At 42.0% G+C, this 144179-nt stretch overlaps 1 protein-coding gene across 2 annotated transcripts; it reads left to right on the top strand.

The window, feature by feature from the left end:
- The first annotated feature begins 73458 nt into the window (after positions 1 to 73458).
- Positions 73459 to 120889, top strand: CHST15 (carbohydrate sulfotransferase 15). Of its 2 annotated transcripts, none has more exons than XM_076339196.1 (8): positions 73459 to 73635; positions 103079 to 104151; positions 104903 to 105242; positions 109134 to 109280; positions 111376 to 111532; positions 115713 to 115869; positions 118474 to 118621; positions 120144 to 120889. In XM_076339196.1, the coding sequence occupies exons 2-8, from the start codon at positions 103564 to 103566 to the stop codon at positions 120332 to 120334; spliced, it is 1728 nt and encodes a 575-aa protein (XP_076195311.1). In that variant the 5' UTR covers positions 73459 to 73635; positions 103079 to 103563; the 3' UTR covers positions 120335 to 120889. The 2 variants fall into 2 exon arrangements, with proteins under 2 accessions (XP_076195311.1, XP_076195312.1); XM_076339197.1 differs by lacking the exon at positions 73459 to 73635 and adding an exon at positions 91730 to 91806.
- The last annotated feature ends 23290 nt before the right edge of the window (positions 120890 to 144179 follow it).

The raw sequence follows: 144179 nt of genomic DNA, 5'->3' as shown, positions 1-144179 counted from the left end.
GAGACCCATAGATAAGCAGGGGAAGGTTACTCGCATCTCCACCATCTTGTGCCAGCTTTGCTTTCCATCAGTTCTGCTAAGTGCTCATCCCAGAATTAGATAAATTGTATCTTGGCTAACCAAAGAAAAAGAAAGAGGGACATGTAGGCTGAGCGATCTCCCAGGGTTGTGCAGGAGGCCAATGTCAGAGATAGCAGCCAAGTCCAGAATTCCTGAGGACCATTCTGGAATATTTTTAACATTTATTTTTCTGTTTTATGGTGTTGCAATTGTGTTTTGGTTTTGGGGTGTTTTTTCTTTTTAATCATCACCAGAGGAGAAAGGAGTGGTCTAACAAATCTTTTGAATGCTCCCTGAGAGCCCTGTAAGAGCAGCTACAGCACAGCACATGCAGTCTCAGCTACACGTGTTGGTGCAGAGGAACCTTCCACCCCAGATGGCAGCTGGTTGTCCCATCTCTCTTTACTCCTAATCTAACCTGATCTGGCTGGAGAACCTGATGACACTTGGCAATGATGGTGAACATAGTCCTGTGTCTCTCTGTTGCTCAGGGATGGCTGAGCATTAGTGTTGTACAGCAGCAGAGAGCTGTGGGCAGTTTCAGAAATGAGTTTTTGCTGCAGCAATTTTTGTGTCCTTTTTTTCTACTTTTAAATATAATTCCCTTGGGAACAAATCCATACCCATGGAAAGGAGGCTGGCTCCTTACCATAGTTTAAAGCTGAGATTGCCTCTAATATTTCTTCCTCCAGTGGGATTTCAAGTTTTTTGAGTATACTAAAAATATAAGATTTTTCTTTTTAGAGAAGGAAGCTCTTTTCCTGTTGTCTTTTTGCACCAAAATCCTTCTAAAATGATTGAAATGCCTCCCTCAGAGTGCTATTTCATTTTTGCTTCTCTTTTGTGCCTCCTGCTTATTTATGGAAGCAGCTTTATTTCCTCAATAAACAATAGCTACATTTTTTCTTGATTTCATCAGGCTAACAGCATGAGCTCTTCAGGACCAGGTCTGATTTGCTGCAGACTCTACCAGAAACAGTAATCATGTCAAAGGGATGAGGTGTAGATATAATTGTAATGTGGTCACAGGCAGCTGTGAAGAAAGTTGCTATCAAATATAAATAATTGTTGAAATATGATAAACTATCTGGGATTAAAAAGAAATGACAGGAAAGATTTTTGACAAATACAGGTATTTTTTTCTTCCTTCTCCCTGAATCCAGCTCTGACTCTCAGACAGCAATGTACTTCAAGCTCAGAAGCATGGCAAATGTGAAAGCCATTGGGATAACTCCTTCTGGCTTTATAACAATCAGGATTTAATCCAAAAGTGCATAACCAAGTACTTTGCTTAAGAAACTTGCCCTTTCCCTATCAATGCCTATGCTGGAGAAGGTGCTGCGGCCTGAAACTAAGAATTACCTGTGGAATAATTTTGGTCCCATTTGCAAGGACAGTATCAAACTCCTCAATCTCAAATCAGGCTTATTCTCCACTGCATTTACCAAAAGTTCTGATAACATCGTTCTGCCAAAATTTCTTTGCTGTGTATTTTCCCAGTGCTGATGATGTGCAAGCCTTTGACTCCTGATCTGTAGAGAATTAACCAACTACAGTTGTCAGGAGTGAGCCCTGACGGTCAGGTGCAAATGACCTCTAGTCCCTTTACCTGGAATTTACCTGTGGCTTATTCCCATTTGAAACCTAACCTCAGCAGAAAACACTGGAGAGATGTGGGAAAATTTTAGGCTACCAGAATTTGAGCCTTTTTTGCTGCATTTCATCTCCCAGTGTCCGTAGTGATAGATTTTCAGAAAGGTCTAAGAAGGGGGTAAAATACAGCAGCCTGCGCTGCTCTGGAGTCTATGTTGTTGCCCGAGTGGGAATTTTTGGTGACACACAGCAGAAAGCCCCATCTTTGCCCTTTAGAAACCAGGGAGCAACTCAGAGTTCTTTCCACATGCACACACACTGCAAATTGACGTGAACATGCTGACTTTAAAATGCGAGAGATTATATGCTAATGCTGTCAGTTCTTTGCAAGCTTGCTCATGCCGTTTATTTCACTCTGCTAAAGTAGTTCTATAAATAAGCAAAGATGCTCGTTTTCTCATGCATGTGTGCAAGCTCTGTCTTTCACTCATGCTTTTGGAGGGTGAGAGTGGTTGCAAGGCAGGGTGGGCTGGGACACCTGGCCAGAGAGTGCCTGCAGCCCATCCAGGTGAGATGCGCTGGTGTTCAGTGCCTCTGGTTCTGGCTGAGGACTTTGGCCAGGAGAGGACCTGGGAGGTCACTTACCTTCCCTGTGTCACAGAAATGTGGGCAGTGATTCCCTTTGAATTACTCCATGAATTGTACAAGGCTGAGAAACCCCAAACCCGCAATTTTTTATACAGTCTAACAGAACTTTTTCCCCATCCTTTCTAACAATGATATTTCACATCAGCTTGGCTGTTGGGAACCCCCCCCAGATATGGAGCCAAATCAGAACTCCATTTACTTCAGTGGAAGGATGCCAGGTGATGCAGCCGAGGACCTGGCTCTCATCTGAGCTGTAGCTATCATACTTATCTAAGCTTATCTGCAAGTTTTGCCTGAATTTCTTGCATTCTTGCAGATATTTCTTGTTCCAGGATGGGCTGGAAATGCCCCATAGGAGATGTTCTGGTGGCACAAGTTACGCTTACATTCCAGGTCTGGCCTGACCTTGAAATAGCCAAGCATATGGAGAAGAGGAGAAGCAGAGAAGCTTAATGGAAAATTCACTGACGACTCAATGGCTTGGTTCATAGAATCATAGAATGGTTTGGGTTGGAAGGGACCTTTAAAGGTCATGTGGTCCAACACCCCCCGCAATGAGCAGGGACATCTTCAACTAGATCAGGTTTCTCAGAGTCCCGTCCAGCCTGACCTTGAATGTTTCCAGGGATGGGGCATCTACCAGCTCTCTGGGCAACACCAGCTGGGTTGAGCATCAGCATTAGCAGCAGCAAAAACTAAATTTTCAAAGGAAGGAATAGAGCTTGTTTCTCTGGCTAAGTTCCCTTACTCTTTCATGTGATATTAACTCTTGAACTCTGCTGCTCTGGTTTATATCCCACTGCCACCATGGTTATTTACACTGTCCTGAGTTTGCAGAGCTCCACTGTCCTTGTTTTCCACCCCATGTAATGCTTTCCTGTGCTTAGTGGTATCCCACGTGGAAACCCTTGTTAGCCTTGCTAATTGCTATTGTGCTATTTAAAATCAGTTTATCTTTTTTTGACCAGTCAGGACAGGCATTTATCCTTAGGGCTGTCTAATTTACATCAAGTGGGTCATAGGATTGCAGTGCCATAGGTTCTGCTTGGCTGTGCTTGCTAATGCTCTGAGGAGTTTTGTAATCACAAGTGAAAAAACAGCAACATTTGATCCCAGACTTTAATGCGCGTCCCATAACACACACGAGGAGCGCTCCAAGCAATTGCTCTTTAGAATAGTCATTACTGGGAATTTGGAAAGTGGTGCTTGCTGTGGGAAGAGTTTCCTTGTACAAGTGTAATGCACATGCACATGGACATTTGGGTCTGCATATGTTTAACAACATATTAGCCAATAATGAAAAACACATACATTCAACATACAGTTACGGTTAACTGCTAAAACTTGCAGCCATACAATGTGGAAGGCCTGATTTGCTCTCTATGCACAGTTACTCTTTTATAAGATTTAAGGCTAAAACTTTTTTTAACCTGTACTAACATAAAGCTCAGCTATTCCAGGGAAGTTTGTTCTTTAAATGCTCAGGTGTTTCATAGTACTTTACTTATGGACCAACTTTTCATGGTTTTATATGGGTTGTAATTACTCCTCTGTACAACATTTGTAGCATGTAAATGAGACAGACTATCTGATATGATAATATGATATTAAACTATTTACTTTTTATGTAGTGTGTTTACTATTAGATATCAAAAGATTTTATTAAAAAAAAGTTAGTTTTAATTTCAGTATAGAGAAACAAGCCAGAAAGTTTAAATTATTTATGCAAAATCCATTACCAGGTCCATGGCAGAATCAGAAACTAATGCTAGTTTTTCTATGTACCAGTCCCTGGTATGTTTGCCAACCCCATGCAATGTTCAGGCTATTTCAGTTAATGAAACATAAACCAATAAATAATAAACTATTAGTGAGTCCTAGGCTTGCCCTGGGATTTCAGGGAGAGGAGAATCAGGTTGTTATTGTGAATTCACTGTAGCAGCTGCTTCAGAAACAGATGCTGTCATTGAATACCTAGCTGAAGTTTGATGTCCTATCCTTATCACCGAAGAACAATTTATATAACAGAAGCCATCAAATGCCATTTGCAACTGTCCCTCAAACCGTTTTTCTCCTAAATTATTGCATTTTTCTACATTTTTTATTGGTGTTTTAATAACTGTTCTCCAGTTCTTCAGGTAGACTTGTGGGTGATCAAGTAAATGTCTGAAATCCCTTTTTCATTAACACCCTGTTATGTTGTTCTGCTGGATCAAATCTAGCTCACTCTTTTCTGCTTTCGCATTTGGGGTTTCTTGGATGTCTCCTTTCTCTTCCATCCCAGAGTTGGTGTGGGTGGTGGACCGGTGACCACCTGGGTGAGCCTTCCCTGGGGCGATGGGCATGCCCTGCAGAGCCACGCTGGCACTGTGCAGGCAGGGAAGGTCAGGCAAAGCCAGGCCCACTCTCACTTGGCATCTTACGTTTGCCAGCATCATCCCTCTACTTCAGCTTTTATGGACCATGAGCCAAGAAATACTGTGATCAGGCTTCCCTTGCAGTCTGGCAGGGAACATATACCGGATTCAATCTTCATATCTGATCAGAAAAGCACATTGTCCTGTGCTCAAGCAGCAATGCAAATGCATACATGGCATGCAAGGGTTGTGCCTGAGAGAGCATATGCTTGAAGAAATGTATGAACATCTCTGCCTTAGTTTAAAGGCATGTTTTCCATTCCTGTCATCAGGAGGTTTTCTTTACATTGTATGCAGCAACTCCTAGCTCATAATTACAGGCAAGGAGTTATTTAAGGCAGTCAGCCCATTTCTTGTTACCTAAAATAACTTCAAAGTGTGCATTTATCCCCTCAAAATGGGTGTGACTGTGTTGCAAGCGTAGCTCTGAATAACTCCATTGAAACACATGCTATAGCTGCACAAAGCCACTGTAATCGAAGAATAAACTCTCCGTAACCTTCTCCAGTGCCATCTTCCATGGAAGCTTCTGAGAAAGGTCAAGCCTGCTCTTTGCTCATAACCTCCCTATAAAAGAAGATGACTTTTTCTGGCAACTTCATGAAACTGCAGTTGTGAAAGGGCAGCAAATTCTGAATCTTGGTAACGGTTATTGCAACAAAGTATTTGTTTCCACCACACCCATGACTGATTTTATTTTTTAAGTAGAAATCCATTCCCTGGGTAATTCCAACCACATGCAAGATTTTCCCATAACAATTTCTGCAAACATCCCTTGAAATACCCACAATAAGTTTCATACCCGCTTCTGAATTGAAGCCTTAAATCTTACAAAATGCCACTTCCATTTGCTTTAATGCCTGTAGTTTGATTTATGACTAGAGCATGAATCTCACATATGCATGCTTGGCCTGAAAATCATGCCATATTTTTTCCTTGTGCTGCCTTTCAGAGACCAACATGGGAGTGAAGAAAGGAGAAGCAGCTTCTCCATGCTGCTCTCCTGCTCTTCCTAATTCCCCAGGACTCCCCATCACAACAATGTGGTGGTTGGCCACTCTGCAAGTCCTTATTTTCCACAAATCCACAAAAAAATTCCCTTCGTGGGCTGTGATGTCTTCCCACAGAGAATGAATCACAAAGGCTAAAAAAATTAGCTTAGATGGAGGGAAGAAATCCATGGGGGGCAGGATCAGTGTCAGCTTTCTGGGGTTGGGGGAAAATCTCACGAAGCGGAGGCACTGCTATGCCTTGCATGGATCATGCTGAGCTTCGTGGCTGATCGTCATCGTTTTTCCTGAGTTGCACCTTGTTTCATCTCAGGCTTCCCAAGTAAAGATTTTACAGCACTCTGCTGCTCTTCTGGCTCACCACCAACTCCCAAAGGCAAATGAGAAAGCTGCCTTTCCTCTTTAGGATTTCACACCTTGCTGCAATGTAGGCAAGGAGGACAAATTGGCCATTTCACGCTGTGGTGCACTACAAAGGCTGCTCAGCTGGGCATTCAGGTGTGCCAAAATGACTTGGCATGCACCTCTAGCGTATTACCAGCCATATGTCCTGTATGTGGTCAGTGCTGCTGCAGTGGTGAAAATCATGAGATGGAGTAGTTAGAGGAATGGCAAGTTCCCTGACGTGTGCTGTGAGTGCTGGAGGAAACAATATTAAAAAAACCCACCAACAAATGATTTCTGCCTTTTTACTGTGCAGTCACTTGAGACTACTTTTTAGTCTCAATTAAGTCTTTCTAATAGAGGGTCATTTTTTCTCCTTAATTAAAATCTTACACTTCTCTTTGGTATGGTCATAGATGGAAAGGAAACTTCGGGTATTATTTTAGTTTCTTCAATTGCAAAGGAGGGCATTAAGAGAAAGAATTACTTTCTCTTCTTAACTCATTTATGGCACGTAACATGAAATTTGGAAGGGAATAAGGAAACAGCCAATTGTAAAACCTTTTGCAATTACACTTATAATTCTGGAGGGTTAAATAGGCTGGGACATGGCAGATGTTTCTTTTCTTAGCCAGCAGAAAAGCACCAGAAAGGAAAACCAAACTCTTAGAAACTTTACTTTCATAACAGGATAGTCTGACTACCATATGAACCATCCTGCTAAAACCAGGCTGGCATGATGACATAAACTAATGTAACACTGGATCTGGTTTTAAGAATGCACAGTTTTAAAAATAATTTTTCTCCTCAACAAAAAGAGATTTATGACTCAAGACGACATGTTCCCACAAAAAACAAAGGCCAGATCTTGCTAAATCACAACTCTTTTGGTTTTAAATCACCTGCTTGGCCACAGAAGATAACATCATTTAGTTGAGCAATATTTCGCAAGAGCTGACCTTATAGGTGATATGGTCAGAAGATAAAGATGTAGTGAGGAAAGGGAGCTGGTAGGGTATTTTTACCCCTGTGAGTAAGTTTTCATGTGAATAGTCCCAGTGATCAATTAAAAAAGTATGGTTTGCAAGAGTGAGAATAGTATTCAGGACCAGGCCCTCCTCTGTCCACCTTTTGATCCTATGAACTGTGAAGTGGTGGTCTTGCCGGAGTGGCCTGTTTGCCCACTATTATATAGTGTGACAGCAATATAGCTGTCATAGGGTTTATCTTGACAAAGAACATCTCAGATTGGGATCATTTTATACTTTTAAGCAGTTGAAGGAGTCTGTGAAGCCAGATAATCAATGAACTGTGTAAATGCCAATACTAAAATTAAATGGTTAATTAAGTTTACTTTCCCTCGGCTGCTCCTTCTACATTCTCCCACTGTGCTGCTATAGGACAGACAACTCATCTTTCAGGAACAAAGGGGGTCTTCTAGGTACAAAATGCCTGCAGTGGACTCGCATGAAACCCATTAAAATCACTGGGAGTCTTTCCATGTTATTTAACATGTTTAGCTCATCGCTTTTATGAGCACTATGAAAGTGTTGTTGTTAACCATTTTTGCAGAGGTCCCTCTCCGGGGTCAGCATTGGCCAAGCCCTGCAGCTGATGGGGAGCAGCATCTCATCCCATGTGTCTTACATGTGGGTGGTGATGTACCCTTGGAAAGAATTATAGCGTAGGTGTATGGCCAGAACATTTTTTCTCAGGTGATTTTATACCTCTCGAGAGGCATGTGCTGGGGAACTCTGATTTATTGCAAAAGGAGTTGGCACCACATAAAAAACACCCAACATTGTGTTAAAACAATTCTCACAACTAGTCTCTCTTAGGTGGTGTTTCTGTTTGCTGGCATCTTGGGGTAATTTAGATGAAAAATTATCATGAATTTTTACATGCTGAAATCTCCCCATAATCTGGCACAACCTAGGAATAGCTCCACAATATTAAAGTGGCCTGAGAGCAGAACCAGCGCTGTCAGGTGAAGTGATTTATCTCAAATTGTTGTAGATCTAGAGGAAAAGTAAACCTGCAGCTGTAAGACCTCAGTTTTGGGATCCTGGGCCTGTGATGCTTGTGCCAACACTTGACAAGGGATGCTCGGCATCAGACCTTATCCAAAGGCTAGCCCTGGAATTAGTGCCCTTGGGGACAGAGGTGGCCCTGACCCTGATGGGGTGACAGTGGCAGTGTCACAGATGTAGAGGCTGTGGCGTTAGTGCTGCTAGTTCATTTGAGGCTTGTTGGGCACAGCCTTTAAAAGTTTTTGTCCTTTTTAGGCTTCAGATTTTGGGTAGTGGGGCTCCCCATCCGGCCAGAAGTAATGTGTTATCTTTCCCTCCCCTCGCATCCTCCGTGGCACCTTTGATGTGTTTGGGCAGGAAAACATCTCACTGCAAGAGCAGCAAGCCCTGTCCTGGTTCTCCTTGTGCTTTCATGTCCTCAGCTGCTTTTTGTGGGCTCTCTGGCACATCGTGGTCCCCCCACTGTTCCCGGTCACTTTGATAATCCACATACCCCCACCTTCTCTCTGGCTCATTCACATGCTTGCACTCTCTCACTTTTCCTTCCTCACCCCGCCCCAGCCTCACTGGATATCCATTGCCACATGTGCCCAAACGCCTTCTCTCCCCAGCAGTCAGGTTGCTCAGGGAGTTGCTGCTTAGGTTATCATTTCTTCCCTCTCCAAGACCGGCTTTTTGAAACAGCCTATTGCATCAGGCTTATGGCCAAAAAATCCACTGTTGCTTCAGGATGACCTAGAGCTTTAAGGTCCATATGGACACATTCAGATCTAGATTGTGATGATTCCCTAGCCTAGGAGTGCTGAAGCTTAAGGCTTTGCTGTAGTTCACTACAAAGATAGGAGCACCGTGCCAATTTCACCCTGAGGGATGGAGCACACTGAGGGAGAATTATGGGGTGGATTTGGGGGATGGGGTTCAGAACTAACTAGCCTGAATGTTTGGGCTTTGGGTTGCTCACGCTGCAAGGTGAGTAGAGCTGAGCCCATCTGCAGACTTCTCACAGCCGTGGGTGTCTTTGCTGTGCACAATGTCTCCCAGCAGTGCAGCCCAATTCATAGCACATCCTCAGATGCCTTCCAGGAGCTGTGCATATTCTTATAGTTCTCTGAAAAGGCACGTCACCTCTGTCCCCACGGCTGCTACTGACGGCTCCTTCCAATTTATTTTCATGCGCTATCACTGCAGGTTGCACCCTCTGGCTTCTCTTCCAGTAAGAAGGACCTGTAATTGGTCCAGTTTCTTATAGGAGTCTGTATCTCAAAAGGCTGAGCCACAACTTCTCCAGTCGCTGCAGCCTTGAGCCCCCCACGGCTATCATGTATGCAAAATGCATTTCCTCCTGCCAGAGGCTTGAAAACTTCTGTGCACCTGTTATAATATGACTCTGGTGCATCTTTCGTGGTGTTTCATGTAAGATCAGAGCTTTTCTACCCTGTGATATAATTCTGCCTGAATTAGGATGCTTAGTTCTCAGCTTTTTGTTATACAAAAATTAAGTTGATGATGTTTCATGCTTTGAAAAGCCTCTCTGAAGAATCTAAGATGAACTCTATTATTAGGTGTTATTTGAAAAGTATTTAAAATATCTCAGCTCCATTTTCTCCCAGGCTACCTGGATGAGAATATCTGGCATCAGTGTTTTGTGCTGAAATCTGAAATACCCAAGGTCCTGTCTGGAGAAGCTATGACCAGAGGTGGACAGAGCCGTTTCCAGGCTTTTGTGTCTGGGAGAAGCAGACCATGCTTGGCCTGTTTTGAGGTGGGATTGTCAAAAAAGTACAATTACAGGGAGCATCATTGTTAAGGAAGCATTAAAATGTAGCCTTTGCCTGTAGTGTGGAGGCATCTGCACTGCAGCTGCATTATGTCTGGATCCATCAACATTGCTCTTTCCTAGCCTGAATCCTTTGGCAGATTTCATGCATTTCACCAGTTATTTTCTATTTCCACATTCATCTGATGATGAGTACAGTGTAGCCCGGTGCTTCATTTATGCTTTTCTATTCCTGTGCAACAATCCCATAGATCTTGAGAACTTACCATATTTTTAAACCCACCACTACGTCCTTTTTTTCCAAAACCTAACAAACTTCACAGGTGCAATTTTAGCTTTACCTTAAAGTCTTAGACTACAGAACCCTTTGGTAGCTTTGTTTCCCAGTATAATATTTCTGCTTTACTGGCCTTTCTTTCCTAGTCAATTTTTAACAATATTTTCCGGTATGACACTTGCCTGAGTACCAACCCACAGTTTATGGCACACCCAAGCTGCATTGATCTCTAATGAAAGAGTTCATTCCTCTCTATCAGCTTTTATGGACATGCTGTCAGTGTACAATTCCCTTCTCTATCAGCTTGTGTTGCTTTTGTCGGCATTCTCTTTCACTTCTGCTAATTTGGCTGCAAATACTTGGAAAAATGGTTGCATTTCTTGCAGTAGTTGCAGTTCTTTTCCTCTGTCACTTGCAACAATCTCTGTGTAATTTGTCTTGAATTTTTAATTTATGTTGCCACGTTGGTTCCCAGATTTCTTTCTGGCCTGGATTGATTTCAGGTCCAGTGCTGGTATTAGCACCGACTTCTCTGCAAGTGATGTTTCCATCATCAGAGCTCCAGCAACTGAACACTGCCAGAGTGCCTACACCGGTCTGATCTAATCTGCTCCTACCACCATGCGCACTGAGAGATGCTTGTTTCATCTTTTGCCACAATGACCTCAAAATAGACCATTATGAAGCCTCTGAAGTTAGAGGTAAATCCAGCCTGTAGTGAGAGGGGAGGGAAGATCTCCCCATGTTAAGCAACCTTACCATCAGCACCAAGCATCCTTCACACATCGAAAGCACAGAGGAGCGTGAAGGAAGCTAAAGAATGGGAAACCCCACTTGCAACTATTTTAAGTGTTTAATAGAAAGGTTTTGTGCCTGGAAAAATGAATGACTTGCTCACTTCCTGGCTTTCCAGGTTTCTTGCATCTCAAGAAGAGCATAAATGACATCTAAGCACAGCTTTTGTTTGCTGGGGAAGTCTATTTCGTCTACAACATTTTATGCAAAGCACTGTAGCCTGAGCCAGCCCGTTGCTCAATGCTGACTCTGGTTTTCAAGAACATACAGGATAAATCCTACTCCCTGTAGCCTCTGGAGTGAATTAAAAGCCTCGCTGTCTCCTAAGGGGTTTGGTTGGGTCTTGCTGAATTCTGCCGTCGTGGTCTTTTCCTGAACTAGGAAATGGCACTACATTTTAAGACAATAATAAACTGTCAGGGTCAATAAACTGTCATTAGGCTAACAAATGCTGGTTTAGGATTAGCCTGTTGTGTTCAAACAGCCTAAACTCACACGTCCTGCCGGGTCTCAAACCAGGCAGTCAAAGCTTTCTGCTTAAATTGCTGCTTGTGGCTGAAAAGTCAGGCCAAGTTGCCTGGGCATATTGCAAGACCTAATCTGTTATCTTCTTGAGTGGCTGAGTCTTGTAACCAATTTTCTGTGTTTTAACTTATATTTCATTTCACATCTTACAAAGAAAGTTCTCCATACATTTCATTTACGAAAGAGCACTTTTCTCACTAAATTTTCTATTTGGAGTCAGCTGGAAGTTACCATTCATTTCCTTGCTGAAATTAATTGAACTGTTTTCATGGAAAAGCTGTAGTGTGCAGGACCTCTCTTCTCTAACACATCACAGATTTCATGTGCCTGGTTTGAAAAATCGGTACTTAAAGCCACGCGAATAATCAATGGTGTGTTACGTTGCTGGGTCTTCAATGCCAGAGTGCAATGTGCTCAGTACTGAAATGCTTATATTCACTTGTTGCTCCTGTTTGTAATTTGTATTTTTTCTTATTTATAATATAAAAGCTATATTCTTCCACTGGGAGATGGATGCAACTGGAGTCGGTGGTGTTACTGGAGTGAAGGCAATATTCTCGCCTTCTTTGTTGATTCAAACTGCAAGTCTTTTCCACTTCGAAGGATTACTATTAGTTTGGTTTTCCAGTCTTGCTAGGAAACGTCTTGTATCCTTTGCAAATAGGAACATTCAAGTTGCAGTTGGCATGGACTGAGAAAGCCTTTATTAATGCACCATTCTGTTTTTTTGCAGTAACCTTCATGCCCTTGGAGTAGGAGCAGGAGGTAGCACCCATGGGCATTGGCCAGTCACGCATGCAGGGCTGAGGTGGAGCTCAGCTCAGCTCCTCTAATAGATCAGCTCTAATTCAAACCATCTGGCCACAAATGAGATGACCATCATGCCTGGTTGTGACAAAACTGGGAATCAGGAGCTCCAACTAGTTTGTTTATTGATAGGAAGAATTGCTGTAAATCTGCCTTGGGGCTTTTTTTATTTAAATAAAGACGCATTTGTTCCAGTAAGAAACACTTCATTTCATGCAGCTGAAGCCATAAGTAAAAGTAAAAAGGAATGGTGGAATTTGGTGCATGATGTTATTTATACAAATGTCTTTCACATTTCTGTGGTTTCTTCAACCTGGAAAAGCAAATTTGCCCATGTTTTCATTTCCTAAGAGGAGATAAGAACCCACTCCCTAGAAAAAGCCCACTGAAATGCTCAGCCTTGATGTGTGCTAGCTTATAAAGCATGTCTATATGTAAACCGCATAAATGGAATGTAATTGCAAGCTTCTACTCCATCCTATATATACAGTGACCAGACAGTCTGGTCAGCTCTATCCAAAAAAGGGATTTGTCTTGAGTGAACCGTAGCTGTCTGGGTGTCTGGTCACCTCTCTCTGCCTTGGCTGTGCCCCTTCCCTGCCTCCTTCCTACGCCCCAGCCTCCTTTCTCATCCTTTCCCCATGGTTAGGGGAGACCTGGTACCTTGAAAGTAGATGAGAGCTGAGTGTGGGGATGGAAGGGAAGACGATTTACTCATTTTGCAAAACTGAAATAGTATTTTTACTGTAGCCCTCCTCAGTCTAGCAGAAATGCTGCCGTAGGCTGCAGGGGTATCTGCAGATCATGGGATGTCAGCACAGCTGGGTGGCAGCCCTGGATCCGTAGGGGGGTGTAGAAGAACCCACCCTGCATCTTCCTTCCCCCTCACCACCAACACATGCTCCAGCTTTTTTGTGTTTCTCCACTCTGAATCTGAGTCCTCCTCACCCCATTAAATACTTGATGGTTAAATAGGTGGTACAGTCCTCCTTTTCTGTCTTGGACTTGCCCTGGATGGGTTAAATTGCCTCTTGCTGCTCCAGCCCCCAGAGCTGGTGTTTGGAAAGGGGCTGTCTGCTCAGCCATCTAGTCACGTTCTCTGGCTAAGAGGTCTTACCTTAGCTCCTAATTCTTCCATCTCTCTTCCTGAGTATTTTGAAGATAAATTATACTGCACTCCCACAAACGCTGGCCCCAGTGTCTAGACCCATCTCATGTAACACTTAATATTCCTCCCATACAGTGGCATGTGCTTGTGTCTTTCTGCATTGCTTAGCCTTGTCATGAGATTATTTGGCTCATGGTTATCAAGAGCTAAACTCTTTCTTTTTTTCTTTTTTTCCTTTTTTTTTTTTTTTGCCAAGTACAGATTTAGCTTGCTCTTTTGTCTTTGCTTGCAGCTTGCTGAAACACTGACTTTAAAGAGCCGTGACCTCTGGAGGATTGTGGTCTTCGTGGTGCTTTGGCTCGGCAGCGTGGAGGCTGCCTTGCACCAGTGCGGCCACCGGCTTTGCACACCAGGCAGTGGCAACACCAGACAGGCCAGAGGATGGAGCCGCCACTGACCCGTTCCTGTGTAAACCACATCCTCAGGACTGTGTTTATTTAAACTGTGCAAATAGCACCTTGAGCTAAAACCTTGAAGATGTTAGGTATGCTCAGTCTGCGGCTGAATTTGGGCACCCTGAAGGCATCGCACCCGGGGAGGACAGGCAGGGTTAAAAACCATCCCCTCTCCCAGTGATGTGGTTTCTGGGGGAGGTTGTGCCACTCCCTGGAGGTATTTAAAAGACGTGTAGATGAGGCGCTTAGGGACATGGTTTAGTGGGCATGGTGGTGTTGGGTTGACGGTTGGACTCGATGATCTTAGAGGTCTTTTCCAACCTCAATGATTCTATGATTCTATGATTCTATGATTCCCCCATCCTGCCGGCTGGGTTTGCCTCTTCCAGACTTTCAGCCTGCAAAATCCCATGCTCCCTCCCTGCAAGCTCCTGGTACCTGCATGGTGGTACTTCATGGGCCAGGAGCTCCTGCCTGCTCGCAGCTTGGCAGCCTTGGACTGAGTTCATGCAGGCTGAACTGAGTCCTTTTAGCTACTGATGGCTTGAACTGGATTTGAACTGGAGCAGATCTATAAATAAAGACCCTCCAGTCCATTACCAGTCCTCTGCAATCCAAGCCTGCCAGCCTAACTGTATTTACAAGGTAGCTATTTAAATAAACTCTATATTTTATGAACATATACACTTATGCTTTCATGTCAACCATTTAGGATCATGTGAACCTTTAAAAGCTTTCACAGGCTTGAATTGCCCGAGCTGATTATGCACAAATCTGATTTGGGTGCTGGCTCCCATTCCTGTTATCTTCCTATCGTATTTCAGCCACCCATTCGATCTCTTTCAGGTTATGGAAACCAGATTAAAGGGACTTTGCCAGGATGTCCAAGAGAACCTGTCTTGTTGAAGCTATTAGCCATCTCAATCTGAAACTGATTCACAATAATAATTAATCTTTCTAGCAGAGCTTCTTTTGCAAAAGTTGTGCATTTACTTCACCCAGCTATCAACATTATTCCTTTCCTGCTCTGTTTTATGTATGTTTTTCAACATTGAAAATAGCATCTACTTCTATATGCAAAGGAATAACTATATTTTATAACACAAGAACATGCAGGTCTAGCTGTATTTCAGCAAAAAAGACAAATAGAAGTTAATTTACACTTGGCAAGCACAGAGATAAAGCAGGACTATGAAAATCAGGTACTGAATTTTAGACTGTCAAGTAATGAACGTTTAATGGCAGAGGTTTTTTTAATGGAAGAAAAATTGCATATATTTCTCATATACACTGTATACCTGCTAGAGCTGTCAAAGTTTGGGGAAAAGTGCTGTATAAGCATTTTTCCCCATGATGAACAAAAGACTGTATACTCTTTCATTTAGTTTTAACTTTTGTTTAAAGCTACCATAATCCCCACCCACTCCCTTTAGGATTATTTCTGAGTGGGATTTCCCTCTTCCTTTATTTTGCAGGACTGACTGGAGCCTCACTTATGCTCCTGTTTTGGGGGGCCACAGGCAGGACGTGCCAGCTGGGAGTGGTGCTGAGGTCTCAGACCTGAGGATGGGAGAGCTGCAGCTGAAGTTCCTCCATACAACAGCACTCTACAAGGTTGTCTTCTAAAAGACCATACATAAATGAGCTGTAAAGGATATAAACTTTTTTTTTCTCTACAAACCTAGTGAGATTTAAAAGTAATTGGGAAAATGTCCAAAAAAGAAATTAAGTGTTTAATAGTGCTATTTTTGTCCTGGACTCTCTGAATTCCTCACATCTTCCCCTCCTTCCCTTTCTTCTCCTGATTTGCCCTTTGGGATTAATAAACCGATTCAAGTGCAGATTTTTGAACCTGAAAGGTTTCTTCTCTCCTTTGCTGAAGTATATTCCCCTTTTGGTCAAACTGTGGCCTGACCTTGATTTCCAGCTTTGCAGCGCCCAGGGAATTTGAGGGAGCGATGCTGGAGCTACCGCCCACCACAAACCAGGACGGTCTTTCTGAAGGTGGGTACATCACCCAGCTGCAGAAATGGCCAGCGGAGGTTGTGTTGTCCAAATGCAGCAAGAAGAGATGATCACAGCAATTACTCCTTGTGCTGCTAGTCTGTAAGCTTCATCCCAGAGATAAGTGACCGTGTCCACAGACTTCACTAGATTCAAAGGGGGACCCCATCAGCATCTTTAGTTTCTCCTCAGCAAATTCCAAGGTTCAAATATTGGTTTTAAAATGCATCATGAAGTTCCTTCAGCCTCCTGACTAGACAATGGCCTGGTGCAGCTGGTGTGAGCAGCCGTGTAGCCCGGGGAGCACGGCATCTCCAGTATGCTTGAATGTCTGTGCTCCTCTGTCTTGGTGCTGACCACTCCGTCTTTGTCTCCTGACATTGGACTGTGGTGGCCCAGCAGTCCTGCAGTATTCTTCCTACAGGCATATTTAACTCGTATTGAACTGCTGGTAGGAAACACTGCAGGAGCCGGGACAGTCCCTGTTTACATGGGTGCGAGACTGAGACTGGGCTTCTCTGGTTCCCTTTGTCTCTCTCTTGCAGAGCTAACATGTCTTTCCCTATGGGCCTCCTAACAGCCTTTCTATGGCTCATGGAGAAAGATCTTTCCTTCCCTCATTTCTTCTCATCTGGGACAATTTTTTATCATTTTCCTGCCTCACTGGTTCTTACATTTCAGATTTCAGCAGTATGCATGTTTTCTCCCTTGTGCTGATACAGTGCCTGTTAAAATCCCTCCCTTCCTCAGAGTATTAATTAAAAATATTAAAATTTAAAATATGATTTATGATAATCTTACAAAATCAGTGAAGGTTTTTGTGATTATCTGCATGATCACAGTTTAGATAAAGAACAAATCTGCAGTTTGATGCTGAAAGTTGCCCCGTCTGCTTTGCACTCCAATGAATCCAGCCTGAGGCTCTGCCGTGGAAAAGACCAGTATGGGAAGGGTCCATTCCCATTTGCAAGTGGTGTGTGCTCATCCCCCAGTTTAGTGGGATGACAAGGAGGTTTCTGCTGTCTTTTAGCTCTCCGAAGACAGCCCAGCCCAGGCTGTAATCACGTTCCTGCTTGTTTTATGCATTGTTCAAATTGTTCAGCATGTTTCCACCAACGAAAGCAGCTCAGTCACAACAAGATGACGTGGAGGTCATGGTGGTGGCTGGAAAGACTGCTCTCACCTGGTTTCTAGAATCTGATTATGGTGAGAAAATATAACAAGTTTATATGCAGATCCGGGCAAAGATAACTGGAGCATCATGATGTGCAAATTGCTGTGGTATAATAAACATGGGAGAAGCCTGAGCGAGTCTGTTTTCACAGCAGAACTCCTATATAACATATTCCTTGGAGGAATTACTAACCTGGTGCCAGAGAGACAAAGAAAGAGTGTCACAGTCTAGGAAAAGAACATTTCTCTTGTTTAAATGAATCTAAATGGTTTCTAAGGATTTTCCTTTCCTGAGGTCCCTCTTGCCTAAGTGCGTAGTTTACGGCTGTGCTCCTTCGCAGGCTCTGCCAGCAAACATGTCAGCAGCCCAAGCCCTCAGGACAAATTATGGGCTTACAGCTGTTTACGTTAGCTCATGTGTGAGAGGTCTGTATATCTGGAGGTGGAGGCCCCAGCTTCTGCTTCCCTCCGTACCACTGTGGGAGCAGCATAAGGACACATTATGCTACACGCTGCTCGGAGCAATCCTGCCGGAGCATCTGCAGATTTCACCTGCCAAGAGTCCCAAAGCCCGTTGTTCATCAGCACAATGAAGCAATTATGGTAATATCAGTTGTTGCAGCTGGGAAGGCAACAGGGCTCCACTGCATTTGGGGAAGAGGTTATAATGAACTGTTACAAACAAGGTGATGATGATCCATCAAAGCTGTGCTCATGGACATGCCTTATGGGATCTGTCTGTCTTGGGGTCATCTGTAAGCTTAAAAGATGAAAATAACCCTCTTAAGGGCTGCAGGGAGACTCCTGTTATGTTTTGTGTAGGGCTCATTTTGTGGTACGGCTAGTCCTCAAAGAGAGCACAAGATGATTGCCATGCAGGCTTTCAAGCTCTGAAGCTGTATTTTATTAGGGCACAAAATCAGAACATCCCAGATCTGCTGGATGGGGTAGACCGAAAAAAGGTCATCTGCAAACAAATCTCCCCCCTACTTGGTAGGCCATTTTTTCCCCTCCAATCTTGTTCTCTGTCCAGCAGATTTTTATGATTCCTGGTTTCCACCAGCCCCACGCAGTCACCTCCCTCTGCGCTCCTTGGAGAAATCTGATTTTCTGATGCCTCTGTGGCTTGGGTGGGTGTTTGGTGCTGCGAGCCTGCCAGTCTGCCCAGCAGCTTCTCCTTGGCCCTTATGCCCCGTTTCTCCTGGCCAAGAGTTCTCAGCTGCTGCCTTCTCCCCTTCCATCCAGGGCAGCAGTCAGGGGAACCAGCATTGGTTCCCTTCCTGCTGCCAGCCACAGGTTCTTAAACAAAACACACCATGTCCACGCGATCAGCTGCAAACAAATAAACCAGATACCCTCTGCAGCGGGTGCTGATTACGGGGCTTTCAATCTGTGTGTGTGCCTGCATGTTGGCTGTTAATATTCTGGCAATGTTACTATTTGAGAGTCAGTCTTTTTATTTCTGAGAGAGAAAAAAGGAATTAAATTCAGCAACAACTCTGCTCACCACATGAAGTAAGGAACTGGTTTTCTTTCTCTCTAAGCTTTATATCTTTTAAGGACTTTTCAAAATAAATGCTTACAATTCATATCACCTTTTGTCAGAAAGTTGATGTGGGAAAAAACAGCTAATTTGGAGTTTGCAGCTTGCTTTTGTTATAAGTTACACTATACTTGACATAAATTTCAAAGCCTTGCTGTAGCATTACAGCTTTTAGAGGACCTAGGTAGATGTCAAATATATTTATAGCTGAGTATACTTTGTAAATTTGAAGTTTTGGCCTTTGCTCTTTTTGGTCTAGGCAAGAAGGCAATTCAATGATTCCTTCAGTCCATTCTTCAGCAGATATAGGTTATATAAGCTATTACAAATTAGCAGTACTTGTACTTCATATTCTGCTTAAAGCTAATTTGGGATAGATTAAGACATAAGTCTTCTGATTAAAGCTTAATGAAATGTGAGAAATTACAGCATTAAGAGAAATGGGACTGAGTCTCTTGACTTTGCAAATGCACATGATTTAGAGTATACTTTATAAAATATTTCCATTACACTACTTTAACTCATGGATTTTCCAGAATTTATATTTAGGACCATTTTCTAGTCTGGCACTGTGATCACCTGGATAGTTAGGTGTTTGGGAGAGAAATAAAGGTATTTTAATTCCAGGGTAAAAACATCATCCTTAAGTAATGCTGATACTTTTTGCCAAACCTGTTCCAAATTGTCTCAGGAGCTGAAACCTCCTCTTTGAATATTGTTAGGAAACTAATTAAATCTCAAAGATGCAAGTAGAGGTATAAAACATACATAAAAATCATGTTGCAAGCCAAAGTTTTAACAGGAGTTGCACAGTGTACAACCATTCCAGTCCATCATTGTCCTAGAGAGCATTTTCTCTTGAATTATCTTCATTTGGCTTCAGTTTTGAACTAAAAAACCCAAACAAAATTATTTCATTTTTTTGTAATATTTTAAAACTTACCTATCTAAATGCCACAAAACCCAAATAATTCTTTCCCCTTGTTTTTATAATGTGGTGAAGTAAAAAATTACCAGAAGAAATACAAATGACATTCCCTACAGAGATGTCAACTAACATCTTTGCTACATTATTTATCCTCCTCTAAAATGTGCTTCAGAGATTGAATTGATTGAAACCATGTGACAGGTCACGACCTGCGACAGCAGCTGCACCTGGTGAGCCCAGAGGGATGGGTGACTTTTCTTTTCATCCTAGTGATGGTTGTAGGGAGGTTGCAGCATCACGCCTTGACTGTCACAGCCTCAGAGGTCCTCCAAAATCTACCACCTGCCATCCTGTGAGTCCTGTTAGCTGGGGCATCTCTGGGCTGATGCAATGTCTTCCTATATTGCCTGTGCTTTGATCTCATGCTTGTTGTGATATGGAGCTCAGTGATGTAGCAAGAAATCCTGCAAAACCTTTGCAGCTAAGAGGACAGCAGTTTGCCATGGGGGCTGCTAGTTTTATTTCCTGCATAAATGCAACTGTTGAGCTTTGATTCCTCTGAAGTGCAGTCTGTGTTGGATGAGGCAGGGCAAAGACTCCTTGCGAGGTGCTTTCTACTGTGTTTAAAGCAACATCTGATTGCCCGGGATCACATCAGCTCAATAATCAAGATTTCTTCTATAGTTTGGGATCAAAGTCACTGGTGCTTTCCAGCTGCTTTGCACTGTGCTGACAATGCAAAGCAGCCATAAACTTGGCTTAACGCAGAGACGTTAGGTTTGTGCACTGCTTTGCATCACCAGCCAGAGCATACCAATGAATCTGGCGCTGTGGAGCACTGGGAGAGCTCTCGTTATCGTTACTTTTCTGTTTCCAGATGAAGGGTTGCCAAAACCACGTAAAGGTTTTCATTACCTTGAGCAAAATTCAGTGCTGTTCAGGGAGCCTGCTTCCAGACTCAGCAAAGGTGCCCGGGCGTCCCTGCGAAGGCAGGTTGGGATGATTTTGTACCTTCTGAAACACCACACAGGATATGAGGCAGCAGTCCGAGGAGGTGGAAGCTCCTATGGTAGGAGTCAAGCCGTGAAAGCTCACTTAAATTTAGTCACGAGCACTGTACTCAAAGTGTGACTCCAGCGTGCATCATTAAAACAACTCACATTGGCTCAGGGGTGAGTGTGAATTGCATATTGGATATTAATTCAGGAGGCAATAAGAGCATTTAGGTGGTCAGCATCCACCTAAAAAAAATCAATCTTAATGATACTTGATGCATTTTTTCCAGATTAAATCATAAATTTGAATCAATTTATTTCCTTCCCCAAATAAATAAAATATAGCATATAGCATTTCTCAAGAAGTTGCAAGTGGAAATTTGTTACATCTCATTTCAGAAGATTTATGGCATGAAAAAAGCTCGCTTCCAGTGAAAAATGTATCAATTCTTTTCAGGTCTCTACTGAGGGCTTGGAAGAGTTTTTAATTACATAAATGAGATACAGAAAGAGAAAACTACATATGTGTTTTCAGTGCTTGAGCAATATTTTCTCTGAGTTCAACACACATGTATACGTGGGACTGGGACTAATGCACTGGCCTGCTGAGCATTTGCAACAGCACATGTTTGCACAAGTCTCAAGAAAACAGTTGCATAATTGTATTTATTGAGTTTTCTTGTAAAGAGCAGTTTTCCTGTCTGAGAAAAAGTTTTTCATTACAAAAAGTCTAAGTAAATACAGTCATGTTTTCAGAATTTATTACTTCTCAGGGAAAACATTTTATTAGGACTTTTATTGTGTTTCAAATGTTGAATAGGAATTCTGGAAGAGTTGTGTTTGTTTTCTGAAGCGTGCTTAATTTAAGCTTAACCATTGGCCACGACTTCTTCATTACCATTCTCGGTAATGGGCTTGCATACATTAACATTCATTTCTACATCCCAAAGAAGATTTTCAGGAAAAATGAGTGTTGCGTTAAATACCCCATTTTCTACAAGAAGAAAAAGTTACGGCCAATTAAGGATGCAAGCTCCCGGTTCCCAGTGATGTCAGAGAGCTGAGAAAATGGGAAAATGCTTTGTATTTTACATATTCCCTCAAGTAACTTGCCATTTCTCAGTTTCGTTTCTTTCTATGAATAACCTGAAAGCGACTTAATTTTTTTAATTCAATTTGTAGTCAGCTAATTACTTCTGCAGAAGAACAGCTAATGAATGGAAAGGGGGAGGTTTTGAAGTCCCTTGTGGGAAAGTTCAAGTATTATTGATGAACTCAGAATTGTGGAGCCCTGCTCGGTGCTGCAGCTGGGGCTGAGCACAGCTCTCAGCCCTCCTGCCTCTAGAAAGCTTGGAGACCAAATTATAGTCAGTGCCAAGCCAGTATACGTGTATGCAGATCACGCAGGACCTTGGCAAGAGATTTTAGGGACTTTCCCTTTTAAGCAAGTATGTGCTGGTGTAAGGTGTGCGCTGATGCCCATAGCCTGTGTGGAGGGTTAAGGTTAAAGGGTAGGAGAATGTGGTTTTGTGTTAGCTGCGTGCAAGGTCCTCGGCCCTGGAGAATTGTTGACCAAGCCCCATCCTGTGTGTCAAGGACTTCTTTCCTTGGAAACGTGAACAAGGCTTTTCCTATGTCAAACTGGAGGTCCATATCTGGTGTGAATCAGCATTACTTTCATGAATTTTAATGACACTCCTGATCTACCCCTGCTAGATGAGCCTCAGAATTTGGACACAGAAGTAGACCTTGGCTTGTCTGCAGAGGGAGCTAGGAAAGGAAGTCATAAGGCATGTAAAAACAGGGGACTTCTGATTCGCTGGATCCCCATGGGACTAGAGAAACAGAATTTCATGGCCTCCTCCAATGCTGAACCCAGATAAAAAACCTCAGCTCTTTGCAGCATTGGCTTAGCTGGGGTGAGATCACCCTGATGTACCTAACAGGAGATGTGCTCTTCCTTGTCATTATCAACTTGGAAATCATTAATTTTTGCCACAAATGAGATTTTCTGCCTCCCAGTTCAGGTAGCCTTTGCAAACAACAGTTAGTTAGAGAGTATTTAAGTACAGAAAAAAGGTAACTTCTCACTGTGCTTATGGTCAATATGACTGGATAGGGAGCTAGGAACCGGAGAGCAGTGTTTTATTTCCACTTCTGCCATTGATTCAGTCTCTCAGCAAGCTTTCAGCATCTCATTTTCTTGACTTGTAAGATATGGGTCTGCTGCTTTGCAGGGTGCTTTGAGTTATATGAGGGAAAAGTGTGACTTCTATTTGAAGCTGCATGGAGAAGCAGTCACGCACATCAGTAGAGAGATGTACCTCCTGTGTTAAGTCATCCGTATGCACATAAAGTTATATGAAAGCCAATGGGGAGGGCTGAGGAGGTGGATTTGCTTCACAATTATGTTATTAACACACAGACTTTGCAAAGTGTTTAATTCTTTTTGTTTGCTTGCCTTTTTTTTGCCTGGGATTACTGTATCCCAAGTAGACTGAATTAAATAATCTCATTTTCAAGGGATGAAATTCTATTAGGCGTCAAAAAAATAAACCAGAAAATTAATCAGCCTTTAGAATAGAGCTTCAGCCTGTGGAGTCACCTTGTAGAAGAGAGCTGGAGGGGTTCAGCTGAGGGAGTCTGGTTTTGGGAGGCAAATTCCAAAGCCTAATACTAAACACCAGAAAGTAGCGTTTCTAAGAGCATGTACAAGTGCGTAATGGCTGTATCTAAAAATAACACCTGCTGAACAAGCTGGGGGATTCAGAAAGACTGAAAAAGAGAGAGACTTAGCAAAACTTGGGTAAGATCCAACACCTGGGCTTTGTGATGAGTGAGAAGAATTAAGGTGAGGGATAGTGTGAGCTGAGATTGCCCAAGATAGGCTACGGCTAGACGCAACGTGCTGCACAAAAAAATCATTAAGGAGTGGCAGAAAGCATTATTTAGCACAAAACCCACTGAAAAGAGCATGAGCAAGAGAGCTGCTTTCCAGAGACATTCAGAACATCATTCATGTGGTGAGAGAATTATGAAAAGTTTGTGTATAAGGAGAATGGAAGGAGAAAAAACATTTAATCTGATACAAACAGAGCAGAAGAGCATGCTTAAGCCCCTGTAAACTGCTCTCAATCTCTTTCTATACATAATGGCATAGCTGTGTAGCAGGGTAAACTCACCTGAGGAAGGTGGGGCACATGGAAAGGTAAAAATAGTTGAATATAAGAAATGCTCTTGACATGAAAGAGAAAGCCTTGTTTTGTAGCTGAAAGGAGGAAAAAGGCATAGATTATACGGATTCCTGCCTGGCTCAGTCAAGCTACGGAGCAGTCTCTGGTCTGCAAAGCTGCTGTAATTTCCAAGATCATCTCCTACACCCAGCCTCCTCTTGTGCAATGCAGCAGAAAGTTGTCAATCTATCTTAGTTTTTTCCCAGCGAAGAGACCAGTAATGATATTCTTGAATTAAAGATTCTGTTTGAATCCAGCAGTTTTCCAAAGAATTGAAAGACACCTGCAGGACCAGCAGGGAAAGGCCCAGCTGCTCTTGGGTGCGTTTGGAAGCTGATGGCATTAAAATCCCAAAATGTGTCCTCTTAAGCTTCTGGCTCAGCTTTGCAGATGCAAGCTGTTTCTGGGTTGAGGCTCACGCACCAGTACCAAAGGCACTTACCTTTTTTAAGTTTTCTTATTGCTGCTCTGAAAATATGAAGAATTTTTTTGTTTTGTTTTGTTTTTTTTTATTTCAGATAAAACACTTCTGTAACACGTCCAGCCAGAGACAAGTATCTGGCTCTCTTCAACACCTCAGACTTCTCTGAAGGGGAATTGTACTCTGCAAAGCAGGTCTGCAAGGTGCTAAAGCAGGCAGATTTTGCTCTGAGCACATGTAGGAATAAGATGGGTTGAGTATAAAAAAAAATAATCTCTTTTTCTAATTGCTTTTCTGGACATAACTATAATTGCTGTACTAAGTAGTATTCACAGATGCAGAAGTACTATGACTTCTTTTATTCCCTCTTTCTTATGTTTAGCTTTCAATTTAGCAGCTGCACAAGGAGATGGGTTTGTCAGCTGTCTTGGTCCAGGTCCTCTTTATCACGCTGGCACACGTGGCCTGAGTCTGAGCCATGCCAGGCTCCCTGCAAAAACCCCAGGAAAAGTCCTGATCCCAGTTTGTCTCCTCTTGGTGATGTCAGTTTTAAGTGTTAAAGAGGGGGTGCCCTGTGCCACAGGGACATTTATCTGCTAGGAAAGGGTGGGCACGACAAAACCACTTTACTTGGGCCATCAGTCACTAACACAGTGGTCATTTTCTCTCTGACCGCAAAAGTGGAAAGGAATGGACAAGCTGGTAAATGAGAAAGGCAATGCTTTGTTGCATGTGTTTCTTATTGCCCTTCACAGCCTGCAAATGTCCCCTTGCTGGCAAGTGTGGGATGCCCCAGTGCTGTGTGAGAACACTGATGTGCCACTCTGGATTTATCTGCAGGCTGTCTGGAGGGTGAGAAAATGCTGATGCTCCCCTTTCTCAGGTGAAGGCAGGACTGCTTCCACCCGGGTGCTCCCACCCCTGTTCCGTGCCAGTCCCAGCACCTGTGGGACCCTGCGGTAGCACTGGGAGTCACCTGCACCACCACAAAGTCAACCAAAGGCATGGCATTGGCACAGCTGAGCTCAAGATGATGAACAATTGCAGCAACAACCAGCTTGAAAAGTCAGCCCATGCTCGAGTTTCCAGTGCAACAAGGCACAAGTTAAAGCTGAAGTCCTAATGCAAGTTAATCTCTAAGTTTTGCTGTAATATCTGCTGTACACATCTGTTTATGACAAACAGTTCTAGACCACTAGACAAGCAAAATAATTTGTCACTCTGTTTTCCTCTGGGACAGTCTGTACTTGAGAGACATCATTTTTCTGAGTTGCATGCTCAAAATTTGCAAGAATAGCAGAGGGCACAATCCTGCGCAGGGAGACAAATTACACAGGGCTTCCACTGATGTGCTGGCAGTAGGAAAACTGCAGCCAGCCATGGTGGGGAGCATGGAGGGAGCGTGCAAAGCTGTGGAGGCTGAGATATAACATTTACGCACCTGGAGATCCTGAGAACCCGTCAAGGAAAAAAGACAAACACCAGTGGTGCTCGTGCAATGTTTAGTTCACCAGAACAGGAACATCAAAGCAGCTTTATCCATCTGTTATACTATATGAAAGTGCATTGCAGTGCTCGAGGCTAGTCACCTATGAGGAGGGGCAGCTTGAGTAGCTGTCCATAATATAATAGCTGGCTTGGCTGGTGCTGGGGATGGTTCTCCAGCAACCCCAGAGAGCCCGCAGTGATTACACAGCATTGTTGGTTTTGAAAACAGCTCCTCTTCCACAGTGAATGGAATGGATTAATCCTCCCCTGCCACAGGGACAGCATCTTAAAACAAACATCCATAACTAAGGCTGCTATAAATGGCAGCATAACCAAGAAAAGGGTTTCAGCTTGCAATTACATTTTTTTTGCTAACCACTTCTGGATGGGGAATCCCAGCCTTTGCTCTGAGGTCTTTAGATCTTTTCCCTCTTCCCTGTGCTCTGTTTCAGCAGGTCCCATCCCCTAACCTGCCGTACATATGCCTGTGGGCATGCTGGGCTTGCCTACCTGCTCCTGCAGCCATCAGCACTGGCTGGTGTTTAGTTGGTACCCAGCCTTCCCCCATTTTTCTGGGATACAGGAAGGGAAAGGCAAGAAGGCTGAAATGACCCACAAAGAAGACAAAAGGATTGTGCATGTTTTTCACACTCATTTTGCATGGCATTGCTCACATCCTCTGGCTGCCCCAAAGCAAGCAACCCAGAAAGGGGAGTCTCTGCAAGCCAGACGAGCCAAGGATGTGTTGTCTTGCAAAATAACAAAGAATCATGATTTATGTCATTTTTTATACATCTGAAAAAGAAATATTCTAAACAGGACCTAAAATCTGTTCTTTTTAAAGACAGCATGCAGCAACCTTTCAACATTTATATTTTGTCTAAAGTGTAGAGAAGCTACAGTGTGACTTATATCTAAGTCCACAACTGATGAATTAGAGGTATTAAAATCAGGCAGAATAGAAAGGCTTCCAGCTTTACTTAACTGAAGTGGATTTACATGAAGAGGAAAGCTTTCCGTCTCAGTTGAAAAATGAGATTATATAAAAATCCACCACCAGAATGTGGAAGGTATCACAAAATTAGCCTTCCATCTTTAAATCAGTGTAGGCTCCCTTTTAGGGAGAGGAAGAAGCTCCTCAATCACCAACTCCTCACCCACGCAGGCGCTGGGAGCCATCCAAATCTTATTGCTTAAGGCAGTCCCAACGACATAAATCACTGGCAGCTCCTAGCCTGATCCTTGAAGTTACGGTATCAAGCACTGAATTACTGATGGTGAAGCTGCATCAGAAACGGGGACTCTGCCCCTTTCACAAATGAATTACAGAATTGTTAATTCTGCAATCACACAGTCTTCCCCAAATAATAACCCACAAACAGTTTTGTAGTGCCTTAAACCAAAATGCCAAAAACTTTTGGGATTTGGTCTGCGAAGATACCCAGCAGCTTTCATCTCTGAGTATCAGTTCCCCACCCCGTGTATCAGGCACCAATTCCAGCAAAAAGACACTGACAGAAATAAATGTCAGCAGAAAATCTGTAGCTCTGCAATATAAAACTTGACAAAAATCAATGCATCTGGTACAGTGGGGGAAAGAGAGGAATCTATCTGAATCAGAGCAAAACTCCAGACCTCAACCAAAGGTTTTCATCCTCTTTATGCTGCTGCTTGTGGGTACAAAGTGTCCTGGTCAGGGAATATTTAGTGTATATCCACAAGCAAATCGAGCTGTGTAGGTTCCCCCCGGCGATACCCTGCGTTGCGGCGTGTCAGAGCCCGCCATGCTCTGCTTTGTGCCTCCAGACAGAGCTCCCTACCCCCAACTGCAATAAAACTTCCCGGGTTGTCTTGAACCACCAAAAGGTGAGAAAAGGTTGCATTTTAAGTACCAGTGTATAGAAGGCTTCAGCTGATTTGGCTCACGCCTGTGAGTAGGCTGGGTTTTTACTGCCTATACAAGAGCAGACTTGAGGACAAATTCACTGTTTGTCAGTATGGCTTGTTCGCCCACACAAAAATATTTCTGATCAAAAAGATAGGTTCATTGCTTGCTAATTTTTAGTCAAATTACCTACAAATTTGCTTGTTTGGAAACAAAGCGCAGCTGATTTCAAAACCAACAGAAATGTGTTAACATTTTAGAAAAAATGCTTGTTGGGTTTTGTTCTGGAAGAATTTCCCTTTAAAAAAAAGGCTGCACTGTTATTGGAAGTAAGCAAGACAAATGTTCACAAATGGTTGAAGTCCATATGCAGTTTTGGTTTGGACAGGACATTTTCATTCCATCCTTCAAACAACTGCAGAATCCATTACTCTTCCACCCCTCTCTTTTAATGGCGGTAGAATCAAGTCAGCAGAATCTAGCCCGGTAACTATAAAATAATACACAGAGTAAAATTATATCCTCATATACATACACATAACAGTACTTGACTCCATCAGCATCTTGGAGTGTACACATAAATGAGAATATGGTGATTTAATATTCACTGATGTACAAGGGCAAGCTTTTACACACTGCAGAAGTAGAGAAATATTTCAAATGCAGTTCACATATTTCATTTAACTCGCAAGAACAACATATTTAAGGAAGCAAGGTCAATAGCTCCATTGCTGCCAGCCCTCTCCAGTGCAAGCCGGGTAGCTATGGCTCTTTTCTCAATGAGAAAAGCTGACTTCTGGAAAAATTACAGCATGGCAATTGAGCATTGAGTAGTGATCACCCACGGCATTGCAGTATTCCTCTGTGCATCAGTGTGCATGTGGAGTTAGTCCAAGCTGAGCAACAGAGCAGGGCTTTTCAAAAGGAGCCAGCAGATCCAAGGTGGAAATTAATGCCAGGTTTCCCAATGAGTCCATGAGTTCACAGCTCCAGCCACAGCCTGAATTTTGACCCTATGATCTCCACCTCCACCATCTGGGTGCATGCCGCGTTTAGAGGAAGCACAGTTTATCCCCAGCGGGGTTGACGTGCTCTTATGGGATGATGCACATTCAGCTGCTGTTGGACTTGTTAGATGATACACATTCATCTGTGGTTGGACCTGAGTGACGCCTTAAAACTCAGCCTTTGCAGTGGGTTAGTGGTCCCTGGAGCTGAGGAAGAAACAGGAGACCGGTGATGAGAATGGAAACTCTTCCATCTCTATCCTTCTTTGGCTGAACGGTGCAATGGGAGGCTCTGTTACGTTTTGCATGTTTCCAATATTCCACTGCAGGCTGAGGCATTTATTTTTATGTCTGAGGTGAATATAGTGGAAGGAAAAAGAGAAATTTTGCCAATGTTTGTTTAACCTTACTGACTGATATCCTGCAACTATCGTACAGGGATTTGCATTATGTGCCAAAACTCAATGAGAATGATGTTTCAAGATCAACTCAGAGTGTGGGTGGATCCTGCCCCAAGACGTATTTTTTTCTTACTTGAGCTAGAATTTACTTACTGGAGAGTCTACTTGCACCGCTTGTAAATTTTGTGCACTAAGGACAAGGTTAAAATAAATGTTATGAGGACTAGAGGCATGCACAAGCAATCAGTTTAGTAACAGTGACATTTCTGGGGCAACTTTGGAGTAGATCACATCAGAGCAGTAATTAACTCCCTGTTATTTATGATAAAGTCAAGTATTTGATGTGTGTGAAAGACGTAGGAGAGTTATGACTGACAGCCTTCCATTATTACAGGCTGCAAAAGCATTTGTAAAGTTGTCAAGCATGAGATATGCAGCATGATGGATTTGTGAAGCAGATGTCATCAGATACCACTGCTGTGTGTTCAGATAGCTGGGATTGTGTGATTTACAACTGGGGAGGATTGTCACCATGCAGAAGCATTGGCAGCTCTTCTTCAGCCTAAAAGATGAGCTGGCACAAAGAGCGGTTGGCTCCATGCCTGGAGGCACCATGGCAGCCTGCCGGTCTGGTGAGCTCTGGTTAGCAGCCGATCCCAAATGGGGGATGGAGTAGCACAGGTAACAGCTAAGCTTTCTCCTGGAAAGGATCTGGGCCCACCAAATTGAAACTCACTTTAAAAATGTGGTTCATGCTATGAATGTCTCATGACATTTTAAGTAACTTGAGGATGTCCAGAGAATAGAAAACACACTGCAAAATCCCCATCCTCCTGTCACATCTGTGATGAGTTAATGCCATGTGGTATATACATAATACATTCACTCACAGTTTATTTCTACTGAGGTCAACCCACGATACAGCAGCTTGTTTCTGAAGCTCATTTGAATCATCTCAAATATTTGCTGAGGAACCGCGGTAACCCCACCTACGTGGGTGAGCTCTGCAGCTGCACAGCAACGTAAGGGGAGCACCTAAGGCATGGGGGCCCTAATGGGACTGGGAAGCCCCAGCTCTCAGTCATCCTACACTGATTGCTGTCTCTTTTAGGGTCAGGAAAAGACCTCACATGACTTTCTTTTTGGGTGCAAGATAGATATTGCACTGAGCACCTTTTCTGCACTTGACATGTATGGAGAAGAGTGATGGGAAAGTGGGAACCCACCCTGGTAAACAATTGTTCTGGCATGACTGTAAGTGATTGCTTTAAAAGCTGTGCACAATTAGTCTTTCCTTCTCAGGTAGTTCCCGTGAGGTTAATTAGTGCAATATTTTTTGTTAATCTTATGTCAGGGAGGAAGTTTGGAAGAAATAGTCACTGATGACCTCAAATTCATAGATTCTTAAAAAACTTGAAGTAAATATATTTTAAAAAAAGAGTACTTCTTCCATTCTCTTTAGAGCAATGCTGTTTCCCTGAGTTGGAAAGTAACATTTGGAAACTGCTGATGGAGATGAGAAATCTTGGAAATAGTTTGTCATAAATATCACATGGAAACTGAAAAAAACTTCAGGATATCTATGCTAAAGCATTTACATGGGAGGAGTACATAGACTGAATGAAGTGATATTTTCCACGATTCCAGGACTGATAAATAGGGAAAGCACAGTGCAGCACAATGCAGTATCTCCCGCTAGCATCTGAGAAAAGCAGGCTAAAAATAAATGGTATGCAGATAAATACAGAGATGCTAAGTACAGGAGGCTGTTACTGGGCCTTTGTAGCTGTTGGTTGCAACAGTGAAAATCACAACACAGAGGGAAGGTTTTAGCACCATGCTGTTTCAGCCCAAGTACTGAAATTACCGAGTATTTTTAGAAGGTATTTTGCACCACAAGTAGTCCATTAGAAGTCAGGCATTTGCGATACTCCAGGAATGCCAGCTAAAGGAACTAGACTTGAGCTTATTCTTAGAGGGACAAGTTATCAGATTTGCATCCAAGGGTTCACCTCGGTTTTGGGGAATGTAAAGGGTGGACATGACTACCCTGGTTAAAGTTTGGGCCAGCTGTTAGCCCCACATACCTGGTGTGTGTGTGTGTGTGCATAAATCTGTGTTAAACCTCCATTTAAAAGTGTGGTTGAAATTTCTCCCCAAAGTGCCTCTCGATCTCTATTCCTGTACAAGTTTCATACTTAAAGTGGGAAGGACTTCTGGTTCAGTCCTGGGTGAGAGCAGAGCTGCGAATGGACAAGACGCTGAAGCGCCTCCCCCAGCACGAGCATCGCCGCTCCCCTGCCGCCAGCCACTTTTCTGCCTCTGGGCTTGTCCTCTCCTCGTTCACAGCCTTGCTGGTCATTTAAAGGTTAATGCCCAAATTCACCACCTTTTTGTAATGAATTATGCATGTAGTTATGCACAGACCACTGTAAAAATAGGATGGTGGAATACTAATTTTTAAATTTCAACTCAATTAGACAAAATCTATCAGCTTGCTAGGATCCTATCATAGACAGGAGGGGCGGGGACCTGGTCACATGAGGTGTTAGGGATTAAAATCAGCAATTCTCTAGAAAATATTCTATAAGAAACAGTACTTTGGGTACTACAGAGGCAAGGAAAACCCCATTATTTCCAGCTTTTGGCAAAGAATTTTCTGGTTGTTACAAAGCTGCAAGAATTTTTAAACAGGTTGCCATGGTTTACATTCACAACTCCAAATGATGAAGACATATAATTAGCCCGAAGATTTCAACTGAAAGCCCTGATTCCTCCGGTGCCCAGAAGGATATGGAGAAAGCACCAGTGCTTTAAGCATTGAGAAGGCCATGGGGGAATACTGAAAATATTTGTTTTCCTCCATTGGTAATTGCTGCCCTCAGAGTTACCATTAAAGAAAGCAATTTCAGACCAGAGGATTTTGAATAGCACGTGGAACCATAACACTAGGTAATGTTATTTAATTGCGGAGCCATAACAATACCCAGTATTTCAGCAGCCTTAAAACGTAAGTCTTAGCTCAGTAACCTTTAAGATTTGTTATTCTTTGCCTTATCATTGAGTTGTAACATCGTCTAGGTGGTTATCTCTAAGAGGTTTAAATTTCCAATCTATTAAAGAAATTTTAGCAATCTATTATTTCTAGGCCATTGAGGAAAGGTTAAAATGAAAATTATACTGGAGGGAATAAGTTCTGTTCCAAGTACAGGTTGAAAACATCTCAGTAGGAGAAAGCAGTAAGGTTTCAGGGGAAGAAGCGCTTATCAAGGGAAATGAAATGACTGATAACTATTGATTAAAGCAGCTTGAGTCAGGTAATGTGAAAGGATTTTTTCCCCCACTAACATAAAGGAGAATTTGCAATGGATGATTTAGACAGCTTCTACCTCTGCGCTGCTTTTGTAAGACTGAGTTAGACTTTTAGCACTATATTACAGGAATGGAAAATCTCATTTTCAGGAGTACACAAGAAGACCAGCATCCATCTCCGCACAGCCATCCACCCAATTTAAATAAAGCTACGTGGCGCAGGAGAAGCAGTGAATACAGATATTTGGGAACAGCAGTGAACCCAGCTGAAGAGAGACTCTTCGACATTAAGACCTCATGGATCCCAGCTGGACAAATCACCTTCACAACTTAAATCCGTGTAGCTGTGATGGGCAGAAGTGGCAACGTTGTACATTAGCCAAGCTGAGTGTCATTTAATCGTGACTTATAGACTGACTGATCAATGTATGCCTATTGCAGCACTGAGCTTTGAGTCATTCTCATGGCTTTGGGTCTCCTCCTGCCCCACACACCATGGCCATCCTTGCTGCTGAGCTTTGGAGGGAGACGAGTGCGTAGGGACTGCAGCTCTGTTCCTGCAAGTGAGACCAATCCCAGGAACAAAAATCATTTGTGCTTGTTGGTACAGAAACAGCAGCAGCAAGAAAACCTTGGAAAAAAACCCCAGCCCTTAATGCTAGGTCTGTTTATTTTTTAGTACAATAGCAGCAGTGATTTTATTAATTTTTACGGCGCTATTGGGAAATCTAATAGTCCTATAAAAGCCAGTTTAAAACCTCTCTAATTGTCTTATCTCTTCAAATAAATGCATACTCTGGGAATTTTAAAAATAGAGACTATCAACTGGATAGACCCATTACTATGAATAATTTCCCTCTTACACAAATACAGAGTCCCGACACAATAGACAATAGCCTCCGTGGTTTGTTTGGGGGTGAATATGCCAAGGCTCACTAAAAGGGGTGTTTTGTTCATTGACCCCCATCTGCTAAGGGCTTCTTCAGAGCTGCCACGTGTGCGCAGCACATTGCAAGGCACCGAGGGTTTTGTCAAATGAGCAATTGCACAGCGAGTTGTTGGAAAACAAATAATTCAGTCATTTAATATATTTTCACATAGTAAAACTGTTTAGTCGCTGGTAGGGATGAATGGCACGTTTAATGAAAGGAACAACCAGTCTGGGGCCACTGGAGGTGAGTCTCAAGGAGGTGGAGGTATGGTAAGTTTTATAGTAGCGCACAGACTTTTAAAGCTGTGTCCCATTTTAGGCAGAGGGAAAATGGATACTTCACAGCAGTGCAGGGCTGAGCAGTGTGCACCTCTGTGTACCCTGAAAATTTTCACTATGCGTTCATACAAAGGCTTGATACACTGTGATTTGTAAAAAATTCAGTGATATGTCAGACGTGCACAATATAGATATATCTATATCTATAATATCTTTATATAAGGAGAGCGTGCCTTATTTCCAACATGGCATACTCACACAGTATGTGTTCCCTAGTTCAGTTTTCTTCTTTTTTTTATTTAGTCACAGAGCTATACTATGGAGATAACCACTGTGTGAAAATTACTGCCGGCCCTGTTTTGCTGTACTGCTATTTTTATGGCGCTCTAATCATTTCAAAAGACAGCCAAGCCCTTCTAGCTTGCACCTTCCCATTGCTCACAGCAGGCAATATGGCCCAGCTTCATCCCAGTGTGGAGCCCGTGTGCCCAGCTTGCCCTGCCAGCCCATCACCCTGGCCTTGGGGCTTGCTGCCACCATGGGTGCCCAACCTCCTGCAAATGGGGCTTGCCTTATAGCTCCTCGAGGCAGTGTTTTTCTCATAGGTCATGCTCCCATTAAGCTATTCTTGCTTCTGATAATGCTTTTCACAGCTGCATTTTTTTTTCTGAGGCAGATGAGACTTGTGAGGCACTGACTACAATGAGGAGGTTTTGCCTTTGGGGATCATGTCTACGACTGACAGAAGTTGTAAGACGGATATGTTTTATACTCTCCTGCATAAGAGAGAAAAAGAGAACGAGCGCAACAGATCTCGAACGATGTTTCTGTCTTTCTTCATGAGATCAAATGGCTCCTCATGCTTCCCGCAAGCTGGCTGGTGCCAGGGCTGCTGTGCTATGGGCTGGAGCTGGAAGGATGTGCAAGGATGTGGGGCAAATAGGTGACAAATCGTGTTTTGAAAGAGGACATCCCAGGCTCACTCTGTATCCTCCAGAAGTTCTTCTAAAGCTCTTGCAAAACACCTTCTCTGCATATACCCCAAACCTACACTGGACAGGAATGGGTTGGTTTTGACCCAATTCTGTGAATAGTGGGGGTGCTGTTCGCCCTTCTTCTTCCTCTTCCTCTGCGTGCTGAGCATCCAACGGGCAGATACAAGTTACATTTTTTTTTTTTCTCAGAATGAAAGATGCCATCTGTGGTATATCCTCCTGTTTATGTCTGCTGCATCTCTGCAGACTGAAAACTGTTGTGTGTGTCAACATGGAGTCTCTCCAGTTGATGAACTACTTTTTTTTTTTTACAGGCATGACTCACATAATAGTGCAGAGAGAAAGTAATTTCCAGTCGCAAGGCTATTTCTGAAAGTGTGCTTGGCACCTGCATTGAAATCTTGTCTAAAAGAGAAAGTGGTAGGTTGCAGTGGCATCCATGATACCCAAAGGCAGACGTCCTGACGAATTCATGACAGAGAAGGTTGGGTGGTAATTCATCCAGCAGCTTGAGGAGGACTCTGTACCTCTCTTCCAGATAACTGAACTTTAATTTATTTAAATTTAATGGAAAACCATACGGAGAGGAACAGAAAGCTAATTTAAAGCAGTGCTCAAAGCAATCAATATGTTAACAGATTCCTTCAACTTTTCACACTTGGTTGCTGAAAAATGTTTAAAATGTATGGGTTTTTCAAGCGGTATTATGAAAACACAGGGTTTCTGGCATGTTGTATTCAAAACTCAAGAGCCAAAATAAGCCTCTGTTGTGGAAATTAAAATGTACTTTGAAAGCACAAATTGTTTTATTAGAAGTGAAAATGGCAACTAAGTTATCTTTTATCAAACATTGCACATCTCTGAAGTCTTCTAGGAAGACATGTATAAATCCTAAAGGGTTCATAGCACTGGCCTTTATACGGCCCAGAAATAAAAGCAATAAAGTAGACCTATGAATTGCATTAACAGATTGAAATTGGCAGTAAGAGTACACGGAGCCCTTGAATGTAAATGGAGTAAATATAGACTAGAGCAGGAGAATGCAAAATTACTAATTATGCCCATCAAAGATGAGAGACAAACTTTTATCAATTTTCATATTTTCCTTATTCCTTTGGTGCACCTCTTTCCATACCAAGTCTTGAAAACAGACTTTCACCAGATTTTCAGTGGCAGGATATATACTACCATGCTTCTATTCTTAAATGTTGATCTTCCAACATTGACCCTCTTCTGTCCCACATTCAAATGCTTATACTGTTTTGCTCACAGCAAGGTACAACTTAATTTGGTTATATGTTAAACAAACAAACTGTAGGCAATTTAAGATTCTAGAAAACAATAAATGTTCTAATTATATTTTATCTTATAAAAATACACTGGTTTAGTGATGTCAGTGAGCTGTGAGCTTTATATATGCAGTTTGTAATTTACATTATGGTTTCATCTTTGTCAAGCTTGAAGAATGCAAACTGTAAAAATAAGTGAAAGCCTGTTCTTTCCTAAAGTTTAGTAACTTGAGACTGTTAAGAAGGCTGGAAGCTGAAAGGAGCAGTTACTCCCTGCAATGAACTTTTATCAACCCGTACAAAGTCTCATGGAAATTCTATAAATAGTCTTCAGTCTAACCTCATTGAGGGCAGGTCTGACTTCTCCGTGGCTTTTTTAAAAACAAATTATTCTAAGCAGCTTTTTTTAAAAGTTGGGGGGGGGGGGGGGGCGGTTTGTAAGGAAATGATCCTGCAGCCTTTTTCATTATCTGAGGCCTGGAATTCATTTCAGATTTGCCAAGTCCTTTCTCTAGAAACTTATTAGGATGGTGGTACAGCTCTGCAGAGATTAATAGCTCTAAAGGAAAAAGAGCAAATAATGGCTGAAGTAGCATTTTTTTTTGGATAACATAATGTTTCTTCTCTTTCTTTGTATCTTTCCCCCCTGGATTTGTTCTGTCTTGGGACAGTCTTGACTATAGAGCAACAGATACTCAAAATTCTGAGGTCCTGCAAACACTGCTTATTTCTTGCAAGATCAATGTAATAGTAAAATTCACGGATGCCAAATGAAAATGAAAGAAATTAAATAAAATGCATCATAAATTTGATATAATTAAAACATTTGTCTGTCAGTGGCTAGTCTGCTGCAAGCAATTTCACCTACAGTGGAATGTAGAGGAGCTGGAAATAACACTTTCTATGGGCTTTTTAAGGCCCTACAAAAAAACCCCATTATGATCAGTATAAAAAAACTTAAAGCCACTAAAATGCCAACATACCAAAGGAAGAGGACAAGGCCAATAGCAGTGTTTCAGGATGCCTGCAATAGCTGAGAAATTGTGGTGTGAGATGCCCATTTGATATTCAGCATGGACCTCCCTCCCTCCCTCCCAGGCAGTCCCTGCCAGGCGGAGCTGAAGGGATGCTCCTTCCTGAGCTGAGATCTGATGGCTGGGTAGCTTTGACCATCCGCACTATCTGCGTCCTGAAAATATTTCTGAATACAAGTGGGGGTGGCACTGCACCTCGCCAAATATCCCAGCTCAAAGTGTGACCAGTCTCTGCTGATTTCGAAGAAGGCAAGAAAAACCCCTCCAAGTCAAAAAGTCCTTGTGGTCTTTCAAGCATCCAGTGGTCAGAAGAACAGAAATAATTAATAGCCTAAATATGGTTCGTTGAAAATTCATCAACAATTACCCGACAAATCTCCTTTCAGCTCCCTGTGGGGAAAACCATCTTTCAAAGCCTTTAATTTGTAACTTGAGGATTCCTTCTGTTCTGTTACCAAATCCCACCCAGAAAGCTGCCAAGATCCATCTTAAACCAGTTTAGGTTCCTTCTTCCACCACTGTGTTTGATGGAGGGTTTCTAAAATTCAGTGCGGTGATTAGAGACCTTCTAATTCCACACTTAAATGTATTCAAGACCTCTATCTATATCTATATATCTCCATTTGATCTTGTACTACCCTTCCACTCAGATAATTCTTCTGGTTATCCCCAGATGATTTTTACAGAGAATTATCGTACCGTTCTTGGTCTTTAATCTCCTGGCTTTGTCTGCGATACCTGAGCAGCCGAGTTGGTTAAGCCACTGGCTTCGGCTGCAAGACGTGACCCACTGTGCTGATTTTACTTTACACTCTTCCTGCAGTTCTGATAGACCAGTGCCCACTTACACTACCCTCCTCGACTTTTTGTGGAAAATCAGGGGCAGTGGTAAGGGACAATCAGTGTGAGAGCATTGCTTTATTTGCTAAGCAGAAACCCTGTGACAATAATGATGACGACTTTATGAAATTAGTGTTGTAAGTGGCTGAAATTATGAAAGGAGCCAGCAATTAGAGGATCTTAAACAATTAATTCACATCATAGGTTTTCAAGGGCTTACTCATGTGCTAAATTGGTATTTGTATTTTTAGATAGGGAGTAGAGAAGTGGTTTCTTTTATTGGTTTGAGTCCTTCTATTAGAGGCGTATACCCAAACATTGAGTGTCATGTAACTTAAGACACCTGTCTTCAGAAATTGTTTCACAGCAGGAACCTCACTAAACATAATTTGGGATTGACATTGAAGTGTTTTGAAATATCATAGGTCTCCTGTCCATTATTTTTAAGCCTCCTCTCAGCTTGGCTGTGTAAACATGCACAGCAGAGTGCCGATGGCCATGGTACGGCATGGAGAAGGTACCATGGGAAACCAAATGTGGAACCAGCACAGAGTCCTGATGGCTAAACTCCGCTGGAAGCTTCCCTCTTGCCTGTGAAGCAGCAGCTGTTGGGGGAGAGATGAGACTTGGCCAGAGACCGGCCATATGCTACATCTCTGCTCTTCCCACCTTTGCTTGGAGCACTGCGTGTGTTGGGGTTCATGCATCCCTGCAGCTGGGGGATGAGTTCCCCTCATCCTCATCTTCATTCTCATCCTCTGCAGATGTGGTTTGCTCACCTCCATTCTGTTACCCTGTAACTGAATTTTGTGAGGGGAGAGGTGGATCAGAGCCTTAAAGGTGTGGGGGTGGAGTCAACACTGTCAATGTTGAACAGTGCAGAAAGTCAGAATATGATGGAAGGACAGTCTGTTGCACAAGTCACCACTGACTAATGATCTGAAAACCGTATTGTTTGCTGTGCTTTGTACCAAGGAATGGTCCTCAGCAAGGCATGGGCCTTTGAGGAACTTCAGAACAACACTTCAAAATCCCTGTAGCCCACCAGCAACCAAATATAGCTTCCCCTGTATTTAGCGTATGTCACTTTAACCCTATTTAGTATTAATTCCTCTGCGCAACCATTCCACAACTTGTCCTTCAAGAGGAAAAATAATTGATGAATTTTTCTTTAAGGAAATATGCAGTAAGTTAATTTCCACAAAGATGACCTGAGTAAGGTAAGTGGAGAAGGGCATTTGCGTTGGGGCTTGCTCTTTTAGTAACACCACTGTGTTCCCTTCATCTCCTGTTTGATTCTTCCTGGTGCACAACTTCAGCTCCTGGGAACTGGTGTTACAGGACAGCCTCTACAGAAGGTCACAAACTTTAGCAAGTTGCTGACCTAGGGTATGTTGGATGTGCTTCCAGCCAGTGAATGCAGGTGTCTACAAACTGATAGTAATACATAGTTGGGCAACTGAAGTGTGCAATTCCTGCATGTGCTGACAGGATGGAGAGTATTCAAAGATTAAGAAAAAGCAGTTACAGTCTTCATGCTAAAGCCTTCTCCCTTACCTCTTACAAGCAGACCTCCGAGCTGACTTCCACTTGCAGCATCTGCCAGTGAAGCCACCGACAGCTACAGTGGAGAAAGCAGGATTTGATCCGCAAAGCAGGATCACAAAATGACACGTGGACACAGTTGTTTTGTACTTGAGACCTGCTGAAGATAGCCTCTGACTTAAAATGTGCTTAATTAACTTGTCTTTAAAGAGGACCCAAAAGTTCATAGAAAGGAAAATCCCAAACCTCTTGACCAAAGTATCATAGGGCCTCCTATAATTGCACAGTTTAAATGAAAATGCCAAACATAGCAATGTTAAACCACACAGAAGATGGGATCTCCTCTTCCCAAAATCTCAACCAGAGCTGTGGTTAGCTCTCCAGGCTGTTGCTCACAGGCAGGGCTAGCAGGAGAGCCACGTACGTTGTATGTGTGATCATAAGGCTTTGATGTAAGCATATTTGAGCCTGAAACGACATGCTGTACAAACAAGAGAATGCATATGGAGGTTGGGGGAGCATTTTGGGGAGAGGAAGGAATAAAGGAGCTTTGACTCCTGCTCACAGGTTGTGTGCACAGCGCCTGGGAACTGCACATCTTAACGTGTGGAGCTGTGGCAAAGCAATCTGACCTTACCTTAGTGGCTCCAGAGGGGCCCCAAAAATGCTCTGAGTTTAGTAAAAATACTAAAGTCTCTCCAGAGTCACTCAGAAGGTATGGCTGACATCACATAACGCTGCTAGTGACTTCCTTAAACTGCATATGGGATTAAAAAAAGTTTATGTATATGTGCTCCAGTGTCATCTATCAACAGTAGAGCACATATGCAAATTCCATGCACAAATTGAAGGCAGCACGATGCCTTGATACGCCAAGTCCCACCAGGGCCGTGTCCTTTCGTTATGCTTATGTCTGCATTCCTATAAAGTGCTTCTGACTCGGGCTTTTTAATATCTTAAAGAGCAATGGTGAACGTTAGTAAAATAGTGAAGATATAGTTTCTCCCATAAGCCTGCATCTATGCCGTGGTGTCTGAGTGCATCTACATAATTAAAACAAAGAATGCAGCATAAGAAGTAGTGCTAATGGATGACTCCCCTCACCTTTTACAGCCAAGCACCATCTGTCATTTACAAAGAAAGCTGGCTTTTCAACTAACTTCATTCTTTATTAGAATTTATTATTTTTTATTTCCATGGCAGAAAGCCTTTTCTGGTTCCCAGGATACAATTTGGGATATATAAATCAAGTAGTGCAGAAAATTGTCAGATGTCTGTTGACTAGAGTAATGAGTGTTGCTGGCATGTGCCTCTGCCTGAGAAATGCACTTATCTCTGGAAAACCTTCCTGGAGTTGGGAAACCCCTGCCCTGACTGACCCTCCATCTACCACATTATTTGGATAGTCCACAGGGAGCAAATCCTTTCCTCCTTCAGGATTTCCCTCCCATCTTCTGAACCTTCACTCTTACCTGGTCCTCACCTTCACATCTGCACTCCTCTTTGAAAACAGAAATAACAGCAGTCTCTCCCTGGACTTTTCCAAGCTGTATGGAAAGATTGGTTGGTTCACTGTGATTCATTGTTGTTGTTTTCCTTTTTTCCTTCCTCAGCGTGGGCGTATGTGTTAGACACTTCCTGGAAGATAGAAAGGTGAGGGAAGGAGGAGAGGTTGGGGTGTGGGTCTGAAGCTGGAGCAAGGTGGAACTCTCTGTACATGATAAAGGAACAGTCTCTGTTCCTGGCTCTTGCCCTTCAGCACTTCTGCTCCTTTTGGGGAAAAAGGGAGAGAAAAAAAAAAAGCCTGGTCTCTCCAAAGCTGACACATTTTCAGTCCATTCTCTTTGAATTTTCTGGGGGCAATGCTGCCAAGCAGAGCATCTGTCCTCAAAACAGACAGCCAAAGTGAAGCAACACTCCCCTAATGAAGATGACAGGAGTGATGGTTTCATCAGCAGATGAAACTGGAGACCATGTCATCCTCCCCCCAGTTTAATAAAGAAATAAAAGTACTCCTTTGTACTTCACTTTCTATCCATAGTTCTTCTATGGATAGAAGAACTATCTAAGTCACAGGCTTTTAATATACTTCTTGTCACGTAGCTCCTTGCCCTCATTTTATGGGCAGGGAGTGAATCACAGAGAGACTGAGATCTCTCTTGTGAGATCTGTGTCCACTGCTCTACAGATCTGGACTCGGGTGACATAAAGACAGAGAGCAGGGAATCAGAGCTGGGCTTTCCAAGTCCCCCTGACCGCCACGATGCAGCACATCAGAAATACTCCATCCAGCATGGGCCTTTACAGCATAAACACTCAGCTGCTGTTTTCTGCAGCACCAGGACGTTCACATCCCTGGGTTAATATCTATCTCTTGCCTGTGCAGACTGGCTCGGCAGCAGAGTCTCCCCATGAGTGCAGCTTTTGCATCACTGTTTGCAATACCCGAGCCCTCCACGGTCCCTGGTTTCTGCACAAAGCGGACGGTTCTTGTAATACACAGCAAGAAATTCCTGTGGTAGTGTTTCAAAGTGCCAGCACATGTGGACTGCTCTCTGGGTACATATTTTTACTGTTTCCATTTCAGTATGATTTAAGGCTGTGGGGAAAATAGTTACAAAGGGGGAGAAAAAAAACCCAAACCCCAAACTCTCCAAGACTGCTGAGGCTGGGCAGCTTAATTCCATACTTAGCAATCACTGAGATAATTAGACGCAAAATTCGAAAGAAAAGAGCCAGATGTTTCCAAACCTGTTCAGCAGAGATTCTGCCTTTGATTGTGACAATTTAGCATATGAAATAAAACTGCCTATAGTTGGAACAGGAGTTTAATTTCTGAGGTAAAAAAATAAATCTTCTTCATAGGAGGAAGCTATCTCAGAAAGGAACAAATAGCTTGTGAAAACTAGCAAGATAAAAGGCACAGTTAAGTAAAAAAATAATGAGTTTTACCCTCTGTAGAGTTTAAGTCCCAGCTACAACAGAAAGGCCATTGGAGTATATCATAAACTGTTACTGCACACAAAGATAAAAATAAAAAAAAAACCCGTCTTTTTGATCTGTTTCTATAATAAAAATAATTTTGGGAAACAAAAGAAGTGTACAGGCCAACTCTGCTCATCAATGAATTGGAAAGAAAAACACATGATACTTGCAGCTTTTCAGCTAGATTTTCAGAATTTTTCATTTTATTTCAATATTAGACTAGAATGAAGTCAGAAGTGACACCCTGAAGTACCCCAGCTGAAGATCTTATCCCATTTGATTTTTTTTGTAGATCTCAGCTCCAGTTCTCAGGAAGCAACTGAAGAGATTGTAGGAGGATCGAGAAAGAAAAAAAGTAACTATGAGAGAAGAAGCTAACTAAGATTCTAGACTATTGGAAAATCCCAATGCCACAAAATATGAAAGGTCAGGTAACTAAGAAACAGTCAAATTAAGTTTACTTTCCCCTTTAGCTTTCCAAGAAAACCTTCACAGCCACAGAACATTTCAGACCCAAAGGAAAATTGCATGGAAATATTAGGTGCACTTTAGAGAAAGGGCTTATTTAAGTGCTTTCTCAACAGCACTAGAATATTGCTCTAAACTACACAGATATCTTTGAACTGCTAGAATAGAAATCAGTAGAAAACCAGCATACAGAGCAATTATCTGATTAGCCATCCTTATGTGGACATACAACAAAACCAGAGTTGCTCAGAGTCCACTCTGTGGCTGACCTTTCATACCGCAGTGCTGTAATCCAGTAACTTCCAATACTTAATGTGAAACGTGTGGTCATGAATAAAATCTCTCCAGTCTGGTCAGGAAGAGGAATAACTGTAACTCTGCCAAAAGAAAAGAGGTTACCATGTTCAGAAATCTTTATTATATTATCTGACTGACTACTGGGAGAGACAGTTATGTTCTGCTGAGTGGCAGTTGGTATCAGAGCTCACCCTCTGGCCAGCCAGGCACCGATGTAGCTAATCTCCATGTCTATGAGCTGTATTAATCACTTTCCAGCTGGAATCACTGACTGGGGTAATATAATCCAATGGTTCCCTGCAATATCACATATTGTGATATGATTTCCTTTCTAATAACATCTGTAATTCAGACACAATTCATATTGAATTTTTTTTTCTGATAAAATATCCTACTGAGCAGTTTCCACATATGGTCAAAGTTACCTGGAAGGATTTTTGTAATAAACTGTTGCACAATAACATACAAATCTCGTGCAGCTACAATTAACTTCGCTAGATCAGAGCCCTCAAGCAATTCTTCCCAAATTGTTCTTGCTCTGCAGCTTCCCTTTCATAAGACATGCATAACTAACTAGATTTCTACGAACATGCTAGCAAAGTCCATCTGAGGGTCAACTCATTCCCTAAGCAAAACTGACCCAAATCTAAACTTAGCTGCTCCTGTGTATGCAATAGTGCTGTTTGACTTTTTACATATGTTTGCAGCATCAAGGTGTCTAGTCCCTCTTCCTCTCATCCTTCTGTTCCTCTCTTCCCCTTTGCTCACAGCTTCCTGCCAGTCTCTCTCATGACTGTTCGCTGCACCCAGGGTCTTCTTTTCAGTGTGCTGCTCAATCTCATCACAGTCAATGCCCTTTCTTGGTAGCAGTCCATCAGACACAAGTGTCTTACCTTTGCCTCGGAGGTTCTTAATTAGATAATTGCCCCCCAGTACTCAGATGAGCTAGAAGTATTAAGCTTTTGCTCCCTCCCTCACTGCCTGGTTGGCTGCAGAGATGTCAGCCTACTCCATCTCCTCGTTCCCTCTGCATGCCTTTGCCTTCCCCACCATGCCCATATTCACTTTACTCTAATGCCCACTGGTTTCTTCTGCTTAGCGAGTGACAAACATTTCTTCTTTTAAGTTTTGTACCAGTGTCCTGGTGCTGCTGTAATTTGGTTGGCCACTGTGCAGCCATCATGTCACTCGATCCAAAGGGTCAGTGTTTTATTAGGTGACACCAATGAGCATGGGCAAAGGGGTAATAGCCTTAGCCTTAAATACCTTTAAAGTAATTTGCTAATATTATCTTGCCTAATGATGAAAAAACCAGATCCCTAGCAAAACTGAGCATTGCTCCTACTACAGCAGAATGTAGGTGGCACACCCTCCGGATCGCTGCAGCTCCCAGATCAAAGATAGCTGAGAAAGATTGATGGATGCTAATTCTTTCTTCGTATATAGCTGAACGAAATGATGCAAGTAGAATGAAGTTGCTTTTCAATACTAGTGAATAAGCCTTTAAAAATGTGATTTGTGGAACAAAAAACATCTGCAAAGGATGTTCTCTTTAGATCCTTGGAAAAAAGTCAGCATTTTATATTGCTGAAGCTACATTGTCTACTGACGTGTATGAATTTCTCTGCTTTTGCAAACAGAAGTTTCCCTTCTGCATTTTAGATACTGAGGTCAATACTGAATTTTGCCAGAGTCTGAACAATGGAACTTGTTCTTTTATTGGTATTTCTCTGTTGTTCTTCAAATTGATATCTACTCACCCTGCTTGGTTAAAGCTCATAACTTCCCTGTAAGGTAGGAGAGAATTATCTTCATTTTTCAGGGAGGATATCTGAGTTTCAGAGACTGACTTATCTAAGGTCACACAGTATGACAGAAGTAGGTACAGAAGCAGATCCAGACCACTTGATGCCCAGACCTGTGTTGAAACTGTTAAACTTCTTTCCTGGGAGCAGGAACTGGGCTAATAGCTGTAGAATATCCTATTTTACTATGGGCCAATTGACATAGAGAAATATTTTCAGAGAAAATTAATGTTTAATAAATTAGTAAAAAGAAAAGCTGCTTTTAAAATAGCTTCTGCCTCCAATTATAGTAGGAGAGGAAGAAGACACATTAGCTTCTTTTACAAAATTCTGTTTTCCTTTAGTTTGAATGACAACAGAATTCAGATCCTGCAGGAATACAGCAAGACATTAGGCATGTCTTTTTTATACAGTATTTATTATATTCTTTTAAAATACTTGCTAAGACTTGTCTTCATAACCATCTGCTTCCAAACAGAATCCACACAAAATGCAACTACAGTTATTTAGACAAATGCTTGTGCTTTCTAGCTTTCACTGGTCTTACAGGCAAAAAATAATTGGATGAAAATGCCTCCCAATTTGATTAGTATGAAAATATAGTCTGTTTATATTCTGTTATTCAGAAGAACACACTGAAATATGGCTCACCATCAGACACAGATGAGTGTCATTTCTGATAGTCCAAATCTTTCAGTGAAATATAATATGCTTTTATTTACTTTTTGTAAGGCTGTGTAGAAATATTATCAGTATGACTACTAGGATGCAATTCTGATATTCAAAACTCCAGAGGAGAAATTCATCCTTAATATATACTCTGAGGCTTTGGTGGGTGGGGACAAAGCAAACACAACAGGTCACACTCAAAGCACATACTGTGAGAGCAACACATGTCTTATTTAACTTCAAGCATCTAAAATTTATTTATCTGTATTTAAGCTCACTCTCTAAGCTCTCCATGGAGTCCACAGAGAGAAATTTCCCTGCGGCCGTTTCTGCCATCCTTTTCTCCCCATTGACTTTAAAAAAGCCTAAACCTAAAGTCTCGGTTGAATGCTCACAACCTGACATTGGAAAGATCATCCCCTTTGCCAGGGGCAGAGGTGTAAGTGCCGTGGCAGCTCCTGTCTCCTGAGCATCAAGAGAGGTTGGACAGTTGGCACCAGGACCGTCCAGCCCACTTTTCACTCTCCCAACCTTCGATGCCATGGGATAGTCACCGTGCTGTAGCAGGTGGCCTGGATGTGACCATAAGGATTCACTAAGGACAAAATCTGGCCCATTGGGGCATGGTGTGTATTGTAAACCAGAAGAGCAGCAGTGCTGACAGCCTCGTGGTCCCTTGCGCCTTCCTCCACAGGCTCTGTGCAAATGCAGTTAGAGAGCTGCAGGGAGGTCTTTGGGAGGTTTCCCATGTCCCACCTTGAGCGCGTCTTCACGTGAGGGAGAAGGTGCTAGCGCAATCCTTGCTCCAAACATAGCAAACATAGCTGGTGGCTTGGTCTGCCCATCAGAGACAGGGAAGGAGGGCCGTGAGTCAGTGCGGCAGTGGAAGTTGCGTGATCTGTGAGTTCCTGCAGGTCACATTTGCAACAGGAGTAAGCCAGCTGGACATGGACTGCTTTTCTGTGGGCTGGAAAATAGGGGCTGGATTGTGCAATTGGTGTCTGATGATAAGAATTCGGCTGTGACACAGGATGGCACACGCAAGAGAGGACTCATCGCAGGAAGTTTATTCAGTCACCCTGGGGATCATCTGTCACTGAATGTTGTTATCATGAGAGACAAAAAAAATCTGCAAATCCAAACTAAAGCTCCTGTGCTGCCTGGGCGGAGGGAGCTGCTGGGGACTGTGATGGGCTCATCTGTTTGGAAAGCAGTGATACCAACATTTTGTTCCTCTAGCACTCACCACCTAGCAGGCAAACAGAAGAGAAGGAGCCTCACAAAGTGTGAGCAGCCTTGCTCCTCTGCCCATCTGTGTCCTCTCCTAACCTCTCTGGAGCTTTCCATTTGGCTTTTTGCAAGCACCGACTTCTTGATTTCTCTTTCTCCGCTCTCAATCACATTAACATCTAGCATCTCTGACTTTTAAGTCTCTCAGTATTTTCTTCCCCAACCCAGATTTGACCTCTTCCTGCAAGACAACAGTTTGTTCATAAATCGTTTTCTTCCTAAGCCAGTTCCTTATTTAGGCAGCTGCTTTTCTCTTTCTGGCTGTTTCCCATGCTAAAAAAAAAAAATGTCGCAGACTTTGTGTGATGGCAGAAACCTTCACAGTTCTGCTTTTTACTTTCAAGCCTAGCAGTGCCTTCTCCAGCAAAAGGAGAAAATCCAAAGCCTCCCACCCTCGTGGGATCACCCACTTTATCCAATAGAACTTTCTAGTCTTTTTATTTGGGGTGAAAATTGGACTTCTATCTTGAAAAAGGACCTATCTTTGGTTCCTTCCCCCCAAAAATGATCCCCAGCTGGGTCCTCAGCTTTGGGTCCTACGTTGTAAAGTCACCTCAGATCAGTGCTATGAAGATATGATTTCCTCACGAGGTTGCAAACACCCCAGCTGAGATGGGGTACCACTTCAGGCAGGCAGGAAAGAGAACCAAAAACCAGTTAAAAATAAAAAGTCCCTGGAAAACAGCTCAGATTTTTAGACATCCTTAATTTGATTCTTTAATCTCTTTTTCTAGTCTGAAAAATCCCCCAAGTGAGAATCGTGTCTCAGACATAAAATAGTTCCCCACAACTCTGCCTTACTGAAAGTCTCAGTAAGTCTCAGTTTCTTACTGAAACTCTCACTGTAGAAACGGGAGCTGTAGTGCGGCCAGAAATTACATTCAGTCTCCTTCTGAATACCCTTTGCCACACTACAGGCACCACAGCCCATGCAAACAGTATGTGTTTTGGTGAAAACAGAATAATTCCTGCAAAACAGATACTAAATATAATCCTCAGCTAACAAAAGAGTGCTATCAGCACGTGTCAAAGCAATGAAGAGGGAAGACATAAGGAAGAGGCACTGAGCTCTACAGCATTCTTCACGGTTAATTGGATAGACAGAGCCCAGGCTTGGGGCTGTATCCTTAATTTTTGAAGCGGTGCATGGAGAATTAAGCATTAAAAAGAATGGGAGTCATCATGAAGCAAAACAGAAAGCCTGGCGTACCACTATGAAAATGTAAGTTTAAGTACAGTAGCTGCCAGCAGAGAGATAATTAGGTGCATTTCTGGCCTTATCTGCAAACTCTACTGTACACTGCGTTGTTAAAAGTAATCTCCTGGTGAAAAAGAACGTCTGCCTCACATTAAGCTGTTTAAATGGTGTACTGTAATTATGCTTACAGATGTTTTAAGAATACATATGTAGGAAACTGCAGGTCTTTAATTATAGGTAGGCCTGCATACGGTGCACTTTGCTCCACTGCAAACAAGCCTGTACTGACCCGGGAGTGACCTTCAAAAGTCTGTTTGGGGAAGACACAAACTGCTTTCCTTCTACGATGTGAAATCAGTCGCAATGGCAATGACCCTCTTTAAAAGCACTTCCTTGCTCCAGCGCAATAGTAAACCACTGGTTTTCTGCGCAAGAGCTGATCTCCTCCTGGGAATGTTGCTCTGGCGGGATGGAGGCACGTTTGGCTCTTGGTGCTTCTCACTGCAGTCGAGCACTCACCCTGGGGGCCCCGACAGCTGCTCACCCCAGACTGGTCCCACAGGGAGAGGTAACAAAATAGGGCTGAATTTTCCCATCCCACTCCAAGTCCAGCCCCACAGCGCTCTGAGCCTGCTGCCCCCTTATTTTTGCCATCTTGTCAGATGCAGTTAGCTCATGGGCTTCCTGCCGACGGGGAAAATTGGCAGTTGTCAGAGCAAGTATCGCTCTTTCCTTCCCCCCTTCTCTTGCTTTTCTAGGTGTTGAACGAATCCAGCCTGCAGAAACAACGTGCACAAAGAGGGAGCGGTGGTAATTACACGGTATGTGACCTTATTATTGTTTACTTGATTCTACAAGGAAACATGTGCTCCCCCTGCCATCGTTGGCTCAGCTTCTTGCACCCTTTCCCAATGAATAATTCTTCAGGGCAATGTCCCTGGCTATGCATGAGCATGCAAAAACATTAAGATTGGAATTAAAATACATTAACAAGAGCAACATCAGCATGCTTAAAAAGCTGGTTAACTAAGAGCAGGGGCTATGTAAGCAATGGCATCTCTTTCTCAAAAGTGATGTGCCTCTTGTACATCCAGTTACAACTCAGCACTCAAATATTGTGCCACTTTTTAATGAATTTTTACTTCTGTTAGCCTGGCAAAGCACACTTACCTGATAAAGAGAATAAAAATTTATTCCATTTTCTGTATTGTTTTGCAGCTTGTTTCCTGTGCTCAGACCAGTTACCGACTCAGGTGGTGCCAGGGGATGGAGATGGGAGAGAGCCACTGTACCAGCCCAGCTATTTCTCCGTGGCTGCTGTACCCTCCTCATTCACCAGGAGCACAAGAAAGGACAAGATTGAATTTTACTCTTCATTTTCTTCTTTCCTCTAGTTTTCTAATTGTAAACCAAGGGACCTAGCACGTAACAAGCTCATTAAGAGGATTAAGCACTTTTTTATTAAAATTAAATATTTGGAGACAGCAAATACCATACAAGCGTCAAGAACATATTGCTCATATTAAAGTTTTTTTTTCACTTGGAAAGCACTCTGCAATGATAAATTTCCCCTCTCCCAGGTTAGCCGTGTGACCCACAGATGTGGCAGACACCCCTTTATTTTGCAGAGAAAGAGTCCCACACCTGGGTACCATTTTTGACCTTACCTATTATTGATTTCCCTATTAACTGAGCAGCCCTGCAGGGAGAGAATCTTTTAGGCTGTAAAATTGTACAAATCCCCATTGTTGTGATGCTGCAAAGCAAGAGAGAGGAAAAACATTTCAGTGGATTTCAGAGAGATGGGCAAACTGAAGCGGACAGGTTAAAGAGTGTTTGCCGGACGGCTCAAAGTGCAGAGATGCACAGCCAAAGTGACAGCATGGGAGCCACAGTTTTGTGGGTTTTGTGCTTTTATTTTTTCTGAGGCAATAAAAGCCCTGTCTGAGGACTGGTTAGCCAGGCTGCACTAGGGAAGAGGAGGCAAAGTCAGGATCCTGCTCACGGGGCAGCAGGTATAGGCAATAAGCGTGACACGAGAGGATTTCATACCTATCGAGAAATCATCTAGCAGGTTGCCATGTCACAAGAGGAGTAATAGTGGCAGCTCACAGCGATGTGCTCCTGCGTGTAGCAAACCCATCATAAAGAGACTGAGGCTGGGAAGTTATCATAGCGGTCTCACCTTCTTTTATTAAAAGAAAATAAACTAATAAACTGGAAGGAGGCATATGTGGAGAGACCACAGTAGATGGAAAGAAAAGGGAGAAAAGGTTAAAGGATGGTTAACAAATTTAAATGTGAGTGTTTCCAGACTCTCTTGGAACTGGATGAAAGGTGTTGCTCTCCTCTAGGCTATTCTCAATGTTTTTGGTTCAGGGCTGAGAGCAGCATTATGTATAATATGCTTTCCTGCAACAGCTTTGCTGTTTCACTGTTTTCCTGACCTTAAAACCAGAAAAATTTAACTATTTCAATTGGTTGGCCATAGTGACGTCTACTGATAACTTGGAGCTAAGGCCTTGCCCACACTTAAAGCTTGTCAGCATAGCTTTCTCACTGAAATTATACTAGGTTTTCCTAGCAAATGCTTTCAATGGCAAAGAGATATGTAGAACATATAGTAGTACATTGAACCATTTGGACAAACAGAACTACTATCTCAGCGTTGGGGGTTTTGCAGAGGAAGGTACACTCATAAATGAAGTTTTGAAAAGGGCCCTAAAAGTAATGCACAATCAGAGGGGCCACGTCTTTCACTAGATCGGTCTGTCTCCAGTGCCAGAATAGACTTCTCAGTGTGAAACATCTGCATTTTGTGTCACCTCAGTCCACAACAAGTGTTAATCTTTACTGGTCAGTGATGGAGGAGGTGTCCACAGAGGATGGTGAGGGGCAAGTCTAAGTAATGAATCCACTTATGGGACACAGAAATGCTTAGATTAGGCAGATAACTCAGATCTCACACTGTTTTTTTATATCTGTATATATGCAGTACTTGTCCTAGTCTATTGTACACAGATATGAAATTTTTAATTCATAGGAAGACATTCCTTACACTTTGTTTTAACTTGAGAAAAGTTAACTTATTTAACCTGACAATTTTAGTTCTCTCATTTCCCTGAACTATGGTTGACATGAGAAAATTATACATGTGAATCATGGAAGTGATTGCGTTTGCTCTCTTGCTTCTGCAGAAAAAGACAACTACTATGGAAAATCAGTTAAAGGACAATAGCAATGAAATCTTCTGTCTTCTTGGCATTTGGGAAGTTATTCTTTGAGATATCACAGCACTCATGAGTGAGACTGGGTTGCATATGAAAACAAAGAAATAATTGGGCATTTTAACTACCATACCTTGTCTTTTATGATAAGATTTTTTTCTTTTAAGTTCAGATTTCCTGTGGTTTTCCATTATAGACAGATGTCCCCCTCCCTCTGTCTCTCTTTCTCTGTCTGTTGTAGTTCTGACTGCCAGAATTTGTAAATAACTCAGGAGTTTTACATCTAGTGTTACGGTGAAGCATAACTAGATTTTTTCCTGTACCTGGACGACAATAGACATTTGGAAAAAAACCCACATCATTATATGTCTTTTCTATGGAGGAAGATGCTGTAATGCCAGCTCTGCTCATTAAAATGTCTATTGATTTGTTTAACAGATATACTAAAAGCATTGGCTATAACAGAGAAACTAAAAATTCCTTGGCAGACCGTGCTCCCCAGAATCTACCTTCCTTGGCACCAGAAGGCTTGTTCAGAAACTTTCTATGCTCAAGATTTTATGATCACAAAATCATCTGCAGATATTTATAAGAGCAACGAGCCACTTGTATGTATCTGCTGCACAAAGGCATCTTTTTTAAAGTAGTGATAAGCTGGAGAATGGTCCAAGTCATACTTTCAGTGCAGACTCAGGAGCACAATTTAGAAGACTTTTATGCTTTATTGGAGGTTTCTCCTTAGCCTGCTTATGCGTAAGAGGAGGTGATTCTCCTACCCGGGAAAATAGTAGGTAGTTCTTCAGCAGTTCACCCTATGTGTGGCTTTCTGAATTTTAGATTGGAATGTAACTAAGCACCATCTTGGAATGAAAAGTTGAATTTGGGTGAACACCTCATCAAAATCAAGGAGCTAGTCCTATGGGATTTTTAAAATTCAACTCCATCTGTAATTTTATCTCCAAATCTGCAAGCTCATGGGTTATGAAATGGCAGAATCATAAAATGCCTGCAGGTTTTCAAGCTTCAGCATGTGTTTTTCAAAACCATATAATTTCTGTTTATTCTCACATCAATTTTCATGCAGGTTAATTGAATCCTCACTTGAAAAGTTTCCAAAGGCCCTGGGAAAAGCCTCGTGCCTAACAGTTAGGGTTTGCTATCAAATGAGATACAGGAGCTGGAGATTCAATGGAAACTTCAGAGCTGAGACACATCCTGCAGATACCACCTCTGACTGGGTTTTGCCTGGAGTTTCTCTCCCTTCCCCACTTGAATGCAGGCTGCAACAAACTGGAGAAGCTGAAATGAGGAATACAGCCAGATTATGCAATAGAGCTATTACATTTCTGTTCATTCTGTATAACGCTATCCCTCTCTAGTTAAACAGATTCCCTTCTTCTTGTCTCCGTCATCATCTTTGTAGTTAGCCATAGTATTTTAGCCATGATAGTCTAGGGTTTAAGTGAGGTAATGGCTTTTAGGGGGAGAGAGTTTATCTATTATTGGATTACTGTAAAAGAACAAATGAGCAGCCAGGCATGCAAGTCCAAATGTTCAGAGAGGAATTGCTTATTTGAAGGCTTGCCCTTTCTCTCCAGCTTTGTCAGTTTGTCTAATAAAATTATTGTCTAATAAAAATTTTTTCCTTGCAAAACTTGCCGTGACCACCCCTGAAATGTTACACAGAAGTCAGGGAACGGCAGTCTGGATTCCCAGTCAGGAGGTGCTCATAGACAATTTTTGAAGAGCTGGAATACCAGCCACAAACATGAATTATATGTAGGTCTCATGGACTCAGATGGGAGCAGGTCTGGGTTTTTTGGCTGCAGATGCTCAAGGCCATTCCTTGGCAGTGTTACAGGAACAATGTTTATACAAGGATGAAGAACAACTTTGTCAAAGTGTTTGCGCAAATTAAAAACTTTGGTTTTCCTTGCTATTATTTATAATAGCAGTTTGAAAAAAACAACCCAAAGTTGGTTTCCCTATGAAAGAATTTTAATTGGTTTTCACGGCAGGACTGAGTGACACTGTGGGTCCTTTCTCATGGACATGGGTCCTGGGTTTCTTCCTCAGACAGAAGGAAAGTAGCTTGTTACAAGTTTTATCAGAGGAAAAGCAACACTAAATAGAGGTCAATTCTGAGACCTGGCATACTTTACTGTCTTGCTCTAACTAGTTGAACAGTATCCTTGCCATCTCCAGGTTAGTGCAGTCCCTCATACATTTTTTCAGACCCGTGACTGAAGATACACCTTGGATAGATATATGATAAGCTGCTTGGTATCACCCTTCTCAGTGGGTACATCAGCTCTCTGAAGATCTTACTCAAATATTTATGCAGCTTTCTCATGGGCAGGATGGACTTGGAGGTGACTGTGAATTTGCCCCAGTATCCCAATATAATTATATAGAGTGATTCCAGTCCAGCCCTTTTCACCACTACAGGAGCCTGCTGCAATATCTATCCACTTAAGCTTTGCTTTTTGAATGTTGAAATAGAAATGCCTTTAAATGCGTACGCTACACCTCATGTGAACTGTGAGAATGAGGAGGAAAAGGAAAGTATGTTTTCTTCTTATTGGGAATTCTGTATTGGTAGTGAGAAGCATGGGCTTTAATACGAGTGATCTGTCTTTGCTGAGCTGGAGAACAAGCCATTTTTCACCCATAATATGAAACAAATTTATTTTGGCTTCAGGCTGATCCTTGAATACATGATAATGTAGACAAAGGGTTCTTGAATTTAATTTCAGCTTTAAAAGAAAAAGGAAATGCTTGTATTTAAAATCTGTGGTCACATATGGACCCTGGTAAGGTCTGTTGATGTTGAACACTTTGCTGGCAGCTGCTCAATACACGGGAGATACACTCTATGCACCAAAGAACAGAAAATTAACAATGAACTACTAAGTTAACTCTCCTGATTGCTCTAGAAATGAACACAAGAGAGAGACATTACATAGCTTTCTGAAAAGAATGATCCTATAGACCTCTCACTCTGAGAAATAAATTTGTATACCTGCATAGGCTCATAAAGGATGAAAATAAGATATTATTGTCAGATGTCTTGGTAGCTGATTAGAGCTATTTAGAAAATAGCAGTTTCATTTTGTAAGCAAATGCTGGAATTTCTTTATTTCCTCTCATTTCAAACTGGAATAAATGTTAACATTTGCTGATACAATAATCATCGAGAAAAAATACTGTAGTGCTATAGTAAAAAACAAAAAAAAACAGAAAAAATGAAGCTAATATCTTATTGAAACAAAATCTTGACAGTTTCATTAGGAAACTAGAAAATGTAGTAAAAATTGATATGTCACCTCAAACACTCTGCTGCTGCAAAACTGCACTTCTCCAGGTCCTGCTCCATGTCTGTCTTAGCAAGGGCTGTGATAGTATGCGCAGTCATGACTGTGTCCTGCAGCTTGCTTTTCTCATGTATTAACAGTATTTTCAGAGAATTTTCCGAGAATACTGTTGAACGTGCTGGTACCTGAAGCCCTTGTGTCATGGTACTCTGTGCAAGAACAGGCTGTTTGATACAGCAGGCAGATGTTCCTTGTTTCTGCCCCAGCAGCGCCTGAGGGGGTATGATACACAGTGAGCTTTATCCGGACATGTTCTGGGGGTGAAAAACCATGGTTTTGGGAATCTACGATGTCTATCTTTCTAATCCCAGCCTCATTTCCTCTGTTCAAAAGGCAACTTGGTCTGGATTTGATCTTGGCACTTAAATTCTACCTCACTGTTGCAATGAAGCAGTGGTGGAAATGGTGGGAAATGTTAGGGCATAAAGTCTGGTATAGACAAGGGTGAAACAGGTCCCAGAGAGTCCATTTTGCTCCAGAGCTCTTTAAAGTGAAAAGCTTCATACATTTATTCTTGCTGACAGAGTTAGAAATGTATGAGGCTGTCAAAAACAAACTCAGATGCAATGTTGTGTCTGTCACCATGTTGGTGAAGTTTAGATACGATCAAGAAAAAGAATTTGTTTCCTTGGTAGCAGAAAATTGCTTATTTTACAAGGTGCCATGGAGAGTGTTATCTACTTGGGATTTATAGGGTAGAGGCTTTAATAATGCATTTCAGCAGGAAAGGAATATTTGTTTTATGACATACTTCCCAGGGTGGTGATTGGCTTTTAGATGCACTGTGTCTTGAAAATTGATAACGCACCTATCAGAGAGCTGTGATATCACTTGCCCCAAGGGCGGGTAGGAATCGCAAAGGAGTTGGAGCTCAAACTGTTCCCAAGACGTGGGGCAGCTGGGCTGTAGAGGCACCCTAGCTGCCAGGCATCCTGGTGGACAGTGTCAGAAACAGAGCATCGATGCATGAAATGTAGCTCATTATTTTGGACAGCACCTCTTTGTGTGGAAATGCCGTTAGCAACAGCAGTGGTGTTGAAGCCATAAAAAGCTATTCCTGTAAGATAGTATTGGGATCTGGTCCTGTGAAATAGTGCTTGCTGACATCTGATAGCAACGGTGAGGTAGCACGAGCCTTCGAACCAAATTCAGTGAGGACAAAAATGGTGCTGTTGCTTTTATATTAAAGTCAGAGGATCAGAAAACATAATATAATGTGCAGTTATTTGGCAAGCAGCAGCTTTGCCAGCTGAGTGGAACGGACACAGCAGGCTGAGTGGAGAGGAAGGCATGTCTGTGACAAACAGCTAACAGGAGGATAATATCAAGTAGGTGCAGAGAATTATTTGTTGCTTAATGAAGAGCATCTCGAGGTTGAAAATTTACAGTCCTTTCATAGTTCAATTTTGTCGGACTACGGAATAAAAATAACCATCGAATAGAGTGCAGCGACATCGCAATGCACAGAGGAAGTAGCACAGACCTTGCAGCCCTACAACACAAAATTATACTGGCAAGGGAAGGCAGACTGAGAACACGAGCCAGCAAAGGTCAGCGAGGGCATAGTATGGGGGTGGTAATTAGGCCACTAATTAGATTCTTAAGGGTAGGCCAGGGAAGGAAGAATGCTTTACAGTAGAAAAAAGAAGAAAAAATTCCCAGCACAGTGTCAGACAGGCATCGCCATTTCCCTTCAGACCAATCTGCCTCATGATTGCTACGATGAGCCAAGTCCTAGCTGAGATGAGAAGAGGTCTGAGCAGCTGGCGGTGAGATACGAGGACCTTGTGCCAGAAATAGGCACATTTTCTTCACCGCAGAAAAACTGAAGTTCAGAGAAGAACATGCTGCGAGTCCTTCTCCACCCTCCCCAGGGGAAAGCCCTCGGTCAAACAATTAGGATCAAAGCTGGATTTTGGTGAATGAGGGGTAGGAACAGAGGTGTTCAAGACAAGAATCATCCCTTGCAAGCCAGAATGCACTGTCATGTCTCTGCAGCATGTAGCTAATGGGAGTAAGGTAAATTAAAAAGGCTGAAAATGTTCCCTGGACAAAACCAGGTCCGCAGTGAGTTCAAGAAGCTGAATTTATGTCATACAAACACTGCAACTTGATTTTCTGAGGTGGCTGGAGTCCCTGCAGAATCACACTCTGCACTGACCTGTGCTTGGCTTCATCCTGACACCCTCCTCCCAGTCAAATTCAAAAATCACACTCATTTCATCTTATTTTTCATTTCCTGGGCTGTGAGATCAATAGTCTAGTCACACACAAATACAATCCAAATCTTCTTTCAGTACTGTTTTAGCTGTTATCACAAAAAAGGCTCAGACTGAAAAGAACTTTTACAGAAGATTGTTGATTCTGCTGGGATGGATCAAAGCTAAATTTGTAATGTGGAGAGAAGAGAGAATTCAAATAGTAAGGAAAAAGTGAAGGCATCTGGGACATAAAATAAATGTGTCACTTTAGCTGTGGTTCTTTCACCTCCATGTTTTGTCGTGTTCATGTCATTATTATTTGAAGTAACATCTCTGATATAAATTAAGCATAGTACCTGAAATAGGAAAAAGCTTCTCAGAACCTTAAAAGTGAAGTTAGTATACTTCAGAAAATACTTAGTGAGGCAATGTTTTCAAGGTACATATAAGAATGGTATTGACAGCAGTGCTATAACTGATGGAAGTTATGATTTAAAAGGATAAGAGTCCTTCCCCTTGGGCTGACTGTTCCTGCGTCTGACTGTGCCCACGTCATGTCCATCCTTCCCCTTGGGCTGACTCTGTTCCTGTGTCTGACTGTGCCCACGTCATGTCCCATCTCAAGTGCAGCCTGTGGAGCGTTTGCAGTACCTCTCCTCTCAGCATTATACCCCAACCAGACTGTGTATGCCAGGATACCCGACCCTCTCTTTATCTTCCAGAGCAGAACTGTGAGTGAGCACAGGCATTATATTTTTCTGCAAGCACAGGGCAGCACCTGGGGAGGAGGGTGTGAAATGCAGCACCCGATGCCCATCTCTGGTGGGGACCATTGGCTCTCTGAGCACAGAAGCTCCCATGACTCCACACTTTATTTGTATGTTTTTGCAAGCCCAGGCACCAAAGTGGCCTTTGTGATCTGAAACAGCTGGAGCGGAGGGCCTCTTTGCTGAAAAGATAAAGTGAAATTTCAGCAGTTTCTGCAGGACCAGCAGCTATGCAGGGGGTGTCTGAGGCAGGGTGGACAGCAGCAAACCCCGAGAGAGCATGGGAATGGCTCTGGGCAATAACACACCTCTGGAAAAGAGCAGGTTGGGACATTAGATTTCCTCCTGTGATGAGAGCATTACAAAAATTACTGAAAATAAAGATTTACAGGTATGTGGGATGAGCAGGTATTCAAGTAAATACTTGAACATTGGTCCAATCTATCCACAAATAAAATCAGTGAACTGGGCCAACCAGGCAGGAGGAAAACTGAATCTAATTAACATTACACTCTACTGTAGATATTTCATATCTCTGTACACCTTGAAAATAAAGCTCGGAGTCCAGGTACACACTATCTTGACTGTACAGCCCACATACATCATGGAAAATCACACCCCAGAGTCAATTATCCTCAACATCCAAAGCTGATGAGGAACAATCTTTTTATGTATGGCTATCAGAAAGAGCACAATGCCTTCAACTCCATTGAAAATAGTTCCCTACAGAAAAATTACTCTCCAAAAAAGGAAAAGACTTGGCGGTGGAACTTCTCTGGTTGTATCTTCCTGATAATTCAGTTACTTTGGTCAGAGATTGCATCCAATTAAATTAAGACCATATATGTCACTAACACTTGTCCTCACACTTTTTTTTTGGGCTAGCATTGGGACAAAAAAGTGGAGACTTTGAATAAGGGAGAGGACTTCTGGAGCCGCTAATAACCAAACAGCAGTCCTCAGCTACAGTGCACAGTGGCAGCGAGTATAAGAGGTTGTTGGCCCAGAAAGTTTATCAGAGGTCACCTTTTCAGCTCTCCAACAGCAGAAAGTACCAAGAGCCATTGCTCAGCTGGTGACCAGTTTAAAAGAAAAAAGATTGTCATTTTTCACACAGCAACACTTGCCAGACTCAGCTGCAGCCCGGCGGTGAGACTTCTTGTTGCCTAAGGAAGTCTCCAGCCGAGCTGCAGGGAACACAGCGTACGGGCGGAAAGGACAGCTCTTTGTTTTCCTGTGCTTTAGGACCGCTCTGCCTTCATGTAGCTGCTGGCCCTAGAGCCTGGGTAAATAGTTGAGCTAAAGCTAACCACTTTTTTTCCTGGGGAAAAAAAAAGGCAGGAATAAAACCCTAATTACAGAATTGGAAATAGAGGAACGTGCCAGTAGCGAGAGGAAGAAGAGCACCCAATTTAGCCGGGGCAGTGCTCCAGAGGGCTGGGTGGGAGCCACTGCAGAAGAGCAGAGCAGAGCGGTCAGCATCCTGCTGCAGCCCCCCCGGGAGGAAGCCCTCGCCAGGGCAACAGGAAAGGCTCGACAAACACAGAGCGTTTGGGACTAAAGCAAATATTGCAAGTTGGGATGGAAATGCTGATGTTTTAATCAATGGTGCCACATCAACTAGGGATCATTTTTATTTCCTTGAAGGAAGTGGGAAATGGACAGAAATGGGGAATTTTATCTCACAATAGACCTCCCACCTTCAATAAATGTGCAGGGAGTGCAAAGGGAGTTCACAACGCCCTGATGACTGCCAAGTGCCTTCCGAATTTCACCATTCAATACTTTTATGTTATTTGCTGCAGATAGTAATTGACAGCAGCAGTTTAATTAAACAAGAACAGCAAGACAGTTACTTGCTAAAAGGGCAAACAATAATAATTTTCTAGACATGGATCCCTCCAGCTCTCACTGAATATAAACACTCAGAGCACTTGCAAATTCTGAAGCAACTTCAAGCCTGCATTTTTATCTTGCTTTTTTTATACTTTGAAGTTGTTGGGAGGAATAAAAAGGGCCAGAAATCTTTATTATTCTTCCTAAGGGATTCATTGCATTCTACTTTGCAATGCTTCATCATATTATCAATTTTCACTGTACATGCTTTTAATAAATACTTATTGTTATAAAGATAATAACACTCTTATCACATTGATGACTTTGCAGTAGTGTAAATGAAAATGAATATTAATAAAGTTAACAGTAACCTTGATACAGTAAAACACTGGTAACTGGAAAATTTTCTCAGTGTTTTATAGTACAAGAAAGCTTTCTTTTCTGTTTTTTCTCTGCCAGCATTGGAAGGGAAAGTATATGAGACAGAAATTTAGATATTTGTGAAAAAGGCTCAATGATTATTTCCTATTATAGATCACTGCAGTCTGTTTTATTAAAGATATCTTCTCAGCTCCAATTCTTCCCTGAGGTATTTCTGCTGCCTACCAGCACTGCAATGAATGAATGAAGACGCCATATGGGCACTTGTCTTCCAGCGTGTATATAGGTCTTTTGGGGTTCTGCATGGATCCCAGCATATGGGTCAGAGTGACATTTCTTTTTTGATCCAGAAATAAAAAAAGCAACGATGCTACAGCAGTCTTTCTAGGCAGTTCTGCCTTTTCTCATCTGAACAGCTTTCCTTTTCCATCGTTTTTCCCTGTGGTTTGTACGCCAGCTGAGCTTGTAGTGGCCTTAGCTGCAGCCAGGACATACCAGACCTGCTTCACCGCTGATTTGACAGGGCTGACTGTGCTAGCACAGGATTTTGTTCTTGCATCGTAAAATGAAGCAAAGCCAGAGGTCGTGTCCCAGCACAGTCCCACGCCCAGGGAGTTGAGAGCTTCCAGGAAGGCGCAAACGTCCTGTCCGCGGGTGATCTGCAAGTGCAAAGTCAGTTCAGGCAGCTCGAGGCACATCAGACCTCCTGCATGCCTCCAGCCCATCTGTGCAAGGCAAGAGCTGTTGGCCTGGCACGGCTCAGAAACACTGGACTGGCCGTGAACGATCTCTACATTTGATCTCCATGTGGGAGACACGTCAAACATTTCCAGAGGTCTCGCTGCTTGGTCTGAACCACTGGAAATCCTGGACAAGTGGACAAAATCCTGAAATTGCAGCCCACCAGAGAAGAAAAGTTTATGGAAGCAAATGCATTGTAGAACTCATTTAATAAATGAGTCAACCACACAGAAGTTTGCTCCCTCTTATATTGCATCACTTTGCTTTTTTAAAAAAAGAGTCACCTCCAAGTAAATCATCAAATTACGGGGATTTTTGCATCCCTGTATATTTCCCAAGCGTTTTTCTTTGTTCATATGTAGGCTGAATTTGAGATTGGGAGCACATGAAACTAAGCACCAAAGCTTTTTGCATGATTTTACTACAGCATGCACTGCGCTGACCTAAAAACTCCTGTAGGAGCAATTGATACCAGTAGTCATATGTTCTACAAAAGAGAAAATAATCTATTCTGAACAAAGAGCTCTCAAACATACGGTACTTTGTTAGTCTAACGTGAGAGGTATGCCAATTTGCTGAAAGTGCAGTCAGAGGGAATAAGGATACTGCAAGATTTTGAATACTAAGCATAGAGATTTTAAATTTAAAAACCAAGGGTTTACGTAAGGTTAAGCCTTGAGATTTTTAAGTCTACAAAATCTGATAATTTTAAAGTTATTGTCTTTACTGTGCTGAACCCTGTCACATTGCTCATTTGCTTTCATAGTTTGTAGATATTTTTACACACTAAGGCATAAATTTAACAGAATAAACAGTAATGTAAAAAACTACAGATGGCAACTGCAGAGCGGCCAAGCATTGGTTCTGATAGTGAATTTAACTTTAAGGTTTCCTGGTTTAGCAGATGGCAGATCTCAAGCCTGACATTGCATTAATGTAACTTTCTTGAGCGCAATCTTTTGGTGGAGGGAAGCATGTGGTCAAATTCACAGAGAATCTGCATTAGCTGATGCTGCTACATTATCCAAAACATTTAGTGATAGTAACGTCTTGACAAAAAGTATATACATGTGGATATGTAACTCATCTCATCTCAGATATTTGGGTTTGGCTTTCCAGTTTGGGGAAGGTAGCTGGTTTTTACAACGGGATGGAGAGTATCAGCAAATGCCTGGAGACAGAAGTTATGAGACATTCAAAATGCAGAAGAATTTATTGTACATGATAGCCTAGAATATTGTATTTCTCTATTTCTGACTGGGAGATGTAAAAAGCGTAGTAGATGTAAATAAGAAAATGTGACTGTATCACTGTGGGAACCTGTACTAACTCAGTCAATGACCCCCGGAGAGCTTAAGGAACTGTGCAAGAGCTTGACCTCGCTATCAACACAGCCTTTTTTTCCCACACCGTTATGAAAGTGCTACTAGCATTGTGTATAAATGAAATGTAGATGCATTTTACAGGAATATGTAGATTCCAGCATGTACATTCACCTCTCTACATTGGCATTGCTAATCTGTCTTTCTCCACCACTGTCCTTAAAATGCAGACTAAGACCTCTCAGTATTGTTTATGTCACTGTCATTTTTTTATTTTGTCTTGCTATTATGCTTTCAAGCAGTTCGAAGCTGGCAGCCACTGTCTTAAGCATAAAAGTGATTTGAATAAATTAATACTGGCCAAAGGGTATCGTGGCAACCAGAGGTGTGAAGGAAGGTGGTCAGGTTTCCAAACAGCGTGATTAAATATGTCAATATAACCTTGGCGAGTTAATACTGCATCAATTGCCCACAACTAACATGATAATTTTACCATCCAGAAATACTCCAGGGAAATAAACGTTTCTCATCATTGCCAGGAAAGTCGAATCATTAATGAACAGAATGATGATGAAATGCAGAAAGTGTTGGTTCTTGAGCAAAGCACATTAGTTTCTGGGACATGGGGCTCATTTGTAACAGGGATCTAATTCATATAATCAACACAAAGACTAAACACTGAAAAGGAGATTTTCTGAAATAAAGATTGATCTCTGTGCCAGTCCTTCTATGTGAAACACACTCAGAAATTGTATTTTTGTGTCCAGGAGTGGATATTTAGATGCCTAAATATCCATTTGTGTATACCAATGGGCAGTTTGCCTGTGCAACTAGACGAAAAGCAGTAGAGAGACTGGTTTTCCAAATCTGAATGCCCCAGTGGTGCTTCTTGGCTCTCACTTTGAGGAGAACTGGCTCGGTGTGCTTCCCTGTCCTCTATTTCTGGGTAGAATTCACAAGCCATTGAAGCTGGTTACGAGACCAGTGCCACAGCCAGGGGTTTGGCTACTTAGACCATGGGACTCGCTTTGAGAAACCTGGTCTATTCGGGGCTGACGGGGTCCATCTGTCAGAGAAGGGGAAGAGCATCTTCGGTCATAGGCTTGCCAAGCTGGTGAAGAGGGCTTTAAACTAGAGATGCCGGGGGAGGGGAACCTCAATCCATCCCACTCCTACCAGTTTGATGCCAGGGCCAGCAATAGATGCCCAGAGCCTGGAGGAGGAACACAGGTCAGCAGGAGAGCGCCTGAAGAGCAGCACAAAGGAACTTCAGGCAGTAAGACAGCTTCATTGGGGGCCCAACTTAAATGCCTCTATGCAAACGCACGTAGCATGGGGAATAAACAGGAGGAGTTAGACACGTGCGCACGCCTGCAGGGCTACGACCTTATTGGCATCATGGAGACGTGGTGGGATGACTCCTATGATTGGAGTGTTGGGATGGAGGGATACAGGCTCTTTAGGAAGGAGAAGCAGGGGAGACGAGGAGGGGGTGTCGCCCTCTATGTCAATGACCAGCTGGAGTGCATGGAGCTCTGCCTGGGGAGGGATGAGGAGACGACCAACTCGGGTCAGGATTAAAGGGAAGGCAGGGACAGGTGACATTACAGTGGGGGTCTGCTACAGGCCACCCGACCAGGAAGACCGAGCGGATGAGGCCCTCTATAGACAGATAGGAGCAGCCTCACGCTCACAAGTCCTGGTCCTCATGGGGGACTTCAACCACCCTGACATCTGTTGGAGGGACAACACGGCAGGCCATAAGAAATCTGTGAGGTTCCTGGAATGCGTTGATGGTAACTTCCTTCTCCAGGTGGTAGAGGAGCCAACGAGGAGAGGTGCTATGCTGGACCTTGTTCTCACCAACAAGGAGGGGCTGGCGGGGAATGTGAAGCTCAAGGGCAGCCTGGGCTGCAGTGACCATGAAATGGTGGAGTTCAAGACCCTTAGGGCACTGGGGAGGGCGCACAGCACACTCACTACCCTGGACTTCAGGAGAGCAGACTTTGGCCTCTTCAGGGATCTGCTTGGTAGAGTGCCATGGGACAAAGCCCTGGAGGGAAGAGGGACCCAAGAAAGCTGGGTAATATTCAAGGATCACCTCCTCCAAGCTCAGGAGCGATGCATCCCAACAAAGAGGAAATCAGGCAAAAATGCCAGGAGGCCTGCACGGATGAACAAGGAGCTCCTGGACAAACTCAAACACAATAAGGAACACTACAGGGGGTGGAAGCAGGTAGCCTGGGAGGAATACCGAGAAATTGTCTGAGCAGCCAGGGATCAGGTTAGGAAAGTTAAAACCCTGATAGAATTAAACCTGGCCAGGGATGTCAAGGACAACAAGAAAAGATCCTATAGGTACGTCGGAGATAAAAGGAAGACGAGGGAAAATGTGGGCCCTCTCCAGAATGAAACGGGAGACCTGGTTACCTGGGACATGGAGAAGGCGGAGGTACTCGATGACATTTTGCCTCGGTCTTCACCGGCAAGTGCTCGAGCCTCACTGCCCAAGCCGCAGAAGCCAAAGGCGGGGACTGTGAGAATGAAGAGCCTCCCACTGTGGGAGAAGATCAGGTTCAAGACCATCTAAGGCACCTGAAGGTGCACAAGTCCATGGGACCCGATGAGATCCATCTGCGGGTCCTGAAGGAACTGGCAGATGAAGTTGCTAAGCCACTATCCATTGTATTTGAGAAGTCGTGGCAGTCCGGTGAAGTTCCCACTGACTGGAAAAGGGGAAACAGAACCCCCATTTTTAAAAAGGGAAAAAAGGAAGACCCGGGGAACTACAGGCCAGTCAGTCTCACCTCTGTGCCTGGGAAGATCATGGAACAGATCCTCCTGGAAGCTATGCTAAGGCACATGGAGGACAGGGAGGTGATTCGAGACAGCCAGCATGGCTTCACCAAGGGCAAGTCCTGCCTAGTCAGACTAACCTAGTGGCCTTCCTTGATGGAGTGACTACATCAGTGGACATGGGAAGGGCTACAGATGTCGTCTATCTGGACCTCTGTAAGGCCTTTGACACGGTCCCCCACAACATCCTTCTCTCTAAACTGGAGAGGTATGGATTTGATGGGTGGACTGTCCGGTGGGGGAGGAATTGGTTAGATGGTCGCATCCAGAGGGTAGTGGTCAACGGCTCAATGTCCAGATGGAGATTGGTGACGAGTGGCGTCCCGCAGGGGTCTGTATTGGGACCGGTACTGTTTAATATCTTCATCAATGACATAGACAGTGGGATCGAGTGCACCCTCAGCAAGTTTGCAGATGACACCAAGCTGTGTGGTGCGGTCGACACGCCAGAGGGACGTGATGCCATCCAGAGGGACCTGGATGAGCTCGAGAAGTGGGCCTGTGTGAACCTCATGAGGTTTAAGAAGGCCAAGTGCAAGGTCCTGCACCTGGGTCGGGGCAACCCCCGGTGTCACTACAGGCTGGGGGATGAAGGGATTGAGAGCAGCCCTGCCAAGAAGGACTTGGGGGTACTGGTGGATGAAAAGCTGGACATGAGCCGGCAATGTGCACTTGCAGCCCAGGCGGCCAATCGTATCCTGGGCTGCATCAAAAGAAGCGTGGCCAGCAGGTCGAGGGAGGTGATTCTGCCCCTCTACTCTGCTCTGGTGAGACCCCACCTGGAGTACTGCGTCCAGCTCTGGAGCCCTCAGCATAAGAAAGACACGGACCTGTTGGAGCACGTCCAGAGGAGGGCCATGAAAATGATCAGGGGGATGGAACACCTCTGCTATGAAGAAAGGCCGAGAGAGTTGGGGTTGTTCAGCCTAGAGAAGAGAAGGCTTCAGGGAGACCTTATTGCAGCCTATCAGTACTTAGGGGGGTATAAAGGGGGCTTATAAAAAAGATTTTAGCAGTGCCTGTTGTGCCAGGACAAGGGGGAATGGCTTTAAACCAAAGGGGGGTAGATTTAGACTAGATAGAAGGAAGAAATTTTTTATGCTGAGGGTGGTGAAACACTGGCACAGGCTGCCCAGAGAGGTGGTGGATGCCCCATCCCTGGAAACATTCAAGGTCGGGTTGGACAGGGCTCTGAGCAACCTGATCTAGATGAAGATGTCCCTGCCCACGGCAGGGGGGTTGGACTAGATGACCTTGAGAGGTCCCTTCCAACCCAAACAATTCTATGATTCTATGATTCTATGAAGTGCTCCATGGCACCAGTCTGAGCTCTTTGAATAAGGGTGAGACTATTGCTCTGTCTCATCTGCTGGATACTAATGCTTGACATTAATATTTCACTTTTCACCAGAAGTTCTCAAAGCTCTTTTCAAGCCTAATTAAGGTTCATATCACACTTAAAAATGAGGCAGATATCCTAATGATAGGAAAAAAGAGGCCGAGAGAAGTGAAGGGACTTGCTCAATATCACACATTTGCAGTCCTAGGACTGAAATGCAAAGATCTTGAGTCTCGGTAGTTTGCTCTAACCACTAATGAATAATAATGACTGACCATATTGATAATTAATAGCACTTTCACCGAGCTTAATACATGTAAAGTGCTGCTGAAATACTAATTCATTCACCCTCGCTGATCACTGAGGGTAAGCATGGTCTTCATCCTGCAACTCACACCACTTTGCATATGTGGAAAACCACTAAGTTGATCAGATATTGCTCCACAGCAGAAAGCTGAGCATGGAAGTGGTTGCAGGATGAGGTATGAAAGAGGATGCTCACAGTGTCTGGCTTTCGGCATGTAACTGAAGTGCCTGATGTAGGGGTGCTTGAGCTGAGAACTTGGTCTCCCTTACTGCCAGCAGAGAGAAGCAGGCTCCATTAGAAGCCCATTCAAAGCATCTGAATTAGAAGCTATATCTCTCTGCTGAGCCTCTGGAGAGCCTAACGTTCGAGGTCTCAAGCTAGACATGTGAATACTCTCCCTTAAGTGCTTATTATTATTCCCATTTTGCAGGTGGGTGAACTGGAAAGGACAGGAGTGTGCTAAATTAACTGAGCTGCCTGCAATGGTTAGGCTCTCTCTTTGCTTCCCCATAAAACCTCTGGAAATGTGTATGAGAAAAAGAATGCAAAGCTGAATAAATCTCCAGGGAATATGTTTAGGTTGTAAAAATACAGAGACAGTATTGAAATATCTCAAAGTGCTCTTGGAATATATGGTGAGTCATGAGCACCGTATATTAAATGGTCAACGCTTATTCAACAGAAGTAATTTCTCATGCGAGACCACAGGAGTCACAGGAGTTGGCTTTGCACCAAACTGCCTGATTCAGCAAGATATTACCACTGTGCAGAAGCTCTGCTGTTATGTTTCAGCTTCTAGGCACCAGGAGAGAGGAAATAACCAGCACAAGGAGAAACGAAGAGATTCCTTACAGATTCAAGTATGGCAGTGTTCTAACTATGTGAGTAGAAACTTATCAGGAAAAAAATATGCGTTAAGAATAGATAATATATGTATGAAATTCATCCCTCCCATGCTATTTCTTCAGCTTGTATGATGGAGACTGAATTTTCTCTCTCTGTTTTCTGCCATCTCTGGTATTCTTCCTAAAGCCAAAATTCTGTTGCAACTATGGTAGCCATTAAAAATTATAATATAAGAAAGTGTTTATCAGTTCTGTCATTGCAGGTGGACTGGAAGAATGATTGCAAATTGAAACGACTTTGTAACAAAGCCTGAGTTAGCAAAAAAAAAAAGGCAGAAAAAAGGAATATTCATTTTTTCTGAAATTAGCAGAAAGAATAACACTTGGAGAAAACCTTTATCATTATGTCAGCAAGGAGGTATGTGATTTATCTTTGTAATAATGGTTTTCATAACTTTGAAGGTAAAGACAGTTGATCTATCTTGAAATTTTTCATACATCATCTAGCAAGTTAAATGACTTTATTTGTATATCTAAAATGAAGGCTAATTGAGCATAAGCATGCTTGGAAATTCATCTCTCTGTAGCTGTACAGGGTCAGGGGCCATTCTCTGGTCCCGAGGGAAAGAAGCATGGCAGGGGCCATCTCTGCAAAAGTGAACCCTCTTTTGAAAGCATGCTGACCTCATGCATTGACCTCATGGGTGACTTCATACCTACGGGAACAGTTGCTGACCATGCTGTTCCCTGAACCAGGTACCGTCTGGGCTAAAATGGAGCATGCAAAAGCATGGCAGAGTGGGACCTCATAGCTGGGCTCCAGATTTTGTCCCTCCCTGCCCTAATACTTGCCAGGTAGCAACTTCTCATCAGGTGTGAGGGACACCCATGTCCCCCTTGGATCCCCTCTCGTACAGGTACAGGGTTTGCTCTTCATACATGAATTCCTATTGCAGCAAGTGGCAAGTCCATACGGTAGGCACTCATCCCACAAAATCAATATTAACAAATCAGCCTTGGTACTTGAAATATTTATACATTATGGCTTAAAGAAACAGTAATTTTTTGTCCAGTAATATGAGGTGTTTATCCAGAATGCAAATAATTCTTAAGGAAAGAGTCGTATGTGCATGCACATCCATGCACACGTATTGTATGTATATTTGCTTTATATGACAATCTGTTTTTTTCAACTCTGAAGCCCCTGCTGAAGGCTGGGGTTTGCAAGGAACTTCAGGTTTAGACATGAATGAGGAGCAAGAGACAGGAAAGAGGAAAGACTAGAGTATGCAGGGAAAAGAGCTTATCAAATACAGTTAATCTGATTTTTCTTGAGGTAGATAGAATGGTAAAAATTAGTTAAGGAAATAAGGCACACATATAATCCAAACACTCATTAGAACACATCCCTGATCAAATTTTAAACGCTTCATTTTGAATTCAGGAGCTGGAGGAGGAGCATTAAACGACATGGAAGTAAAAGCTCTGGGCATTGGAGTGCACACGAAATCGCCCAGTGACCTACAATTCCCTACCAGTGGCTCAGAGATGAAATATATTAGCATACATAATAGATCTGGAGAGTGACAGTTTAAATATATGACACAGAGGGGAAAAGATTATTCTGTAACAGAAACTAAATGCCTCCAAGAGTAACACTCTTCCCTCCTTATTCACAAGAGCAATAGGAAACAATGGGATTGTTCATATGGGAAAGGAGAAGCCAGGAGCAGAGCTCCTGTTGACTTCAGTGGCAGTGATGTGTGCCTTTAATCGGGACCCACATGCAATGGTGACAGAGAAGCCACCTGATCATTTAGGCAGGCATCTGAGAGGTCTTAGAGCATCTTTCGCCATTACCTGATCATTTTATCAGAGATCTGAGAGGTCTTAGAGCATCTTTCCCCATTTAGTCTGCTTCTTAGCTATCTCAAGCTCTTCTTTAATCAAAGCTCATGATGTGTTACAGATGTCTAAAGACTTTTTTTTTTTTTTAATTAAAGCAAACCTTTTAAACAAGAGCCCAAACCAACCTAATGTCAAGCTTCTTGGCTGCTGGCTCACCTAGTTTTACCATTGCTGTGATGAGCCCTTGGTTGGTGTCACATATCTAAGAGTTATAGGGGGAGCAGTGTGAAACCCTCAGGCCATCGGTACGCACAAGCTATTTCTGGTGCCAATTTGAATCCGACTCCATTTGTCTTCTAAATTGTAACTCCTCATTCATATTCCTTTTTAGAATCACAGAGCTGTGCGTGCAGCAGGTTTAAAAGCTTTGCCTGCCCTAGAAGTCACACACGTGTATTTCCAAAAGCAGCAGGCTTCAACCGGCTTCAAGTCTTCTCATTGTGTGCGGTGCCACAAAAGCATTATGGTAATTCTGAGCGCTGAACCATTTAAAATCTATTTTAATTGATTCCAGGCTACTTCATGATTCCAGTATATTGTTAAATCAGTGGCAGATAAAAGTAGCAGGAGGTAACATCTTTTGTATTGCTGCAGGGAGATCACACCTAAAATAAGGCATTAAATTCTGGGTACCTCATTGCCAGAGAGATGCAGACAAATTGGAAGAAATTCACAGAAGAGCAATAAAAATGATTAAGGGTCTGAAGAAACTGAGTTATGAGTGAAGATTAAAGGAACTTAATATGTATCGCTTGGCTAAATGATGACTAAGAGGGAAACGATACCCTTCAACAAGTACTTGGAGGGCAGAATTATCACAATTAAAAAGGAATTCTTTAGGGTGCTGAAGGACATACAACTTGGGATAAAAGGATGGCGTTAGGCAAAAGGAAACTGGCTCTCGACATACATCATTAAAATCTAACAGACCATTTGTGGGAAACCAAATTCTGACACATTTGTCTGATCATGTTTCAGTATTAATTTTTGCCTATTCTAGGAAAAAAAGCATTGTCTTCAATTAAAGACTGAGCAAGAATTCCAAGATGCACTCCAGGGATGTGCATGCCAGGAAGAATAATTCCCAATCCAAGTTGGGAAAACAGCAAAAAAGCATTCTGAGTATTTGAAGGTTGATATACCCTTTACTGAGAGCCAAAGGATGTATAAGATGTGAAATTAGTGATCTGTATTTTAGGAATGTGCCTGTTGCCAGGATACCATGGGGAAAATAAAAGTAGTAATGTATTTCTTTAAAACATACACATTCCATTAATTCCAATGAGAATTATATCAATATTTTAATGGAAGAACAGACCACTAAGAAGAATAAATCTTTCTGCAATTTTCTTATAGCACCAACTTACCGCTCTGAGCCCAGCCTCAGAGTTGGAAGAAGAGCCGAAATAGCCTCCACGAGTGTCGGGGTGCCGTGGCTGCATGTCCCAACCCCAGCCTGTGTTAGAAAGCAACCGTGCATTCAACAGGATTGAATGTCTGTGTGAAATTGGGCTTTGCTGTGCCTCTGCTCAGCAGAGTGGCTCAGCGGCATAGCAGTGTTAAGTCCTAAAACTGCTAAGTACAACATATGTATCACCTTGTGGTTTTTCAGACTTACTGCATGGAAACTCCCCAGCTGAATTTAGAGGTCCCCACCCAGTAAATTATTTGCTTCCAGCTGCAGCTACCCCTTTGCTTTCCTGGGAAAAGGGGGAATCCTGAACCTGCTCGCTCAGGCAGCTCTCTTGGGGAACTCGACATGTCCGTTTCCTCCTTGCAGCTCATGGCAGCAGGGGGATAGAGACATTTTGGGGAAGTTTTTGTCTTTTCCTGTCACAACCCACATCCGTTTCTGGTGAGATTACAATTTGACGTAAACGTATCAGTTTATGCTGGTACACTGCAACAACATCCCTTGAGAAAAGCTTTGGGAAGCAGCGCGGGTGGTGGGAGGTCATGGGAAAATGGCTCCCCAAAAGCACCAGGAGTGGGAAGCAAAAGTCTCCCGGGCGCTTGCGAGCAATGAACTTCTGGTTTTTGAGGTTGGGAGAGAGGAAGCATAAAGCAGAAACATCTGCATTTCTAACCCCTCTTTGTGAGAATAACCTAAAGATGCTGATGTTGTAATAGGCATGCGGAGGAAGAGCAGTCCATTTCCCCAGATTAGCATCCCATTACAGTGGTGGTCTGAGGACACAATCTGATTTGTTTATCTCAGAGTTAAACCTGGCTATAAATGCACAGTTCTGCTGCTGTCAAACCCAGCCACCGGACCTCTTCGACAGATTTCTGCCCCAAACCGCGGTCAGCAGCAATAAGGAAGGACTCCCCTGCATAAAAAAATCACCTTCAAAATTCACACACTTGTACTACTAGTTTCATGCCTGCTTTTCCACACTACTAAAGGGCTCTCCCATCTTTTTTACCAGATAAACCTGCTCAGAGCTAAGAAATACGTACAAACTTGTTTTAAAAGTGAGACGATCCTTTTTGTATTGCACAGTAAGCACGGCAACCAGCAGAAATCATATTTGCAGAGGTGGAGGTCAGGAGCTTTTGTTTTATGAAAACCAATCTAGTTCGAGACAGTTCTACTATAATTTCTATATTGAAATCTATTGATTTCCTCCCTCTTTGAACATCTTGAATAATGAGAAGAAAAGTCCAGTCTTATTTTTTAGACTTTTTTAGGCTATTTATTCTGACTGTTCTTCTTCTGACTATCATTGTTGATGGTAACACAATTAGTTCCTGGACAGTGATTTATTATGCCATAAAATTTTGTATTTCCCTCCCCATCTTACCAGGTAATGTTGAAGATAGTTTGTAAGTGTCCATGAGATGGGTAGACACAACTTTTATGGAGTTTGAGCTGCTGCATCCAGATACCACCATCAAGATATTTACTCCAGCTGAATGTTGGTGAGGAATAGTATGAAGAGAGACTTCCCCAGGGAATGAAGATCTTGCTTTCATGACAGCTTCTTTAAATTTAAAAAAACCCAAAAAACATAAAAAGGAAGGGAATATAATTATGCAGAAGTCTGACTAAGCATAATTGCTATTCAGAGCATCCCAGGAGGCCTAAAAAGGCCCTGGAGGGCAGCATATTTAACCCAGACCAGGAACACTGAATATGCGTGAGTATTCTATAAATCACAGGTTTCACCTAGTCAGGTGTTTTATTCTGTGAGGGGTTTTTTTCTGAGAATTAGGTGAGAATCAGATGTCACCTGAACAGAGATACATACACTGTGCTGTAGGAAACTTGTGCATGTGCGATTTTTAAGTCAGTCTCTTAGTTATTTATATATGGTCTTACAGGTGTATAATCACCTGTTTGAAATCCTTAAACTGTTTGGCTCCCTATCATAGCTGTGTAATTTGGAAGCTTCTGTTTTGCATTTTACCATTAAGTTACATAAAAGAGATTCCCACAAATTTGTGTAAGTTTTAGGTGCTTCTGAAAGTTATAACCAAAGGTGGACTTGATCACGAAGGGAAATACTAAAATACAGTATTCACTGTTCTTTCATCTATAGCTCATGCTTCATGACCTCAACTTCTTAGAAATAACGTTGCTGAATATTAAACATGTGGATTTAAGCCCAACAGTGGGTTCACTTAGTGTTAGGAGGGAAATAGGAAGAGCGTTCCTCCTCCAGTGTGCTCACACAAACCTCGGCCAGCCGTGGACAGCCACAGCTGCACAGCAACTTCTGATACCATCAGCTTTGCAAGCGTTGCATTAGACCTTCATGTGAAACTGTGTGTGCTATGTCACAGAAGGTATGTGCATATATCACGTGGATGACTTAATAAGCAGACTATACATTTACATACACATATATATTTATGTATACATGGTAGGATCCTCTTGATCGAGAATGAACCTTGCACTTCCTGAGTAGAAGATTTTGGCTTCTTAGCCAATGTTTGTGCTGTTGCCATTTCAAAATCGGACTATGGCAGTACGTGCTGCATGGGGTCGGCAATGTACGCAGCACGAAAGCCTGACTTGCTCAAGCGATGGAGACCTGGCAGCGCATGAGCAAGGTGTCTCCTCGGGTTGACCTCCGACTGCCCCACCACAATTTGGGATGCTGGTTCCACATAAACGCCGTTTGCTTGGGACAGCTCGAATTTCCTGTAGGATCGCTCAGGAGAGGCCCATCTCCTTCCAAAAGCTTCCGAGCAAGCCGAGCCGGCAGCGGGTGCTGCTGATGGCGGTGCTGCCGGGACCGGCGAGCCGCGGGGGCGATGCCCGGCGGGACACCCGCAGTCCGCCGCCGCCCCACCGGAGACCGGGGCGCTCCGCGCCCCCTCCCCCGCGGAGCCGCCGGCAGCAGGGCGGCTCTGCCCCACCCCCGGGGGCACCGCTGGGGACCCTCCGCCCCCGCGGAGCCGGCGGGGCCGAGCCGAGCGGCAGCACGCCGCCTCCCGGGCTGCGCAGCGCGGCCGGGGAGCGGCGCGGGGCTGCTCCCTCTCGCCCTCCCCCTTCTTCCTCCTCCTCCTCCTCCTCCTCCTCCTCCTCCTCCTCCTCCGCCCCCCCCCGCAGGGCAGAGCCGGCGGAGGCGGCGGGCGCGGATGGGAGGACGAGCGAGCGCGGCGCGGGGCAGAGCCGGCGAAGGTAGGTGCGCCGGGCAGGCGGCCGCGGCGGCGAGGGGGGGGCTCCCCGGGCCGCGGATCCCCAAGTTTGGAGGCGGCGGGACTTTGCGGGAAGTTGGGCGGCCAGCCGGCACCACCGGGCAGCGGGGCTCGGCTCGGCTCGGCACGGCACGGCACGGCGGAGCGGAGCCCCGGGGGGCGGCCCCGGAGGCACAGCGCTCCCGCCGCGGCAGCCGGCTCTGGAGGTGCGGAGACACCTCCGGCTGCCCCCCGCCTTACTCCAGGGTGAAGCCTGGAGGCGCCTCCCCAGCGAACGGGGCGCCGGGAGCGTTCCTCCCCTCTCCGCGGGCGGGTCCCGGGGGTGCCGGCTGGGGCACCTCGGGGCGCCCCCCGGGTGCAGCATCCCCCGGTGCTTCGCGGCAGGGTGAGCGGAGACGGGGGGCACTTCTTTTCAAAGGTGCCCCTGAGCGCGTTAGTGCCTCGGGGAGGACGGAATGATGACAAAGATAATGCAATTTGCTGTCATCTCGCCGGGCTGCCTGTGTTGGGCAGATCCCTGCTGCCTGCCGGAGAACTGCTCATTGGCTAATTGCGCTGGTTTTACGGTGGTTGGGGAGAGCAGACACTTGGAAAGCGGCTTTCTCTGAAAGATTCATTTAATTCCGGCAGCGCATCCTACCTACAATTAAGCCGTGGATGGATGTTGCCCTTCACTGATGCATATTTTTAGGTGAAGAGGGGTATTTCTTAAATGCAAGCTGTCGGCTGTTAAAAATAGCTTCATAGCATGCTTTTGCTGAGAATGCAGTCAAGGTTCAGTGACGGGTTATTATGGTTAGAGTCTGTTAAGCAACAATACACCAGTTGAACTTTGGTGGTGGCATATATATTTTTTTTTTTTTTCTGTGCTGCTTCATTGTAATACTACAGCCGTACTCTGCGGTGAATTGACTTTCTTACACACAGCTAGATTTGTAGGTTAATAGAATAGATGATAGTATTTCTAGGATGGTGCATCTAAACACCTACCAAACTTTCATATTCAGAAAAATATTTGTATTTTTTTTATTGTATGGTTCTACGGCCTAAAGTTCTCTTCATATTGATTTACTTGCATATGACATAAGAATGGTTTCACTTCTTGAATTGTTAGCCAGACAAAAAATCGTTATCATCTCCTGTAGAACAAACACGTGCCTTTTGTATTTTGTGACTAAAAAAGCAGAGTAGTCAGCTGAGCAGATTACAGATTAAAACTCAAAGTTTGCTGGAACTGTTCATGAAGAGTAAATATTTTTAAGGTTTAACTGAAAATCATATGCGCTCGTTTGTGTAAACAAATGCCTAATTGAACAGCACTGCACTTTAACTGGGGACTACTTGCTCTCTGGCAAAAAGGGAAATTTCCATCAATAAGAGGTCACAACGTAAGTACGTATGTATAGTTCATATATCTATGCTATTTATATACATTGATATATGTATTTTATATACAGACACACACATATATATACATTCACTTATAAACAGTAAATACCGATGGAATAGTTGTCTTGAAGCTTTTTTTTTGTCAGTGCTTAAAATGTTGTCACACATCTCTTGCCCTGAGAGCTTCTCTGCTGCTGCTGGTGCCATTTCACTCTTGGGCATTGAGTCAAAGGATTCATCTGGCTCTTCACAAAAGAAAGAAAATCAATTTGAATGCAGAAAAGAGGAAACTACTTGTATGAAGATTTAGTAGTGAAACTACCTTCTTTTTTTTTTTTTTTAATGGCACTTAGATCCTGTGTCTGTAATTGCAGTCACCATGCAGTTCTGAAATCAATAACAGAATAGTTTTACGGTTCAGATTTTGTTATAGGAGGACTAATCTCAAATTCAGTGTTTTGTTTGATGGTTTGTAACAGGAACATGATGAAACAGTGGAGATTTACATGACAAAACACTTAATTCCAGTAATGCAATGGAAGACAGTAATGGATTTTATCTTCTTTGCTAAACTAAAAGTAGATATCTGGAAACTGTATAAAGGAGAAGGTTGAAGCAGACTCTCGTATTTGGATTATTTCATGTGGTTGAAGTGGAAGGATGAAGTTATGTAATCCACTAGCAGCATTAGCAAGGATGGGATTATGTAGGCATAATCATAGAGATGCAAATAAGATACTGCTTATATTTTAACATTATTTTAAGCAACCTGCGGCAGGAGCTCTATGAGAACCCGGAGTTTCAGTGGGCAAAGATTATGTTTGTAGCCCAGGTGATTTCAGTGTTATCACACATGTTTTTAAAGATGAACTGTGTCCCAATACTAAAGTATCTCTCAAAGTATTTGTTTATATTTAAGATCAAGTTGTTAGGTGGATGACAGCAAACCTTTCCAAAGTTCATGAGGTATTGCTAACCATAATACTACAATCCCTCCACCCCCCAATAAGGATTTCTTATCAAATTCCTCTGCTGACTAGGAGGGAAATTGTTATTAACTACTTTTCCTACGCTGAGTGCTTCCTCATATGTTCATAGAAGCAAAATTTTAAGAAGTTGTAACTCAGTGTTGTATTACCATTCTGTTTTTAATGTTGTTCCAATATACTTTCTATAGAGATAAGCTAGCAGCAGCGGCGTGATCTTGCCTAAATCACGTATTGATTTAGGAAGTTAGAACATCCAACTGTGTTTCTCTTTCGGTACGGATACATCACTCGGGTGAAGAAAACCATGACTTAAACAGGTGCCAGTATACTCCCTCTCCCTCCCAAGTCGTAATTACCCTTACAGTTACTGTATCCTTAAAGGCTGTATATCCCACAATCAGAAACTCCAAGGAAATGTGCTATTAAGTCATTCAGCGCTACTCTGGATACTCGGTTGATGCGAATCACCCAGTTTCCAACATCCTATAGAGTTCACAGGAGCTGTACCCTGGTTTGAACTGAGCTCCTTAATGGCTGTCTTCAGGCTTCAATTCCTCCCTTAAGCCGCCTATTTTCCTCTGTACCTTGCACAGTGAGGGATAACTCTGAATTCCCACCATACTCCTTGGCTGGAGTTATGTTGCTCAGCTGGAAGAATCCAAAGTGCTGTGGAAAAACAAGGTAGATTTCCAATAAGAGAGCATTTTTTTTTCACTGCTTTCCCCCACAAATTAGTATTTCTTACTTATTTATGTTTTCTAGTGAAGTGCACTGTTTTTCTTACTGACGAAGTGTGGTGCCAGATTTGGAGTCTAAATACAGCTATTCATGCGAGGGGAAGGGATCCGTAAGCTTCTACAAGTTCTTATCTCAAAACAGCTTGAATTACACTGATCTCTCCATTTATACTGCAGTTTCACTAAAATTAACTAATTACATATAGCATTGTTGACCCATTCCCTCAAAAATATGTAGGACTGTCCATGTATCTAACAGAAAGCGTGTTGTACAGTCACACTGGCTGTTTGTCCCTACGACCTTTTCATTTGTGTTTCCCGGGCTGAAAGACATGATTACAATTCTGTCCCGGTTACTCGATTTGGTTTTCACATGCGAGGGAGACAGGAAAGCTACCGAGGAGCTGGAGTGCGGCAGGCGCGTTGCAATGGGAGCACTGTAATCCTTTGATTACACAGCTGTGCCTGACATGCCACTAAACAGCACTTCAGGGGCAAGCAGTTAATGTAGCTTTGCCATGGAATATTTATTAATTTATGTTACACCTGGTTTCCAGCAGCTGTTGAACGTGGCTTGTAAGCACTAGTTTTAAGGACCGTGGCATCCTTTGGAAGAAGAGATAACCACGTAATGTGCCTGATACCTAGCGAGAAGAAACAAAGAAAAATGATGTCCAGTTGGGTACCGGTGGCTGATGGCAATGACAAGGCAGCTGTGGTGGTGGTGAGAGACCAGATGTGATGATGAATGTGAATAGGAGTGAGTGGTCCATGGCAGGCTCTGTCCCAGTGCTCTACCTCTGTCCCCCTGTGGCAGCACGCCAGAGGTCATGGACTTGCCGACCCCAACCCATTGCCCTGCCTCTTCCCATTCCCAGATCCAGCTTCTTAAAATTCCCACAATAGCTTGACCTGGCTGAAATGCATGTTTTCCGAATCTCTAAAGTGGCAAGCCCGCTGGTTTCCTTATGAACTTGCCAGAAATAAGCTAATCCAGCTCCAGAAACATTTTTGGAGCTCCCAGTGCAGCAAGCCTTCCTCCCTTGGTTTGCAGAAAGCTAAAGCCCCTGCAGCATTAGGGATGGTGAAAGGCACTTGGCTGCCACGGTGCCTGCCTTCTGTGTAATGGATTTCCTTTGAAATGAACATAGTCGTGAAGAAATGTGGTGATGGCGAGGTAGGGAAGTGACACAGGCCTTTATTCTTTTATATACCAAGCACTACTAAATACACACTTTTTATTCTAAAACTTAATGTGCCGTCATTTGGACTCATCAAATATGCACACCATTTTATAAATAAGTGTGGTTTTTTATGCCAACTCTGTATCTAAGGTAGGTTGTTCCTCACTGTACAAGGTGCAGATCTATACCTAAATAGCAAAATACTAAAACTGACATTTTTCATTAGTTTCACGCCTTCCAGTAGGGAAAAATATGTTTCACAAGGAGATATTTTTCCTGTTAAAAAACCTTGATGTTCAGTATGGGTGAATGTACCCTGCTATCGTACCAGAAAATTAGAAAACCTGATGAGATTGAAAAAGACTTTTGTATTATTATTTTTTTGCATATATTGGTGCATGGCTTAAATCTGCCAAGTTTAAGTTAGACCCGGTAACTTCTCAGGATTGCATGGCATATAGGGAAGGACATTTCTTTCAAATAACGGCAGTCATTGTGTTACAGGTGAGTTTTAACTGGGAAGAACTGTGAGATCAAACAAAAAGAGTGAAGATAAAACGTAAGGTTCAAAGATGTACAGAGAAAACAAGATAACACTGCTTTGAAATAATGCGAACTTCTGTAAGATATATAGGAAAAATAATAAAGATTCATCTGCAACGTGTACTTAGGGGATGGAAGAAGCCTGGTAGATGGTAGTGTTGAAAGAGTGCTATGAAAGTGGGCAACACGTTAGATGTGAGTTTGCAATATTGGATGATTTCAGATGATTGAAGATGATAATGTCCTTATATGCTCTACATGCCCAGTTAAAGTTCAGGTCTTGGAGCTGTATGGGGAAAAAAGCACTTAATTAAAGTACTTTGGATCTGGCACCAAATTAGTAGTGAGATACCAAGAAATAAGAGAGACCTCAGGAAAAAAGTAATACAAATCAGGATTCTGGAAGGTTTTGCACATGATTTGAAGAAAATGTAAGAGCCCAGTGTTAACCTTGCTGTGCCTAAGCTAGGATATAATGGCCTGTGAGTGCCAGAATTTATTAATCCAAAGAAAGAGAAGGACTCTGTTTGACTGGTGCAGCCAGGAGGTTTGGCTGTGTAAACCTAGAAATGGGAGGAAATGGAGAAGGATAGTTTAATAGATTATTAGGAATGTATATCACATAATGAGATGGGTTTGCCTGCAGGGCCAGCTCTTCACAGGGGAGCTTCATCTCCTGAAAATTCTTTAACAGGTCTTAAAAACAATACTTTTTTTGCAAGTTCATCAAATGCCTTATCTAATATTCCTTTCCAGCCTCTTCGATTTTGGCTACTTGTTAGTTGAGAAATTTGTCTTCTGACTGAGATATGTAGATATTAAATAGATAATGTTAAATAAGTTAAATGGATAATGAATCTGAAATTTCTAGGATTTTCAGGGAACACTCTGAAAGCTCAGCTTTTCATAGGTCTATTTCACCATGTTAGGCTAGCAGTTGTGCTCCTCTGCTGTCTTCAGTCACCAGTTAGTGCATTTGTAGGACTGCTGCTGTACAGTTTATCCTTCTGCCTTGATTGCTGAAGCCTGAGGAGATTTCCTGGGGCCATTTCTGGAAGGGATTTTGGATGCTGCTTTGTTGAAGTGGAAGAGGAACAGGTTGCATGTGTACACCAGGTTTTGAGCCCATGCAGAGCTGATGCCGGTTCAGCTCCCCAAAGGAATACAGGTTCACACTGTGAGGTTGTGCTTCAGGATCAGGGACTCTTTGCTTGTTTTGTGGCTCCCTGGAGCTCTAGCCTGGGATAACACTGTGATATCTGGGTTGTAACTGCACCTATTGCAAGTGCAGAGGTCAGATAAAAACACTGGGTAAAAACGCAGCTGTGCATTAAAGGCCACCGATAGAAATTACAACACGAGCTACAGTGGTGGTCTCTTCATTTGAAAAGACAAAAATGTGTTCTTGAGCACTTCAGCATTGAGTATTACAGCTTTACACCCCGAGCAACTCATCGGAGCCATTCATAAAGTAAATAATTTAGATGAAAAATTTCATAAATTATAGAGCTATGAAAACAGTATCTCAGGTTGAGGATTAACTTGCCTGAGGAACAGATAAGGATAAATCAGAATGAAAGCACTATCGCTCTTGACATTTAGTATTAGAATTACTTTGCAAAGCTATTTATACCAGCTTTAAAACAGTTTCAACAAGAAATGAGATGTGAGAGGTGAACAGAAGGGAACAGTGGAACCTAAGCTCATACCTCTCATTATAGGAAAGAGGAAAAATTCATTTGTCTAACATCAGGCTATTTTAAATACTGAAGTGTTTAACTCTTCAGAGAAGATTTTTGAACATTGCTAAGGAGATCAGCAAAATTAAAAATACACAGCATAGTAAAATGGAATATATATTGGTATCCATGGAAATCCCATGTGGATTTCTCTTGCATTAGAGTAGATCAAGAATAATTCAGCTCTTGGTTTTCACTGGTATAAGGGGGACCAGAATCTGGCTCCTCCAAATTGTGGGCACTGAAAATGTTTTCCGGTTGTTTTGGAGAAGTTCAGAGTCCTCTGCTTGGCGAAGTCTGTGGCTGTAGTGGTAAGGCTGGTAAACCTAAGCAGCGGTCTGCTGTTAACACTCTAGTACTTGACAGTGAGTAGCTTTTAGCTTAAGTCCCCACTACATTTATTTTTTTTAAAACAGATTTCAGTAACTCGTTGGGTAAAATATCCTTCTTAGATGGCCTCAAATCACTTGCTGCTTATTTCTGCATACAGCTTTAAAAATTGAGTATTCTTGTTGTTTGATGTCAGTTACAATGTTGCAATAACTCATTTTGATGTAATACAGGGGAATGCATAAAAAGCTTCTGCTGAGTATTGATAGCTTTTTCTTTTAATGGTACCCATTAAGTGGGTGTGGTAATCTGTCCAGTTTTCCAATTTTTTATCTTGCTGTACTAGTACATTGGATAATAAATGAAAAGAAAAAGCACTAAAAAATGTACTGTGAAAATACAGGTAAGCATGTAAATATCAACAGTGATTTTTGTTGGACTATTACAATTCCTAGATTCTAAGGCTTTTCAGTATTAGAAAATGAACTGAAATGTTATGATAATGCATATTTGTGCATTAAAAATACTTGCCTGTTACTGAAACAAGAATATCCCAACCATAATCACTAACAATTTTACACTGCAGTATTTTAATAACCTTCTTTGTGTATTTTTAAAGATAACAAATAATTCTGAAATAGCAAATATCATTAAGTTGCATTTAACAAAAAAATTGAGGGTTTCAAATGAGATAATACAAATGCTGTGTTCATTCCAAACAGCAATTCTCAGGATGAACCTCTGGCTTCGTTAAAGTCAATGAAATGTCTTCCCGCTGACTTCAGCATGACAGGATTTAAAAAAAATAAATTGAAATGGGATCTTAAAAATTTTTCTTCGTGATGAGTGACTGGAGCTAAAGTCATTCAGCTGTACTTTTCTGTGCATATGTTCTTTAGTTCAGCCAGGAAGTCTTAAGGTGAAGATAATGTCTGGTGGGGATGAGGGTATGTGAAAAGGAAATAATATTTCTCTTTGAAATAATATATCAGTAGTTGTGTTAACCCAGAGGTCCCCTTTTACTGAGATACTGCAGACGTGTGCCCATTTCAGTGATAAGGGAAGCTGACCGTGCAGGTGGACATTCCTGTTAAGGATATTTAGGCCTTAAAAGTGATGGAAAGCCCCAAAGTCTAACTCTGTTTAAAGTATTGCATTACTGCATTGTGTGGATAGGAGTTTGGGCGGTCTTTTGCATCAAGTGCAGCATTCAGGCATGGTTTTAGAGACATTTTTAGCTTTGTCCTTTTGGCATCAAGGATTTTTATGTAGCAATTGAATAGGAGGAAGGAATTAATTTGATTTAGCGATGTCAAACTGAAAATGAAGTTCCTCCTAGCACATCCTTCGAAGAACGCTCAATGGCTCTGGATTTAGTCTGCCATCCGCTTTATTTTTGCAGGGATATTTTTGAACTTCCTCTGCTGATAAATATTTAGAGTCTGTTTATATTTCATCTGATTTCTGTTAGATAGTGCTTACAGATTTTTTTCCATAAGTACTTATTACTGAAGAAATTGGTGTTACAAGCCTTGAAATTGCAGTGCTAGCAATTTTGTAATTTTAACTGTAGCTGACTGACAGTATATTTATTAATTACCCAAGAGAGGCTTACAGCTTTCTAAAAGAGAACTTTATTTCTGGGTGGTAGGAGTTAGAAGGGGAGCTGTAATTACTTTATGTCTGGAGTGCAGGTTTAGGTGCAGGAGGCTTGGATGGATTAGACGTGACCATCGCTGAGGATCAATAAGGTACGAAAAGCCGAAAGGCTGTTTCACATTTGTAAAAGGATGCTGCTAAGCTCAGAATGGAAATGGCAGCTATTTCTTTTTTGTTTAATTAAAATCTAATGAAAAACAATTCAGAGAAACCTGGGTTGATATTAATTACTTTGAGCACTTGAAGGATTTCCTTTGCAAAAATCTGTGCAGCCTTTTCTTATAGCCCGGCTCTGTACGATTCTCACTGGTGTTGCCCAGCTAAATCTTAGTGCTGTTTTGCTATGCCTTGCTAATTCCTTTTTGGAGTCATGTTTTTCCTGATGTGAATATGACAATTCCACTTTAATTAGATAACAGTGGTTGTCACCATGCATAGGGATTGTGATGCCTAGGAGTCTCAGAAGTATCTGTGTCAAAATAAATAAATAAAACATCTAAAAAGCTTTACTAAGAAGCATTAAACTTAAAAACTGAATTAGTTAATAGCACTGAAATGAGTTGCCTTATTTTATTACAGCATATAGCCGCCAGATGTCACTTATTTTGTGCACCACTGTGCTCGGGAGAAATATGCCCTTGGTATGTAAAAGATAAAAAAAAAAAAACAACTTTCTATAAGTGGCTTTGTTTCTGTTTGTATTCATAATTAGCAACTGTCTTCCTTGATAAATATTTTCATCTTAAAATAGATTGTATAGACTAATTTCTCACAAATAAGATAGACTTGCATTTTTATGATCCTTAAATGTCAGCAGTGACATTTTGAAACTCAGTCTTTAAGAAAATAATTAATAGGGTTACTAAATTTTCAAAAGGATGAAAGTACATTTTACGGAAAGAACAGTTTTCTTGTTATGAACTGTACTATCATTAAAGACACTTTAACCAGTGCCTTAAATATATATTCATCTTCAGCCAAGTTAAAAGCAGTGAGATGAGTCTTAACGTCATGCAGGACTGAAAGCAAGGTGGAAGTACGTGTAGACAGGGGAAGGAACACTTCTAAAATCAGAGAACAGCATCCACTTATAGAACAATGTAATTCATCCTCAGGGCTTAAAGGCTTCAAAGAAAAGTGTGAATAAAGATAGACGGATAGATGGGGATATATCTCTAAAGTGGAAAAGGAACACTTGGTACCCAACACAAAGCTGTTTTTCCCGACCCCAACGAGCAGTATCAGTGAGCAGGATGAAATGACTAATTGCTCACCAGTGAGAGCGACCAAAGGGCTTGTGATCTGGGTCATGGTGTTCAATGGTGGTTTTTTCCTCCTATTACCAGAGATGCTAAACTGACAGGTGCAGACCCTCTTTCTGCTCCATGGTCACATAAGCCTCGTGCTCATTTATTTTTCGGTCTGTACCCAAAGGCGGCACCGTTAGAAAGGGGAAATTTAATTTTCTGGACTTGAAGCAGAAAGACTGAAAATTGAGTGATTTCCTGAAGGGTGATGATTACTGCTTTTTTTTTTTTTTTTTTTGCTTTTTTCCCCCCGCTTTTTTTTTCCCGTTTTTTTTTCTCGGTGGTAGCACTGTTTTTTGTTTTTACATTTTAAATGTGTCTTCTACCTTGGATTTCAGTTTGGGATGGAGTCTTAGTTGCTCTCTGGATCTCATGCAGGTTGGAGGACGTAAATCTATCACTCCAAGTGAATGATGTGAGGGTTGCTCTCCAAATTATTTTCCTTTTGAGTCCTCAGGAGCAGCTGTTTTGAAAGACTACCTACCTTCATTTTTCATCTGTGGTGAAAAATGTGCTCTAGCATGGCATTCACTAACTGCAGGCAGAGTACGTGACAGACTTTTTTCCCCCCTTTTCTTCTATGCTTGAGCAAAAATAGAGGTGAGCAAAGCATTCCTTAACTAATAGAAATGGAGCGAATTAGTGTTTTAGCAGCAAGTATGAAACCAATTATATTAATGAGGGCTCCAGTGTCTTAACTGAGAGTTGTTTATGAGACGGAGGGTTTCACTTCCTCGTTGCAGGTCTTGCACCATTGCTCCCGACAATGCCACCTGCCAGCTTTGGCCCCGGCAAGTGCTCACTGCTGCCATCGTGCAGTGGGGTCCCAGCGTGGCTCTGGGATGGGGAGTGCGATGGCAGCTCAGCAGAGCTTGGAAAAATTACCTTCTCTGTCTTTTAAGCTTACGGAAGGACTGAACTTCGCCCTGTTTAATATGGTTACTGGAGGAATTTCAGATTCAGTGCTGTCTGCCTTAGGTGGTTTATTTAGAAATTGAATTGCCAGTGACTTTCTATGTTGTACAATACATATCCGAATTTTGTTCAAAGTCCGTCAATCCCCATGTAATGGGATTCTGAATGGTGAGTTAGGAGATCTAGATTTTTCTTGGACTTACACCATTTTATGCCATATGGTAGTACAGGTAACGCATGTCAGTACTCTGTCATTTGTCATCCACAAATTGAAAAGCGCCTTTGAAAAGCGCTCTGACATCTGCCGTTGGGAGTTACTCCAAGAAAGTGAGTACTGTCCATGCCCCAAGGATCTGATGCACATGGACGTTAACAAAACTCTGAGATACATTTGAGTGCACCCTAGCATCCCCCCAAGTCTGCTGTGTATGGCATGAATGTTTGCAATGAAACTACTGCCTTTACTCATTTAATTAGTTTTTCAGGTTGGACAGAAGCTTCTATATAAAAAGATGAATAAAATAATATATATGTTGTATTTAAATGTTCATGTTTGGAGAATACATTTTGTCTGTTCCAGATCAGTGTTGTTGGCGTAGCTTGGCCCTGTACAAGTAAACTTTAGGAGGAAAAATAAGAGTAACTTCAAAGGCAAGTTTTCATATGTAAAGGAAGAAAAAGCATATAATTGTAAGGTTTTATTCTGGTTTGCTATTATTATCAAAGTCTAATTTATAACACTGAGCTATGCAATAAAGAAACTGGGGTATAATATCAGCATATAATTTATTTTTTCACTTAATGAGAACTGTGAAATTTTCTGAGTTTATAGATTATTCTGAACTTCTGAAGTCGCTTGCTTTGATTATAAATGTTTTGGATGCTGAAGGCATTTTTCAGGATTTAAACATGCAAGAAAGTTGTAAACTAAATCAAATGGTCAGTAGTGAGACTATCATTTCTCTTACATACCTAGGATGAATGGTTTTCTAGCATGCCTAATTTCTTCACATACTGGTGAAGTAACTGCTATAAAAGCAGCAGGACTGACTCAGTTATTCACATAATAGGTTTTATTTTTGTCCACTAGAAAGAGTTTGTCCATCAGGGCCAAAGAGCCGATCCCTGGGTGCCTTCCCCGTTCGCTCTGTCTGGTTTGAAGCTCTGCTCCAGCTGTGCAAAGCCGGACCTGCTCTATGGAAACACATTGGAGATGCAGAAGGGGATTGTCACAGTCGAGTTGCCAACTCCCCCTGGACAAAGAGAGGATCTCATAGAACAATTATGTTGCCAAAGGGTGGATGTTTTTCAAGGGGAGAGCACCACAGGAATTCATGATTAAAAAAAACAATGAAAACAACCAATTTGGCTAACAACTTCATTGCCCAGACTCATGGAGGCTCTCGCATCTGGGTGACAAGGCTGCTGAATTGGTGTTGGAGCTGCTTCTGTTGAAGCCAGGGGCAAGGCAGAGCCGGTGAGGTGGGGGCAGCTTTGTTTTTCTGGGACCTCCGCTGTAGAGGACGTAACGCAGGGTGGAGGGGTTGCAGTGTCCGAAACTGCTCCTGCTGGCTGCTGAGTCGCATTCCTGAAGCTTTGATGGAAGACGTGGCATTTTGTGGCACTTTATTGCATGTTGCTGTCTTTAGATGTGGGCGTGGAGTGATCTTTGTAGAAGACAATGATTGATATGGCTTTTTGTGGCAAATGCCGTGTTTTGTTAACAGCATTCTTGAGGGTGGAAGGTGTTAAAGGAAACTGAGCATGGGCCAACTTCTACAATGCCCTATTTCTGAAACCATACTGCTCCTTTGGTGACCATTAAAAAAGTAGGCGTAACTCAATAGCATTACTGATGGAACAGGTCGATATGGACCCATTTTTCACATTTCTTTGAACTTGAGGCACTAACAGAACCATCGTCTCTGGTGCTGCACTTCGATGCATCAGCTGCACTCCCCCATCACTGGGGGAGGTCCCGGACGACTGGAGGCTTGCCCATGTGACGCCCATCTACAAGAAGGGCCGGAAGGAGGATCCGGGGAACTACAGGCCTGTCAGCCTGACCTCGGTGCTGGGGAAGATTATGGAGTGGTTCATCTTGAGGGCGCTCACAAGGCATGTGCGGGACAACCAGGGGATCAGGCCCAGCCAGCACGGATTCATGAAAAGCAGGTCCTGCTTGACCAACCTGATCTCCTTCTATGACCAGGTGACCCACCTAGTGGATGAGGGAAAGGCTGTGGATGTGGTCTACCTGGACTTCAGTAAGGCCTTTGACACCGTCTCCCACAGCATTCTCCTCGAGAAGCTGGCGGCTCACGGCTTAGACAGGTGTACTCTGTGCTGGGTGAAAAACTGGCTGGACGGCCGGGCCCAGAGAGTTGTGGTGAATGGAGTTCAATCCCGTTGGCGGCCGGTCACGAGCGGTGTTCCCCAGGGCTCAGTTTTGGGGCCGGTCTTGTTCAATATCTTTATCCATGACCTGGATGAGGGGATCGAGTGCACCCTCAGTAAGTTTGCAGACGACACCAAGTTGGGCGGGAGTGTTGATCTGCTCGAGGGTAGGAAGGCTCTGCAGACCTGGACAGGCTGGATCGATGGGCCCAGGCCAACTGTATGAGGTTCAACAAGGCCAAGTGCCGGGTCCTGCACTTCGGCCACAACAACCCCATGCAGCGCTACAGGCTTGGGGAAGAGTGGCTGGAAAGCTGCCCAGTGGAAAAGGACCTGGGGGTGCTGGTCGACAGCTGGCTGAACATGAGGCAGCAGTGTGCCCAGGCGGCCAAGAAGGCCAATGGCATCCTGGCCTGTATCAGAATTAGTGTGGCCAGCAGGAGTAGGGAAGTGATTGTCCCCCTGTACTCGGCACTGGTGAGGCCGCACCTCGAATACTGTGTTCAGTTTTGGGCCCCTCACTACAAGAAGGACATTGAGGTGCTGGAGCATGTCCAGAGAAGGGCAACAAAGCTGGTGAGGGGTCTGGAGAACAAGTCTTATGAGGAGCGGCTGAGGGAACTGGGGTTGTTTAGCCTGGAGAAAAGGAGGCTGAGGGGAGACCTCATCGCTCTCTACAACTACCTGAAAGGAGGTTGTAGCGAGGTGGGTGTCGGTCTCTTTTCCCAAGTAACTAGTGACAGGACAAGAGGAAATGGCCTCAAGTTGTGCCAGGGGAGGTTTAGATTGGACATGAGGAAAAATTTCTTTACTGAAAGAGTGGTGAAACATTGGAACAGGCTGCCCAGGGAAGTGCTTGAGTCACCATCCCTGGAAGTATTTAAAAGACGTGTAGATGAGGCACTTAGGGACATGGTTTAGTGGGCATGGTGGTGTTGGGTTGACGGTTGGACTAGATGATCTTAGAGGTCTTTTCCAACCTTAATGATTCTATGAGCTGCACCGCACTCTTCCACTGCCAAATACAGCGTATTTCTATACTGTTATCTGCATATAATGTAAATATTTTATTTATCATTGTTTCGTAGTGGCTGGGTGTCACTTCTGAGAGATGAACACTGCTTTCCTAGAATGCTTGTGTTGTCACTTATTGACAGTGTTTTAGGGGTTTTCTTTGGTGTTATTATTTGTATTATATAGTAGTGCTTAGAAACCATAAACAGGCTTGGAAGCCATCTCTTCCAGCCCTAAGACACCCTAGTAAGCTTTTATTTTGGTGTAGTCCCTTCTGCAGACATATATTAAGGAATTTCTAGTTTACTTCACATAAAAAATATCCCCCCCAAATGCATCTGTATACTCTTGATGTCATCTTAGTCTCCTGCGTGTCTGAAGGCTTTGAGTGCAATAACAGCCTAAACCAAGTTATTACATTAATCTCATGAAATCTAAGATTCATGTCTTTGACTCAAGGTAGAGTAAACACTATTGGCAACAGAGAAATTTAAGAGATGGAAATGCATGTCAATACTTGGGAGGTATTTCTTCTGGAGATGTTTTTTGGTTAGATATATTAATTCTGGCAAAGTTGGAGTTTATAGGTCCTTGCAAAGTATTTTTTGGGGCATATTCTGGAGATGCTTCTAGTTCTCTGCAGAGTTTTATGATGTCAATGCTCTATTTCAATTTTTCTGCACTAGAAACTAAGCTTTTTGGGTTATCATTAACAGTCATGCATCTGTTCTTGCAGAGCTGACTGCCAACTGCAATTGATGGAGTTTGTGTCACTTTAGATTTCTCCTGTGAATTGCTTCAGTAAATGGTTTATTTCTAGAAGTGGAGCCCGAGCTCCAGAACTAGTGTCGATCTGATTTCAGCTGCAAAGTCCTAAAGTGACTCCATGCCCTCCTCTACTTGTCTAGAACCAAATATATCAATAAGCACTGCTGTTTAAAAATAAAGCATTTTACCTCCTGCTGTTCACTTTTGAGTTGTGCCCTGCTACCCCCAGGGACACAAAGATTTTTCAGCAGAGAGCTTTCTGGCTGGAGCAGAGTGTTTGAGAACAGTTGCTCACCCTTCCTCCTTGAAACTGCATCCTCTGGGCCATCTCAGGAGATAGTCTGTCCCACAGAGCAAGCAAGAGCATCCCGGCCCCAGGCATCCCTACATAGCACCCAAGTGGTGTTCAGGTAGGGGTCAATAAGGACCACCATGTGAATTAGGCACTTGTGCCATCTGGGAGCTCCATCAAGGGTGGGGGTTTTTTTCAATTTCTCAGTGCAAGGCCTTAAAAAGTGAATTTTGAGCCCTCTGCAGTTTAAGCAGAGGAAGAGTGGAAGGTTAGTTTGAGACACTCTCCCTACAACAGAAGCTAAGTAATTAACATCTCCATTGGGAAAAAAGTCCCTTAGAGAGCTTGCTTGGGATTGCCTCTGTGCCACAAATAAAGGCCATCTCGTTTGCTAGGCTAGATGTTGCCTTTATGTTGCAGAAAATGTTGCTGAAGAGGCAGGGTGTGAGGGAGTGCATGCCAAATTTTTCTTGATGCATTAATCATTATGCAGAGTTGGGGTTTTGGTTTGTTTTTTTTTCCTGGTTTCTTTTCATGGAAATTCAGTAAAGAAAGTTCTCAGATTTTTATCTTGTTTGTTTACAATCAGCAGTCCAGCTAAGTGCAATGCAAAGCATGAAAAGGTATTTGTGGTTGTGTTCTTTCCAAGTGGAAAACAAGTATACTGAAGCCAAACATGGGCAAAACCTGCAGGAATACGCAGCCAAGTCAAGGGAGTCAGCGACTCAGTGGCTAAGGAACAGATTTATCTTATCATTGTTCTGGATATTACAGTAGTTACTGGGTCCCATACATAGCGTGGCTTTTTTTTCTTTTTTTGTTACTGTTGTAAACGGGGGTCTTCATGCAGTTGCAAGATTACTGGGCTGGAGTTTACCATGTTATGAAAATGGTATCGAGAGCTGTGATTTTTTTGAGAGGCTGGTGAAAGAATGCAACGTGTTCTCTTTTTTGTAATAGTGGAAGTCAGTAAATGAAGATATTTGAATTTCTTTGAAGTTTGTGGTAGAAGTGTTGTTCCTTAGCTGTGATGATGTAAAGATATGAGAGTTTAATCCATTATCAAATGGCATTAGGTTCCACATCAAGTATGTGCTCTGCCTATAAAGATATGTGTTGTTAGCAACAGAAAACAGAGTATAGCCATGCAGAAACATCTTCAAAATGATGGTATCTTGTAAGCTGGATACTGAAAATTTATTGCACTTTTGTGTAGTTAAAGAGCACATGATACAGGTGAGTGATGGAGTCTAAGCCTTCGATGAAACACTTACGAATAGTGGTAGGAGGCTTTGGAAGTAAATGTTGCTTGACTTATGCAGAATAAGCACTTTCCTAAAATGCTGACAGCAATATTCCATCAGAAAGGTTTTGCTTAATTAACTGTAGCCAGAAGTTACCTGCAGGAATTCTATCTGGTGATACTGTGTTACTCTTACAGAGATAACTAATTAGCAATTTCTTGAGAATACTTAGGCCTTTTTGGGTATCTCCACTTGGACTTTGAGTCTACTTCACTTTGGAACAAGTGTGTAGTTTCTTGGTACTTTAACGGGCTGAGATTTATCTGCTGTGTTGTTGCTTAAAGAATTAAAGTTGTTGAACATTTATAAAAGTTACTATGAAGTTTGGAACACAGGGTTTTTTTAAAAGTATTGAAACAAAGCCACAGTTGTGATTTGGCATCAATGAATAGTTTTTGTTGACTAATTTTTATTTGAATTTACAAGAAACTTTAATGACAGACTCTAATACTGAATTCGTCTTTTCAGGATGCAGCTGTGTATGTTTCCTTTCGCCCACTCAGCACTAGATGAAAGATGAAATGCCCTATTCATGAAAAAGTACTTACACGGTACTTAAGTACAGATGAGATATGTTTTTCCATCCATTTTAATGTATGTTGCATGGAGAAGGTACCACATATGTGTCATTACAAAAAATTTCAGATGACTGTGCTAAGATAGTAAAGTTTATGGAGAAAATTCAGCTTGGAGGTGGAGGAAAATCCCTTCTCAGTCACTAAAAATCAAATGAGCAGCTGTTAGCATATATGTTGCTCTAGAATTGTCACAACAATATTGTGTTTAAAGCAATGTTAAGTATCACATAGACTGATCCCCTTCAGAAAGACTGCTTATTTATGAAGTGTGAAGGTATATCAAATGAAGTCTAGTAGATATCATTTGGTTGCATTATTGCATGCAAAAACATTTTACCACACCGTGAGATAAACAGGCACTGAAGGCATTACGTTATGCATATTCTATTTATTCCATATAATGTTATTCATCCCTCAAAAGCAACCTTAAATTAGCAGTTGATCTCTCACAACCCACAAGATTTAGCAATTCATACTGTATACCATTTGCAAAGTGGCAGTAAGTATTCGATTTCAGATGGTGGAGAGAATATGTTTCTCACTTTAAATCAACTTGAGGTAGCAGCTGCTAAAATGAAGTAAAATCAAATGTGTAAAAAGAACAAGATGGTAATCAGAGTAACATAACTGTGAATGCCCACTATTTTGCAGCGTGCCGAGGCTGAAAATGCTTGGCAGGACCATTGGAAATACTCTCAGAACATTTTTCTGACCAGTAATCAATGCAAGAGGCAAAGACCCGTGCTTAAAATAAATCTTCAGCACTGAAAGTTCTCTTCCTGCAAATTCAACTGTGCTACACTAGCTCTGCATCTCTTCCTCAAATAAGTCAGCTGGCACTCTGAATGTGAAGATTTATTTTTCTTTAGCACAATGAGGCTTTGGTGTTCATCTCACCTAAGCTTAAACGTGTGGATGGCAGATGCCTAAATCTAAGGCAATCACTCGAACCTCACGTTGTAGCCGACACAGAGAAATTGGCTGTCCAGAGCAATTTCCCCATGTTCAGGTAAGGTGATGAAAACGAGCGTGCTGTCCTCACCGAACTGAGCTTTACATGAAGGGAAAACCCATATCTCTGTTGAGCAAGTTGCTCCAGAAGAGCTATTTGAGTAAATTACAGCAATATCTGTCCAGGGACTGAAACAATGAAGCAGACTTGGAATCCTGAAAATAAAGCAGGATGGGCAGCAGTCAGAAAGAAATGCATAACAAAAAATAGCCTGCATTTCATAAGTGAACTCTGTCAATACTAGACCAATTCTCTGCATTTGGAGTTTTCTGAAGGTAAGTACTTATTTATTTTTGATTACAGCCTGACTGCAGGGCATACAGGAACTGTATTTAGGTATGATATTTTTTGCCACCTGCGAGCCCCCAAAACCCCTAGATTTGTTTGATAAAAATATCTGGAGTGGAAGAGCTTCATAACAGATTCAGCCTTCATGCTTCGTGTTTCCCTGTTGCATTAGTACTTATAACACGTATTTGGCTGATTTGTGGGATGATAGTGTGATTTATTTCTTGAAAGAGCATGTAGGTAATATAATAATTTATATTATTGTAAAGTAATGTGATATCCTGTGTTGGGAAGCTGTTTGATCTTATTAAAAATGTAATAAAAATATTTGTGGCAAGACCAGCCTTATCACTTTCACTCTGTGCACCTGAAGTTGTATTTCAGGTGATCCCTTTACTGTGAGCTCTTTGGTTCTTTTTCTTTTGCTACATAACAAAAGAAAATAAATATGGCAAATTCAGCCTGATATTAAATCACTGAATAAGTGATTTAACCTTCTATGTTTGTCTTCATCTTGTTTTTGACATTGGGTGTCTTTCTGGAGATTTAAGAAAATACACTTTTTCTTAGCAAGGGGTAAAAGTTAACTCCATTAGCATCAGTATTTTGTATCTGTTCTGGCTCTTAGTGATTCAATCATTTTATTGAGGGACTGACTGTTTTTTTTCTTAAATAGATGTGATTTCTGGTTGTATTCTGAAAAGCAGAACTTTTTAATCTAGTTCCAGATTTTTGGGAGAGGAATCTGTGAGCCCCACAGGATGAATGCATTGATTTATCTCTGTTTTCATGAGATGACCTCAAGGACTCTGTAGGATATATTGGGAGGTTGCTTGCAGTTACCATGAGAATTAAAAAAAAAAAAACAAAACCCAAACACTTCGACCATGCATAATGCGTTTTGAAACTGGCTTAAAATGGCCTTTCTGTGAGAAGACATGCACTGGAGTAATTTATGTAAAGACAAAGTTTTTCTACAGTGTGAAATTTTTTCATATTCAATGTAAATCCGTCAGTGTTTCTGTAGCAAGACACCATGTGAGATGAATAGAAGCTAAGTGAAGTGAAAAGATGAATTGCTGGAGATGTTGCACATCATAGGCAGCAAGTTTTGATCAAGAGTTGAGAAGCCAGTGTGTACCGTAGTCAAAATTCTGCTCCGAGCATCCTTATAAATACATGAGAACAGAATTTTGCTCCATGTTTGTACAAGAGTAAGGACTTAAATACATTGGTGTGAGCTCTACCCTGACACAGGGTGAGGGATTCATGGTGCTTGGAACACGTGGTGCCACAGGTTAGGCAGCTGGCAGTGGTGCTTTTTTCCTTCCAGGGCTTTCAGACCTGCGTTTCTGGAGAAGTCATTACAGTGCTGATGCCCCAAATCCCTACGCTTCTCTTCAGCTCTCATAAAACCTTCGGTATAAATCTTGCATGGGAATAGCTTTTGGAAAATCACCTTGTGTGGATCTGCGGCAGGTGTTACTGCGGAGGAATTGTTGGCGAGATCTCATCCCTGTCTTAAATGTGGAGGAGCCAGTCTGTTATCTTCTAAACCTGTATGCTAGTTTAGATCTAATTAGGAGACCATAATATAGTTTGGAGTTTATCAGTAGGCCAGAGGTTGGCTGGCTTTGGTTCTGTTTTATTTTCCTGTCTGGACTTTTTATTCTGCAAGTAGCCCAAAAATAAATGATGGGTCTGATTCTAGACCGATTTAAATCGGGTGAAATAGAAAGAAAAAACAACACAGAAGTCATTAAATTTTTTAGTGATTTTTTTTTTCCGCTGAAAAATAGTTTAAATTAAAAATGGGTTATATCAAGCTTAATTATTATTTTCACATTTTCACACTTTCAGGCACAAGAAGCTGGACCTTGGTAATTTCTAGGCACCTGCACAAGACTTTAGATGTAATAACGGGTTTCTGGGGGAAGGCATGACCATGCTGTAGCTGATCCAGGACAGTCTCCTGTTTCCCTTCCTGCTCTCCCTGCGCTTTTTCCCTTGCTTCCAATAATCTGTTTATTCAGGCAGTGTTTATGCCCTAATTGAGTGGTGATTCAAGCTCAGTAACTGTTTCCTGAGCATTGCAGCAGAAATAATAAGAGTAGGTCCTTATTTGATTGAAACGACTACTGTTACGCTGATTTTAGGGGAGTTTGCTGATTTTTTTGCAAATGGAGGGTGTCATTTGTTCCATTCTCACATTTTCTTTGGAAGTATATTGATGAGGAAGGAGCAGAGCGTGTTTGGATTAGATCTTGAGAAAGAAACCAGCTGGGTTATGGAATAAGCCACAGTTGTTATTTAGGCAAGATTGCTGATTCAGTGGTGATTCAGGAGGTTTTCTTTGGCTTTAAAAGGCTTCAGAACCAGGTCCTTTAAAGAATATTTTACTCTTGAACAAGCGTTCAGCAGTTGTTCAGCAGGTTGAATGTATAATCATGGGTTATGACCACATATTCTAGCTTTTAAAATGTGACTGTTTTTCAAGTGATTGCCTTAAAAATGTTTGTAGTGGGTTTATATAATGTCTTGGGAGTTGCATTTATTGATTTTTTTTTTTAATTAGTTTTTTTAAGCAAATAGTGGAGCTTTACGTAACTTCAGTCTGCAGGAGGTTGGTGAGCTTTGTAATGAGTCCTGCTGCTTTGCTAAACCACTGCAATAGCTTTTTTTTTTTTTTTTTTGCAAGGAGGTTGCGGAGGTCAGTGATTCATGATTCTCATTTTATTGACATATCTTCTTTCTGGCAGCTTGTTGGTTTCTCTGAGGTAAATAGATGTGAGTTCAGGCAAAGTTTATTTCCAAAAATGTTAACTTGAGGAGCCAAATGTGTACAATAAGCAGGACAGAGAAAATCTATGATTATTCCTCTCCTTTCCTGAGCTAATTTTCTTTTTCTTTTTTTTTTTTTTTTTTTCTGGTCAGGTTTTTATTACTTGTACTGTTTATTTATTAAAATGGTACAACCTGCCCACTAACAGGATGAACTTCCTCACGCTGTACAAATACTTCACTACACTTGTACAAATACTTCAGCTTGTTCTGAAGAGGCCATGTCTGAGAGCAAAATCATTGTGCAGCCTGTAGTCTGGTTCAATCCTTATCCCTTCCAGTAAGCTCAATTAGCTAAAAAGTATTCATAATGGTAAAGTTTTGCAGGTTTTTTATGTGTCCAGAGGTCATAAACATATCTTGCACAGGCTGAAGAATTGCTGTTGCACAGGGAGAAACAGGGCTGCCGCGGGCCACGTTGCAATGGGTGATAGAGGAATGGAAAAGGAATTACGTGATTGTGCTGCACTGCTACTAAATATTGCTTTTTTTTAATATGAAAATTTTATGAAGGTTTTGCTCTACCAGCCTCACTCTGCCCTTTCATGTTTCCATTCCTCTTCATGTGAGTCATGGAAAGTTTATGATAGTATAGTTGTGGGCAGCATTTCACTTGAGACCTACATCTTTTTGTGACTAATGACAGCCCTGTCTTCACAGGAGCTCTTGAGAGTGAAATATTACCACAGGGAAGTTCATTTCTGGGGTGTTCATGGAGGGTGTGGGAACAGCTTTGCTCTGAGATTTCAAAAAACATTAGCAGCGCAAACTGAGAACTTGAATTAAACAAGTCTTCCTGATTTGACAGGGAAGGCACTTAGGCAGTAAGAATATTTATTCAGATTTGTGAAAACAATTAGGAGACTATGGATAAAACAACATAGCTGTTACTGAAAGAATGACATTAGATATTATTAAATTAGGAGCCATGTGCTCCTTCAGAAGTTACTGACCAGATGAGATCCGGCAGTATTATCTTTTGCCTAATCCTTCTTTTTAAATTTTTGCTAAAGTTGCTTATCCTTATTTTTATAGCATCTGTAGCTTTCATTTGAAAAAGAAGGGGGGCAAGGGCTACCTGCTGCAGAGGATGTTCCGTATGTCTGCTTTGGGTGATGCTTCAGCTGAAGTATCGTCTCGTGGTGCAACTGCTTCTCATCACATGGAGAAATAACAGACATCACAGCAGCTGAAGGTCTGAAGGTCTTCCCATAATGAGGAAGCAACAGAGCAAGAACATGAAGTGCTCTTGTGTTTCCACATATTAATAGTTCTAGTTTTTTACTCCTGCTGAGAAGTAATAAGATTCCTTGGCAAAAAGACACCATTTTTCTCAGCTCTAATAAGCACATCAACATACAAATCCTTGACGTGATGCCTGACATGAGTGGGAATAGGAAAATGGACAGAAAGAAAAACGAAAATGTGTTTTGTGAGACTGCAGAGCCTATCTGTGGGAGTTGCAGCTGAGTGGCACACTTTGTCTGGGCTTCATCCCATCTAACCTGAGAGTTGGCGGATTATTTTCTAACTTGTCTTACACATCCATATTTTCAGGCTGTGACCTGCTCAACAGGACAATCGTAACTCAAATCTTCAACTGGCACAGATACCTCTGTCCCTCTCTCCTGCCTCTGGCCATGGCCAGTAATAAGTGCTTAGTGAAAGAGTGTAAGAACAGGTATTAATAGATTTCTCCTATCCCAATCCCTTTCTAGCTTCAGGGAATTGAGGATAGCAGCCATTGATAGATTTATTCTCCATTGATTGGCTAATGTCTTTCAAATGCATTCATACTTTTGGCCTCAATGAGTTCCACGTTTTAATTACATTGTGTGAAGAGGGGAAACAAAGTGCTGTAGCTCCATTGACATCAAACAGAGAAACAGTTATACATCAAGCTGAGAAATGTGTTACTAGTGCACTTGAAGTGTGTTTATAGTAGGTTAACAGCATGCCACTCTTTCATGTGGTAGTAGGAAAGGCTGAATATGATTAAAAGTAACAAGGCTAGTATAAAATTTAGCCTTACGAGTATTAGCAAAAGTTTGTTTTATCTTTGTTTTAAGGAATTATGAACAAAGGAAAGCACATTAAATATTAAGGTTGGTGACCTGAAAAATAGGTCATACACTTAGATGTCCAGAAGATGTGTGTGCATGCAAAATCTATTCCATCTGTTTTATCTTATTCATAGAGGAGAAGAATTTTAGTTATATGACTGAGCATATGAAAGTAATTTCTTTTTATAGCCATTTTGATTAGAGTCTTCCCTCACAATCCTTTAAGAGAAAGGGGAGGAATTTTATGAATTTTTTATTTAAAAGAAATAAAACAGAATTTCAAATATTTTCTGTATAGTGAACAAAAATATGTGAATGATGAAAAATCTTGCATGTTTTATTTTTGGTGGAATTTATCTTTTTACCCTATTTAGCTTCCCATATGGCAATGAATAGGACACGGTGGATACTGCACTTTCAGCAGTTTATTGTAAGGCTGTAGCAGGCAGCTCTGCCTTGTGCCATTTGCTTTTGTGATACCTGCAAGTGTTTCCTGCCAGCCTTCCCTCTGGCATCCTGCAGCCTGTGTACCTGATGGGTCCTCCTCTTACATGCAGAAGGAATTGCACAGGGAAACTAGCAAGGAAAAGGTTTCACCTGTTTGCTATTAAGTTCTCTGTTGCATATAATGTATTTGTTAGCTTGAGTCTGCTTCGATTTGAAACAGTGGTGCAGGTCTCCTCAGCTTCAGCAGGAGCATATGGAAATCTAAGATAGCTATTCATTTTTTTTCCCCGTTCCACTGTGTGTAATCTCTTATATCCGTGTTTCCTACTTAGGAGATTCCCAAAGATCCTCACATTTACAAGGAGGATTGCTTTTGGCCAAGGAGCTTGAAAAGGTTGATGTTGATTTCTGCTTTGTGGTTAGAGCTGGTATACATTTATGTACAACAGACAAATACCATATAGACATGATCATAAATAATTCGCCATTCGTTTCAACAAGAGGAAATTACGTGCTACATTATTCAACAATATACAAGTCACTGTTTGTTGTGTAAAGAGAGTAATATTCTGCCAGTGAACTGACAGCAGTTTTGCAACTAAAATATAAAAAGGCGTAAATGGTTTATTACCAACTCAAATCTCATAACCTTTATTCTGTCTGCAATTCACGTCCTTCTGCTTTCTATATTGAAATACAAAAACGGTGAAGTATATCTGTGGTTATGACTACTGGAAATGTTGAATGGAAGAAACAAAAAAAAAAGATTTTGTAGATGTCTTGGATTTCATGGGGTGAATGAGGAAAACGAGGGCTGCTTACACTGGGGAAAGATCCTGGCCTTCTGGTGGGCATCCTTCATTGCATGGTAAAAGGTTGGGGAATAAATTTTTATTAAAAACTTCCTGGTACAGAGAAGGGAGTGGCAGTAGTGAATTATACCCTGACTTCTATGTGTTTATTACAGTTGGGTTTTTTATTACATGAACATGACATTGGAAAATCATATAAAATAGTATGTCTGCAACTAGCAGTTATTAATAAAAAATAAAATCAACTTCTCTAGTCTATTAGCTAAGTAATATGTCATATTGCCCTGTGGTAGGTTGTCAAACTGATCACCTAATTAAGCAGCCTGTTGTAGTGTGTATGCATAAGTTGGCAGAGTTATGGTTGCTGGTGGAACTTAAAATTTTCCCTCATGACTGGTGTGATTAAGATCACAGTTTTACTATAGCCTAAGCATATGTCTTCCCTCCCCTCCCCCCACCATATCAGCTTCCTGATAAAGCATTTTCCTCAGCTGTCAAAGATATAGTTAACACAGTTTTTCCTTGAGTTTGTAATATTTGTAATGGAGTTTCATGAGAAGTGTCTGCACCTGGGAAGGGCTCAATAAATTCCAGTTCATTTTATTAACACACAAATGGACATAAAATAGGACTGAGAAGCTTATGTGGTTTTTCTAAGATCTTGCGCCCTGTATTCATTAATGTATCTCTGATGGCTCTGTTTAAAAATTTGAGAATTAATGTCAAATACACAAGTCTTGAATTGATTCTGCAAGACTATCTCAGATAAATCTGTTCAATCAGTATCACTGAGCAAGTTTCAGATCCCCATTAGAAGAGGACTGGAAAATAAAATGGATTTATTTTTTCTCTAAATAGTGCGTATTAACTAGTCCCTCTGAACATAAAGAGCAAGGAGCTGGAGAGCAGAGGTCTGGGAGGATATTGAGATACTCACTGGGTGTCAAAGTGGAGGAGTTCAGGGTGGAAGGAATACACGAAAACAAACGTGTAGGACATGATTAAGTTAATTGAAGTGATGCTGTAGGCTACCTTCTGGTTACCAGATCTTTTTATAGCTACCACTGTAACCTGTAGCCTCTTTGTGCATGTTTTTTAAAAGGTGCTTTTTTCACCTCCCTTTTCTTATCTTTTCTTACCAGGGCCCTCATCTCCATTCTCTCTTTTTCTGCAGGTTTTTTTGGGAACTATCTCTGTTTTCATGATTACCTCTATTACCTCTGTGGATGATGTCCGAATCTGCCCTGACAGTACTTCAGTCTCCTCCTGCCTCCTTTGCATTCTCTTTGAAAATCTTTGCTCAGGTGTCTTATTGCTGCCTGAGATGTTGACTTGCAAAGGGTGAACGTTCCACTTGTTGTCAGGACCTCCCTTTCTCATCCTCCTCTCCAGCAATTAGGACCGTTGGTGGTGTTTGGACAACCGTTGAGCTCTTTCCTGCTTCAAATCTTGGGTCCTTCTCTCCCCTTGCCTTTCCATAGCTTCTCTTTTTCTTTTGGACATTAGTTTGGGGGAGGGATATTTTATGTATAAGAAAGCATAAACTTTCTGGTTTTAATATTACACATATGAATCTCATTTAGTCTCTGTAGTCATTCAGACTTCTGTCAAAATCATCACAGGCCCATTTCTTTAGAGAAGTTTTGAAGACTAGTTTCTTTGAGAAGTCTTACACTGATTTATTTTCCTTTGGTTTAAATAAAGTCAGTAATGATTATGCTACAGTTTCTGTCTGCCTCATCTGACTTGTAGAATAAACTCACTAAGGAAACAAACTTTTGTTTTGTTGAAAGGTATTTTGCAAATGCTTTTGTTCAGTATTTACCTAAATAATTATTCTTGAGCCCTTGAGATACAGCCTGCTTGCTCTGATTGCGGAAGTTCTCCAATATGTGACAGTATTAGAGAAACATCAAGAATACAAATAATTTTACAAAAGCACTTTGTCTCATACAAAAATGCAGCTAGAAGAATGATGAGTAATGCAGGATCTGAAGTGACTGCTCCATTTGACCTGGACACTTTTGTGGGAATGAGCCATGGGTTATTATCTCAAGTTATGTCAATGTTTCTTAAGAATTCAAAAGAAGAGTTGAAAGAGCTAAAGACAAAATAGCCAAATTCTGGGAATTATAATTAGTAATGATTATACTTCTATGATTTGGTGTGTTGTAGGAGTAATCAGAGGACCCTCTCTGTATGCATTGTATTGTCATGAGAAATTATTTTCATTATTGGTGTCCTGGACATTATACAAACATGCTCTTCAGAAATGTGTAAGTCTGTGTTGTTTCTTAGGAGCCAAGGGACAAAGTCAGACAGGAAGATTTCTGCTGAAGACAGGAGTGTGAAAAAGGATGAGTTAAATTAGATGTTTTTGGGTGGAATGAAGGGCACTGGAGGATAGGGAAGAAAGAAAGATGTTTGGAAACAATGCAGAGAAAAAGCATTTCTGAGCCTTAAAAGGAAAGATGGATTTTTGTAGAGAAGGAACAGCTAGTGTGGGTCCACAGGAGGGAGCCACTGGCAAAGAGTAATGAGAAAAAAATTTGTACGTGGTTACTGAGGTGTATTTTAACTAGGAGAATTGTACCTATATGAGAATTATAGTGGTGCTGATATTTTAGTGTTACTCTGATAGTACACTAATTTTTCGTAAGTGTGAATTGTCAAAAATCCCTCCTATTTCATATTTTGATTAAGGTGACTTGGAAAATGTATTTTCATTTAAATAGTAAAAGTGAATGTTGGACCTTTAAATATCCCATAAAGCAATGAGGTGGTTCTCTGGTCTAGTGAATTTAATTATAACACAGATTAACTTCATCTGAAAAATAATTTAATTAATTAGCATTTCATCATCCATAGTCTTCTGGGCAAAAGTTATTGCTCCGTTCAGGTAAAACTGTCGTGCTCCTGAATTCTTCCAACTTGTTTATCTGCAATAAAGTCTCGTATGTTATCTGTGGAGTCTTTATGCCTTTCATCGGCTGCGCACAGAAGGGGCAGTCCTTTTTCTGTTCTTCAGAGGCAAAATTGAGCCTTTTAGTCACAATGTGCTTCAAACTGTTTGTTACTGAAACTTCAGGGTAACTACTCAGGTTAATACTGGGGGTTGTCTGCGGAAGGGCTGAAAAGTGGGTTGTGGCAGACCAGGTCCCGGGTGATGCTGAGAAGTGGAGGTGTGGGGGGGGAACTGGGTTGCTGCTTTCATGGGTATCCACATCAGGATGGACAAGGAGCATCAAAGCACTGGAGCCTTAAGGTATCTTCATTCCCAGGGACCAAAGGGAAGTTCTGTCTTTATCAGGTGACAAAAGCCAAAATAGAAGTTGCCAGTTAGAGCCGTATATTACTACTGTCCCTTAGGTTTTCCCCATCTTTTTCTTTTCCTTTTTATCCTATGCCAGTTTATTGTTTTGCTTCTGACTTTTCAAGATTGTTTTAAAATACTTCCTGTCTTTAGTTCCCCCAGAAAAGTAATTCTAGAAAATAAAAATATTTTCTAGTATATAGAAGAAGGTATATTGTCTGTGAACTTTTGTATTTGATAATCTGGCTTCTCAAAATAGTGAGTTGATACTGACTTTAAAATGTGGGTAGTTCCAGTAAGGTATTTAATAAACCATGAAAACAGAAATTCTAGAGAAACTATGCATAAATATGCTTTAATTAAGACCATCCTTAAGCTGATGACATGTTTGTGACTTTAAGTGTCTCTGCTCTGAATGCTGCCTGGAAAGCCAAGCATGGACACGCTCAAATCAAGACCAAAGCTTGACATAAATACTTTAAACAGCTCTGGTCACTTTTTAGCTGTAAGCAGCCGTGGTGTTGAAGTGTTTAAAGGAGGATGGCATGTACCCTGTGCAGCAGGGTGCTTCAGCCTCTGGTCTGTGTGGACGTGGAGACCTTCATGGGACCCACAAGTGCTCAAGTCCCTGCCCATGGTGGCTGCCTTGTAGCAAGGGGACATCCACTCCTGCGGTTTCTGCACAACCTCTCCTGTACAAAAGTATCCAACATTAAGATGATTTGCTGGATCCAGGGTCTTGCCTTGAAGCTGCAGTACTGATTGTATGTTTCATTTAAGTAACGCGTCTTGCCCTTTTTAGCGAGTACTATGTTTTCAAAACGAGTTTGGCTAGTAGTGCTGAAAGTATCTTGCTGGCTTTGCAGTGTGTCGCGGGTGGCTGCTCTCGTCCCAGAATCATTTGGTCCAGAAACCAGAGATCCTGTCATGAGCCTTTGCTCGTGTCTATTATTTAATCCCTTCAATTTGCTGAATGTTTTACTTGAGGCTTTTGGGTTTTTTGCTTGGCTTTTTATCTCATATGCTTGAAAGGAGACTGTTATCTTATCCCTGCCTTGTCCTCTTAACTAGGTTCCTACTCCACTTCAGGACAGTTAATTTAAGGTCCCCATGCACAGATAGAGGGTGAATATTTACACCTGTGTTACTGGACACTGTCCAAAAATGCTTCCATATTTAAAGAGCAGATTAAGATCTGTTAGATAGGTTAGTGAGCAGCTGAGGGAAGTCATGTAGTGTTACCTGTGGTAGCAACTGTTTGTGATGTGAGCAGACAGATGATTGAAAAGAAAGGGCAACTCACTGTGAACTTGAAGCCAAACGTTTCCTGGGTTTAATACCGAGTGCTGTAATTAATATACTTGGCAAATAGAAAACATCTTTCAAATAGAGCTGTGAAATTACTTGTGGTAGACTGTATTTTGCTATGGCTTTGCATGAAGGTGACTGTAGATGTTATGTCTGCTGTTCTATGTGTATCTATATGTATGTTTTTATTTCTTTAGGTTGTACAGTGCAAATCTTTGAAACCGTCTCTGGGAAGATGAAGCTTCCACTAGCAGCGGTTTGGTTTGGAACCCGCTTGTTTTAAGAATACCTGGGAATTTCTACCCATATTTGCCTATTCCAGCATAAATCAGAGGACAATGAGTTATTTTTATTTTTTGCATATTTTCACGCTACGTAACAATTTTTCTTCCTTCTCATTTTGTTCAATGGGAAAAACTTGAGCCAGCTGTGTAGCTGATTCTTACTTCGCCACATTCCTCTTACTAAGCCAAATTCTTGACCACGTCCACGGTACAGCTACTTTTGTGTGTTGGTTGTTGCCTTTTTTTTTCTTTATATGACATACGTCACTTTTTGAGTGCTTTTAACCATTCTGGTTTGAACCTGTCCTTTTGCATTGCTGAGTAGTCGTAGAATCACTCAAGGAATTAAATAATTTCAGCCTTACAGAAGATGACTCGTATGCTTCAGCAACATTTTTATGACTGTGCTTGGCTCATTAATACAGGAGTTTAACAGTAGTAATATGAGATATTGCATTAATTGTTGCATACATTTATTACCATATGACTTGCACAGACAGTGTTTCAGATGCCGTGGATCTAATCATAATAACCAGAAGTGTCCTGTTTGCAAAGGAGAAAATAAGATCCCTTTGTATACCGATAGCAAGCAGATGAAGTTGCTTGCAGTTCTGGAAGTAAGGACTGATCACCGTGAAAGCTGGAATGGATTTTTTTGCTTGAGGAAGGGGAAGCTATGCAGCTTAATATTTGGGTTGATTATAATGACTCTAGTGATGGCATCCTACATACTGACTGGAGCCAAGCATGGCCTGTTGTTAATACCATCTCCCTTCCATTACGGAGCTTTTACTAGCAATCCAAGCTTAATGGACAATGAAAGCCTTAGTGACATGAAAGACCATTACCAGCCTTCTAAAATGAATATTTCATATGTAAAGGATTATCCAAGCATTAAATTAATTATTGACACTATAACTTCAAAGATAGAGTTTATAACGAGAGAGCGCCCTGATTTAGAAGAGCTGAGGAAACAAGAGCCACATGTAAGTATGAATTAAAGTGTGTCTGAAACTGCTGTATACTTGCTTATTTCAAGACTTTTGGGTCAATCTTTTACTGAGATAAAAAAAAGTGCAACTGCTCAGATGTTCATATAGTGATTTACACCACCTAGAGCCTCCTGATTTACACCAGCTGAAAAGTTGATATTGTAGATCGCATCCTTCTGAGTCATGGACAAAATGGATTAGTTATATAAATAGTCTTGACACCGGAAACAAAAAATCAGACAGTCTTCTGATAGCTGTACAATCTCATTGAATTTTTACCTTGTCTCATGCAAAATATTTTTGACTTATATTTGGCAGTCACCTTAAATGATAAATAAGAAAGGAACCTTTCTAATAACTGATTACCAGTGTGCCTCCCTGAAAATCCAGTCATTACAAACCTTGTATTTCAGAGTTAAAAACTGGAAGTTAATTTGATTTGAGTATTATATGTTTGACTTTAAAAATTAATTCTTGGGGTTGCAGGGGAGTTGGGGGATTACTGAGGTCCTTTCTGGCCTTAAAATCAAAGGATTTCTAAATGTACTCCTCTCCCAGTCCAACTGTTTGTACAGGATTTGGTTCCAGGGTCATCAGAAGAAATAAGTTAGGTCGACTTTGTAGTTAAAAAAAGTAAGGATTAAAAATGTCCACATAGTGTTTCTGTTGTATTCTCTTACTGTGCTAAGTTAGAAAAGTATAACTGTCAATTTTTTGACTGAAATTGTTGTTCTTTATGTTGCAGATGTTTTCAGTAATTCCTAATAAATTCCTTCCAAATAGCAAGAATCCTTGTTGGTATGAAGAGTACAGAGGAAACACAACCACAGATCCTTATGCAACAAACTCTTATGCACTGTATTCAAAGCGCTTTCGAACCATATTTGATTACCTCAGGAAGGTATTTTGGAACCACTTGTACCATTATAAGGACAAACACTACCGCCTGCGCTGTCTCCCCCACTTCTACATCATTGGCCAGCCCAAGTGTGGGACGACGGACCTGTACGACCGGCTCAGGCTGCACCCCGATGTTCGGTTCTCAGCAATCAAAGAGCCACACTGGTGGACAAGAAAGCGGTTTGGTGAGTAAACATGACCTCTGATATTCAGGCAAGTTGTCTCTATTAAACTTTGACATTTCTTGTATACATTTGGGATGAAGTTTATGGTTTTGCTCCATATTGGCTTACCCTGAAACCACTGGAGTTAATAGTTTTGAAAAATCCAGGTGATGGATGCTCAGTAGGTTCCAGCCGGCTTTTGTTTAATGATGTTTTGGGTTACACCTTGAGATGATGCACATTTCATTTGGTTTATTTGCAGTGGTTTGGAAAATCCAGGAAAAAAAATAAAAACACTAGATAAAACCAACCCTGTGAATTTGTAAAAGCAGGAAGAGGAACTATTAGGTTGTGATGGGAGATTTAAAGAATAGCAGTGATAGTTTTGTGTTGCAAAATTCTGTAAAGCCTTTCTTACATGAATAAATGATGGGTCAGTATTTGAAATGTGGGTGGCTTCAGTCCTTATGGTTCAATGATTACAACTATGCTTTGTGGTAGGAGCTTCGTTAGTGTTGCAGCTCTAGTCAAGCACTGAACAGTAGACATGCTCTGCATGAGAAAGCTCTCTCACACTGAGGAACCTGCATATATTTTTTATGCTTTTTTCCTGGGTGACATCAATATTTCATGAAGTGACCCTTCGTCTCTGAAGGCAGACTTGAATAGTTGAGGTTATGGCCTGCTGCAGCAATACGCATCCACCCCTCGTGATTGCACCCTCAAAGGGTGTCTGAGGGCTGTGGGGCTGAGCACATCGTTTTGTCCATCTGAAGTGTTTATGTCCTTCTTGTTCTCTCTTCCCGGGGTGCCAAGGAAGGTCAATCTTGGGGTTAGAGACTAGATGAGATGCAGAAGACCCAGTTTCAATTCCTGACTCTGCCGTGTGCTTAGTGCTTTCCTCTAAATGCAGATGCGTATAATGCTTGCTGTATTCTACCCAGGCTCTGGATTTTCCCACTGTTGGGTCTAGCTGTTAAGTTCTGTATGTCCTCACTTTGTATGACTTTGGTATCAAAGATCACAGGCTTTTCAGTGATATTACTATTTCCAAGAGGAAGTTACTGGTTATTTTATGGTGACGTTATCTTGACTTCTGTTTCCAATTTGCTGTTGCTTTACTACAGACGTTGCCTTTGGAACAAGGAAAAACCTAGCACTGTGGGGTAGATCATTTGATGAGGACTTTGCATCACTGCTTTCCTTTAGTGCTTTTCTAAGCTTCCTTGAAATGGGAAACTATCTCTTCTAATGAACTGCCGTGGCTAACAGCAAGGAAGGACACTTTCTGAGGGACCGGGACACCTGCAGTGCTGCTTCTGTTCTTTATTTCAGGGTTGTACCTTCAATACTTTATTTCTCCTGCATTGCCATTTCCATCTCCCTTCCCCGTGCCCTGGAGCCCTGAAGAACCTCTGAGCTCCTGCAGAAAGGGGCTTTGATCCTTGCTGCTCAGTGAGGATGATGGCTCAGCCACAGAGCTGGGATTTCATATTTCTCATAGAGAAATAATTTTGCTGTGTTCTTAGAGTTTGTTTTTTCTTCCTTTGCAAATGCCATAAGAAAGTGGCTAAAATACTTTTTTAGACATTTTTAAAATGTTTGTTATAAACTAAGAGTTAAAGCAATATGATGAAAATACAGTTTTGCTTTTGAGATAATCTCCAGTTTAGGAGACACTTCTAGGAGGTACCAGTGTGAATGGGGGAGCTGGGCTAGTTACAAAGTCAGACAAGAGAAGCATCATGGTACCCCCTGAAGTCCCACAAGAAGGCACTCATTTATCACAGTCAGCAGCTGACTGAAGATGAATTATAAGAATTGCCTCCTGACCTGAAGGTGAAAAGTCAAATCAGTGAAGAAAGGGAATTTTAGACTTGGACGCCTTCCAGTGTGAATGCCATGCTGCTTGTCTCTGAGCGTGTAGATGCAGGGACTGTCAGCAAAACCATCTGTGGAAAGTCATGTCTTCCATGAGAGTGCTGGCAGGAAAGGCTGAACTGAAGTAATATGTTAGGCTAAAATCCTTTATACTAAATAGTTGTCTACATCTACATTAGCCTCAACATAAATGTTTGGAATTAATGTTGGAGGAAGTAATGCATCCAACCTCACTAAAGCAAGACTGGACTCACTAAAGCTCAGAACTGTACCTACCAAACAGGCAGAAGAGTCTAAGAAATCAGGCTGGAATGCATATAATTTGAGAACAAGGATGCATTCCTATCTCTGTGCTGGCATTCACAAATTCTCCACTTGCATGATCTTGTGGTCAGCCACTGGGGACCAAGTGCAGATCCTTGAAGAGAACTTTCTTTGCATAATTAAATTTTTTGAAGTTATTTTCTAAAGTTGAAGAATGAGGAAAGGTGGCAGAGCTTGGGATGTCATGGGAGGGAGATCTGTTGAGATGATCTTCCCATCATAATCTCAGGCTGTCTGCCATTGAGAATGGAAGATTAAGTTTTGCTCCTGGTGGCTCAGTCCTTTCTCTCTGCCCGAACAGTACATTAGCTAATGGTTACTATTAAAAAAAAAAAGAAAAAAAAAAAAAAAAGAAGAGAATATGACAAATAGACTAACAAGTGAAACTGAGACAGCCCCCTTTATAAGCCAGCTAGTGGGTATGACTCCTATGCTCCTGGCTATTGACTTGGTTTAGTTTGTAACATTTATCTGGAGAAGAAAGTCTCTTTGTTCTATGGCATTCTCTGATTCCGTGGATTTTTTATGAGACCGACTAATTTCAGCTGAAGCTAAACAGCCCTCCTGGGGAGGCCCCATTTCACAAATCACCCCTTTCCTGTTCTGCTGGGATGGTTGATGCTCTACAGGACTTTGTCCCAGCTTGACTGTCTCCCTTTCCTGGCTCTTAGCCACAATTTCTATTCCCATGAGTGGGGTGGCAACAAACCAAGGCAGTCTGTAGCATCATGCTTGTACCTTTTTTTTCCCCCTCAAAACAAGTCAAAATACACTACTGAGCTTTCTTCTACCCTCATTAAATCCCACTTTCGTAAAGGGGAAAATCAGAGGGAATGGACAAAAGAACTCCCTTGCTGAGCTTTCCTCTCACGTAATTGATAGTTATTGGCCTTGTGGGAACAGGAAAGGGAGAGCTGAGAAGTCCTGCTCTATACTCTTAGCTTTGCTCCTACTCTGTTGCCTTCCCACTGCTGTCCTTGACCTCTGCCCACTTGAGAAACTCTCTTGTGGTATGGTAAGAAGCAAGAATGCAAAGACAAGCATGGGCAGGATGTACAGAAAGTGGAGAAGTGAGACTAGAGTTGGAAAGTAGTATAAAAATCACAGATATGGCTCAAGATGCCGAGAAATGCAGGGAGAAGGTGATACTGAACACACCCTGGAGTGTAGGGAAGGAGAGGAGAAAAATAAGACGCTATCATGGAGCTTTGTTGTCATACTTGTGAAAGATAAAAACATGAATGATTTTCCACTTTCCTGATTTTGATAAGTGCGTGTTGATTTGCATATTTGGCATCAGAGCCTGTTCTCAATCTCAATGCAGTAAATCTAGTGGGAGCCCAATATTACTTCAATTTATATTGGTGCAAATGAAAGCAGAATCTGGTCTTTTATATTCATTCCAAAAGCTAAATTTAGAAGAAAATAAATGCAAGCTATTCATGCAGGAACTATAAAACAGAACACTTAAGATATTTCCTATCACTGTGAATTTATGGCTTAATTGTATAGTATCTCTAATTTCAGCTACTTCATTATTGGCACTTTTATCTGAGTGTTACACTTCATCGGTCAAATTTTGTGCTGACGTTAGCTGGCTCAGTGCCAGCCATGTCAATGAAGCCATCTTGGTTTACACCAGCAGTTAATCTTGCCTTGCTATTATTATTATTTTTTTTTTAACTTCTCTCTTTTCACTGTTTTTAGGAATCATTCGTCTGAGGGATGGATTTCATGATCGCTACCCAGTGGAAGATTACCTTGATCTGTTTGACTTAGCAGCACATCAGATTCAGGGTGTGCTGCAGAGCGAAGCGGCGAAAGAGCACGGCAAGATGAACAACATCATAATTGGTAGGGCAAATACAGCCTCTGAAGTATGTCTCTGTAGCTCCAGGTTGGCAGCGTTTGTAGCTGAGGCATGAGAGGGGCATTTTCCCACATGTGAATGGTTCACAGCACAGAGCCCCTGACGCTGGTTTGCTCTGGTGCGTGGATAGTGCAGAAGTTCTTGCCTTTTCCTGGAGGGTGGTTACTTGTTTTGTTAAAAAGTTGTGATTATCTTTAGAAAATGCCTGAGGAAGCAATAAATGTCTGATGAACATCAGCATTTAATTAAATATTTAAAAAAAAAAAGTGAGAATGACCTTGGTGACTCCTTCAAACATTGTTTTCATTTTGTTTTCATTACGAGGGGTTTGCCTGTAGCCACGGGATTGTAGCTTCAGGTTCAAATGCTGTAGCAATGTGTCTGGGATAACACACTAATTGTGACATTACAACATACAATGGGTGCTGTAGAAATCCTGTAGCTGACTGGAGAGAGTTTCCGTGATAGCAACATAGCTCCAAGTGGCTCTTCTCAAGCTCCAACATAAGATACATGTAGGAAGAAGGACTGCCATTTTTTGTGTCATCATGCCTATGTAGCCTATGGTGGACTGAAATAAAAATGATTAAAACCCTGAGCTGCTTCGTTAACAGCAAAGATAATGCAAGTTTCAAGGGCAGGAATATACAGAGTCAAGTTGAAGCTATCTTGCGTGGTATTTTTTCTCAGGTGTGGAACCTAGAGGCATGGTACAGGATACTGTTTGAAGATAATCTTACAGTTTCAGTTGATACTAAATTACCTGCGTAGCATTAAAAATGGTTTAGAAATGCTGTTGTGTTGTATCTTATGGAAGTCCATGATTAGGACTAGGCTCTAGGGAGGTATCCCTGGATTGCTTTCCATGGCACACAGTGATTGATCCACCATGCTTATCCACTGTGGTCCATGGTGCCATTGGTTTACAGTGCCCATGAAGAGCATCAGCAGAAATTTCTAAATTCTTTTGCTGTCTGCTAAAACCAGAAAACTGGGGGGAAGAGAGTTTTCCCAGTCTTACTTTGTGACCTCAAAATTTCCCAGGGAAACCAGACACATTCCATGAAAATACTAGTTGTGCAGGAGACAGTTCCCTGTTGAAAAGGGACTTTTCAAGTAGGCCTGAAGTCATTATTCTACAGAAAATAGAGACAAGATTTTTGCTGCCCGCCCTCAGAGGCAATACCCTCAGAATAATTTTTTTTTGTCTCATTCTATCCAAAAAAATTTAACCTATTGTTGGCTTGCTGGAATGGTGATGAAGCCAAAGACTTGGCTACAGTCATATTTGTTCAATACTTTCTCAGCCTCCATTTAAGTCTATTATTCACTTTATTAAATATTCAACATCGAGGAAAATTTGCAAGATGGGGTCTTAAGAAATGTTGCCATCAAGGACATCTGCAGATTTTCCTCCTACTTACAATAATATCTCCTGTCCTTTCATGGGTGAAGTGCTTATACTAATTAAATTAACTAATCTAATTGGCAACGTACATCTTTGATTACTTACCTCCTGTTACAGCTTTTTCTAGAGTTCACTTTGTGTTTCTTTTTCCTGTAGTCTCATTTCTTGTTTCATTAAGGTTCTGTTCACTTTTCTTATTAAATTTACAGGAAAAGTCCTGAATGATTATACTCATTACGTCAGTCTTTTATGACCTTGGTAAAAAACAAAACAAAGCTAGCTAGTGTAAAATGAATCTGTATGAACATCAGGTTTGCTTTTGCGTCCTTGCTGGAGGGTGGGCCAAAACCCTGAGCAGTCCGTTCCAGCCCAGATCAAATATATTTGCATGTGTTAACCACTAACAGGAAGCCGTGTGGTTAGTGGACAGTAATATTTCAGGTGGAATTACATAAAACCTGCCTTAACCATCACTACGTTCACAAAGGTACAAGACAGTGTGATTGCTCTGGCTTTGGGGAGCATTAGCCAGATCAGCTTGCAAGAACCAAGGTATGTTGAAACTAATAGAGTCAATTTTAAACAGTCTACACCAGTTCAAAATGCATCTGATTTCCACACCAATACAAAGAATGAAATGAGTTACTAGCAGAGGTGCTTTTAATTTTTAGGGGAGGCCAGTGCCTCGACAATGTGGGACAACAACGCTTGGATTTTCTTTTATGACAACAGTACTGAAGGAGAACCTCCCTACTTAATCCAGGATTTTATCCATGCCTTCCAACCGAATGCCAAACTTATCATCATGCTGAGAGACCCTGTTGAAAGGTGAGCAAGGATCATGTTGCTAAAGTACGCAAGAAAATTTTCTTACTATAATAATTTTATTCACTCTTGCTCTCTTGGATGCAAGTAAGTGTTCACATGGTATTTGACAGCGTCACTTGGTTTATGGTGAGAGCTGCCAGTGGGTTTTGTTCTGTGTATTTTGGCATATGTAATTGTGATAGTGCTTTAAAGAGGGGCCTGTGAGTGTAAATGCCACAGCGAGTGCCATGCATGAACACCTGAGCTACTCTGAAAAAAAAAAACCTTGTACATTGCGAAATGTAATGTAACTCCATTACCTGAGCTAATATGCCCTGGTTCTCAGCAGGGCTCGCTAGACTGAGTATGGCACTGTATTTACATGTCTCGGCATAAGCGGTTCTGTGAAGTGCTTCAATTAATGTTAAATAATAAGGTTTATGTCTTCAAGGGGCATACTGTTCAAAATGATTAAAAGATTGCAAATAGCTCCAGAGTCAGCAAATGATACAAACTTTTTTTAATCTTAAAAATGCTTTGTGCAACACTCATATAAAGCTTCCCTAGACAATTTTAGCTTGCACAACTAACAGCTGCTTAGGAATTCATCCTTGGTCTTCCTGATTTTTGTCTGCAATGGAAGGGGTCTACTTCTGCAGAGCTGTGGTCTGTTCTTGAATGGTTCTCCAGTGTGTTAGCCACAAATGTCCTTCTTCTCACTTGCATTTCACTTTTTCTCTCCAGTCTTCCTCCAGATTTCTAGGGCATTTCTTTCCACTGTGTCCTCTGAAGGATGATGATAATGATGAGGGTAGTGGGGAGGTTGGAGGGGATGGAGGCAGACTCCAAAAGGATCAGACCAAGGGGGTGTGAATTGCTTCTCTCTGTAGCTCTATAGGGATACTGAGGATACTTAGGGCTAGGTCAGTGCTCAAGGGCAAAGCCCCAGAAACACCCAGCAAAGACAAGGGGATGCTGCTGATGATAGGGATCAGGCTCTGGTGAGAGCTCGGGCACTGGGAGAAGGGCAGGCACGGGGCGCTTGTGCAGGCAGCCAGTACCCAGCTACCTGGCGGCTACCCGGCAGCTGCCCAGAGCGACTTGGCAGCGGAAAGGGGTGGGTGCTCTTTGACGAGCTTCCCCGATGGTAGGACATGGCTGATGGTGAGAGGCAGAGCTGTGCAAGTGCTTCCCATCTCCTATGTCAGGAAATACAGTTCTCAACTTTGAGCGGCATCTCCTGACCTCAGGATTTAACAGATGGTAATTTTATGTGAGAGAGCTGGCTGAAGTGACTTCCTCATGTACATTACCGACAAATTCCCTGAGTGCTTTAACCACCCTCTGTAATGTGGGTGTAGCTCTTTGCCAGCTTTAATAAGGGTGAGATAAAAAGTCAGCTTCATCTCCCTTACTGTATTTATGATAAATTGGTTTCTTTTTGTTTACAATTCCCTATGCCCTTGTTGCTGATAGCTCATCTGAACTGCGGGAGCAAAAGCAGCTGTGGCAGAAGGGGCAGCCTGGTCAGCTCCATCGGCGATGCAGGGCAGTGGGGCAGTTGCCTTGCAGTAGCCAGGAGGATGTGGGTGCTGCACAGGGTCTGGGACAAGGTCTGGTCTAACCTGCACAGGGTCTGGTCTATCCCCCAATGGGGGATATTTGGAGGACATCAAGGTTTGTGATGGTGGGTGTCAATAATGTCATCATTATTACATTGTAATGGATGGTGATTGAGGGTAATGACTTCAAGTAGCCAGAACAGCTGAAATCCTAATCAGCAAAGGTTTTATTTCCAGGCAGATGTCCCCAGAATTAAAAACAGATGGAAAGAAATACAGAAAAATCTTGACTGCCCTGCAGAGAGAGAACTTGTCTTCAAGAACATAGTTTTCCATAAGATGTCAGCAAGTCTTTAAATTATGCATTTATTTTAATGGATGATTAGAAATACTAAGCAGTCATATTAAACCTTTTTAAATAAAATTGCAGCCAGGCCCATGCTGTATGTGATGCCTGCTGGCTGATTTCCCCCAGCAAGAAGCTTTTTACCTGCTCTGCCAGGAGCAGTCAGTCCTGCCATCCCTGGGACAAGCTGGGCAAGCCTGAGACTTGTTGATGTACACACTTTTCTGCAAGCAGGAGATACTGTTGTGTGCCTAATTTAGTTGAAGTCAGCTGGCTTTGTCCCTTAGCTTCTCCCCAGCTCATCCTTGTACCTTAGGCTGGTACGGTGGCTCTTTTGTGGGTGCAGCATGAGGGACCCAAGGTCTGCCATTGCAGAGGGAGAGGACACACCTGGTGGCATGGTTGTGGTCCTCAAGCACTGGTGGGCATCACGTTGAAATAGGCTGCCCGACCAGCCTGGTCCAAGCCCGGTACCCTCCCTCTGCTCTGAGATGGAGTTTTTTCCTTTAAAGAAAACTGTCTCAACTGCATTTACCAGACTGGGAAGAACTGGACAAAAAACAGAGTGTTTGTCATTCTTAGTTGGTGACTCCTACAGATAGTACTGGGTGCCTCTGCCTCATCTTCTATAGTTTGCTGTGATTTTTCTTCTAAAAAGTATGTAAAAAATTGAATTAAAAAAGCATCCTGCACAAATGTATCCCTTTTCTTCCTTTTTAAATGAACAGAGAGTCTTCATTGTTTCATATGAGAATTAAAATCCTGTTCTTGCAAAACACTAACATAAATAATGAGTGCAGAGGGGCTATTCCTGTGCTTAAGTGCTTTGCTGGATTAGGGCCTAAACTTTCTAAATTAAATGATGAATTTTTAAGTACCTGTGGAAATCTAGGGAAGTTAAAAAATAAAGTAAGTGCAATACAAAAGGTTACTGCAGCAATAAAATTGATATTTACCTAAATAAATCGATTTTTTTAGGTAAATTCTTAGAAACCTGTGTTTATTGAAAGAGGCTGAAAGATATCTAGGATTTCTGGAATTGTGTTGAGAGGTGGGTGCTACGGAGGCATAATATTTGTGCTGCAAACACAGTCGGGGAAGTGACTCCTCAAGTGTTACAAAGCTGTCTCCAAAATCCTGCAGTATGGTTGGGGTTCTGGTCATAGTTTCTAAGCCTAAATACGAAAGAAAATGAAAATATAATGTTCAGTGGATGATTCACAATCTAATAGTTATGCCATGTCAGAGCATTTCCTTTGTCTCTTTGAACCATGTTTATCTTGGAAAAGTTTAATCAAGGTTTCAGGGATTAATACTAAAGTAGATATTTTATTGCCTGTAGGTTTTGGGTTGTTTCCCCCCCCCCCCCCCCCCCCAAGGGGATTTGAATTTAGATAATCTTTTTTAAGCGATATTAAGCAATTGTAGAACTTGTGCTAAAAACGTGCAATGAGGGGATACTCCTCTGCTGTAACTTAGAGAAATTCCTGTTGCTGGTGGCTCTTGCTCACAGCAGCAACTGATGCAGGGGCTCTGCTTGCCTGCAAGCTGCAAACATGCATGGGCCCACGTCCTGCTGCCCTCGAAGTAGAGGTGGGACTGCTTGGGGAATGCAGCACTACAGACTGCGGCACAAATGTGAACCATTCTCCTAGCTATAGTATTTCAGCTTAAAAAAACCCAAGAGATGGAATGCTGTAAATTGGAAGTTTTTGATGGAAAGTCAATATAGGATTGGAGGTGGAGCTTTCTGCAAAAAACTAGGAAGTCAGGACTCTTTCATACTCTTGATGGTAGCCAGCTTGGTAATCATATAAAAATCACTCTTTCTAACTCATCCCTTTCCTCTGTTGGTTTTGAAATCAACTTTAAGCTTTTGAGACGAGGACTGTTTCTATCCATGGCAGTGTGGAGCTCCAAATATAGAGGGATACCAATGTCAGCTGAGACCAGTTCTACTGTTCACAGATAACACAAATTTAAAGTATATACCTTTGAGAAAATTTGTCTTCAGGAGAAAATATTGGCTTGCACAATTACTAGGGTCAGGTTCGCAAGGGATGCTGACCTTGAAAGCAGGGATGACGTTCAGCAACTCCCTGGAGTGGATGTTACTCTGAGCCAAAACCCATCAAAATGAATAGAAAATGTGTCACTGGCTGAACAGGCTGTCGGTAGAGCAATGTTACACACATGTACCCTTCCCTTGATTCATGTAACTGATTGCCATTGTCATGTAAATAAATCTTCTTTCATTTCCCCTGCCATTTACTCACACATATCTCATTTGCAGATTGTACTCCGATTATCTGTACTTCGCAAGTGCTAATAAATCTGTGGAAGATTTTCATGAAAAAGTGGCAGAATCGCTGCAGCTGTTTGAAAATTGCATGCTGGATTACTCACTGAGAGCCTGTGTCTACAACAATACCCTGAACAATGCCATGCCCGTACGTATTTCCAAGAACATTTGATTCCTTGCTTGTTTAATGGTATGTTGTGTCAAGGTTATTAAAATACTGAAGTACCGTGCAAATAAGCATCAAGAAATAAAACTTCTTCCCTTTTCATTTGTAAAGCAGATGACATAAATATATATGTAAGCATGTAAAAGCTGATGTACTGGCTCAGCTGTCTCCTCAGTCTGTTCCCTGATGAATGCCAACAGTAATAATACAGTCTTTCTATTGTGCAAGTGTATGGAGAGCACATTTAGTGAAGATTACAGTTTAATGTGTAAGCTTTTTGCAGTTGTCTCCAAAAAGTAGCTCTGGCAAGGATCTTTGTGGTACGAAATTGCCTCAAAATCAGAATAAATTATGTATTCTTTCACAAGAAAAGGCAACCAATAACTAGATAAAACCTTTACTTTTTTTTAAATTGTGTGCATCAGAAGATGATAAAAGGAAATACAGAAACTGCTGGCAGCGGAATGGATAAGTATTACAGGCTCAGTACTCCAAAATTCACATTTTTAGTGTAGAACTGACTTCAAATTTTGCTTGAGGGGGGGAGAATAATATGGAAGACATTGACTTGAAGTATCACATCTGGCCAGTTTGCCATTCAATCCTATTTTATTTGCTCAGGCTGTAAAGGACTCAGAGGGAATACTTCCCTCCTTTGTCTCCAGGGTGAAGTTATTGTCTCCTCCACTCAATAAAATAACCGTAAAAGAGTGTATTGCACAGGCTTGAGCCCCACAGCAGTAGGGCAAACAGGACATTCCTCTTACTTACCTTGGCAGGTAGACTGGAGCTGCTAGTCTTTGATGACCTCCACAGACACGAGTTGCTGCCGGGCAGTATCACAGTATTTTCCAGCCATCTGCTTGCACAAATGCATTTCTTCCAGTGTGGGGAAAGAAAGGCAGAGAGAGAACCAGAAGAAAGTATTTTCCTCTTATCTTTGTCCTCAGGGTGCAGAACCAATCTTCATTTGTTGTCTTAGACAGCCCTCTGAAGAAGATACTTTTGAAAATGAACACAGGGTGCCTCTTTCCAGAGAGCTACAAGCAGGTGTTCATAATAAAACACAAATGCTAACTGTGCTCCTCAATGGGCTTTTTTAGCTTCTTCTTCAGCCAAGTTGCTCCAGTCTGTTATGTGCATGGTTTGCTATATATTGAAAAAGTAGGGATTATTTTCCCCAGTGAGCTCATTAGATTGCTAATTGTGTGACTACACCAGAAGAATTTTCTTTTGCTATTTGTTAATATATTCCTGAAACAAGGGAGGCATCATAGACCTTGTCACTGCTGGTAGATGCTAACCTGTAAAGAAAGGGGCATTTGTCAGCTTATCCTCATGTAGCGTCAGTGAAAAGCATATTACCCAGACAAAGGCATGCCGAGCCAGAGTGATCAAACTGAAAGTCCAGATGTGGATATTATGGAGAGGAGAATGGCTTGGGAAACTCTACTGATGCCCTAAGATGTGTAGCACATATGTAAAGAAGTCTGCTAAACATGGAGGCTTAAAGTTATAAGCAGCCAAAGACACACATCAGAATCATACATTATGATAATAATGACAGCAATAATTCAAAATATGGCTTATTTTACTGGAATTTAAGTATCAATGTAGGTCACACGAGTCAGTTTAAGAAGCAAAAGAGTCTATTGTTATCTGACTTCATTGGTTCTGCAGTAATGCGACTTGAAAACGTTAAGCCTCTTTTATGAAAGATACTTATGACTTGGGATTCACGTTTCTCTCTTTTGAGCCTGAAGGGATTTAGAAAAATATTTACAAGCACAGTTGGAGGTTGGACTTTTAAGAACATCAGACTACCCTTTTTATGTTTCAACTTGTTATGTAAAATTGAGGAGGGAAGAAAAACAGAGATTAGGTCAGGACAGGCTGAAAAACTGCCTTTTCACATCTCTGGTCATAACATAGTCTGGCGCTCTCATTGCATATTCAGACGATGCATCATTAACACTGTCTAGCAGCCACTACTGCAGCTTAGATTTAAATCTAATGATTGCAATCAGAGGATAAAGCAAATACACTCAAATCTAATTCCTGACACTGAATCAGAATATTTGTACTACTCATGGCAGCATGATCTGGTATAGCTGATAATCAAGGTGAAATAAGTAACCTAAGGGCCTGAAGAAGGTAGCAGGACTTGGCATCTTCCCTTCCACTGCTGTTCATCCAGGGGCTGAAAGCCCTCAGTGTCTCTGCGAAGGCTGGGTCATCCCAAGCATGGAGGAGCATGGAGGTGAGGTAGCCGAGCATCCTTCTGCATATGGTTGTGTCTGTGCAGTGCTTTTACGCAGACCTATGGCTGATGCAGCAAGTGCACAGCCAAGCCCTTAGTAAAATGACATCTCTAACCAGTAGAAAGGCCGTTTGCAAAGATTTCCTTAAGCTGCACTGAAAACAAGAGGAAGATTAAAAAATGTTCAGATACTGTCTTTTCATGGTTCCTCAAAGGCACATATTTGGGATTTTTGCCCAGAAGACAGAGATGAATGTTGGTTTGTTACTGCTAGAAGGTTGTAAGATGAATAAATTTTATTTGGTTTGTGGTTTTTGTGCTTACAGGTAAGGTTACAGGTTGGGCTCTATGTTGTGTATCTTTTGGACTGGCTGACAGTTTTTGACAAAGATCAGATACTTGTTCTTCGCTTGGAGGACCATGCATCAAATGTGAAATACACGATGCACATGGTGTTCCAGTTTCTGGATCTGGGTAGGTGTCTTCTGGCTGTTTTGAGATAAGTGCAAAAAATTATTATTATCCTTCCTCTAGGTCATTTTTGCTTTATTAAGAGACAAAATAGAAGCATGGGAATCTGTTTTGAAGGATGCATTAATCTTGTTGCCTGGAGTGTAGCAAAACTAAAATTCCCAAATTCTCATAGAAAGGCTGGTGTTGGAAGATCTTAATAAGACTATATCAAGAAAAAAAATCAAAACTATTCAGAATGTAGAGATATATCTTACCATACGGAAGCCATTCCTGTTTCTGCAGGCAGTCAGGGCTTGTTTGTCATGGGCTTACATAGGTGCAAGAGCTATACCACACAATTTAAACAAATTGAAGTGCTACCGTGGTGTGCATGCTGTTGCCAGCATGCACCAATCCAGAATCTAAATCTGAGTATGATGAAAGGTTGCGTTTCTAGCCAGGGAGACGGGGGAAATTGTGTTTTTGCTGTGTTGATCGAGACATCTGTTGCTAATCCTCTGAGAAACGCTGGCAGACAAAATGTTGCCCAATGTTGATTTGACAGTAGCAAGAGGATGAAAATGTGGCTGCAAAATAGTCTGGCTGGTCCAAACACTGGTCTAGATGATGAGAAAGTTTGAATGTAGCAGATTGAACAGATGAAGAGCTTGGCATCTTCTTCCTGAATATGGTTTACACTGGAAAAGTCTGTGGGTTTTTATCTTGCTGAAGTACATTGTCAAGGGCTTACATTTATTCCTGGAATAGTGGCATCGCTGTACCTGTGTACCGCTTTGATCCCACTGACAACCTCAAAAACAAACAAAAAAAGAGCTTACATGAGTGAGGCTTGTGGAGTTTCTACCAGGTGTTAAACAACTCACATCATAAAATGAAACATAGAATCATAGAATTGTTTGGGTTGGAAGGGACCTCTAAAGGTCATCTAGTCCAACCCCCCTGCCGTGGGCAGGGACATCTTCAACTAGATCAGGTTGCTCAGAGCCCCGTCCAACACGACCTTGAATGTTTCCAGGGATGGGGCATCCACCACCTCTCTGGGCAGCCTGTTCCAGTGTTTCACCACCCTCAGCGTAAAAAATTTCTTCCTTATATCTAGCCTAAATCTACCCCCCTTTGGTTTAAAGCCATTCCCCCTTGTCCTGGCACAACAGGCCCTGCTAAAAAGTTTGCCGCCAGTGAAATAACAGTATAAAATAATTGCAACTCCAAAATGGACAGGAAGTTGTATTCAATGCCATAGGTTTTTTTCTGAAAACGATTTTTTTCCTCCAGAAATTATTTATGCTTCTTGTTGTAGAGATGATTAATTAATGTGACAGGAAAACATATTATTTCTATATTTACTAACAGTGGTTTATTTTACTAATCTAAGTCTGTATTCAATATTCTGAAACATCATCGCTACTAACACAAATTCCATTTGTCTTCCCTTGGCAAACCTTCTGAGTTAGTCATTTGTCTTCTTTAGCATGGGCATTTTTTGTGAAATATTTTAAGATAATATTCTCTTTTTCCATAGGACCTCTAAGTGAGAAACAAGAAGCTCTGATTACAAAGAGTCCTGCATCAAACACTAGACGACCTGAAGACAAAAGTCTGGGACCTATGCTACCAACAACAAAGGCAATTTTAAGAGATTTCTATAAGCCTTTTAATACAAAACTGGCACAAGTTCTTTTTGATGATGCTTTTTTATGGAAGAGGACATAATACGTAAATTTAGTGCCACAAATACAGTGCTTAAAGGAGTTTTTATTTTTTTAAATTCTATTTTTGTGCGTGGATATTTACATTTTTCCCATTCCAAAGAGAAGCCGATTGATGAGCTGAGACTCTCACCTTCAGTCAGCACACTTCATGACAGTTATACCACATTTTCCTTGTGAGAATGTAAAGCATCTTGCTTATCAGTTTATTGCAACTTCTTTTACCCCGGCAAAAGAGTAGAGTGGAAAAGCATTAGTACAAAGATGATGTCTTACACTCTCCACGGGGATGTTGAAGTTTAACCTTCTCTAAGATGCTGCAACACAGAATTAGCATCAGTTTCCTACAATTACGCTTATAATCTCATTTTCAAGATATGTTATTCATTCATTTTTTCAAACTATCAATGTCATTTAGTCATTAAAATTTTTAATTGAATTCAACCTAAAATTTTGTTTCTTTTTGTCAGCATATTCACAAATGGTCTTCACTTGCACTAAGGTTTTTATATTTCCTTAATTCTGAAACAAAGATAAAGGATAATTGCATTTACATAAATTTCCAAGTCTAATTTATATCTTCAAGATAAATGGACTTTCCTAGCCACAGTTATTATAAAAAAAAAAATTATAACCCAGGTAAGAATGGATGACTGAAACCTAAACAACAGGCCACATTCAGTGTTTAGCATAACAAATCCATTTTCTTCCATATTTTGTGCATGTAAATACAAATACGTATCATCTATTCATATCACTCACACATTTTCCTAGGAAACCACTAACGGGTTTGATGTAAAGTCCATTGCTGGCCACAGAGAGCTTTTATGGAGTTTCCTTTTTGGTCATACACAATTACTCTTCTCCATTGCAAAGAAATAAGCATTTTAAAATCATTACGAAATCTTGTTATTAAATGCATAAATGGACAGGATGCACAGTATCTTGCATCCTCATAGAAAGGACATGTTTATTAATGAATCAGTTGCACATTATGCGCTTCCCTCTTCATGAAAGATGTCTACATCTAGTTAAAAAAGTTGAGATATACAGACTTGAGAAAAAAACATTTTGAAAGCTATGGAGAAACTTTGGACTGTCTGAAAGCTTTTATTTGACTAAAGTGGCCAAATTTTTATATAAATGTGCAATAATTCAATATTTGATTTGAAACACACCTGGTTAGGGTCACTGTCAGCTACAGTCTCCAGTCTTCCTGCAGGTAGAACTGGCCAGCATAGTCTACCTAAGCTAGGGACTTTTTTAAGGAACAAATGAAAATGCTTCCTGTTGATAATTTCCTTTCAAGGGCTAAACTGATTCTTTCTTCCCTGAATGCATGTTGAGTGGGTCAAATGTAGCTCGTGTCTAGGTAGCAGGTATTAAAAGCCCAAAGAATCGTCTCTAATTAGCTTCATGTGTCCTTTCGACCTTTATGTTGGACCCCGCAATACAGCTTACTGACGGATTCACAAATACATTTACAAATACTAAAAGTAACTATTTACCATCCTCCTCCATGGGGACATGTTATTCACCTCCTGTGTTTCTAAATAAGGAGTTAATGCTGAAAACTTCCTGAGTCCTGAACATTTCACACATGTTAATGTGATTGATGACGTGAGATTTTTGTAACAGAAGTCCATTTCTAGGTCCTTTGATAACTGGTAATGCACTGTTTAAAAAGGATTCAGTCTGGTGTTTGGAAAGCCTAAAACAAGTAATTTAGGGAAGCAGTTCTAGACAACCAGAACGAATTAGTTCTAGTTCAGAAATGCTTACAGACCAAAAGTCATTAGAGAACTGAGGATGGACGATTTCATCAGTACAAAAAAAGTATCATGGCAGCATGAATCAGAAAATCAGAATGAATTCACCACTGTTTGCAAATGTAAACTTTTCCATCAACAATTTATTTACACTAAAGATTTCTGCCAGCTGTGCTCCGAATTAGAGTCAACGCTGTGTGATCAGGATAACTCTATACAGAATGTTTGCTAACCTGATCTGCCGTGGTCAAATATTTCCATTTAGTTGTCAGCTACAACCATGATCTAATGATAACATCTTACCAGCCCTAAAAGCTAATGAATGTATCTGTCATTATCTTTTAGCGTGAGCATTAATTTCATGAACAAATCACACACACTGATGTGTGGTGATGACCTCTAATTTCTGTCAGCAGACCCATGCAGTCCACCAGTGGTCGGGGAGATTCTCTCTGCCCTTTTGCCTATGCATATAATCTAAATCAAAACATGCTTCATGGTCAAAATTTCTGCTTTAGGCTGAATCGTACCCAGCACCCTGCTAGGTCGAGGTCTTGCCTAGTTCTGACTCAGAGGAAGGAGAAAGGTTGAAAGTTCCCTGTATGAAGGTGGACAGCGGTGACGACGTGCCCAGAGAGCAGCTGGTGCACCGAGTGTCACCATGTTGTGTGTAGCACAATAACAACATGGAGAAGGGGCTATAGCTACAGATGATCTGTTAGGATCCTTCCAAAAGTGAAGTCTCCAATGAGGGTGCTTTTATGTCATCTCTTTCATGAGCTCCAAAATATGATCTCTTGATTTAACACATTGCAGCCTTATACTATTGGGTTGTGGCATGACTAAATATCAAAAAGTAGCAAATTAACTGTCAAGAGGGCATCTTGGAGGTAAAGATGTTGCTCTCTAGTCCAGACTGTAAAAGTAGTATTGATCTGGTGACTCAGAATGAAATAAAATAACATTTTATTTTCTTGAGGGATGTGACGGTGCTGGCTGTCAGATCCCTCTGCTTCAGCCACAGAGCAGACAGTGTACCACTGCCATTCGGTGGCTTCACTCCTGCCTCACAGCAAATCTCTACGTAGGATAAAGCTCATCCCAAGTTCTTCCAGTTCCCTCCACCTTTCTGTTGACAATTCTAGCTGTGAAAGAATTCAATATTATTGTTATTATTCACTGTAGCACTGAGCTGACCTACATCCCCAGAGCAGTAATTTGCTAAGAAGTTGGACTTACTATCGAGACAATATATTTTTATGTTTGCCAAAGCATAGCAGTGGCTCTTTGCAAAGAGATCAGAAAATGTGTGTCTCGTACTGTGTTTCCTCTTATCTCTGCTGAACAAAAGTAATCAGGCAAAGATGCAGCTTCCCTGAGTGCAAAGGCACTGAGGAAAGGGTTGTTTCCAAATGTTCTCGCTGCTACTGCAGAAGAATGTGAAATGTGTTTTCTGTAAGACCTTATGTGTTTGGGCCAAGCATGTTGGCTGGTTGGAAGAAGCACAGTAAAAACAAAGGATCTCCTCCTAAGAAAAACAGGCACTGGTTTACACAGAAAATGGTATGTTGTTGAGTCCAGTGCACGGGCTTGTATGCTTCAGCTTAATAAACTGAAGATAAACAGTGAAGTTGTCACAGTTCTGAATATATCTTTCTGCCAAGAAATTAATCCAGCTTCCAACTAAGCTAAACGCTCTTTTATTAAAGACAAAGCACAACGGTGTCACAAAAAGTTACTCCTGCTAGATACCCCTAACACAGGCATGTTTAATGATGCGTTTCATGAGCAGCTGTATTTTCTAACAAAAATGCTTGTGTTGCAGTACCATCTTGTGGTCAACATGAGCAACACTTTGTGCCCTGGACATGCATGCATTTTTTTCTACATTGAAAAAAAAAAGGCAGGTGCAAAAAGAAAAATAATTTCCACTTCTTTTCAGATGCCCACAAGAATAAAATTTCCAGTGCAGCCCAGGAGTTGGGGATCCTACGGAGAAGTACTGGCTCCGCACAGCCCCAGCATCCTTGTGGTCCCTCCTGGGGAGCTACCGCAGGGTCCTGCGTGTGGTGCAATCTCCCACGGGGATTTGCCAGCACCAGTGCTGGCCATCATGCAGCACTTACCTCTGCACTGAGGGAATTTGTTGGGTCATGTTATTCTAGTAGTAATTCTAGTTGTTAATGTGTAGTCAGCTCAAAGCAGCTGTCAAACTGCTGTCAGGCTGTGGCCTGGGAATCCCAGTTTGCAGAGATGCTGCTAAGGGCTTCAATCCACACTTCTGTCCCTACTGGCTCTTTGCCTGCATCAGGGGAAAGATGTCAGCAGCGGCTGAGGCCAGGGAGATGCTCACCTCTGCCAATTTTGGCAGTGACCTGCTGGGGTCCCCTGCTTTGAAGTTGCAGCTCCTGTGAAAACTCTGCCAACTCTCTGCACTGCTTCAATCAATAGAAAGGCCCTTAAAATGATTGCCGGCGTGGCAGGGGCTTAATGGACTGCCGGGCTGAAAGCTGCCATTGAAAATTAGAGGCCCGCTGTGTACACATTAAGCCATAATTAGCAGAAAATAAGGTTTGGAAGAGACACAAATAGCAATCAATATATCACATTTCAGAGGAAGGACACAATTTCCGTCCCTCACTCTCATCGTTTTTGAACATCTGTTTGCTCGGTGAAAAAGCTGCCCCTTCGAGCAGGTGTAAGTGCGTTGGTGCTTCCACGGCTGGGCTGGCAGGGGCAGGGGCTGCTCGCATCCCCACACTGTGCCCAGAGGGGCACTGGGCTCCCCAGGTGTCCATCTGCCTTCTCCTGCTATCACCCACCAAATGCACTTTTCTCCAATGATGTCTAAGGCTGCAGGAAGAGAGGGTAAGATTTGTGTGCACATCTGTATCACGATGACTGTGTTTTGACTCCTCTGATCCTCGCAGAGGTGAGAAATCCCAAGCTCATAATGTGACGGGTTCATCATCTGCGATCCCTGGAAAAACAAGCCCCAACAGGCAATATGAGTGTGGCTGGTACCTGGCTCCATGCCTCCAGAAGAGTCATGCCCTTTGTCTTCAGTGTGAATCCCCAACCCAGCAGCAGGATCCCACATACTGCAATGCTCTCTGTTCCCTGACTCCCCAGCCACTCACTCTCCTTTTGGCTATGGGTCACAGGTGTGGAAGATCTAGAGGAAAAATGCTGAAAATACAACTCTAAGAGCTTTAAAATTGCTGTTTAGTTACTGAAGTAGCAGTTGCTGCGGTAACAACTTACTGCATGGCAGCAGTGGCACTGCAAAGCTGCTGCACAGGACATCTTCGCCAAGGAAAACATGGGCAAGCACTGTCATTTACTATCAAAAGGGGGGGGGGGGCGCACAGAATAATTCACAGTTCTTCCCTCAGTCTGGGTATGTCTCGCACACTTACAAAATGATGTCTTCCTCTACTAATGAATGGGAAAGAGGAAAGGGAAGGGTTGTGCTGGTACTCGGAGCGTCGTAGTGGAAGAACAAAGGCAGCCTGGAAGCAGCTTCCAAAACTATTTATTTTAGGCTACAGAGGCCTAAGCCACAGGCAACTTGCAAATAACTTGGGTTTTAGCTTTTGATGAAGCTAAAATCAGTGCTTCCTCATTATTGAACATGTTGAGTTTCTCGGAGAACAAAGATTTGGGGCTGTCTGCATCACACATGTAGTAAGACGTCATTCATCAGTGGCTGCTCACAGTTTAGCCAGCCAAGCTGGGTCTTCTTCCACAGTGAAATATTGAAAAAAGACTTTGTAGAAAAAAAAATTTGTGTTTAAAACATCAGTGTTTATTTTTCTTGGTTTATAGACTTGTTTAATACATCCGTAAGTCAGACAAGTGCACAATATATAGATCATTCCCAGCTTTTCTGTCTTCCCAGCTCAGCCCTCGTGGTGACACGCAGCGCGTGTACATTTATTTATACATATTACTCTGGACCTGAATTGACTTCATTTAAGTGACTATTGCTTTCTCAGGTCTTTTATGAGAAGAGCGATTACCAACTCCCCACTCAGGGAACAGTCACGCTGCCGTTAAACAGGCATTAAAGCAGAAATACACTTGGATATCTCCAGCCAAGCTATTCCAGGCCTGGAAAAAGCCAAGGGTTGCCCTTTGTGCTGTCCTGTCCGGGTGACCTCAATTACTGGGGTGGTTAATTTGGTCTACACATGGTAACTCCTCCTCTAGTATGTCGAAATCAGACATAGAAAGCAATGAAAACTGCTGTTCTTTGATAAGAGCTGGTGACTTGGGGCAATGTGGCCCTACAGCAGGGTGAGGAGGCAAAGGCTGCAGCTATAGGAAGGGATGGAGAAGGTGCGGGAATAAGAAAGAAATCCTGCGGCTGAGTCAAATGAAATCCTGGAACTGTGAGACAAATCGATTGGGCAAAATTCCACTGAAGAACGTAAAAATCAAGCAAGGCAGCCAAAAAATAGAAGAAATCGAACAGACAAATAAGCAGAAAGAGATGTACGGCTGTCAGATGAAAAGAAAAAAATGGATTTTTTTAGAATCATAGAATCATAGACTCATTTAGGATGGAAAAGACCTCTAAGATCATTGAGTCCAACCATAAACCTAACACTGCCAAGTCCACCACTAAACCATATCCCTAAGCACCACATCTACACGTCTTTTAAATACCTCCAGAGATGGTGACTCAACCACATCCCTGGGCAGCCTGTTCCAATGCTTGGCAACCCTTTCGGTGAACATATTTTTTCCTAATATCCAATCTAAACCTCCCCTGGCACAACTTGGGGCTATTTCCTAATAATGATATAACTTGGGGAAACTATGTTGGCTTGACTGGAAAGGTATCAGCTGAGCTCACTGCAGGCTTGGCTTTTGTTGTGTGTTGCACTGTTTAACCTCAGAGTTAGGAGGGATGGGGATGGGATCCGCAGAAATGTGGGTTACTCACCTCCCCCTGCCCAGCTCGTACAACAGAGTCCAGTGCTTCATTTAGGCTTGGGAAGGAGCAAACTATATTAAAGGGACTAGAACAATTCTATTGGGGAAGGGCTAAAATAAGAACAGGAGCTACTTGACTGGATTAAGAGTCTGAAAGAGAGGCTAAATGGTGCATTTCTAACTAAGAAGAGAAAAGGGTTGGCATGAGATTTCTCAGACAACCTCCACCCCTGTGTGCAGGCTCTAGATGGGAGGACCCATCCAAGGGGAGGACTCCGGTCCAGAGGGTGTGTAACAGATGGCAAAAATATAATATGCCTTTTATTTTAGGCTCTGTTTGTGGGAAACCACATTGGTGATTTTAGGTGGTGTGGTGTGATGCAGCTGATGGAAGCAGTGTGGGGCAAGAGCAGAGAGGTGGGGTGCAGCACAGCGATTGCTGAAACCCGGCTGCCTGCAATGTTTGCACATTGCCACCCAATCCCCTCCAGCTGCAGCTTTGAGGGTTCACCAGGTATTTATTTTCCAGGGGTGTAGGACCAGCAAGAAAGGAAGCGTGATTAGGCCAGCAGCATACCACAAGAGGGCAGGGCATATCTGGAAATTCAGCTGCAGCTGCCTAGGCGGGTATGCAATGGCCAGACCCAGCTCCAGCTGCCCTGCAGCACAGCCACAGCGAAGGACACCTGGGAGGTAGCAAAACAAACCCGGGGGAAAAGGAGGGACATGTCTGATGGTGACTGCAGCCAGGTGGGCAAAGCCTGCTGCCCTGGCTCACAGCCTACGAGAGGTCTGCTCACAAAAAGCTTTTATCAGAGATTTCCCCAGAACTGCACCAAGTGGTGGAGGGAAAAGCAGTTCTCATGCTATATGACACAAACGCATACATAACTCAAATGTAACTCAACATAGCTCACACATAACTCGACATAACTAACACAAAGAGCACTGGGAGAATTAGGCAAAAGGACCTAAACATGCCCAGCAGTACAATTTACACACAGCATGGCGCTGATGCTATTCATGCAGTGGCATTGGCATCACGATCCCCCTTCTCTCTCCTGCATGAGCCTACCAGGACTGCGGTAGCCCCACACCTTCAAATTCACTCTGATCCATGCTGCTAAGTACAACCTCAATGCAGCTAATATGGATTTTGAAGGTACCAAATAAAAATCCCACTTCCTTATTGTGACTGGCAAACATAAGACCAACTTTTACGAGTTTATTTTTTCAGTGCATTATTTAGTTATCCTGTAGCATGATATATCAGGAAAAGGACATATAAATGATTCATCCCCACTGTAAAATCCTGTGACAGTTGCACACTAAGCAGTCAGGTCAGTATTTATTGCATCATTAAACAATATTTGCTAAGTTTTGTGTTGCCTCACAGTGATATTACCAAACTGAGTGGTGTTGAAGCACCTTTTGCTTCAGTAGTACTATGAAAACATGAAAAAAAAGTTTCTTAGACTGACACCCCCCCATATTTAAATAACACCTTCTAAACAGGCACATATGAGTCAGTCCTTGATGGTACTGTGTCATATGGCCCAGGGTGAATCCTGGAACATTTGTTCCTAACCCAAAGCCAAGTGTGCATGATGTCTGGCCTGATTCAACAGTTAATGTGTACCTTTCTGAAACTGGATTACAAAGTGTATTTCATTTCAGCAGGTGGTGCTGCAGAGCAGACCTGTCCTTCTGATTGCGGCTGAGCTTTTGTAATACTGTATTTGAGAAGTACCAAGTTTATACACTTACATTAAGCTGATTTTCAGTAGTTTTCCTTCCTTCTATATGTGCTACAGAGTGTATATTACTTAATGAACACCCCACTAGGTATGAGTTGCTGTGTAATTAAAGGCTGGGGGGCTGAAGGCAGCACAGCATGAACTAAGGCAGGTATTTGAAACAGAACAATTCGGCAAGCAATCAAAATCCTGAGCTCCTGAAGCCAGAAGGTTCAAAGCACTTGGACTAGCGTAAGTGTACTAGCATGAGTATGATAAAACCTCAGGAGGCAGAAGCCGTAGGTGTCCAGCACTGCAGGAGGCAGGATTTGCTGAAGTTAACTGCTGGCAGAGCCAGGAAATGGGGAATTTTAACACCGTGAAGTTCAGGAACTGAAGTGCTGGAGAACTGGAAAAGTCGGGACAGAAAGAGATGAAAGGCTCCAAGCGCAGCCCTAGCGGGGGTGGGGGTGAGTTGATTTATTTTAGAGAAACTGTGGCTTGTGCCAGAGTGATTTGGTCCTCCAACTGTAAAGGGAACCAACTAGTGAGAAGTGTTCACTGTTCACTGTTGTCTTGGCAGGTATCTAAGAAATTTTAGACTGTAAACCTTTAAAATTTGAAATGCCCTCAGCTATGGGTGTTTAAAAATCTGGTGCTGCTCTTAGAACCACTTTTTTGAAGAGTTGCATATTCTTCGTTGGTCACATTTTCTTTGCTTTCAAGAATGCTGCATCAAGGATTTGCCCCAGACAATAAAATACTTAGCTCATGGTTGTAGTCATCAAACCTAAAGGAAAGGAAGATGATCTTGCAGCTAATGCCCTTCCTTCAGACTCAGAAGATTTTAATGACTGGGTCCTCCCTAGGCCCCCATCAGACCTCGAGGAAGCCTCTAACAGGACAGACCTGGGCTCACCTTGCCTGCCCTTGAGCCTGGCAAACATCAGGAGGCAAATCGGCCACGTTGGCTTGGCATTACGCCTAAACTAATATTCCCCCTGAGAGGAAAAGATCACCAAAAGTTCCTTGTCTCATGAGGTGACCTGACACTGGAAGAAAAATAGAAGGCTACTTAGGAAACCCAGCCTGTGGATGGGCAGGAGACCACACGTAGCTCCTGTGGTAAGAGTGAAGGACTATCTTAGAGAAGTTGGCAGGGCTTGCGTACAGGCATGGGGATAAATTCCTCTGCTGCAAGGAACCAGCCTGGTATTTGCTTGGCTGGTTGCTTTAAAAGGACAAGGCAAAGGGGAATATGAGGAATGTAACTGATTAGGATAAGTAGCTTGAACAATATCCTGAGATTTTTAATACATGGAGCTTTTCACAAAGCTTTGTGAAGGTAGCCAGAAACTGGTTGTCTCTAAAGCCACGAACCAAGAAAATATTGGGTTTTTTAATCATTTTCTATACTTGGAAACATGCACATTGTTCAGGAATTGTAATTTTGCATGCTTCTCCCCTATAGCCATGCCCTCTCCTCTTTTACCTGATAAACAGTTAAGGTAGATCCTCACTGCATTTCAAAAATAGGTGTCTGCTATCTCATGGGGCTATGGCAAAAAAGGGGGAAATTTCTGTATTAATAGTTCAGAAGACCAGAAATCTATAAATTACACAAAACTCTGAAACAGTTTCCATTTCCACAACAAATGCTGAGTTCCAGGCTTTTAGATAGCATAGTTAGTGCTGTGATTAACAGCATCAGTTACCAGTGCAGCATCTGAAGTTTTCTCTGTGACATCTTTGCAACATTAACATAAGTACTTTGCAATATTAACGTAGATACAGGAGCTTTCAGCATTACATTATGCAGTCTTTTAGGAGGCTTTCCAATTGACATGGTATTATGATATCAACCATGTGCTTAAGAAGAAAAAACTCTTAATTTACTAGAGAATTTTATAACATATTGTCAGTCTTACCATGAAGAAATACCACATTTTTATTTAGCCCCATTCAGGCCTGGTTTTCCTAACACGTTTGTCCTACTTTCCCCCAGAGCGACTGATTTCTAGACACATGCTGCAGATTTTCTGCTCTGCAGCTCACACAAGTCCCCAGAATAAGCTGAGCTGGTTCCTGGTTATCCTCAAAGCATTTTCGCACTAGCCCAGCTTTAATGAGCAGATGTAACACAAATAACATGGGCTCAGGTTTGCAGGTTAGGCTGATGAAAATACTTGCACCGTGCCTTTCTTCAAGATGCCACATGAAGAAATCTTCGCTACAATGAATATCCCCTAAATAAAGCGTAAATTTTCTTTAAACACAAACCCAAAATTACTGAGCCCAAAGGTGAATGTGAACACTCCTGACAGTGCCAGCACAGCTGCAAGCGAGCCAAGCTGGATGCCTGGACAGGGACCTGGAGCTGCTACCTCACAGCACGTTTTGATGTCAAAGTATTTTTCTGCACTCTGTAACACATCAGGAAGAATATTAAAGTATAAATATTTTTTCCCTGAATTACAATCTTTCAAAGTTATTCCATGTTTAGGATATGGAAAACGTATACATTGAGATACAAGCCCAGAGATTATTACCCAAGAAAAGCATCTCTGAGTGAGTCACAATAGGAAACTCAGATGCCTAAAATGTACATGCAGTTATGTTCATTGCAGTTTAAAAGTCATTTCACATGCTTAAAGCCAGTTTGAATATGACTGTAAGGGGCAGCAACATTTATTTCCAGCATCTACTAACTTGATTTTATGAGTTATTGAATATATTTGGGAAAAGAATTGTTTTCAGGTTTTTCCAGCATGAAAATTAGGTGAATCCCACCCCTGCACGGTGGAGCTGCAGCCCTGCACTCCCCTCTGCATTGCAGTGATCTGGTTTGCATGTAGGAACCCTTTGCCTTCATGAAGTGTGTAAGGCAGTCCAAGGAAAGTGAAAAACCACCTTGCATCCTCCCATGCGATGGGCACCACACTCCTCAGCGAAGGATGGAAATGAGAGAAGAAGCATTACTTTCAGGCTGCTCCTCTAATCCAAACAGTCCCTTTTCTGCATGTTTTTTTTCAGTGAAGGGAAAATCCATTTGGCTGGCGTCATTTCCTCAAAGTGCCAGCTATTTGTCGTGCTTTTGTATTTGCAGGCTTTATGGCACTTGTGTAACGGGCGGTTGGGTTTCAAGGCACTCTTATGGGAGGCGGCAGATACAGAGCACGCCACTGGTCAATCCCATCTTGGATCATAACGACATTAGCTGCTGCTGTGCAGCCACAGCTGAGACTTATGCACCTTGAGCTGATTTTTTCCCCTCCGTTTGCACATGCTGCTCCAGTTAAACACTTGCCACCCACCACCCCCGCCAGCGGGGAGAGAAGTGGGACCTGGGGACAGTGAGGGCTGAGTGGAGCTGAGGGGCTCTGCATCAACCATCCCCTCCCTAACTTAAATGTGAGCTGGTTTTTGCTCTGGCAGTCCCAGCCTGGAGCTCTTCTGGGGAGGGGGAGAGTAGTAGGAAGGTTTCCCACAGCAGTGAGTTGTGGAAATGCTTTGGAGCAGGGCTCTGTGCAGACAAAACTCCAGCTCGGATGGTTGGCAGCCCCTGTAGTAAGGATTGTGTTACTTGGTCTGAGGCCAGTATTAGTGGGGACTTAATGGAGCAAGGTCCTCACATTGTTACTCCTGTCTCTGGAGCAAGGGGGAAGCAAGCAAAACTAAAGCAGTGTATCTATCTGGAGCTGTCAGGGATCTAACAGCAAATCTGTGATTTCTGCTGTGGTACATTTGCCTGCTATCTGTCTCCGATTATTGTGTGTCCATATCAACCTGCAGAGAAGCATAGTTCTGTTACTTCAAACGATTTCTTTCTGGCTAAGGATTAAACAAAAATTCAATCAAAATCACAAGACAGTATTTCAACTGCAACCACTTGAAGTTCCACACTGAAAATAAAGGCTACACAAAATAACACTGCAGACTTGGCACCAAAAAATGAAAAAATATACTACGGTCACAGTAAAACAAGGAAAAAGAAGATTCCCCTGTATGCCACCCCTACAGACACAAGCAGTAGTGAAGTGCCGGGATCTGCAGTCTGTTTCTGCCCTCTGATACATTTATGCACGTTGGGATGTGCTTTGTGGAGATGCATCTTCTTGGCCCTGTAATTATGGCTTAGGAAATAATTCTACTGGCAATCCACTGAAAGGAATAAAATCCTCCTCTGCCCCTTCTGAGCACAGGTCTGTAAAATCCAGCAGGCAGAACCAGAGAGCAGGTTTCCCAGGACTAGAAGCATGAGCTACAGTACTCTTCCATGATTGTCAGCCTGGGTATTATATATGAACAAGTCCCATGTTGGGTAAGAGATGGTGCCGCTGCATTGCTTCTCATCAGCATGGACATCCGCCCTGGAGATAAACCCCAGATGTGCACCACGGGGTATGCGGGGTGGCTGCACAGGGACAGCAGGAGAAGGTGGGGCAGTGCCAAAGTCATCCGTGGACTGAACAACAGAAGCTCCTGGGAAGCTCTCCAAAGCTCTGACCTGGGCCTCCTCCAGCTATTTCTTTTGGTGAAAAGAGACTTACTTTCTTCTCTACCGATGTGCGAGGGTGGGATAGCATGAAGCCCGCTCCGTCAGTCTGTGGGGACCTGGCACTTTGCACGAGCAGAAAGTCCCAGCTGTGGGAGGTGTTTCCCCGGTGGTGGTCCCACCATGTGCTTGGGGAAGGTCACAGACCAGCAGGTCCTGAGCAAACAGATGTGCATCCAACACATCTGCTGGGAGCTGTCTGGTGAGTGGGAAGGTGCTTGGCTGCTGCTGGAGGGACATTTCTCACAGCAGAACTTGTTCTTACCAGCCAGCAAATCCAAACAGAAAGCATGGGTTGCTGTCTCGGCCATGTGAGTCGATACACTGAAGTGGCCTAGTTTTAATAGAAGAGGCACTTTCAGGTGAAATGTTGAATCTTCTCAACCCCAGGAGAACATGTCTTATCAAAATTTTATGTGGCCTTGGGATCTTGGCGTTTTATAAACAAGGCATTTCCAGATGCATAAATGAGAAAAGACTGGAATATCACAAATTGCTTATCCAGGGAAAAAAATAAATGAAGACAGAAAAGCTCAGGAACTTATTTAAAATATATGGAAATTTACATACATGTTTGGGAGTTTTATCCAACAACAATGCTGTTGCTCTTGCAGGGAACTAGAGTAACTGGGAATTTCCCACATCGTTCCTTCTCTGTTTCTGGGGTACTTTTGAGTTGAGGTCCTGAATGTGTCGCTGGAATAGGTGGTGTAGTCTGGGGGGTGTAAGTCACCTCAGATGGGGTTTAAGGGACCTTTCTGAATTAAACATCCATCTATATGGCTACCTTGCTTAAAATGGGATGGGACTTGATGACCCGAGTAGTCCCTTCCAGCTTCTCATGAAAGAAAACTAGTGAAAGAAAAGTTTGTTGCTCTAGGGCTCTTTTTAATTGCCATGAGGAAGCTATCGTATAAGAAAGAAAAGATTATTATCAGTCATAATATTGTAATGCTAAAAGAAGTTTTGATCTCTTTGTACTTATCATCCGCCTCCCTAGTGAAAAATAGCATGCTTTTCCTTTACATGAAAAATAAAAGAAAGCAAAAAATACTATTTGTGCTGAGTATTTTCCAGTCCAGCTATACAAAAAGTCATTTTCCAAAACTACAAAATTTATTTCAAGTCTTTAAGGAAAGAACAAGAGATCTTTGGGCTGCTATTGCTAAAGTACTCTAGGGTCTTTAAAATGCTGTATTAATTCCTATGCAATCTTTTCCATCCTTTCTGGATATCCTTGTAATGATTCAGATTGCTTTCTCTATTGTGTATTGCCATTATTCATAGCCAGGAATGCTAGGGAAGGTGTAAGGCCCCACAGTGCTTGTTGTGCTAACACAGAGTGGTAGAGGCAGCCCCTGCTTAGGGTGTCCCACAGCCTCTACACACACACACACACACGTACACACAAACACACACACACACACACACACTTGTACACACAAACACACACTTGGGCTGATGCTGGCATTTCCTAACTTCTGAGACTTTAGTCACAGTGCTGTTTCAGTATGGGTTTGGGTATCATATAGCTATATTGTCCTTGGTGGGCAGTTGTATAATGATCATTGCAAGTTTTGGAAGGAAATGTCTTCCTTTTAGAAGAACAAGATCCTTGACTCCTTTGGATAACCCAGTCCTCGCACCTACCAGTGAGAGGCTGATCCCCTCTTTGGCTCAGCTCTCAGAGTATTTAACAGGTACAATTGTTTTTCTGGCAGCAATATTGCAGTTCCTGGCAGTTTTTAGACCCTCTGATATATGGTACTCCACACAGCTACTTAGTGAACCTGGAAGTTATAGAGTGCTGAAAATCAGGGAAATGCTTGGAATTGTGCTTGCTTGGAAAGGCTGGGTGAGGTTTCCCTGTCCTGCTTCCTCCACATGCCACTTGCCATTTGAAAAAGTTCTGATCAGGTTGTTAAATCACTCTGATGCTAATGTGCTCCAGGTGGTCCTACGCTGCTGGGAGCTGACATGTGTTTCATCACAGAGAGACACAGCATAAGTGCTTACGAAATGGAAACACTGCAAAGGCTGCCAGTTGTCATTTGTTCAACAAGCAGAACAGTCAGCACTGCTTATAATGCACCACCACACCTCCGGTGCAATCCCTGAACCACAAACAGAACCCCTGCAATAAATACAAATAAAGCTGAGAAAGGGCCACTGAGATGTAAATAAATAAAACCATCTGCTAAAAATTGACCTCACCTCCCTTACAAAAGTCCTCCCTAAACCGGAGGGTGGCTGCCAAATGCATGTGTGCTGCTTGCCTCTGTGCTTAGGGAACCATGAGGAATAGCATTTACAGGCTCAGAGTGCTTCCTTCTGGGATTGCTGGCTCTGCAAGTGGATCCTTTTCGGTTCAGCACTTGAGCCTGAGTCGTAGCACCCTTCTGGGTCACCTCTGTTAGGAGTGTGGAAATCAAAAACAGGCAGTGGGATACCTTGGCTGACAACAGGCTGTATGCCATACCCATTGCAGTAGAAAGCCTGATGTGTTAACTTTTCCCTGAAGATGCCTGGTGGCCAGCCCCAGCCTCTGGTTTCTTTGCAGAAGACTTTTACATAGCGCGAGTGGATCGAGTGTTACTTACGCCTCAGCACCTTGACAGGAGTTAGCCCAGCATCATTTAAGTCAACAGGAATATAATGTCTTTATGAGAATGAGATTTGTGTGCATTGGATACCCATTACCTTGCATGTAGGTTGGGATTGTTCAGTGCCAGCAATGGTCTGTATCATTTGGCAGTCTAAGCCCTTCAGATTTGTAGGGATGTTGTATGGAGTGAGAAGAGGTTAAGAAACCCCTGGCCCAGGCTGGCTCATCAGAAGGAAGCCACAGATATTTGTGATTGAGAAACCCAAGGACCGTTATTTAAATTATTTTTTTTTACTCCGAGTCTTTGACTAAGATTTTCAAAGACATGTAGGTGCTGAGGAGGACCTCCAAGAGGTGCCAAGCAAAACTATGTTTCCCATGGGTGGAGTAGACCTAGGCTGCAAACAGATCCAACAGAGAGTAAAAAGAGCTTTCTGCTGGCAAGTGTGGAGCACTTCAACCTTTCTCCTGAACATGGCCCACGGCAGGCAGCTCCGCCTGGTCAAACATTGGCTGGATGATAAGGAGATAGAAACAGGCAGTAACTGGACAGATGTATTATGGCCTTTCCTGGGACTTTCCCTCCACAGGGCTGGTGGTTGGTCCTGTAGCCCAGAGCACAAGTGATGCCCTGGGGAGGGCCAGACTCCACATGGCCTCCTTCCACTTCCCACAGTCTATCCATACCTCATCCCAGTGTGTGGGATAGATTATACAGCCAGCATGGAGATCAGAGCACTTCCAGTAGTCAAAAAAGTATTTTATGGCAATGTCATCACCCAAATATAAAATGTCTTAACAGAGGAAACTATCAGCCATGAGTATCTGTGACCAAAGGCTTTTTGAAGATCCAAAATATTCTGAGTTAGCCAATATAGACGAGGGAATAAAAAATATCTGTCCTTTTCTCTGGTCTGATGTTAGTGGAAAATTTTAATACATTTCTTGCTGGAGCTTGTGCACCTCAGCAGCATGCCCATGCCAGCTTGGGCTTGGCACCCTGGCCATTTGGGTGGTGCATATAGTCATGGCAAATAAAGCCCCCGCCCCCCGCCATTTTCTGATCTTGCAGTATAGCTCAGCTGACATGGATATACCACAGCTGAAGATCTCAGCACCTTAGGGCTGAAAAATGAGGCTAAGTAAAGCTTCCTCTCCCCCTTTTTTAAATGGTAGACTAAAAATTATTGAACTGAATCCCTTTTGTGTAGAAGCTCTTCTCTTGTAAAAGCAATTCCCATTGTAAACTTCTGGATAACAGAACATGGTATACCAACATATCTAGTATCTCCTCCATTTAATGGCAATACGAGCAGCATAATTTTAATGGCAAGTTCATTATAATGGTTCCTCTTCTCTACTAAACCTCATACTGCAGCCCTAAATACGGAGCTATCTTTTCAGCCACTACATTCCCCCTTTCCTTTCTTAAAGTATCAAAAAAATCTGTTTGAGAGAATGAGCATCCAAATGTTTTCCAACTCTTGCTGAATTTGTCAGCTTGCTGGTTAAAAGTATTTGAAGCCAATATTTATTTCAGTCACACTGGAAGTTCGTTTTCCATCAGTTCCTCTCTGCTTATTTCTGGCACTTCATCTACTAAATTTAAACTACATTTCTCAGTCTGTTTGTTAGAAGTTCTTTTTTTGGCTTCAAACTGTTATACTAACTAGCTACTATAACTAACTGCTATACAAACTATTGTACTAAAACTAAAAAGGGACCATTTGTTTATGAAACTGTCTTTAGAACAGGGAAAACTTTGAAGCCAAGGGATAATTTTCTATTGAAATCTCACCATTTGGAGAAATTTGTCACTGTTTCTGTCTTTATAAGCATTATAGCCAGGTTTAAATTTTCCATTTATAAGGAAGCACCTTTTTCCATGTCAGTATTGCCTCATTTAGATTTGATCTTGTTTCTATTTAACTCTGAATTCTCCGCAGTTTATTTGAGACCCATCATGTTTTTAACTTAATTGTGATTGAGTACTGTTTGATACCATTTCCAAGTATCATTTTCATCATTATAATTATGCCTCTCACCCTCAATGTACTAGTCATTAGTGGGAGGAGTTATACACAATTATTATGCCAGACAAGTATTTTTCAGATGTCAAACTGCAATGGCAATAGGTCTGCAAATCACCTCTGTGTGCAACCTAGCTGAAAGCACCGTGCCAACTTCTGCGTCTTCTGAGAGGGAAAAAGGATAGCACTTCCACCACACTGTGCATGTTCTGCATCTTGATATTTATCGATTCAACTTTGTCCTTTAATAATCCTGTTTTTCGTCTACTGAATGCTGTGCCTTTTCACCTGAGAAAGAGTCAAGTTCTGCATCTGTTCATTTTTTTGGGTAGTGTTACCATTAATAAGAGACTTGCACTTTTATTTTCAAGGGCAATTTATCGTACGATATCTCCATGTTAAGTGATAGGAAATCCAGTTTAATCCATTGCTTGTGGAAGAAAATCCAACTAAAATTTTAACTAGATGAAGCAAATGTGAATTGTTTTCCTGCTTCTAAGTGGACTGCACACAGGTCTAAAGTAAAAAATGTCTTTGAAAGTTGACTTGGGACTGCTGATACTAGATTGATTCTATTCATCCATCCAAAATACTGGATTTTATTGACATTATCAAGTACAAGGCTAATGTCTCTGACTAATCCTCAGCTCCTAGCAGTCTCTATTATCATACACCACCTCTGGGTTTGTGTGTGAAAATCCAGGAAAGCATCTTAACTTTTATGAAAGGTGTGTTTCAGCCAAAGCATAAGTAGGACATTTCATTCTGTAAAGGTACTGCTTTAGACCTCCGATAGATGTCAGTTTTACTGAGTACTCCTGGGTAAGGTTGGAGATCTCCACTTTTGGACCATGGTGTAGCTGCAAGAAAACAGAAAATCTCTAAAAAACATTTGGTCACATAAGAAATCCTATACTTTCAGTTAATTCAAGTTTAATTAAAAGAAAAAATATTATATATTGCATGTGAACTGCTGCTAATCCCATGTATTGAAAAATGTGAGTCCAATCTCATGAAATGTGAGATAATTAAAGTAAAACATTTGGGCTTTTTCTGAAGCTTGCATTTCCCCATTATCCACGGGTTTCCTATTTCAGTTTCGTTTGCCTTCCCAGCCATGTGGGCCAGAAATGAACTTATTTTTAAAAGGAAGTTGAGACTCTTACACACTAAATAAGTTTAGCCGATGGACCTCTAAAGAAAATTATTATTATTATCTAAAAGAAGTTCATTACCAGGTGACTTGTAATAAAATCTTTCATCAGTGGCATGGTGTGTGCAGTGTTGTTCTTCGTGAGCTGGCTTCTTCGAGTGTTTGGTGTGTGTTGCTCTCAAGTGGCTGGCTGACCTCCAGCCCTCTTCTAGGGTCAAGGCAAATGCTGGAAGCCTACACAGTGAACACAAATCCATGGATTGGCCTCATTATTGCTGCAGGTGAGTTGGTTACCCTACCGGTAGTGTTCCTCAAAAGTCAAGTATTTGCATTCATCTATTTTCACAAGAGATTCTGCTTATACTTTTGACCTTAAAACAGTGCCTTTCTATGCTTTTACCATGACAAACACTATATAAATAAAAATGCAATTTTTGTTCTAACACCTGAGACTTTTAGGAAATACCAAATCTATGCTGAGCTAAAGGAGGAGGAACTGCCAACACAAGAAAATAGAGCAGGCCTTGAACCAATTATCACCACATGTTTTCATTTAACATATTTATTACGGTTTCTATTAGAAAGCCAGCACTTGCCCAGTTCATAATGCTATCACTTTGTAGATAGCAGGACTGGAACTTTATAAAACATGATATTATTTTGGCTCATTATTCCAAGAACTTTTTCACTTTACTTCTGCTAAGTTTAAGGAAGCAGAATGAGGCTGATCCTGATAGTTTAGAATGAAACAGGTACAAATTTTGTAAAATAGTAGTTGAGTACTAGTTGTACAGGTGAAGTGAAATGTACAGGAAGACACTGTCACAATTCCTGTTGCCAACATGGAATCATAGAATGCTTTGGGTTGGAAGGGACCTTAAAGATTGTCTAGTTACAACCCCCCTGCAATGCAGGGGGAATACCTTCCACTAGACCAGGTTGCTCAAAGCCCCATCCAACCTGGCCTTGAACACCTCCAGGGATGGGCCATTCACAACTTCTCTGGGCAACCTGTTCCAATGCCTCACCACCCTCATAGTGAAGAATCATGTTGCATTGGACACCATTGATAAAGAAAATGGAACAAATAAACAAATCAAATGACTTTACTGCTGCTCAGGGTCCGCTGCACAGCCCGGGACAGGTCCAGAGCCTGTAGCTGGTCAATTCTTTGTATTTTGTCTCACTCCAAACTATGCAAGCTCTTCACCTCTCTCAGCATGAACAGGATATTTGCCAACATCAGCTGATGTCACTAAAGAAAAACTCCCTGTGTTGTGGTTGAGGCTCTCAACGAGGTAATTTTCTCCAGGCTGCAAAGGTGACTGTAGCATGTCATCCTGAAATGATAGGCTAGATTTTCCTCAGACTCTTAAAATGACTTTCCAACACTCCAGAGTACCAAAATGAGGCCTGCAAAGTGCTTCCTCAGCACTGGCCAGGGAGCTTAAATCCATTAAACCTCAAACCTTAACTTTTATCACTCCTTGCTGCTGTCACAGTCCCATTCCCAGTCCCTTAAGGCAATTTCCTGAAGGATAGCGGAGCTGGTGAGTGACTTGCTGACAGTCTGAGACAGGAATACTTAGTCATCTATGTTGACATTGCTGAGCTGATATCAATGTACATCCACAGATTTATGTCATGTAGAGATCAAGGCCTGGGGATGTTCCCATATCTTAAGAAAATAATACAGCTCATTGTGCTCTTGCCCTTCTCTTCTTTTTTCCTCCCACTCTTCTTTATTTATCCCAACCTTTTGTTGCAAGTTCCCCTCCCCTTCTGACACTATTTTCCATAATCAATTACATTATACTTACTTTTGGTTTTGTACTGGCACATATCATCTCACCATATACATTTCCATATATGTTTCTATATAACATACCATATACATTTCTAAACCTTGACTTAAATGAAGAATAAAAGGAATAAAGTCAGATGTTTGGTTAAAATTTTCAAAGTTTGATTTAAAACTTAAAGGAAGAGTACAAATATTAAAAAAAAGACTGGAAGACATGACATTTCAACACATCATTCTGAAATCTCTCGTCTCTTTGCCCTGATTCATGGTTGAACTGTTTATCAAGACCCACTTCGAAATGGTCTTCTGTGGATCTACTCTCTTTGCAGAACTGGCATTTTACATCTGAAAATAAGCACTGAAACAGGAGTTTGTATTCCTGTTGAGTATAGGACAAATTCCACTGATTTTCATGGTATTACTTGAGCAATAAGCGACTGTTTGATATAATTAAAAAAAAAAAAAGGAAAATTCAGATCTGAAATCTGAATTAAGATCTCTTTTCCAATGAAAAATACTTTCAATGTCTGATCTCATTCTGCTTAATGTCTGACAGTGCTATAGACTCAGTCCTTATTACTGAGAAATTGTTTATTTAAATCACCACAAAATAGCAAATATCTGCACATAGAGTACTTGAGGTTTTCTACTGTTCAGGACAGGGACTATATCCAAAATGGCCTGAGTTTTGAGTAGATGATTTCTTGGCTGTATCATTCTAAGTTAGTTAAGTAGAACAGTGAGGTTTTGAGGATATTGTCTCTGGAAATTCCTGTGATAGTTACTGTAGATTAACACATAACATAATCACAGTCTTGTAAGTGTTAATTGTTCTAAAAAGTAGCATAAAGATTATATTCCTGACACACAGCCAACTAGAAAATTACCCTCTTATTAATGCTTTAACCTGAGAAGAAAAAAACTGTGACTCAGGACTCATTAGAACATTAAGAAATATAATAGGATCTTTTCTTCTTTTTGTTCCCTCTTTCCTTCAGTGATAACAATAATAATAATAACAACAATACAGGCTCTACCATTTATAAAATTGAATATATTTTCTTGGTTGCAACACAGTGACTTTGCTTAGCTTGCCTGGACTCAACATGACATTTGTTTACGTAAACTTTTATTAGCATTTAAGTTTAATCATCTTTTTTTTCAGTAATCAGAAAATTGGATTAATTATTCTTCTTTTCAAATGAAAGTCCTATCCAAAAGAAGTCAATGGGATGTAGGTCACTGACTGCAGCACTAACACCACCAAATCCAGTACACGTTACCCATGTCATGTACCACACAGCAGAGTTATGGCACAAGGACCTGGTAACTTGAGAGGTGGGCCACCAAACTGTCCTAGGTCCCATGTCCTTGGTGACCCACGTCCTTGTCCCCAGCACAAGGAGAGAAAGGTGCTGAGTAACACCATGGACTTGTTCCTCCACAAACAGCGGCATCTTCTGCTGGGGACCGCAGGGTGATGAGTGCAAGGGTCAAGCAGAGGAAGGCTTTGGGTAGGTCATCACCTTGGCTCCACAAAACCTGAGCTCTGTGGCTACTGCATTGACCTCTTCTCAACAAATCTTCACAAAGGCACAGAGTGCATTTCCTCAGTTGGACTAGGGGAATCAACGACGATCAGGATTCAAAGCCATACAGACTGAGGAGTGCCACTGAAATCTGTCTGCTGGGCTGATCTTTGTTTTTCTTTACTTCACTTAAAGAACATATCTGGAGGTGCTTTTGTTACTGGAACAACCTCTGGAAAGCATATAGTGACTGCAAGCAACAAAACATATTTTATTAATGTGCCGTGAGTTATTACCAAGACATGGTTGCAAATTTGGAAAAATCTGTTCTTATTTAAATATAATAAACAAGCTAGGTTTGAGATTTGCAAAAACTGTTTAATAATATTTCTATCTCCAAGTGTGCATTTGTTCACGCTGATAGATATGAAAAATAACTTTATGGAAGCTGCACTGGAGAAAAATGAGTGTAGGAGGAGAACTAAGGAAAGGAATCTGAAGCAGAAACCACAGCCTTATAGTATGGGAAAAAAGGAAGTATCTGTTGTAACTTGTACGGGAAATTTATCTATTGCACTGACATTTTGAGGCTGTAGTTGGGGGTGCTTTGAGAGTAAATATTATTATACAAAGAAAAAGAGATTGTAGGGTCCTGACAAAACTAGATGCCAGCAATTTGATTCATTGCTTCAAGTAATTCTTGCATGTAAACAGAAGCCCCCAAACCCACTCCTACATACTACTGAAAATGTTCACTGTTTTGTTTTGTCAGCTGGATGAAAGTCATGTCGCAGTTTGTTTAAAGAAAAAGCTTTTTATTTCAAAAAACATATTCCCCAGTAAGTCATAAGAGACCAGCCTGTATAGCAGAAGTGCAACAAACTGAGATCGAGGGTAATCCTCACCCTGAGAATACAAAGGTAAACAAAATACATTTTCTAACCTAAAAAATCTCTGCCTTCCTTGGACATATTGTGCAATGAAGCCACAATGGTTTTACCTTCAAAAATATAAACAGAGATCCTTAAGAAAAGAAAGGCAGGCTTCTATGAATGTTCCTTCTCTTGAGTCTGTCCTGGGGGTGTTATTTATTCTTTGTGTTGCCGCATCCACACCAACAGTGTTTGCATTCAGTGATATTTGCACACAAAATGTATCTACCTTTTCTGAGAACTCTAGATACCTGTCACAAATGTACTGGTGACGTTTTCCCAGAGACTTGGATATTTTTGCCTTTAAACCCTCCCTACTCACAATATTTAAATTGACATTCTTTTTGGGATCTGCTACATACATTTCAGATGCATCCTTTACCACTTAGTGGTGACGGTAAAGAAGAAAAGACAAATCAGCCAGAAAAGTCCAGCTCCTCTAAGAGAACAGTATATAGGACAACTCAACTTCAATTACGCGGTTGTATCTTGGGAACATTTTGAATACTTCGGGCTTGGTATTTTCCCAAAAAGTCAAAATTGTCCAGACATACTAATAAAAAACTAGAGAACAATCCATTTCATTTCTAACTGGAGCAGATCAGAAAACACTCTTGCATTTATTTTTCTTGTCCAAGTCCCAAACAATGTCCCTCAACTCTGTGTTTTGGTTTTGTGAGACTGAAGTCAGACAAAGAATGAAAAGCAGCCAAATATTGAACAAACGTTTCTCAGGGAAGGTGACTGTGACAGTCAATCCATGATAACACCCTGGCTTACTCTCTTTTTAAACTA

The sequence above is a fragment of the Aptenodytes patagonicus genome, chromosome 5, assembly GCF_965638725.1.
Source record: "Aptenodytes patagonicus chromosome 5, bAptPat1.pri.cur, whole genome shotgun sequence".
NCBI classification, from domain to species: Eukaryota; Metazoa; Chordata; class Aves; order Sphenisciformes; family Spheniscidae; genus Aptenodytes; species Aptenodytes patagonicus.
This window is presented reverse-complemented; position numbering and strand designations above follow the sequence as displayed.

Excerpts from the sequence above, each read along its gene's own strand:
- CHST15 (XM_076339196.1), top strand. The coding sequence starts at position 103,564 with ATGACTGTGCTTGGCTCATTAATACAGGAGTTTAACAGTAGTAATATG. Across the intron at positions 104,152-104,902 it reads TGAGGAAACAAGAGCCACAT|ATGTTTTCAGTAATTCCTAA; the intron begins GTAAGTATGAAT and ends TTTATGTTGCAG. Across the intron at positions 118,622-120,143 it reads GTTCCAGTTTCTGGATCTGG|GACCTCTAAGTGAGAAACAA; the intron begins GTAGGTGTCTTC and ends CTTTTTCCATAG.